At 39.2% G+C, this 144,179-nt stretch overlaps 6 protein-coding genes across 8 annotated transcripts; 3 read left to right on the plus strand and 3 right to left on the minus strand.

The window, feature by feature from the left end:
• Positions 1-11,712: 11,712 nt before the first annotated feature.
• Positions 11,713-23,686, minus strand: SPATA18 (spermatogenesis associated 18). Its single transcript, XM_058025170.1, has 12 exons — positions 23,495-23,686; positions 23,229-23,364; positions 21,811-21,900; positions 21,625-21,701; positions 20,081-20,199; positions 18,123-18,245; positions 16,088-16,304; positions 15,424-15,585; positions 14,877-15,052; positions 13,107-13,230; positions 12,694-12,756; positions 11,713-11,883 (listed from the first exon to the last, which is right to left on the minus strand). The coding sequence occupies exons 1-12, from the start codon at positions 23,555-23,557 to the stop codon at positions 11,821-11,823; spliced, it is 1,413 nt and encodes a 470-aa protein (XP_057881153.1). The 5' UTR covers positions 23,558-23,686; the 3' UTR covers positions 11,713-11,820.
• A 170-nt stretch (positions 23,687-23,856) lies between these two features.
• SGCB (sarcoglycan beta) lies at positions 23,857-31,137 on the plus strand. The gene is made up of 6 exons (XM_058024224.1): positions 23,857-23,922; positions 25,405-25,614; positions 26,411-26,596; positions 26,709-26,900; positions 27,391-27,522; positions 28,345-31,137. Exons 1-6 carry the CDS (start codon positions 23,899-23,901, stop codon positions 28,546-28,548), a joined length of 948 nt encoding a protein of 315 aa, XP_057880207.1. The 5' UTR covers positions 23,857-23,898; the 3' UTR covers positions 28,549-31,137.
• A 472-nt stretch (positions 31,138-31,609) lies between these two features.
• Positions 31,610-39,784, plus strand: LRRC66 (leucine rich repeat containing 66). The gene is made up of 5 exons (XM_058024888.1): positions 31,610-32,105; positions 34,388-34,557; positions 35,067-35,397; positions 36,783-38,465; positions 38,997-39,784. Exons 1-5 carry the CDS (start codon positions 31,610-31,612, stop codon positions 39,782-39,784), a joined length of 3,468 nt encoding a protein of 1,155 aa, XP_057880871.1.
• Positions 39,785-46,801: 7,017 nt separating this feature from the next.
• DCUN1D4 (defective in cullin neddylation 1 domain containing 4) lies at positions 46,802-84,980 on the minus strand. 3 transcript variants are annotated; one of them, XM_058023846.1, is made up of 12 exons: positions 84,879-84,980; positions 75,324-75,394; positions 74,340-74,379; positions 68,470-68,499; positions 67,082-67,196; positions 57,680-57,774; positions 55,303-55,373; positions 53,661-53,752; positions 52,659-52,767; positions 48,260-48,364; positions 47,712-47,814; positions 46,802-47,601 (listed from the first exon to the last, which is right to left on the minus strand). In XM_058023846.1, exons 1-12 carry the CDS (start codon positions 84,901-84,903, stop codon positions 47,546-47,548), a joined length of 912 nt encoding a protein of 303 aa, XP_057879829.1. In that variant the 5' UTR covers positions 84,904-84,980; the 3' UTR covers positions 46,802-47,545. The 3 variants fall into 3 exon arrangements, with proteins under 3 accessions (XP_057879829.1, XP_057879830.1, XP_057879831.1); XM_058023847.1 differs by lacking the exon at positions 68,470-68,499; XM_058023848.1 differs by lacking the exons at positions 67,082-67,196; positions 68,470-68,499; positions 84,879-84,980 and having other exon boundaries at positions 75,324-75,374.
• Positions 84,981-92,720: 7,740 nt separating this feature from the next.
• CWH43 (cell wall biogenesis 43 C-terminal homolog) lies at positions 92,721-117,427 on the minus strand. The gene is made up of 16 exons (XM_058024790.1): positions 117,385-117,427; positions 116,396-116,587; positions 113,234-113,354; positions 112,968-113,122; positions 111,438-111,639; positions 110,392-110,480; positions 108,860-109,114; positions 105,991-106,116; positions 103,872-103,951; positions 102,844-102,949; positions 99,971-100,106; positions 98,609-98,758; positions 96,206-96,350; positions 95,517-95,578; positions 94,312-94,467; positions 92,721-92,808 (listed from the first exon to the last, which is right to left on the minus strand). The coding sequence occupies exons 1-16, from the start codon at positions 117,425-117,427 to the stop codon at positions 92,721-92,723; spliced, it is 2,106 nt and encodes a 701-aa protein (XP_057880773.1).
• A 5,155-nt stretch (positions 117,428-122,582) lies between these two features.
• On the plus strand, positions 122,583-136,002 carry OCIAD2 (OCIA domain containing 2). Its single transcript, XM_058024871.1, has 8 exons — positions 122,583-122,647; positions 125,810-125,939; positions 128,191-128,281; positions 129,095-129,148; positions 130,972-131,019; positions 132,010-132,115; positions 133,289-133,376; positions 135,788-136,002. The coding sequence occupies exons 2-7, from the start codon at positions 125,880-125,882 to the stop codon at positions 133,368-133,370; spliced, it is 441 nt and encodes a 146-aa protein (XP_057880854.1). The 5' UTR covers positions 122,583-122,647; positions 125,810-125,879; the 3' UTR covers positions 133,371-133,376; positions 135,788-136,002.
• Positions 136,003-144,179: the final 8,177 nt, after the last annotated feature.

A 144,179-nucleotide genomic window follows, 5' to 3' on the forward strand; every position in this document is an offset into this window, starting at 1 on the left:
TAGAGAAGGCTTCTAAAATTGAATGATACAACTAAGATTATGAGTGTGTAGTTTGATTAAAGTGTGTAGTATCACATGGTGGAAAACTTAGAGGTTAAAGTTTTAGAACATAATATTATATGTGAAACAAGATAGAAGTTTTAAGGCAGTAGCTAGTTCTTTCTCACCTTCTTCATGAGTTTGTGGGGTTTTGTAATTAAACAGAAAAGTCCACATTGCAAGATACAAGAGATTACTGAGTTAAAAGTAAAAATAATTTAGGTGTCATTTCTTAATTAGATAGTTTCTTAAAAGACCTTGTAGAGAAAAATAGTTAACCATTTTGTAACTTATTAATACTGTGGAACTCACGACTTGTAAGACTGTGATATAGATAAGAAATAACAAACACCTGTGTCTGAACACAAAATACCATCCCTATTGCTTTCAATCCCAACCTTAACAGAAGCAGAAAAAGAAACCATAAACCAGCTAATTTGATCTTGTGAATTACTATGCCTCCGTCCTTCATGAATGAACTTGCTCTCTCCAAATGACATAGGTCTGCTGTTTTCAATGTAACCTGATTTAATATTATTACTGTGGTTTCCTCTATGCTGCCACAAGACAAGGCATTCAATTTTAGAAAAAAGCCACTTCCTCCACTGTACACAGAACTTGAATACTCACCATTAATACAAGTGCACAGGCAAATTTTTTTTATCCTTGCAAGGCAATCTAAATATTGACTCAATTATTTTCTGTATGAAAGTACCTGGAATGCTCCTTTTTGTTTCCCCTTTACAGAATGAAAGGGCACAAGTCAACGAGGTCCTCTCTGAAGCCAGGTGCATTCACATGTGAAATATTCTCCCCTGCACCCATTTTTATGGATAGCCTACCAAGTGTCACTTCTTCAGCATCCATGGAGAATGGCTTTTCTCTTCAAATAGTTTTTTCATCTACAGGCTTTTTCCACTACGTTAATCCACACAATACCAAATTTGGTGTTCACATGTAAAATTGTCTTCTGCTGTCCGACCTGCCCTGGCCTCTAGAGCAACAGGAAGACACCATAAGTCAGGTTGCAAATCAGTCCCTGGTGACACCCTTCAAATATTGACCAAATTTGTGTATAATCCAGGATTATAGTTTTAATAATCATTTCCTAGAAAAGCGTTCACATTTTATTCCAATCCAGTGCAACAGGCATTATTAAACCCCTTAAAAGCCTTTGTATTAATAGAGTAACACAATTGCTTCTGTCTGAGTCATCTTTTCTGTCCACAGTGAAAAGCAGTCTTGCTAAAAAGCCATCCAGAGGGTTCTAATGGTTTCACCTTCTACATAAAGAGGTTAAAAACACTCTACCAAATTCTGATACCAAAAATACTTTAAAGGTGGTTTTATAAAATGTCAACACGTCCATATTTTTAGAAAATGAAAAGGTAAGTATCCAAAGGAATTTGATTTATACTGACTGCATGGCTGTTCTCAAGCCAAAACTGGATAGTACTCACAAAAAAATAATAAAAAGATACTACACAATTTTAAAGCAAGATAATGTTTTGTCTATAATCATCCACCCTTCCAAAAGCAAGTTATGCTGCAATGCATTGTGCTGAGAGATATTAAACTTGGAAAACCTATCAAATGGCTGCAACATATTTAAAAACATAAACAACAATAGAGTCTGCAGAGAGTAGTGAAAAATAATTACACCAAACCAAATACATGGGTCATGCAGTTAATACATTTATCTCTGTGCTGGCTTTGTACAAAGTAAAGAGCACAAAAAAAAAAAAAAAAAAAAAAGCAAACAACAAAAACAAAAACCCACCATAAAATCTCAGTTAAACAGACCCTGAATCAAAATTGCAGATCTGAACACACTGAGTGTCCATGAAAAATCCAAACAGTCTAATCGATGCAGATGAAGTAAAATTTCACTGTTTACTCAGTGAAAGTCACTAGAAAAAACAACAAACCAAAATGAATTTGGTATCAGTTTTACATCCACCCAAATCACTCTATGGCTATCAAACATGACCATGTAGCACTTGGTGTAACTTGGTGCAATGTCTTGGTCTTGTTACAACTTTCTGTGGGCAATGCCTTCCTACACTGTGTGGCAGGTGGACCTCAAATAACACTGAATCCCAAGAGCTCAACTCGATGTGTTCTGCACTATGGTAAATGGCACAAGTAGGTTTATTTGACTAGAAATAAAAATCTATTAGTCTGCTGGAGCTCAGGCTTGTTTTGAAAGAATAATTTCCTTCCATATCACTGGGTGACAACAAAGAGGGGATTGCAAAATCCCAAGTCAATAGCCCCTTTGGACAGGAACTGTGCTTGAAGGAATCTCAGCCCATGGGCTGAAATGTCTCCTCTAGGCGTATTGCAAAAGGTAATTTGGGACTTTTAGGCAAAAGCAATTGTCATCACCCTAAAATCATTAAGGCAATACAACAGGAGCTAAACTGTGGCTTCAGCATAGAATAGATGATCTATCTCAAAAATCAAAAGGTTTAAGGAAACCAGGTGGACCATATTATACACACTGTGGCCAGTGCAGGCTGTCTGCTACCAGATAAGATGTTCAGTCACGCAACAGTTCAACAGAGAAACTGGAAACACTGAAATCTAAATTAGGCAAGAAAGCTCACAATCTAAAGCTGCCTGATGTCTCTCCAGCTTCAGACAAACTTAAGGTCTCTGTTAGAAGGGGAAGGTTAAACAGACTGACACCTCCTGAATGAGGGTTTTACCATTCCTCCATTTTGGCTCAGTCCCGGAGATTTCCTTCCCCTTCTTCCTTGTTTTGGGCAGAAATGCTTTCTGCTTGCAGCACCTCACCATCTGGTCCAGCCCAAAGGTACATCCCTGCTTTATCAGTTCAGCACCTCTTTTCACAATTTCACTTGAAAATACACATGCCAGATAAGGAGAAATTACTTCCAGATGTCAGGAACTGAACATGAACTTATACAGAGAGAGGTGATATTATGTGATGAGAACACTGTGGGATGATTAGAAATAGAAAAAAGTCTTCTTTTAGAGGTCAGTGGTGAGCTGTCTGTCAAAACATTTTAAGTATTTATTGTCTCCGCAGAATTCCCCACTCTAACTATGCCGTCCAGAATTCATCTAAACAAAGACTTGGGAACATTTCAGAAATATGGTCTATGTATTGAAGAAAAAAACCTAAATAGATGATAAAGACAAATCTCCCTTAAATCCAGCTTGGTCCTAGGATTTGTCCTATCCAGCTCCAAGGGAGTGCCTTCCACACCCACAGCTTCCCTAACAGAACTGGGTGCATCCCACCATGAGATCAACTCGGCATTCCCCACTGTGGGGACAAAAGTGAAGAGACACCCTTTGACTTGGAGCTACAAACTCCAAGTTACACAAGTGGGGCATTTTCTAGATGCAAGGAATGTTTTCTCAGCTCCTCACCACTACAACTCTCTGTACAATGGGAACAAACAAATACACCCCTTGTTCCAAAATCTAAGTGTGGTACATGCACATGATTGAATGCTTGCTGCCATAGTAATGGTTTATGACTTACTACATTTAGCCTGGTTCTTTGTAGCTGCATAATATATATTATTTTGCTTCACAAGAGACTAAGTCTGGTTTTGATTAGGCTTGTAGAGAGCTGTCAGAAAGTCAGACTCAAGCAAATAAGCCCCTGTAGGTTCTCTTGGAAAGGCCCATAAAATGTCTGCTGTTCATTTAAATTAGGCTCAGAAAGAAACACAAACCTGAAGGCTGCCAGTGTTTATACATTTGTTTAAGAATTTTTTTTTTCTTGTGGGGCAGAGGAGGCTGGGAGAGGAGTTATTCTGGGAATAAGCCCAGTCAGAGAGCAGCCGTGGGCCCAGACCCTCATTCCTCCACACAAAGCAAAGGGAAAAACAGACTTATGCAGGCACCCTGAGCTGTAGCATAAATCCCTCCCGTGAATTTAAGCCCAGCAGTGGAGGAGCAGCACAACTACTTTGCAGACATTTCTGAAACCACTAGGTTGTGGCAGTGGTTAAAGCGACTTCTGAAAATACTTTCCTGTACATGGCTTGCTTAATCACAGTTTTTCTACACATCTCTGAGCCTTAGGTAAGCAAATCTGCCTGGGCCACAGCCCAGATGGCAAGGCAAGATTTCCCTCCACATCTAGCTCAGGCTGCCATGGGACTGCTGCTCCCAGAATGTGGTGCCTGTCCTACACTTAAATGCCCATACACACAGTAAGATTGCTTAGAATGGGGATGTCGACGGCCCCTTTACCTTGTAGTGTACTTTTATTTTCTTAAGTGCTCACTGGTTTCTATTTCCATGCTTTAGCTGCCAGGGGTGAGGGATGCAGCACCAGCTGAGATGATGACATTGCTCTGTCATCTTCAACTCTCACTCTGAGCTGTCTGAAACTCTCCTTACAGTTGGGATTACTTTGGAGGCATCGCTTGAGAGCCTGTCTCTGCTGTTTCTGAGCCAAGCAGGCTGGCTGCTCCCTGCCCTTCTCCCCTTCATGCATGCACATGTGGATCATCAGCTCTCCCACACCCCTGACTCATACATTCTCCATATGAAGATAATAGGCTCAAAACTTCATTTCTTTGCTCTGTCTCATCTGGGTCCCACAGCCTCCAGCACGTCCCTTCCCCATGTGCAGATCCATGGCTGTCCTCCAGAGCCTTTCTCCAGGCGCCTGCCTGCACATTTTCCCGCCCAGCACCATCCCTCAGGTTTTGGGGTCACATCTCCTACTGCTGGGCTGCCATAAATCCAGCATTGCCTCCCACAGCCTCTGGTTGCATGTTTTTTTCTGGGGGATTCACCTGACCACTGCACTCATGTGCACACACTGGTTTTGTCTGCAGCTCCTGCTTGGCACTTTCTCAACATATTTTTGACTTCCCAAGCCGGGACAGAGGACAGGAACAACCTCTGAGGTCTCTGAGGGTGCAGAGCCTCCCCCAGGACCTCCACCAGCTGCTAGTCCTGACCTCTGCTACTCTACAGGGCAGAGAGCACAGATTTCCTCAGGATTTTGATGACTTCTAATTATATTACTGTTTGAGAAATAAGTGAATCTAAACAGAACTTGGAGGTCTTACACACCTGTCTTTGACCACTCCAGATCAGCACTGAAGTCCCCAGCAGGGAAATTAGTATCTTGGACCCCAGCAGGAGAGAATTCATCTTTCCTTTCTTTTTTCTGTCTGGCCATCCACTCAAATGCTTACAGAGGTGTTCTAGCTGCTGCATCTAAGCTACCAGAACAAGGTCCCTTTCTGCCCACTGCAGGGTGCTGGGGACAGTTTGGGGGTCTCTCTGTACTGAAACTTTCTACTAATTGTTCTTATTGTTGTTAGTAGGAAGGTGAGAAGGCACTGGTTGGCTCAGCAGGGCAAGAGAGAGGTGCTGCCCTCCATTCACTCCAAACCTCTCCTTCCCACCATATCAGGGTCAGGCTGCATTTGGCTGAACACACACATGCTAATTGTAGAAAGAAATTAATAGGCACAAAGCATTATCTGTATCTTATCTAGTGTCAGCATTTGATTAATTGTTCCCAAAGACTGAGGCTTCTCAGACTTTCATTTTAATTAGGAGGAACAGTTGCCAAAAGCAATTTCTCTGAGGCAACTTTCACCATTTGTTGAAGTATTCATTTATCTGATATTATTCCAAGGCCGGGTTAAAAAAAAAAAAAAGCCAAATCCAAAACAACAACAGCAACAAAAACCACCCTATAAGAACAGCCCATCTATTCAAATTCTGAGAAGTCTCCTAGACAGCAGCTAGGGGGGAAGAGCTGACCTTATGAAAAATCCCCTGTCCTTGGCCCAGCCGAATCTCCCAAGCAGCTTTGCTTGTTGTGTGCACTCCGTGCTTTAGGGAGATAAGGAGGAAGCTACTTTTAAGCCTATTCAAAAATAAGGGAAAAGTGTACAATTACCTTCAAGAACCCTTAAAGGCCCACATATTTTAGGGGTGACTTAGGAAGCCTTTTTGATCATATTCCCTCTAATCCTTCCTCCCTGTCTTGATTACACATAGGAATTTGTGCATGTAAACATTCATCCAGATGCCTGGGTTGTTTGTATTTATATGAGATGATGAAGCTGCTCTAACTGCACAATACTTGGGCACAGAGAGTGATTCATACTGTGCAACAGGAGTGTGGATGGGTCCACAGCTGACTCATGGGACCAGGGGAGCACGTTGCACCAAGCACTGATATGGTAAGGCTGTATCTGCCTTGCAGACACATCACCTGTGAAACCCAGCCCTGCTGCACAAAAGGTAAGAAACTGATCCTGACCCAAAGATTTTAGTCTGAAAGCTGCACAGTAGATGAACTGTGAAGGAAGAACCATGGGAACAATAACCACATCCTGTGGGTGCACAGAGATTTAGATACATGAACAGGGTATTTCAGTGACAGAGGCACCTGTACATGTTGACTGCTTGCCTGTTACTGGTTGCATGATTCAGACAAGAAGCAATGGCACAAAATAGCCTGGGGAAAGTGCCATTTAACCAAGAGAGCAGACTTCAAAACTCTGGATGACCCAGGACTTACAGATAAACAGCACAAATCCAGAATCATGGCAGAAAATATTTTTAGCAGGGTCATTTTTTCTCTGACAAGTGTTATACATATATTTTGGAGATGCCTAGGAAGGCCCTCATCAAATCTAAGGGGTAGGCAAATACAACTAAGGAAAAAATCATGTCTCATGAAATGAGAGCCATGTCATCAATAAATCAAAAGGCAAGTTTAGATGACTTATGAAATATTTCAATGTTACTTCCTGCAAACCATCAGGTATATAGCTTCTATTCTTTTCATGAGGAATTTCTGGTATTTCATTCTGTTAATATTGACAGAGACGTGTCCATTGAACGGTCTCCAGTATTTCAACTAGTTTCTAGTGATACTCTTCACATTTATTTCTTCTCTTGTCAAAGTGGACATAAATAGAGTTAAGTAAGATACTTTCCTTTGCATCATCAAGCTCCAGGTAGCTACTTTGAAACTTTGTAAGACTGGTTACTAAAATCTGTTCAGGCTGCTTAATGCATAGAATCACCCTGCAGTAAGCTTTAGCAATAGAGGACCACACCACGATGCACTATGGCATTCACATTGTCATGGTATGTGTGCAAATGGAGGCCCAAAGCTCAGCATTTCTAAAACAACTGTGCCATTCATATGAAAAGCATTTAGACATCAAGAGTCCACCAAAAATGTGTGGACGAATTAAGTTCTAGCGGGGAAAGGACTCATCAATTTGAAACAACTGAGGACAATAAAGCTTCTTAACTGATCACAGATAACGAGCCACTTGCCACGGACACACTACAATGGTACAATGGAAATGATAAGTGTATGATACAAAGCTGTTGTCAGGCCTTATCCTGAATACTGGGCACCATTTCTAGTCATCTGTACTCAAGAAAGAGGAACCGAACAGAAAAAAACCCAGAGCCACCCAAAAAAGGATAATCAAGGCAATGAAAAACCTCTCTTCAGAGGAGATGGAAAGATTTGGTGGTTTTAGTTCAGAGGAGAAAAGATTATTGCTCTCAACAGTAGGGCAAATACCAAAGGCAGGGAATGAGGACTTCTGAAGATAATCACACTGGCAGAAGAACAAAGAGGTATAGCCTCTTTGGCTATAGGAAACTAATACATTTGGGCTGGATACAGAAGAAAACTTCCAAGCATTAGAGAAATGACACTCTGGACCAACACTGCAGTTAAAGATAGAGCATGATGCTAAACAAACTTTCTTTTATACAGATGATTAATAAGTTGAAGAACATAATTACCCAAACCAGTCGCTGTGACAGCAGCCTTCCCTCCAGCTGTATCCTGAGGGTTCAGCAGGTGCAATTGACTCTGTCTTTGATTAGAAAATGAACAGAGGTGCAGCTAAAAGCAGGGAGTACCTTCCTGATTCAAAGACTTAGCAGACTTAATTTAAAAGACTGCAATGTTCAAAAACATCTATTTCAATCATAGACAAAGGAAACAGCGAAGCAACTTGCCAGTCAGCCATTGCAACAGAAAAATCACACACAGGATAACAATTTTGCAAGCCGCCATTTTCTTTAACTAGAAAGAAAATTTAAAAGAACTAGAGTAATTTTCTTGAACTGGAAGTCATTTTAAAAGAACAAATGTTAAGAGAAGTTAATTTTCAATCTGAATTTCAGTTTGGGATTTGTTTTTATATATGTTCTTTGAGAAGATCGGTCAGAATATAAGCAGATAAAAACCATTCACTTTGGAAAGACTCATTAAAGTAATTTTGAAAAATCGACCCCTCAACAGGAAAATACCTAAACTCAAACAGTTTGTCCAATAATATATTGGTAGTCATGTTCATCTTACAATACATAAGGATTTTCATATTCTTGTCAGACAGCAAACTTCAATTGTGCTATCAGCAAGCTAATTTGACATCATAATTCTCCTTCTGACGTCTGTTCATATTCCTTCAATCTGTGACTATTATGCATTTACTGGCAAACCTCATTATGGCAATAGCTTTTAAAACAGCGGTTGAAATTAAAACCCGATTTTTCTGTTCTTAAGGCAATAGTGCCATCTAGTGGGAAATGTTCAGTTTTTTGTCTTATTCTGGGCAAAGGAGCTCAGAGCCTTTCTTAGACAAACAATTCCTCAAGAAAAAGAGATGTAATTTTTTTTTCCCCTAAGTTGGCTCCCTCAGGTTAATACATAAACTTTCATCTAAAATGCCCACTATCCCTTTCTAGTCACTCTGGTAAGGTTTCATAAGATTTTTGCTCTGCTCCGAGGTGTTCTACAAATCACAGCCCCTGTCTGGGTATGTGCCTAGGGACCACAAGTCCTGCATCCTGCCAGGAGGGTCCCATGGGCATGAGGCAGAGCACTCAGCCCAACTGCAAGTAGTGCTACTCTGCATTGTCCAGCAAGAATAGCCTCACCAACCAAGTCCATGCTGTGAGTCCTCGGCTCTGCTGCACGTGTTACACACACACACATACACACACACACACAGTGGCCAGTCACATCTCAACCCTGCCTCTTCTGGCAACATTTTCAGACTCTTTAATCTGATTTTGTGCCTCCTCTCCTTTTAATGGCTTTTCCCCTCAGTTTCTGCAGAGTCAAAAATATCTCACTAGCCAGAGAGCACCTGACACCTTTTTACATTTAAAATGCCTCTGTCCTGCAGAGTGTAAACAATGAGGATGAATCTGGTTTTCCCACAAGCAGTGGGTCTTCTTTCTTTCCTTTTTAATAACGGGGGTTATGCTTGCCCTTTTCCAGTCTATGTGAACTTCATGGGACTGCCATGACTTCTCAAACACGATGGATAGTGGCTTAGTCACCTCCTTGGCTAGTTCCTGTGGACATTACTCACCACATGTCAGGGACTTGTGCACCTTTGGGCTCCTGAGATGTTCTCAAACTCATTCTCCTCCTACAGCAGACAGTTCTTTGTGGAATCTCATCCTGCTAAGATTTTTAGCTCAGATACTTTTACAGAGGGTTTTGACCTCAGACCATGGCAGATAGTGTAATGAGGGGGTGACCTAATCAGGTCACAGTGGGAATTATAGGTTCTTGTGAGTAGTAATAGAACCTTCCTATATTTGGTCATTTCCAGTTTTCCTTCTCTGTTGGGTCAGAACTTTTTTCTTATAAGGTCATGTTCTGAGTTCACCTTCCTGATTGGACCTGTGCCCCTATACCTGGCATTTGCCCCATCCAAAAGATTTTTGGAATCTAGCCTCTGTACCCTGTGCCACCATTGTTATTTTCATTATTAAAGCTTTAATTTTCCAGGCTATTCCATCATTCCCGTTCCTCTTTATTAGCCAGCTCCTCCCAGCTAAGCCAAGTAGGGGTATCACAGTAGGCTGTAGTGGGCCTCATTGACTCAGTCTTTCTGGCCAAGTGGCCTGTAGCAGTTCCCCACTAATAATGACACCTGTTCCAGCCCTCCCTTTAATCCATACCCAGTCAGCTCCTCACCCATGCCCAGGCCAAGCTCCATGCACTCCAGCTGGTCGACAGAGAGGGCAATACCATTCATCTCCCATGCCTTTCCTTCATAAAGTGCCCCTGCCCTTCCATTCCAGCCCTCCAGACAAAGGAACCATCCCACCACTTCTCAGGATGCCAATATGGTCCATAGCCCTGCAGGATTGTGTACATCTCTAGTTTCTCCTGTTTACTTCCCATCCTACCCGCTTTTTTTAGAACAGAGGATTTAAGCTGGGCCCCTGGTGAAACTCTCTGACTGCAGTGGCTGGAATTCCTTGGTGCTATTCCTTCAGGTGTTCACTGACCTGCACACCCTCTCCAGGCTCTGGTCAGATCTTTCTGGCTCAGAGAGCCAACTAGTATGAATGGGATGGCATGTCATCCCACATCTTATGACTGTTAAATCTCTTCAGGTCTCTCCAATTTTTACACTCAAAGTGCAATAAACGCCTACAGTAAGAAATAACTAGACAGGATTTTTTCACTGTATTCACAATCACTGATCTATCAATACAGTATGAAAGCTCACTAAGTGTGATACTGAAGAGGCCTCACATATTTCAAGCCTACAAATACTCAGTGGCACACTTTCAAAATACTGCTAGTATCAAACTACAAATTTTTATTATAATAATTTCTAAGTTAGAATGTATTTAAACCAGGACTATTATTGGCCTTGCTAAAGAATATGTGAGCATTCATCCATAAATGTCAATAAAGCCCTGGGGATTCCTGGAGTATTGGCATTTATGACTGCTCTGTGCAATTTCTGCATTGCAGCTAGAAAATTCACTTTATCACAGGGATATATTAAAAGGCTGCTGTGTGAGACTGCCACATCCTATGATTATTGCTATTTTCTAAAATTGTAAACAAGAACCAATTAATTACATTGTGTTCAAGTAACAGCTAACCTCAACGTTCTGCAACATTCACCATTTAGGTTATATTAAACATCCTATAAAGATGTTTAATATAAGATGTTTAATTAGTAAGATAAACTGCATCATTTGGAATCTGAGGGAAGCAAACATTCTAGATGCAATAATTCTATCTCCACCTGCAAGATTACATCACGGCTTCCTGACCACTTTGCAAATTTTGCCAAATGATCCTGTACTGCATGCACTTTTTTTAAATCAAAAGTGTTTCGTTTCTAAAATTATAAATAAGCCTTCTATAATTCTAAAAAACACACTGAATACAAACTCCATTTGGAGTGACAACCGCCATTTATTGAGAGATTTGAGGTACTTCCGAAGAGAAACGACACCAGCAAAGTTGTTGAATCCAGTTGTGTTGCACTGCAGGAAGATGTCCAGTTAGCAGCGCCCTATGGAAGAAAAAGGTACATTTCAGTGCAACTGTATTTTCTAAATCTCTAAGTTGGGTTGGCTTCAAGATAGGCACACACTCATGCTGCCTGAAATCCCTCACTTCACTGTCACAACTTAGCCATCTCTTTGGAATTTGAAAGGCTGGAAGACAGCAGATATACAGTAGCAAACTGTCTCTTGGGTAAGGAAGGAAGCAAGTTTTACTTACTACAGCACTGGCCACAGTGAAGGCAACCAGAAGAGAGAAATCATGACAATGGTCCAAGTAGAGTGAAAAAACAAGCTTTCCTCCAAGTAAAAAATCTCAGCCTTTTTCCACCCATAAAAAAAAAGGGGCTATCCAATTTAACACTTCGGCAAGTATTTTAGAATCAGAGACAGTCAACATGTAATTTTGTTCTTTTGTTCAATTGTTCAATGGCTTGATGTGAAAACCATGAGTCACTAGGAACCAATATGCCACTTACTTCTGACCCTCACGGTTGAAAGACTGCGGCTTCGAGGCACCTGCAAGACAAAGAGAAAAGGAAAATCAGGCGTGCTAAAGAACTGTAACCAAAAAAGTCACCTGGGCACCCATCAACATTCAGAAAATCTGCACATCTATCAGTGCAACTCTACTGTTACAAAGTCAAGTTCAACAACTTTCTAGTTTTCTTTCACATCCTGCACACACACACAAAAAAGGGAGCCCTACCCAAAGCCTCTCACATTTTCAATATTCATATTTTAAGGTGAGGGTGCCTATGTCCATTTAATAAGATGGGCTAACAACTAGAAAAATATACACATTTTTAACAGTAATAATAAAAAAACGTTATGTAACCACACAATATGCAGAACTCTGCTGAAGTTTCACATTTGTACCACCTTCTCTTCCTGCTCACCCTACATTTCTTTTTGGCCCCTTTGATGCATTTCATAAATTAGGAGTAAATTTAGGTCACTAAGTCCAGGAGGCAGGAACTATGTGTTGTATATGTACTCCAAAATTACTGAAACATTTCCAGATGATGCAATTATTTATTTGGAAGGGCACTAAAGCAGAGTAGGGGCAAAGCATTCCAAGACACACAATTGATGCTTCTGAGAATTTAACTATGATCTACTTCTCATACAGTATCTCTACTGATCATTATACCAGGCAATAACTATCTGTCAGTTCAGCTTCACCTCATTCGAGACCATCAAGCAAAGGCACTTATTCCCAGTGTTAAAATGTACATGTGGCACATCAGCATTTTTAACAGGTTGCCTACATTCCTAGTTAAAAATACTTGATGCTGTTAACACTACAAACATTTAGCTGAGGCTTACCCCACACAGCAGAGGACGGCCACAGCTGCAGCTTCTGCTTCTAATCCTGCATCTGCGAGGACACTACAAGAGAAAGTAGGCTCTTGTAAGTAAACCTCTTCTGCGAGAGAAGGTTTAATAAAGACACACTTTGCAAGCCATACTGGAGACAAGGTTTGAGGACAGAGAGGAAACACAGTAAGCTTTCTGCTTAGAACAGGTTCTGACAACAACCATTATCTGCATAAATAATACATGAAGGAAAATGGAACTATTCATACTATATACAGGATGAGGCACTAAAACCTAATTGATGTTTGATATACTACTCCACCCATATAGGGGACAGTTAAAAACTTATCTTTTTAAATTTTAAAAACAGTGTTGAAATCCACTGACTTTCCCTTAACATTTTTCTTTAACAAAATACGTACCATAACCATTTTTTTAGTGACTACTTCTCCTTTCACAATAACAGTGCCATCTTCTACCAGAGGAGGCCAGACGTGATAGGCCACAAAGGGAGCTGCAAAATCGGAGTCAAAGCTACGATAGTACCTGTTGAAACAAACAGTACAAGAAATGTCTGCATTAAGTGCCAAAAGAGAAATATGTTCCAAATCATCAATGTTGATAAAAAGTAGCTACTAGTATCTTTCCACATCACAAAAATATGTATTCGTAACGTGATCCTGTAAAAGAAATGGACTTGGAAGACAGACTTAGCGGAACATACTGTTTACTTATCCTGACAGACATTCTAATAAAGCCATCTAACACTTCAGAAGGCCACTAGACCTTAATTTTTGCATAAGCCCCACACAAGCCAGGGCCCCTGTGTCCACTGACAGATTAAACCTTCTGAGCAGCAATTTGGCAGACACAGTCATCCCCGCTTCCTGGAATATCTTGCTAGAACAAGCCCTCTATAAGGACAAATAACACATCTGGCTTTATGGATTCAAAGTCACAACAAATACCAAATAACATAAATTGCATTAAAAGCAATACATCTATACTTAAGTAATCTATTACAATAGTAAGTAATATAAAACAATGTCATAATCAGAGGCAAAGCAAGGCATAGGGTACAACGATGTTTGGCTGGCTCTTTGTGGAATGCTATCACATGTATTAAACAGATATATTTTAATTTCTACAACTTTTATTTGCTCCATCTCTGTGTACCACATCCAAATCCTATACATGTAAGCATATACATATGCCACATATATCTAGCTAGATAGACAGATGTACATGTCTCCCACAGCAGCACACAAAAACATAATAAATATTTTTTAAGGCCATACACACCAAGTAGGTGGAGAAAGCATCTCAAGACTATATTACAGTGTTCATGCTTCCTAATTTAGCCAATAGTTTTGAGTGTCAAAAGCTAACTGTCCTATATTCAGATAGGATCATTGAGTAGTCCTGTATGATTTTGCACTCCCCTGTCAAGAGTCTACTTTCATATTCTCTATTTCTCTCCTTGACTTCTCAAGCTCTTCATGACCTGGGTTCCATTCTATTCTAAATTATTACTAGAAACCCTCTTAGTGATGTAAGGTGTTTTGCTTTTTAGAGCAATTTTTATGACCTATCAATTCCAATTATTTTCTAGACAACATGGAAGCACTCTACAGGTCTCTGCTAAAAAAGCAGATCGACCCTATAGAAAAAAAAAATTATTAACAAAATTCTCATTTTTAAGAGGCAGTTTTGGTTTTGACCAGCTCTAAACCAGAAGAGATGGCAGCATATTAATAGTCGTGTGTTGTACAGTAGCCACAGCCTGGAGGTTGCAGCAAACAAGTTGATGACCCTGGTAATGACACCAACTGCCAAGATCTCAGTAAATATGACTTTTATAGAACAGGCCAGTAAGGACAAACAAGATGCAAGCATTTTTAAAAGGCAAATAGAGACTAAGCAGGGAAAGCTGATGATCATTTTCTTCTTAAATAATAAATTAAATATGCTCTTGAGAGTGAAGTTTATCCAGAAAATTGCTCTGCTGTTCACTAAAAAAAAATTGCTGACGCTTATGTACATGCTAGTATTTACCTTAAAAACATACCAAATTCACTACAGGCCAGGGGGTTTTGCCCTAAATTAATGTTTAGCACTGCTATATTAATTAGGAAACAAGTAGACTACAAAACTTTTATTGGTAAGTCTGACTGAATATAGAAATTTCTTACATGTTCCTATTGAAGCATTCTCCATCAACACCATAGGCAATATCAAGAGGAGGAATGAGTGTCTGCATTGAATAAGCCAAACAGCACACCTCTCGAATCAAATTGCTGATCACAACGAAATCCAGTTCTCCTGGACATGGAAGCTTTGGGTTCCTGTTCATGCAGCAAACGACTTCCTGAAAATAAACACACATGAGTAATTTGCACTCACTAACAATTTTTTCACAGGCAACTGCAGAAATCCCCCCTAAATATGCTTCTCAGCTTTCTACATTTAAAAATCAGTATAAAAATCTCATAGTAATGTTGGCCTGGACTATTCCAGAAAACAACAACTTCAGAAAGAATGTGCTGCTATGAACAAACCAAGCAAGCCATTACTAAGCCATACATATACTAGTCCTAGCAATGTTGTTCTAGAAAATAAACTGCTACAAGACAAAGTCCATACAGTAACTCTTTTCTCCTTCAGGTTACAGTGCATTTCTAATTTACATATTCTGAATTTACTAGCTCCTGAAAGAGATCACCACTGCCCTTCACTTACATGGACACTGCAACAAACGTCATACAGATCCTTGTGGCAAGCTATATAATCCAGGACAGCAACTTCAAGTGACGTAGGTCCCCCTCTGAAACATATACCCAAAGTGTCTTTTACGTTTATTTTCACCCTCCAGAAGGCCATCTTTGCCGCACGGAAAGATTCCTGCAAAAGTAAAGAACATCAAGTTAAATACAGCAGACCCAGTTTAATATTTTATCTGTTATCAGAAAATTAATAATTTAACCCACTATCATCAAAACAAGGAGGAATATAATACATTGTAAAGGAGAAAATTAACTCATGAGGAAGGAATTCTCTGATTGAGTGTAATTTATTTGCAGAAGGCAATGTTGATCACTGCAGATACCATGTACTTTTCAGACCAAATCACTTGACCAATTTCAGACTAAATTTCACTCTTTTAGTATCCATACAATAAATCATTGACCCTGTTCCCATCTTGGGACAGGTCAGGTAGGACACTACATTGAGAGTTCAATGTAGAAATGTGAGGGAAAGAAAGAAAAATAAAAATAAAAAAGAAAGCTTTTCTTCTCTGCACTTGACAGAAATGCTAATTTACCCACAATTTAAACCACTGCAGACATAGTATTTTACAACACACCTCCAGCCTGTAAAATAAGAAATAATATTTCTTTCTCACCACACATGCAATGTATACTATCCTCTGCACCGTCTCCAAGTTACAGACGTATCGCCTCAAAATGCACTCTGCCTCCAAGCGTTCCTTAGCGTAAATGAAGTTATAGCGAGCTATGAGGCAGGCACGGTGTGAAGCGCTGCCCCGCCTGATCCGGGGAGGTGTACAGGGCCTTGGGCAAAGGGCACGGCACTTGGGAGGACAGGGCCTCACGCAGGGTCTCACGCAGGGTCTCACGCAGGGCTTCACGCAGGGCCTCACACAGGGCCTGGCACAGGGCCTCATACACGCCCTTGGACGACATGGTAGGCACGGTGGAGAGAGGCACTTCAGACGGCATGGAGAGCCCGACCTTGGAGGGCAGGGTATGCATGGAGAGCAGGGCCTTGGACCACAGGGTCCACATGGACCACAGGGACCGCACGGACCACAGGGTCCGCACGGACCACAGGGTCCGCACGGACCACAGGGTCCACAGGGACCACAGGGTCCACAGGGTCCACAGGGTCCACACGGACCACAGGGTCCACAGGGACCACAGGGTCCGCATGGACCACAGGGTCCACAGGGACCACAGGGACCACAGGGTCCGCACGGACCACAGGGTCCACAGGGACCACAGGGTCCACAGGGACCACATGGAGAGCAGGCCCTTGGACGGCAGGGTATGCATGGAGAGCAGGCCCTTGGACGGCAGGGTATGCATGGAGAGCAGGCCCTTGGACGGCAAGGTATGCATGGAGAGCAGGCCCTTGGACGGCAGGGTATGCATGGAGAGCAGGCCCTTGGACGGCAGGGTCCGCATGGACCACAGGGTCCGCACGGACCACAGGGTCCACATGGACCACAGGGTCCGCATGGAGAGCAGGCCCTTGGACGGCAGGGTCCGCATGGACCACAGGGTCCACATGGACCACAGGGTCCGCATGGACCACAGGGTCCGCATGGAGAGCAGGCCCTTGGACGGCAGGGTATGCATGGAGAGCAGGCCCTCGGAAGGCACGGAGAGCAGGCCCTTGGACGGCAGGGTACGCATGGAGAGCAGCCCCTCACAGGGCATGGAGAACAGGCCCTTGGAATGCATGGAGAGCAGGCCCTCGGACGGCAGGGTCCGCATGGAGAGCAGCCCCTCACAGGGCATGGAGAGCAGGCCCTCACAGGGCATGGAGAGCAGGCACTTGGACGGCACGGAGAGCAGGCCCTCACAGGGCATGGAGAGCAGGCCCGCACAGGGCATGGAGAGCAGCCCCTTGGACGGCATGGAGAGCAGGCCCTAGGAAGGCATGGTGGAGGAGAAATACAGCCCCTTGGAACGCACGGTGGAGGAGAGATACAGCCCCTCAGACGGCACGGTGGAGAGAGACATCTCCGACGGCATGGCGGAGGAGTGCAGCGGGAAAGCCTACGACACACAAGCAAAGAAGCTTCATGTCACTTTACCATCCTCAGATGCCTTCCCTATGGCAGACTTCTTCGTCAATTTAATTTTTACAAGGGTAAGGTGAGTTTTGAGCCAAGTAATTAAAGAAGCTGGTTAGTCTAATATGAAGGCATTTTCATAGAATGTTTTATGGCCTACAGCATAAACAGTAAAAGAAAAGTAACATGTAAAGCATATAAGGCCAAGCACTTTGTTCCTAGGAAACACACCTTTAACCAGTAATATTTTGGAGATTTGTTCCTCTTTCAGTACCACCGAAGAGTACTGCTGAAGTCAAACAAGTAAAAATTGAATACTACAACTACAGAGCAGAACTCTATAAAAGTACTCATCAACAAAAGAACTATTTCATACAGTTGCTCTCCATGTATTTTGTAAAGGTGCATTATTTGCTGTTTTGTCTGAAACGTAACATAACTGCTTTAAAATAAAATATTTGGGCACTAGAACAAATAACCTAAAGAGTTTATGTTCCTTCATAACAAAGCAAAAAACCTTGGCTTTTGTTTATATTTCAATTTAAATGAGGAAGAAATTCATGCTACCTAACATGACCGATTTCTATGATTCAGTGACTTCTCTGAGTAAGGTCTCTACCTGCTCTGGATAACAGACTTTTTGCAATCCAGCATAGCAATCTCATCCCGCAAGTTCTCAATCTTCTGCTCGTACTCATCTAGTTCCTCTAGCCTCTTTAAGTGGCACCGGGAAGCCTTCAGACTTAATGACACAGAACAGTCAGTCACAAGATGTCCTTCTATCAACGTAAACTATCTATCAATTAATCCTCATCATCAAACAAAAGGAGCAAAAAAAATAGGAAAACTATTGACCAAGCTCCTTATCCTTGCTAAATAATTTCAGCATGCTTTCCTTATACTGAAATACAGGAAAAATCCAGAGTTTAAAAACAAATGAAACAAAGCAGACCCTTGATCTTACTTTAAATTGTGTAAGTGTATTGTGGCAGGAAAGTGGATATAGCACTGTGTGCTATAGGAACAATTACTGGTTAACATTTGGCGTCCTTATACTAGCTCAGATGATCAGGTCTAAAAGAAACTAATTTCTTTTTCACATTTAAGACAGTAACTAAACCATCTCAGTTTTCTTTCCTATAGATTAATAACCCATGTATTGTCTCCTACCAGGTTTTGGGCTCTTTTTCTTTGCAGAAATATATTAGTCAATCAAAAGACATCAGAAATGCTAGTCAAGTAATACCAAAAGCTAACAATTCCTCTCCTGCTGTCCCCAAAAGCGGGAGTGATTCTTAAAGATTGGCAGACAACCAGTGAAACAAGTTTATCTTCTGTCCTTTACTCTTAGTTAATAATAAAAACTATCCCAAAATCTCTGCTTTCCATCCAAATACCGGTATTACTGTTGCTTTTCTCTTACCAGAAGTGGAAGGCAAAAAGAAAATATGTTTTCTATTTATTTTTAAGGTATTCACCCTGTCCTTCCTTTTCCTTACTGGAGGACCCTGGTGAGATTTTTTGAGACTCTAAATCAACAAAAGCTCTAACACTTATCAATTGATAGGATTCTTGTTCCACCTTTTTAAGGAACAAGCTGACTGAGATGACCACAGGTAATAAGGCCACCAACATCTGCTAAGAGGAAAGACTGCCCAGTTCCATCCAAGTCAGCTCCTTCAGGAAGGACTTCTAGCAGAACAGTAGTAAAAGAGGGTTAAAGAATTCTACTACAAAGGGCAATTGGGAAAGAAAAGCAGATTTGGGAAGATGAGCTCTAGAAGTAGGCATGGGGGTAGGCATGGGGGAAATCCAAAATTATATTCTTGGAATCACTTAGTAAGGGCATGAAATTATATCACTTAATGCACTGACCCAAGACTTCCGGAACGTTCATTGTTCTCATGGCAATAGGATGCGTGAGAATGTGTCTGCCGCGTCGAGCTGCCCCTTAAATGGCCGTGCAGCTGGTAATAACTGCACTAACTTGTATCTGAAGCAATTTATTAACTTTTATATTATAATGCTCCATAAAATATGTTTTATGCAACTAGACAAAAACTCTTCAGGCCTAGTCACTCATCTTGGAAATGATGAGTGACTTCCTCCATCTTATGACAGTGGCTTTTATCTTCTTGGACATTTATGTATCAATTACATTGTATAATTAATTGCGACATGTTGTAGGTCCTTCAATAAATGTTACACTGTAGCTACTCAATTGATTTTTTTTATTTAGGGTTTGCTTAGTATGCAACATTTCATAGACTATAACTCCACAAGGGATTGTCATGGACTATACAAAACCTTTTTATGTAGAATACTGGCATGTCTTTCAACATCTCTGTCATAAGCAAAACTTACCAAGTGAATTTATGAATGTGGGTGTGACTGTATCATTTGTACCCCACTTTGGATATATACACACGATACAGAGCTCAATGCATTTTGAAACTCTGGTTTTAGGCCAGAAATAAAACATTTTACAAATCTCCATCTATATTTAGACATCAAGGGAAAAAAAAAGCAAAAACAAAAAGCAAACAGAAAAAATTGCAGTTAATTTTTTTTCCCTACTCTCGTTCCATCTGGTTGATCTGCACACGAGTTTCACTTAGTTTGTCCTCCAGTTCTTGCAGCTCACACCTTGGTTTGCAGGACAAATCTCTCAGCTGTAGCTCTCCTTCAGCTGACTCCTACCAGGAAATGAAGTCACACTGCTTGAATGTTCTACTTTATAAATTCCCTCAGTAAAGTACTAGAGCATAAAGGGCAGATGTATTTCTAAATATTTCAGCAATGACCATTCTTAAAGAAACTGAGAACAAAAGCTATTGCATTCTCTCTGAGACATAAGCAATACCTTTCAGGCACACCAAAGAAAGACTCAGTTATAGAAATAAAATATTCACTTATTTTATACTTCATGGTAGAAATTATGGAAGGTCAGCATATGCAGATTTACTGCCCAAATCATCAGAACAAAGCCTTTTGCAGATGTGTTGCATAGTTGGTTTTTTTCAGTTAGTCAACTCCTGATTGACTAAATTACCAACTCAAGTAAACTTTTTGGGAATTTGTGTATACAAAACAACAAAAAGTTATTAGAACACAGAACTATCATTCCAGAAAGCACACTACTATACATGCAGCTGCCTTTAACAACCCATAAAATGGCCAGCTAGTACTGGAATTAGATTAGTAACTGTGCAACGTGCTTTTCTTTAAATTTTGAATGTCACATGCAATTACAAACCTGCAACTGGTATTCCTGGTGTACTGTCGTTTAATAACTTTGTTGTTTAATATTTTGGGAGGGTTTCAGCACACCACCACTCCTGATTCATAATAGACTCTAACTCTTAAAGGATATCACTTTTTATTTGTCCTATTTTAATTGTGAAATATTTTGACAGATCAGGTGTAAAAATGAGAAACCAAAGAACATGGAGACATCACTATCAAATCTCAGGATCTTGAAGATCTTCCCCTAGCCTGAATTAGCAAAGTCTCTTATTTTCATTCAAACCATAAAGCCACAACAGATCTGTCTTTTCTATTAGTATCAAACTGTTAGTATTACAACCCCTTCAGTAAATACCAAATATATATGAACTCCAAATATCATGGCAGGAGCATAGTGGTATCATGACACACATGAACACTTTTTTTTTAACACTCCAGGAAATAATACAATGTTAAGATATCCTTAGGGTTTTTTCCTTAAAAAAAAAAAAAAAAAAAAAAAAAAGTAAAAGGAGCTCACAGATTAATGCATGGAGTTTATGCACACTTTCATCTTACACATGTATTTTCACAGTGCTCTTTTTTTCTAAAAAAGAGATATGGCATAAATACTGCTATTATGTCTCTGAAATGTAAATGTAAATGGCAAATCTGTACCTAGAAAAGGAAAACAGTATAATAACACAGACTTCTTATACAAAGCAAATCCCTCCATAATAGCATAGTTGTCTCCATAGGTGCCTCCACAAGCAACTAAGGATATATTTCATTAAGTAAAATCTGAGGGAGGCTAATATTAACAGAAAGTCATTAAAGCGCTACCACAGGTATAAATTCACCTAGTTCTATTCCATTAAAATGAGTTTCTTACACACCTGAGTGAGGTTGTCACTTCCTGAAGCAGTACATATACTTGGCAGGAGACAGCCTTTTAATTTTGCTGCACAATCCTCTAAAAACACAAACGTTAAGAAATGCTAAGAACACGTACAGAAAAAGCCAGAGTTGGAAAAAATGGCACATGTGAAATGTGTAAGTAATTGGACAAGGCATCAATTTACCTCCTTGGGATGTTTCATTGAGAATTGAGAAGAGCTGCTTTTGAATTGCCTTGTTCAGTTCTAACACTTGACAGCATCGGCTCAGATTTCCTCAGCAGAATTCCCCTGTTAATAATGCGCATTATGACATCTGTGTGGGCTTTCTTACCTAAAGTTACTCCTGTTACAATCATGGCACATTCTCCCCCATAATTACATCTTCCCAACTTTTTCCTACTGGATCCATTAGAACACTTATTTTTGAATACTCATTTCTAATAGGCCAATGAGCAAAACAGGACTTCTATGACCCACTTCATTCACTACTTGAGAAAGCATACTCCTTTTCCATCATAAAGAGGATGCAACCACAAGTTGAGTTAAAATTTTCCAACAGTTATTAAAATAATAATCTAGCAGTTTGTTGGATTTTAAAAAATAGCCTAAAATCTGGTTTTCCATATTAGCTGAAAAAATACATATAAGGCCCTTATCTTGCTTTGTCTATTCCTAACCAACTTTTGATGGAGAGGTCAGCTCCCACTGCCGCTCGGCCCTCCTAAGGCCTACCTCCAACAACCATTTGCAAGACTTTGAAATACACGACACTGTTCCTCCTCCGGCCTCCTCTGTGGTAGCTTTACCGGCTACTCCCAACCCCCTTAAAACCGCCCTTTGCCTTGAATCTTGCCGACAGTTACACCGGTTATGAAACTGTAACTCCTATTCAACCATGAAGAAAAAAACTAATTTCCCCTGAAAACACTGCATTTCTTTTCTCACCAACCACAGCAGACACAGTAGGTAGTCACAAGTTCGTGACCAACTATCTGCACCCTGAAGGTACAGAAACCTGGGGATGCCGGACGGAAAATTCTATCAAGATTTTTTTTCCCACTGAGCAAAGTCACTGCTGTGAAGTCTCACCTTTCCCTAACTTTACACTTTCTCTACTGCTTCCACTGTTTCACCCCCTCAGCTCACCTCCGGTCACTCCTGGATGGACTCCATCTCACCCCTTCGGCAGCTCTTCTTCAACTAACGGCGCTCCGCCCGTACCGCCTGCCGTTTCTGAAACCGTTTGCCGCCAACGGCCGCTAGCCGGCCGCGCCGCGCGCTGCCCGGTAACCGCCGCTCTCGCGCACAAGCTTCTCCCCCCCCACAAGAGCCGGGATGCTGGGTAACCCCGTCTCACTTCCAGCAGCCGTTTTCCTCACTCGCACTCCTCACCCAGCTCTGGCTTTTTCTGTACGTGTTCTTAGCATTTCTTAATGTTTGTGTTTTCTTAGATGATTGTGCAGCAAAAATAAAAGGCTGTCTCCTGCCGAGTATATGCTGTACTGCTTCAGGAAGTGACAACCTCACTCAGGTGTGTAAGAAACTTATTTTAAGGGAATAGAACTAGGTGAATTTTTTCCAGACTGTTCCTAGGCCCCAACCGTAGTCCTTCCACCGGCCGTTTTTCAACGCTCTTCTCCCTTCTAAGCACAGCCGGTACCGATCAAATCTCACTTTTAACCTCCAACCCTTCTTTTCAGGGAACCTTGCCACGGACAAAAAGCGAAACAACTGAAGCTGTGGGAGCTTAACAACAGGTCTTAAAACTGCGCTAACTGGACGCGCGTTCCGGGCAGAGTCCCAGACCGGCCCGCGGACCGCCGAGCGAGGGCGGCTGCCTCTGGCCCCGAGGAGTGGCAGGACTCACCTCATAGTCCTGCATTTCCCGGGTGTTTCCCCCGCCCACGAGGCTGTTAATTTCTTTGGCCATGGCTAGATGTCAGCTCGCTCTGCTGTCCCCTCGGCAGAGTATTCTTCGGGCGGCGCAGGTGTAATGGAGATGGTAATGCCAGCCCGGGCCCTTCCCTGGGCTTGGCCGCGTCCGAGGGCTTCCACAGCCGCGGTGGTGTCTTAACGGCTGGCGCGGCGATGGCGGTGCCACGGGACTGGGGGGGGGCTGCGAGGCGCCTCGCGGGGCGCGTGGACGGTTCGCGGCCGCCAGGTGACGCTGCCGGATAACGACGGTGCGCGCGAGCCGCGGGGACCCGGCGCGCGGAGCGGCACGTGGGGGCGCTCGCGGGCCCCGCGCAGCGGCGGCGGCGGCGGGGAAAGATGGCGGCGGCCGCCCCCGAGCAGGTCCGTCCGCAGCGGGACGCGGGCACGGCGAGGCGCGGCGCCGTCTCCGCCGGGGCCAGGGGGGAGCGGGGCCGCGGGGAGCAGGCGGTCCGGCCGGGGGTGCTGCTCGCGGAGGGGAAGCGCGGGCGGGGGCGCCATTTTCTCCGCGGTGGGCGAGGCTGGTGTGGTGCCGGAGTGCTCCGGCTGGGGAGGGGAGAAACGGCGCTCGGGCGGCCCTTCCCGCCTTGTGCCCGGACAGTGTTCGGACGGGACGGGCTCGGGGAGAGACGGCCCGAGCCTGCTGTCCGGGCGGGGCCCGGAGCGGCGCCGTCCTGCCCGCAGGCGTGGGTGTGTGACAGACAGAAATACTTTGTGCCCTGTGTGAGGCGCCTGGCGTTGGAGCGGTGCGCGGACGCCGCCGCCGCGCCTGTCGGGGCGCTTGGCGCTGCCCAGGGGGCGGGAGGCAGCCGTGGGTGCCTGCGGGGCTCCGCAGCTCCTGTGGGCTCGGCAGGGTCACAGGGAGTCCAGGACATCTCCGAGGCAGCGAAGCCTCCACAGACTCGTCCAGGTCAAGCACCTTTGTCAACACAATCTCTTAATAGTTCTTCAACTGCAGAAGAAAATACGGTGTTGTTACTCGTTGCATCAGTGTGGATATGTGCAAGTGTAGTTACTTAAGGAGTAGTTTTAGGGTTCATTTCAAGTGAACAAACTTAATTCCATCCGAAAGATCAAATTCCTTCTTTGAAGATGTGAATCCCTAAATAACAAACCTTTCCATTCAAGGGAAGTGGAACAAAATTTTGAACAGCTACGAAAATACATTAAAGGTTTATTTTTACTATGAATACCTACAAGAGTTTCCTCTATTACTTTGTTACGTTGACAGGATATCCCTTACAATCTCATAACTTCAGATTATTACAAGAAAGCTACTCTGGCCAAGTGCCCCATGCCAGGTTTGAGGCCTCACAGTATCTTTATCAATGCTGCATGCAAGCAACCGGAGCTGAACACAAACCCTGTGCTGTCAAACTAATTTAAAAACTGTATCCACTACTCTTTTTGAATAGTCACTGGGTGTCTATCACATATGAGCACAACTAAAATCCTGTGTATTGGCAGATGACCTGCCAGTTATGTCCTCTATCATCCCTGAGAAGTAAACAATACCCTGAGAGGTAATTAATTTCTTGGTAGCTGGTTTTAGTTTATTAACTGTAACAATATAATTAATAATTCCTATCTGCCATAATAAAAATGAGATATAAAGCCATACATTGTCTGAACGTATCTGGATTTTAAACTTAAGTCATTGTGCTAGCAGAGGTTGCTGTGGTTCTAAGCGCTTATTCTGACAGCTGGGTGCCAGACTTAAATCTAATGCTGAACGTAATATCCAATATATCCCACTAGTCAATTTACATTTTTTGCATACATATGTGTGTGCCATTGTAGCTAATTTGCATGCCTTTTAAAGCTGACCAGTGCCTTGTGTTACAGCAAAGCTCTAACGGCCCGGTGAAGAAGTCTATGCGAGAGAAGGCTGTGGAACGCAGGAATGTTAATAAGGAGCACAACAGTAACTTCAAAGCAGGATACATCCCAATTGATGAAGACCGTCTCCATAAGACAGGGTTACGTGGCAGGAAAGGCAACTTGGCCATATGTGTGATTGTTGTTCTTTTTATTTTGGCTGTCATCAATCTGATTGTGAGTATAATAGCTATAGTGTGAGCAACATTAGGTCATATTTCATTTTGACAGTTCAGTAGAAAAAAGTTTCCAGTATGGCTGAGGACTTAAAACATACTGAAGGAGATTCTCATTTTTCTTCTCTCTTTTTAGTTCTTTTTTAGTCTGAGCAAGGTTAGATGGAAGAATGGTGTAAGTTCAGGCATGAGTATTTAATGGTCACCTCATGAGAAGTGTTATTAGTACATATGCATTCAGGATTATATGGCATATAAAACATGGTTATATTTTATGTTACAGAACTGTATGTGAACATTCAAAATTAACAAGCCACTGTACTTTAAAGCTTCGTTGTTCTAATCATCACATTTTTATTGCATGTTCAATGAGAAGTAACAAATTATTTTTCATAATTGCACATCCATCTGGGAGGATGCATTCTTGCAGTTCAACATGTTATATATATATATATATATACCAAGCTGAACTGTTCAGGAAATTTGTTTAATTAATTATTACCCTTAAACAGAAAAAATATGTAAGTATGGATGTGATTTAATATTTCATATCTATTTCATATATATAATATATATATATAAATCATTTCAGTTACTATTTCAAGTAAGTCTAAAACTAATTTTAAATGCTTTTCATAATTAAATGTGTTATGATGTTTTCAGTAGGAACAAACTAAAGTCAACTCACACTTAAAGCTCACTTTAACACTGGCATTAATAATTGTTCAAATAAAACATCTAATTAATAAAATAATTGAACAATCAACATAATCCTTGAAAATGTGTTTCTCTTTCAGATTACCCTGGTTATCTGGGCAGTGATAAGAATTGGTCCCAATGGTTGTGACAGCATGGAATTCCACGAGAGTGGCTTGCTGCGGTTCAAGCAGGTGTCTGACATGGGCGTTATCCATCCCTTATATAAGAGCACTGTGGGAGGGCGACGGAACGAAGACTTGGTGATCACTGGCAATAATCAGCCTGTAAGTTATACCATGAATTGAAAGTGTGTGAGCAACACTAGAGAATTACACTCACACTGCTGATAAATGTTACATTTGAAACATCATTAAATTCATGCCTTTGTTTCTGAAGATTGTCTTTCAGCAAGGAACAACCAAGCTTAGCGTGGAAAAAGACAAAACTTCTATCACCAGTGATATTGGCATGGAATTTGTTGACCCACGAACACAAAATACTTTGTTCAGCACCGACTATGAAACTCATGAGTTTCATCTGCCAAATGGAGTTAAAATCTTGAATGTACAAAAGGCCTCTACAGAGAGGGTATGTTTCTTATTTTTTGTAAGTAATGAGAATACAGCCCATTGTTTGTTTGTGTAAGAGTAGAGTTAGTGGTTTTATAGGGGGTTGAGTGTGCCTTTGGAAGCACTGAGCAACCCTGTTGCAGAAAAAACACACACAACTATAAATAGATAGGAGGAACAGATTCAGTGAAAACAGAGGGTTAAATTTACATAATCTGTTTTAGCAGGAAGCCGATATTTGGTACAAGTGTTAGCTGTGTATCCCATAAAATTGTCATATGAATTGTTATCTTTATACAAAAAATTAATTTCACATACCTTCCAAAATTCTGTTTTGAAATTCACCATGGAAAATAACAAATATGCTGAAGCTAGTGGGCAGAAGGGAAATTCAAGTTTTTTTATTAAATTGCACAGCACTGCTTTCAGGGTAATTAAAGTTACTCAGACAAACACAAGTGGCACATTTTCACTAATCCATAATACAGTTATTTTGGTTGTGTTCTTAGATTACCAGCAATGCAACCAGTGATCTAAACATAAAGGTTGATGGTCGTGCCATTGTCCGGGGGAATGAAGGTGTTTTCATCACAGGCAAGACAATTGAGTTTCGAATGGGTGGAAACATGGAACTTAAAGCAGTAAGTACTTCAAATTGAAGCAATTTTTTTAACAGCTTAGTTTCAAATTTAGGCTGATAGTAAACTGATGTAGCTTTATATAGCTTCAAATTTTATATGATTTACTTATGCATACAAGTCAGTATATTTAGTAGGATTTAAATAGATGATTTATTACTTTGCTGTTAAGTAGTGGTTGAGTAGCTTCAGGTAACACTGATTTTCTACTGTTAAGACACCAAAAACCTACTATGCAGTTAAAGCTAAGCTATTGACATCAATACCAAAGGGAGTAAATTTCCTCTGGAAGCTTAACCAGGGTTGACAACCTTTGCCAGACGAGCAGTGCATATAGTTTAGAGCATTGCCTTCTGTGCTGCTGCTGTAAGACTCACTAGCATTCCTTTAAGATTTTTGGAGATTAAGATGGCAGTATATGTGGAGTGATGGAAAAAAAGGATAAAAATAGCGGTATATGCACTTTCAAGTGTGAATGAATTTCATGTATGAATTCAATTGCCTGTTTCATGTCCATATTTTACATTTACTGCAATTGCTAATAAGAATGTAACATGAAAATTCACCCTACTGCTGTCTTTCTCCATATCAATCCACCACTGGAATAGTAAAGTACATTGCTGACTAGAAACCCATAGGCATCACTATAATTTTCATTAAAAAATTAAACATTTGTACACATACCTTTTTTATTATTGTTGATTCTACAGCCATGCTAGAGATGTTACTTATCCATTAAAGCAGTTTGTCCTTCTCAAAAACAATCTGCCTTATTTACATTAGAAGTTGTAATTCTCCAATTTATTTTTTTTCCTCTCCTAATAGGAAAACAGCATCATCCTGAACGGAAGCGTGATGGTCAGCCCGACGCGGCTGCCGAGCTCTTCCTACGGGGATCAGTTCAACAACGGCAACTGGCTGCGCTTCAAGCTGTGCATGTGCGCCGACGGGACGCTCTTCAAGGTCCAGGTCACCGGGCACAACATGGGCTGCCAGACCTCTGCCAACCCCTGTGGAGCCACGCACTGAGACAGCTGCTCCTGGCACGGGCCTCTTGGTGTTTACACAGAGCTGTAGGAAGTAATTGCATGCCTTCCAGGGTTTCTTTTTTTACAGCGGTTTATACTAACATTTCTTACACGGTATTTTTAAGGAAAGGCTGTTACGGTCAGCAATGTTAGGATATTGTGCTGTTAGCTGCAATAGTGTATCTGCACTGAATCTGTAAGCTTTCAGTGTACATGCATACTGAAGTACCTTCTTGAATTTGGATCAGTAGAATATATGTAAAGAACATGATCTTGGCATCAGCTCTACTGCCTACAGTTGTCTCTAGAGGAGGTTTTTGTCCTACGTCTCAAGTACTTCCACAGGAATGTCAACTTCTTGTTGGAAATAGATTTTCCTAGGATGGCTGAAGTGGCAGACTTTTCTCTTCTTTCTTTTTGATACATTGATTTACCCCAAACTTAGGTGGCTTACCGGATGTGTACTAAGAGGAGTAGTGGCAGATTCACTTTAAAATATCACATTATTTTTGCCATGTATTCGTTCTCACGTTGTTAAAAAATTATGCTATCATAAATACTATTTGCAAAGTAATACTGAGTATGGAAATTTAACTTGAATTTTGAAGTAGTCTTGTGGTTATTGAAGTGTTGCTTGAACTTCCATACTATCTGTGCAGTTAATGCATTCTGCAGTTGCTTAATTTATGTGAAGTACTTATAAAACGTGTTTATAGTAAAAGTGCATTTTAAAAAATGTACTTACAACTTGCTTACTACCCAAAAATAGTGTTTTCTTGGGTGTTCTAATGTGAATAGTGTCTGAGTCCAATAATCAATAGGTAATAATCTGAGTATAACTGTTGCAGCAGTGTCTGAGATAGATCTCTCCTTCCTCATAAATGTCAGTACTGATGCATTACTGAGAAAATCAAAACTTTAAATTCTGAAGTTAAACTGCAGGTCTGTAATAATAAATGAGGTGGTAGGACATCAGGGTAAATAGATGTGTACCAGAATTTGTCAGCAGTGAAACTATGGTGAACTGGGGCCTATTAGAGTCTTCCAACTGCTTTGGCAACAGTGAGGTGTTTTGTGCTAAAAATAGACCAGCTATTTATAAGATTCCCTCTTTCCTCACCCCATGTATTTCTTCAGTTTAAAACAGCTTTGTTTTGCAGTAGCGTCAAGTAACCTTAATATTGGAGGTCTCAAAGTGATTTTGTAACAGCTTTTTGACAAGTTTTTTGATAAGCATGCACTTCTTTACCTAAAAATTATGTGAGTTTTACACATTAACTTCAGAACTGATTATTTGTTATCGGAAGATAAACTATCTAGCCACGTTTTACAGTGCTCAAAGTACCTAGGATTCCATAAATCACAAATCAGCTCCTGCTGTAACAAGAAATTAATATCCAAGGTCCCAGTTTCTGAATTTAGTGGCAGGCAGTAAGCACTCATGCAGAATGTGTATAGGTGGAAGTGATTTTTGGAGGGGTGTTCATCAGTCAGGCATTATGGCACATGGGGGAGGTCAGAGGAGTCGTATTTCCCTCACTGCTCAAAGGCAAACCAGATTTTGGTGCTCAGTAGTTGTTGCATTTTTGGGGCTGGACAGCAGTGGAGCTGTTCTGACAAACAGAGTAAGCAGAATATAATGTAGCAAAAACCATGGAGTTCTCACATTAAAGATTGTGGGGAAGTACTAACATTTTTCATACTTCCTTCATGGACCTTATAGTTTTATCAGAGTTAATAGTTACTAAACACTTTTTGCTGCTTTACACCCACCTCTGCTGCTAGGCAGTGCCTCAGTTAGTATCTGTTAGAGTTAAGAGGAGGAAATGAACTAACGTTTTTAGAATTTTCACTCTCATGCTCTTCACAAATGGAAGTTTGTCACTTTATGTATACAAATGCAAACACATATTAAAAAATATAAAGAGCAGTATCCTCAAAGCTGAAGTACAGGTTGAAAATAACAGATACTAACCTTGGTCAAGTAGGTTAAACATATTAAAGCTCTTCTCTGATTAACACTGACATGGCTATATGCTAGTATTGGATTCTTGTAATTATCAAAAGTTTTTTTTTTAAATACTGTGTGCAATGTGCAGCTGAAAGATTTGTCACAAAGGTACTCTTAAATCATGATCTGCAGAATTGTTTTTGAAGTGTGGATTTTTTTGGTCAAAATGTAGCAAAACCAATCATAAATACCAAATGAAATAAATTATCAAATTTGCTAGCCACTATGTATTGTTAATATATTTTATATTTATATTATACAGTCTGAGAAATGTTGGTACCACACATGCCTCTGTTGAGCATTTACTTGTTTATCTTCTAACTGCCTAAGGTACATTTTTCTATATGTATTTAAAACATTGAGTGGAACACTGTTTATTTCAGTCCCACAGATGCACTTAAGATTCTGCATGTATAAAGTGTATTCTACATGCCTCTGTAAAATGCCATACTGGGTATGCTGAAACAACTTGCCTGTGAAGAGCTCTCACCATCTCTAAGTGTGGTGGTTGTTCCAGTGGGTGAAAGGCAGTAGAATTTCAAATGCTTGTTTTGAAATAAAACAGTAAATTCTAAGATGCAGCTGCAGTCCAGAAGTGTTATTTGTAAGAATATAGTTTGTCATTAAAAAGACATGGTTTTGTTATTGATATGACAGCTGGAAGGATAAAAATTGTTCCACACCTGTTTGTCATAGATTGTACGTGGTGGACTTTGCACAGTGTAATTGTGTGCAATACCTGAAGCAGAGTTCAAAAGTCTCCACTGTTGTTAGATCTCAAGCTCCCAAGAAGTTGTGTTTCTCGACCAAAAGGCTGGAAAAGGAAAAAAAAGGTTCTAATTGTTTTTGGGATAGATGGGAGGAGGAGGGAGGTTACCAGTTTATGAATGCTCTTTTTAAAAATAAGACTCCAAAACTGAATGTTCAAGGCAGAATGTTGGTAATGCTGTGGTTATTCGGTGTTGATTTTTTTTTAACGTCAAACTCTTTATGCTTTCTATCCTTGTTGTGCTGAATTTAACCATAATTCTACATTTTACATATAGATACTATGGATAACTATCACTTGCATGTCATAGCTGTGGTCCTTTACTTTCATCTTCCTGGATCAGTGGGAGCCAAGTCCCAGCGGATCCTTCCTGCTACACATCGCCGTTCAGAGTGCCGGTGGGATGGGCAGCTCTTGCTCAATTGCTCTTTTACCAGAATGTCTACTGTTCCAGAAGATACATCACAAACAGCACTAACAGCTGATTTGAGTTACAATAATATTAAAACTTTTGAGTGCTCTGATGGAAGAAATGAAGAGTGGATGCTAAAACACCTGAATCTCAGTAACAACCTGATTTCTGAACTCACCTTAACTACTTGTACAAATTTACCCAATTTAGAAACTCTAAACCTCAGTGGTAATGCCATCCACACCCTCACACTGGAAATGCCTGCACCTGCACACGGGTCCAAAAACTACAGCATGGTTGATCATCTCCTGCCTGCTTTGAAAGTATTGTCACTTGAAAGAAATAATCTTAATACGGTTCCAAGAGGTAAGCATTTAAAAAATCTTTAAAGACTTGATTCCCAAGGGGTAGGTTGGCTTTGGATATAATTCATACATCTTACTGAATCCAGACTGTGACTTTCTCATTTTATTATACTTCAGGTGAGGGGAAGTTCCACTGGCAAATACAGAGGCGGAAGTAAATCGGTTGTTTGTTTACTTTGTTAGGTTTTTTATTACAGTGTTAGCAACTGTACTGCATTAACAGCAGTCAAATACAACCAGTTTTATCCTTTAAGAGCCCAAGCAGTATTCTTACTTGTTGTATAGAAAGGGGGAGTATGGATCTTTGGAAAGCTACCAGCCTCCACATCCCAGTCATGGACTTTAACACCAAAAAAATTACAGGTCATTAATTTCATACTACCCTTCAGAAGGAAATCAACACTCTTAAATTAAACTTCCTGCAGTTTGGGTATTTCAGAGACAGGAAAACATATTTTGTTTATTACTAACAATTTTGCTTAGTGTTGGTTAATACTCAGTCACAGCGAGTAACAGGAGAGGGCTGCAAGGCTTCAAGAGACTTTGAGAAAGGCTTTGCTGGTCACTGAACTATGCTGGGCAGCTCAGCCTCATCCAGGGATGGGTCACAGTGACCAAACAGTTTAAACGAAGCAGAAGCTACCAGATGAGCAGCCCTGTCCTATACAATATGTAGAATTTATTGATGTCTGATAACACCATCAAATTAATGTGAGTTTGAAAATACAGGAGGACAAGTGATGACAAACAAAAATGCCACTTATCCCACAAAGTCACACAAAGATAATATATTTGCCCCTACACAGGATCATGAAAGTTCAGTTTTTCTCCTTTTCTGCTATTAAATAATTCTCTGGCACACAGGAAACCCATTTCATTTAATATTTCAAAAAATATTTTGTTGGATTTAGATAAATATGACTGCCCATTATAGGATGCCTCAGAAGGTCAGACAGATCAATCCTCTTCTATAAGAGACTCGGTTTTTTAAGTTCAAATTGCTATGCATGGTACCACCATATTTCAAGTTATACTTAAATCCTATATTCATTTAAATACATGTTCAGAACCTTATTCTTGTCCAAAGTACTTCACTAAAATTCTGAGGTTTAAGCTCTGGAAAGAAAACACAATATGCAGGTCTATACCAGAGGTTTCCCACAGAAAAACCCTCCCCCCAGGAGTAAGGCTGCTGCCCACTGCTGCCATACCAGTGTATATTTTTGGCACAAACTTAAATTCAGGGAAGTAGCCACAGTACAATTCCTCATGTAGGTACACTGATGAATTTATGAAGTGCCAGAACTTCTGCATGCCTTTCCTATCACCCACCTCTAGTTTTATACCAGGAATGAATCATCCTCTCTGCTTTTCACAATAAACCCAAAGATCAGTTACTCAGCAAACAGAACTGCTGTCTGAGAAAACAGGTTTCTGGAAAACAAGGTGACACCAAGGGCAAAATTGTTAAGAACCAGTAGCTTCTCAACAATAGTGTATGATCAAAAATCCCTTCAGAGTGGCACTGTGGTGTTGAATATCAGTGGGCATGCTGAGTGTTCAAGGGCCGGCCTTTCCACTGGACCCTGCAGGCTGGAGCTTCAGGGGCTGCCTTCACAGCACCTTAAAACAATTAGGTGTCTCCAGCAAACAAAAGTGTTCCTTATGCAAGGTGGATGTCACTGTAGCTGGGATACACTGAAGAATTTACTGTCATTCTTCATAATTCACAGGCAGATAGGCACAGACAACAACATGGTTTTGTTTTCATTTGGTTTTACATTCTAGAAATACAGTTCAAGTAATTCCCCATATGAAAAACTCCCATGAAAATGCACATGCAAGTGGATAGGAGATACTGTATCACCTTTTGCATCTCTATCTTTTACTTGCAATTAGCATATTTGGATCTTGTCAACTCAATATACTCTAGCCTTTTCACACTCCTCTCCTACCTCCAGTTCTCCAGAGAAGCTTGCTCAAAGTACAAAGTCAGAATCATTGTGATAGCACAAAGAAACGCTAGTGGCTTTTATGAAAGCTATGGCTTTTATTTTTAAGACATCCGTTGACTGTGAATGTTTCAATGTGCCAGCTGTGGATGCTATGCAGCTTTTAGAATGTGACACCCTTGACTAGGAAAGGCATAACACAAAGGCTGCAGCCACTCATTGCAATAGTGAGGAATGGAAGGAATTTTGTGGCAAAGAATTTTATAAAGACACTTGATGCAGTTTAGAAAACAAGAATATGAAATGTAAAATAGGGATTTTTTTCTTCTAGGGCTAGGCCTCCTGCAGTCTTTACAAACTGTCCATATGTCATCCAATGCCATAGAACAGATTGACCCAAAGGATTTTCAGAACTGCTCACAGCTGAAGGACATTGACCTGCGAAATAACAAGATAACTAAAATTCATCCAGATGCCTTCAGAGATCTCAACAAATTACAGGTTGTTAAGCAATACAGCTGTTTCAATATTTTATGGTAATCATTAAAGGTATTATTTACCAACTATTCAGCATGATTATATGGTTCTGATTATAATACTAGTGTAGAATTTAGAAACTAGAGAAAATGGTGAAAATAATATTTTATATATTTCCTTTTTATACGTAGGAAAACACACATGCTGAAATGTAATAGATATAACCATAAAATCACAATTTCTCTATGCCACAAACCAATCCATAACAATACATGTCCTTTTCTACCCCCATCCCTTCCATGGCAAGAGCTCTGCAGCTCCCTATTTACACAGAGGTAAGTCTACAATGGGAGAAATCTAAACACTACCATTTAAACTTTTCATCTATATTAAAAAGCTTAGAATATTACTGAAATCCTAAGCAGATTCACAGAAATCATAATTGCCTGTACACTGAAACACTGTTGTAAGATGTTGCAATAAGAATTCCACTGTAAGCCTTATCAAATTAATTCTGTGTTGTTTCCAAATAGGTCGTGGATCTCCGTGAAAATGCTCTGACAATCCCTCTACCACAGATACTAGTCAGTTTGAACTTTTTTCAACTGGAAGTGTATTTCTCAAAGAATGCCTGGATATTTAACTGCAGGCTAAATGCTTTTAAAGAATTCTTTCATTTTGTCTTTGACTCCACAAGGCAGAAATGGAGCCTTTCCTACAATAAGTCTGCCAACAACCCTCAGAAACCTCTCCTGTATCTTTCAAGTTTCCATTTAAACTGCAGGGACAATGTTTTGCTCAAAAGGGCTACAATCCCAACAGGGAACACATCAGTGCTGACCTGTAACTTGGACAACATAAGGGGTACGTAAATCAGGCACTCCATTCAAATGCTGCTAAAATCCAAAAGAATGCAAAATGATCAAATAAATCTGGTTTTAAAAGTGTCTTTCTAAAGACACTGTTTAAAAATAACAGTTTAACATGCAAAAATATTTAATTAGAAAGTAGCATTCTGCTTGGAACATTTGAAAGTTAGGTTTCCTGAGTCTTCATCCCCTTCCTTACATTAAAGGAGAAAGTGATGCTAAATTCCATACAAATATGTTTCAGTGAGAAATGCATTGCAAATGTATTGGCTCATTTTGGACTGAAACAAAGGACCAAACAGCAGGGTGGCACTTCTGAGGCATGTAGAAAACCAAGCAGGATGCAATAGTTTTCAGTGTTCAGTTACAGCAAAATGAATTGAAGGTTTATTTGCAGGGAAAAAGATTTCTAGCTCTTCTAAAGAAGTACAGCCACTGTAGCACACACTTCACTTACATTTAAAATTAATAGAGAACACTGAGAATATAAGCAACAAAATCTAAAGAGCCAAGTCTTACTATGCAGATGGAAAACTAAGACCAAACTCAGAGCAGAAGGTGTATTTGCCATGTGCCATAAGGCAAAATGGTTTAACTCTAATGGCCTAATAGCACTTGGAGGTGGTAAGGCTTTCCCCCTGGGAATAATTCATCCCCAATGAAAATATGCAGGACCTATCAGAAATGCCACCTGCTCTGTTTACAAGAAAAGTCACAGAAACCTGAATTAAATCAACACATTGCATTGCAGCAAAACTCAGCTGGGAGCAAAAGCTGATGCAAAGACAAAGCCAAAAATGCAACTTTGAAACAAATTGCTAAAAGACAACAACCAGCCATGGCCCACACAAACTCAAGTTTGGAACAATTGCTCAGTCTGTATAAATTCCCTTGATTTACAGACTTTTTTTGCTGCAGTCAGATGAGGAACTACAGGAAAATCACAGTGGTTGGAACACTGGCAATTAAGAGGTGATGTTTTATCCCCCAGCTGCACACAGTGACCATGGCCAGGCTGCAGAGCAGCTGGCTGTAGATGTCTCCTCCACAAGGAAGATCAAGAGGTGTTTCTAGAACAACTCTGAACTTGCTTAGATTATTTCAGTGACCTCCTTCCTCACATTACCATTTTTCTGGTAAAGTCTACGATTAAGACCCCACATGTACTGTGTTTTTAGATGGGAGGCAGTTGGGACAGGCCTGTAATATGCTTTAACACACTTCATACCATGTAAAATTATTTAGGATGGATAAAAGGAAAATGAGGCTTATAATAAACTGTTAAAATTATGAAAGATAGTCCAGAGTATATTCTTAACAATATACCCAAGTATACTATGCTTTTAACAAAGACTGAGTTTGTATTTTCTTTCATTTCAGGCAATGGAGTCTCTTGGTGGACACCTAAGGGCAGAATTTCCAAAACGCACAGTCTTCCTCATATGACACTGGATAAAATGAATAATTTAGTGATATACAATGCTGATAAAACTGCTGAAGGATTATATTTGTGTCTTTTTAATACAACAAAAGAGAAATATCTGATTTACAATATAGAGGTGAAAGAAGGAGTGTCAGCATTTTTGGTTAGAAAAACCAGGGACACCCTTTTTAGAGAGAAAAATACAGAGCCAAACTTTGCACTGGCTGTCTCACTCTCTGTGGTCATTACATTTGTTTGTGCTTTTTGTCTGGGTGCTTTTGCTAGACCCTACCTGGAGAGGCTGTGGAGACTCATGCGCAGGAACAAAAATTCAGGTTCAGAACACACGTATTCTAACCAAGCTTTTTCAGATGAAACCTTGAGCAGAGACTCTTCTGCAAGCAAGCCAACAAATATGCAGCGTAATACGTTCAATTGTGATAAGAATTCTTTAAGAAACACATGGACTTTCCCTACAGAAGCTTCTACTGTGTATGAAAATGTCACTGGCAGTGGTGTACATTCACCAAATCCCAAAGCAGAGTACAAGAAACAAAGCAATACTGAGATGAACATGAAGAAAATGCCAGTGTTTTCAAAAGCCCAAACTAGTACTGACAGTAATGAAAGCATAAATGTTTATGATACTGGACTGTTTTTTGTAAGGACGGATTACGAAAACAGCAACGAAATAACACCAAACAGCAAAGTAAGAAATAACTCTGGTCTGCTGCACTCTGAGATCACAAAAGCTACACCAGATTCTCCAGAAAGAAAAGGTGCTCTTTCACATAAAAAACCCAGGCACACTAGAAAATTTATGCAGGGAAGGCAAAGCTGTGAAGAACAACTTTGTCTAAATGGCAACAAAAATATACCTAGTGATGTTGGAGATTTTATTTCACCCAGTAGCTTCAGAAGAGATGCAGATATTGAGAAGCTAGACATCTATGAAACAATAGACAACTTTCCCACGACAGACCATGACTGTAAAAGGATACATTCAGATGAAAAAGATGCTGCAGCTGATATATTTGGTGACAGTTCTTCAGCTGAAGGGACTCCATTCACAATGAGTGACTGTAGCTCTTTAGCAGACTTTGAAGTGGAACACCCTGGTGTCAGTGACAACCTGCCAGTGTGTCAGTCACCTCTAGATGAAGCCAATACAGACAGTGGAACTGAGAAATTTGTAACACCACCAGAGTCTCCAAACAATACTGCTGAACTTCAGCAGACTGGGAAAAATGAAGATGAGAACAGTGCCTATTTTGAAACCACTATTAATTATGGATCAGACACCACCATGCAGGAAACAGCATCCACTTACACCGATAAAAGCAGTGGCCACGTGACCGTGTCAGATCCAGATACAGTTAGTTCTTCAAGTCAAGAAATTCCAGTTACATTTGATTATTTTACTAATGCAGAGTCAACAGAAGAAAACTCTATTTCTGATTCTCTCCACAATCAAAGTACAGATTTTGGTAACATGGTACTTAAATTAAAACCTTTTCCCAGATATGAGACAGAGAAAACTTCTGAAGAGGATGAACTGCAGCTTTCTCTGCTTCCCAGAGTACCACAATATTCTCCCACCTTCAGTCACACAGAACAAAAAGAAAATGCACCAGCAGGAAGCACAGATGAGCACACAGCCAGGAACTCCCCTGGAAAGAGTCATGGTGAAACAGAGATTAATGCAGAGTCCACTATTTCTGATTCTTTCCACAATCAAAGTACAGATTTTGGTAACACGGTACCTAAATTAAAAGCTTTTCCCAAATATGAGACAGAGAAAACTTCTGAAGAGGATGAACTGCAGCTTTCTCTGTTTCCCAGAGAACAGCATTCTCCCACCTTCAGTCACACAGAACAAAAAGAAAATGCACCAGCAGAAAGCACAGATGAGCACATAACCAGGAATTCCCCTGAAAAGAATCATGGTGAAGCAGACATTAAGGCAGAGTCAACAGAAGAAAACTCTATTTCTGATTCTCTCCACAATCAAAGTACAGATTTTTGTAACAGGGTATTTAAGTCAAAACCTTTCCCCACATATGACACAGAAAAAACTTCTGAAGAGGATGAACTGCAGCTTTCTCTGTTTCCCAGAGAACAGCATTCTCCCACCTTCAGTCACACAGAACAAAAAGGAAATGCACCAGCAGGAAGCACAGATGAGCACACAGCCAGGAACTCCCCTGAAAAGAATCATGGTGAAGCAGACATTACATTACAAAGAAACACGAGTACATCTGAGGACAAAGGCTTTATTTTTGCTCCCATTGATACTAGTTTGAATGAGGTTGTAAGAAAACCATCGCTGCTGCATTCCAGCCAAGAATCATCTCTTCAACTGCTGCCTGAACACACAGCTAAGAAACATTTCATGTTTGTTACACAGGAAGATGACTTGCTACCACAAGAGAAGCAGGCTTGTTCAGATGAAATGCAAGGAGGTTCTGATGAGAAAAATTCTGATGGATTCACAGAATTGCAGGAAAGCAGCAATCACAGCCTGCCTGAAGAAAAGCAGTCTTGTAGTCCTACAGCAGTTCTGCTGCATCTTCATAGTTCTGGGAAAACACAGTCAGAATTCACAAAAAATGATCCCTTCCAACTGGATCAGAGTGATGAGGATGCATATTCCTTCTCAATCCCACAAGGTTTCTTCAATGAAAGCACACCATACAGCTCATGTTCCTTCCCACAAAAGCCTACAGGAAACACAATCTCTGAAAGCACTGATTCCAGCAAGATGAAGGATCACACTACTTTGTCAGAACTGGAGAACCACTCTGCAATAACTGGAGAACACTTCCAAAGTTCCAGTGAAAATCTCAGCCAAAAAAGTCAGACAAATTCGAGACAGGACCAGTTTTTTGTTAAGAGGAAAAGAGCATTTGATGGATTTGCTAATATTTTGCAAAGCAGGAGAACAAACTTCAATAGCTGAAACACAAAATGGTAATACTAAGCTCCCACAGTGTTTATGTCACTACAGCAGGTGCAAACATTTTGTTTTGAAGTGAAATTACTTTTGTTTAGAAGGATACCCGTAAAAAACCTAATAACAGACTTTATAAAAAGCTACTCTAGAATATTAATAAACCTTTTGCTGAATTATGTTTACTTTTGCATTATTGGTAGTTGATACTACTACATCATTTCCCTTGGAATTTGCTTCAGATACTCAGTTTTGTCTTTTTGTCTAAAATAAATGCAATATGGAAATTTACATTATTACTATTACTGTGTTTTCTTTTCAACCTATATATACAGTGTATATATATATATATACAGTGAAAGAGTACATACTACTGTCTTCTGCTTTTTGAGCCAGATTTGTGGATTATCTCTGAATTCCTAGTGTTGCAAAAGTAAGTAAAGTCCAAGAAGTATTCAATTACATTTCAAAAAATTACTTTTTAACTTGGCAAAAGAGAGAAAACCACCTCTCTCAAAGACACAGAATAGAGTTCAATTCTGCAGAAACATCAGTTATAGAAATGTAGCTATAATGGGACACCACCTGAAGTCTGCAGATGTGGTGACACAGGAAGGGTAATTTTAAAAGAGACAAAGTATCCTATATCCATTTGAGAATTTTATTTAAGAGGGGAAAATCAAGAGCAGTTGAAAAGTGCTATTTTAAAACATCAGTAGCCAATAGATAGCAATTTTAAGGTAAAATTACCTCTGAATATAGCCCAAGGCCCTATCAACAGACTCAGTACCACTGATGCAGTCCTTGAAGGGAAATGTCATCTGAAAGGGAGCAGACCCAGTCCTGGGAAAATGCAGGATGTTGGCTACAACTCTAGTAAAACTCTTTCACAAAGACACAATTAACTCCTAAAAACTCCAAACAGAAGGAACATATTTCAATTCCATCACAAGATAAGCAAATCCAATGGCACTCTACATCACTGAAACTACCTTTAAAGAAAAAAACTAAGAACAAAGTGTCACAGCCAGTTTCAGTAAAGCTCATTATCCATACAAGTTCTTTGTGACCAAAACAACTTTAAAAATGCAATGCCTGAAAAAATCACTGACTCATTCTTTTTGGTATCTGTGGGTCTTCAAACATCATTAACACCTCTCCAAGGCCTGTCACCTTTTGGTTGTTGCAGCTACTAACATGTTAAGAAATCTAACTATACAAGCAAGGCAATTTTTGTGAATCACGGGGGAAACAACACACTCGAGTGCTCTATTGGTATCTCATACACTGAAATGCTTTGCCATTTGCTTGTGCAACAGTCCAACAGGATTTCAAAATACAAAGTGGAAAATTTTCTCATCTTTTTTTCTGACCATGAGAATGCTGTGGTGGTGAGGCAGACAGTACACTACATGTGAGAACCTGCATGATTTCTAAGATTCCCTTTATGCCATAAAGTTGTGGAAGTTTCTGTTCTTGTCAGACAAAATAAATTCACTCCTTTATAGTGGGATTTTAACATATGGCAAAGTATTCATTCTACTGCCAAAATATTATGTTTCATCTCAAACTTATCTTTGTATGGCTGCCAAATCTTGCCACTGTCCTTTACTCACCTCTCCATTCTTACTATCACATCTTCATTCAAATTCAAATTCAGCTGCTTCTCCTTCATATTAGTTCGTTTCATTAGCAATTGCTCTTTAGTACGTCAAATGCAGTAATCAGGATGAAACAAAACTCCCATTTTCAAACACATAATAGTTTGATAATTGTCAAGTTATTTGCTGTGGGTACAAAGCATTTCAATCTTTCCCGAATATGCTGAAAATTGAGCTGGAAAATAACCCTTAAATATAAGAAGAAGACACACACATTCAACTTACACATGATCAACAAAAGAAACTTTTTTGGATAGTAAATTCTTTATGGTAGAGAAGACTGTGACTCATCCCCTCTGATAAATACAGATAAGCAAGAGCCTACATTCTGAGAATTGGCAAAGCCAATCCCAGCCTTCATCAGAAACATAAATAAAATGAAAAACTTCTTCACGATGGGTTCTGCATTACAATATTCTAATTACAATGTAAATACATCCACTTCAAGTAATATTTTAAGTCAAGGTTGGAAGCAATACCTGGAGGTCACCTAGTCCAATGATCCTGGCCAAGCAATGCCACTTAGAGCCAGTTGCTCAGGACACTTTCAGAGGGCTTCTGAGTATCTCAAGGACAGACTCAGTATCAGTGCATGGTGACCCTCAGCAAAACAGAGCAGTTCCTGATGTGCAGATGGAGCCTCCTAAGTTTCAGTTAATGCCCACCGCCTCTGTCCTGTCACTAGGCACCGGCTGAAGAGTCTTTGTCTTCTTTACACCATCCCTTCAGTTATTGGAACACTTTAGTAAGACTTCCCATAGCCTCTTCTCTTCTCCAGGGCAAACAGCTGTAAGCCTTTCCTCATGGGAGAGAAGTTCCCATCCCTTCATTTCCTTCCTCATTATCTTCACGGCTCTTTACTGGACCCTCTCCAGAATGTCACAGTGTCTCTGGCATGGGAAGCCCAGAACCGGACACAACAGGTGTGGCCTCATCAGGACTGTGTAGGAGGGAAGAGTCAACCCTCAGCCTACTGGCAGTACCTGGTCAGAATCAGGCAGGAACCACTCACCTTCTTCACGGCAAGGACTTGCTGCTAGCTCATCTCTGACTCGGTGTCCACCAGGACCTCCAGGCCCTTTTCTGCCAAGCTGCTTCCCAGCTGGGTGGTCCCCAGCAGATACTGGGGCAGGGGGCTGCTCCTCCCCAGATGCAGGACTCTGCACCTCTCCAGGATGAAGCTCTTGTAGTTCCTATCAGGCCATTTCTCAAGCATGCTGAGATCCTTCTGGAAGGCAGTATGGTCCTCTGGCTTATCATCCTTTACTTCCAGCTCTGTGATATCAGCAAACTTGCTGTGCCCCATCACCCAGGTCAGTAATGAAGCTGTTGAACAGGACTGGACCCAGCTCTGACCCTGGGGGTAGAGCACTAGTTACTGGTCTCCAGTTAGACTTTGCTCTGCAGAGCACCACTCCCTGGGCCCTACAATTTTCAGTTTTCACCCATCTGTTCATCCATTCCATATATCAACAGCTTTTCTATGAGGACCTTGTGGTTCAAAAAGCTGGACCAAGTGGGTAAGTGGGTAAGAATTATCCTTCTGTAAAATTTTGTCTTGAGACATTTCTGCTCAAATTCACTTATTGTTGAAAACTTTCGTATTAATGTTTTACACCAACACACTCCATTTGAACCATAACCTTTTTGATACATGTACCTGTTCCCAACAGTTTTAAATACAGATTTGCTCCACTATTAGAAACCAGGGGGACAAGATCCTACACACAAATTCCCTGCTAATATTTAATAAAGGCTGCCAGCTGATGTATGCTCAGATATGAGAATTCCTGAACAATGAATCACAGAAAAATCTGAAGTCAGTTTCTGATACCAACACAAATACTGTTTATTTGTGAGATGCCATTTTAGAACAACACCAAGAAAAGACCTAAAAAAATCAACTGTATTAACTCATGTTAGGTGGCATAAGAGTATTTTCATCATATTGTGAGTCACAGGAGTAAGCACACCTTAATTATGTAATATCCAGGTAACTAAGACATAAAGCATTCACAGTTACAGGTTAACTGCTGCTCCTGCCACAGCAGTGTCAGTAGGTGCTATTTGGACACATGTACACATGCACACACACAGACAGTGGGGGAGTGGGTGAGGATTTAAAAAATAAAAGCAAACAAACAAACAAAAAAAAAAAAGCTGAATTTTGGTCTCAATTACAGAAAACAAACAATTCTGTTTGTGGATGGATTCTATATACTTTTACAACAATATGAAAAGACAAAATATAAGGCCTAGAAAGAGGTATGTTAGCAGCTATAAATAAAACCAGGGCACAAGCTAACCTTTAAAGCTGCCTATATAAATTCCAAGAGTATCAAACAATTTGACACTTGTGACTAAGGGTCAACAGAAATCTGGGAAAACCTTAACACAACTGAAGTCCATTTCTTGCCCTTCAAAATAGTCACTTGGGAACATTAATGAAGTAGCAATAAGCCATGACTAATTTTGATTGTGTGAGAATATTTCTGATGAAATAAAACACACGTTTGTGGTAAAACGGGAGAAGCCTCTACAGAATTAGAAATGGCTACAGAAAGAGAACCCAAGTAGTTAGTGTAGCTTAAAAACAACCTTAAAGAGGTTTTAACTGAAAACTCAAATACATAAATATTTTCAGTAATTTCAATGTTCTTCAGTTTGCTTTCCTTGGAAAAGATAAAAAAGTGAAGAAATAACAGCAATAGAGAATTATATTAATACTTTAAATACTTGGTCACTTTGCTTTAAAAGAAAATTTAATTCATGGACTGTTTTGGTTACTAGTATTAATGGAATCATTTAGGTTGAAAAGATTCTTAAGACTACTGAGTGGAAAGAGCTCCAAATGTCTGTCATCTATTAAAGAACATCAACTGCTATAGTCTCTGAACACTGTTTTCCTTTCACTAACTGTCTTTCCAATTTACATCTCCCAAACACCAAAAATTAACTGTAGATTGATCATCAAGTTTCTGCTAGAAGTTCAATCACAATACACCAGTAACATCAGCACAAGACCCATAACACTTCTTCAGGAATGACCTCTCAAGTGTCTTGTCCCAGAAAACAGCATATTTTCTACGTTACTTTTCATAAGGGTTGGGATGGGAGCCCACAATCAAACAAAAAATAAAATCTACATCAGCTATTTGATGGCATAATAAACAAAAAAAAGCAAATGCCACACTTGTACTAAATACAAGATTAACTGAGTATGTTAATTAAGTTTCCACAACTATTAAAAGTTTCTCCAACATACAGGAGTAGGCAATGTTAGGATCTTCTGTTTAACAGCATATTTAGCAAACCCAACAGGATGGATAGCACAGGGAAGCTCATCAAACCACAGGTCCATTTTAGTCCATTTGTTCACTAGAAATGTCAGTAAACCTGTCTCTACTAGCTTTAATTGAATCTGTGGTTTATTTTATGAAGATGCATGTTTATAAAACTGCTGATGGCTACAGATTCATACTGTTTCAAATGAAAGAAAAAATTTGCAGCATCTGATTCATTTCCAAACATATCCTTCCTTTCCATCATTCTCAATTACTTTTACCCAAATTAAAAAAAATCAAGTTTGTTTGCTTACACAGCTCAAGTACTTTCTGAAGTTTCTTTCCCCATTTCTTTGCTTTTAAGTAAATTTTTTATTCTGATAAACATTTGCAAAATTGCCAACATTTGGCTGAACCAATTTCTGTCAATCCTGTTATATGAAAGCTATACCCGTAACAGTAACATATTAAAAGTGTCTTTGGCTCTTGCTTCCATTATTGGAAGCTCAGTTATTTGTGACATACAAAACCTTTTATACAAACTTGTATTTGTTGCAGGATTCACACCAATTTGAGCTGAACAGTCTCCTAGAGTCAACAGCTTGCTTAATGTTTTAAGAACAATTACATCTATTTCCCTTAAAATCTTGGCAATCACAATTTGGCCTAATGTTAAAAGTTATATTGCTTCTAAGTTCATTCTTTGAAGAACTAAACCAGCAGCTCCACTGGTATTTCATTACAATAATACTATTGTAATGTACACATTTATATCAGAAGTCTTAATAAAAGGTGTGTATTCTTAGGAGGCTTATTGTAAACATTAAATACCACACTCCACTCAATGTCTTGTGCAAACTGGCATCAAACATGGAATTAAGGTTATGTGCATTAGTACATGAGAAAGCACTGACTGTGTATGTTTTACCACTACTAACTTTAAATTAAAAAAAAAATTTAAAAATTTGGAAATCCAAATGTAGCTATTTCACAGGAAAGGTAGTATTTTCTTCTTAACATCATGAAATTCTAGGTTTTGTATATGCATGTATATTTACATATATAGAAATATACACAAACAGACACACAGTTTTTGTCTTTGGCAGCTGAGCTTGAAAAACAAAAACCAAGAAGAACAACAAACAGATCTGAACACAAATGATCACCTGTACCATGACAATTACAACCTCCTGGCCCAGGACAGCAAACTAACCTGCTTTTGCTAAACTAAACTTAATCCTGAAAGGAGTCAAGTCAATGGCAGTTGTTCCTCACTTGATGGCAAGGACAGAACCTTCAACACAGAAGAGAATTTCACTTTCAACTAAAAATGCTTTCCTCCTGTTCCCCTGGATGGCATTCTAGGGAAATAACGAAACTGCCAACACCTTGTAAAATATTTCTACAGAAAAGTAATGTTATTTGTTGTTCCAAAACACCCACTGGCCCTTTGCTGTTAAATGCTCCATGAATGAATAACATTTTAATAAATCCTTAGGGATAAAAGTTTAATAGCACCTGATACTTTAAGGACCTATTTAGAAATATCAGCAATGACATTAATGAAGAAGGGTAAGGCAAAGACAACATGACAAAATTACAGAACTTAAACGTTATTCCATTCACTCATTTTTTCCCAAAATAATCACTAGAACCATCCCATACAGACAGAGATGAGTGAAATAGGCAGTGGTCCCTACTAAAAAGTACTGTTACTTAATGCTGGTGTCTTACATACCCATTGCCTGCAATGGACATTCTGCCAGGAAACTTTAATCCCCAACAGGAAAGAAAAAGCAATACTTTGACTATTCAACATCCTATTCTTTCCAATATCATATTTTAAGTACTTAGAAACACGAAGCTGGAGGCCCTTGGAAAGACTAGTGTTACAAACAACATAATCCCCAAAACCTTTGTCATGTCTGTGCTAGGGGTGACCATACTTCATTCCCCAAACCACTTACTTCAGCTAGCACTTCCAATGTCATTGAGTGACTAGATCACAACATAGACCAAACACTCTTGGTACACCAAAAATTAAAAGGAGTATGCCAAAGGCAATTTACAAAAGTCTAACACCCATTTTTAAAAGGTACTTTAATTTGTTCTTTTGCACCTGTAACAACTACTGCAGTTTTAACATTAAAAAGTCAGTACTTTTTTCTTCAAATGGAAATCATCTGTGCATGTACAGCTATTACAGTGTTTAAATATTTATATGTATATATATATTTTTAAGACACCAATATTTCATTCCTATAAAGCATTAAGTCAGGTTTGGCAAATTCTGGTGAAGGAAATCACAGCATGTCTTCTCTTCTCAGAAACTGGCATCTCAAATAGTAACATTGAAACCGTAAATAGTTCTTCACATAACTATGTCCAGAAAGACTGAAATGCTACATTTGAGACCAAAAGAAAAACAAAATAACTAAAGTTTCAACAGACGTGTAAGTGATGATTAGAAATATGCCACAAAATTATTTTTACAATACATTTCTGCAGAAATAATTCCTAGGTGAAGCCTTTTTTTATACACATATACAAAATTTAGACAGCAATATACACATAATCACAGTGAAGACTCTGGCAAGTTCACCAATTTGTAGTGTAAATACAAAATGCAAAGCAGCCTTCAAAGAGAACAATGCTAAACAGCAAGCATAGCTAGCTTGTTAAATAGCAAACATCAAAAGTTCCTTGCCAAAGGGATGCAGTGCAAGAAAAGCAGCATGCACTTTGATACAAATAGCAGTTTATGGCTAATGGTTGACATAACTGTGGGAACAGTGACTCTTGAGTGGCTGTGCATAGTTAAACTCCTATGTCATCTGTTTTCCTTTATACCACTCCACAAACTCATCCAACAACACTGGCCCTGTGGAGAGATCAAAGAACTGTATTTTACAAAATTTTGTAAAAGAACAATGATTGATTAGGCTCAGAGAAATAAATTATTTTAGAAAATCAACAAATGGTAGTACTTACAGGCTCCATCTTCATCATAGTTACTGAGGTCAAGGTTAATTGTTCTGCTGAATTCAAGAACGTTACACCATTGGTCCTTATTGATAACTTTGTATTTTGATTGCTGCTTGAGGCAAGAAACAGAAATTACTGAAATGTATTTTCAACTGTCTCAAACTCAAGATTTTCATACAGAAAATTTCAACTTTTTGGTGCCTTATTGTTTTAATTTGTATGCCATCAAAAATAAAAAGGATTAAACCAGCAAGTATTGAAACTAGTGTTGAATCATGCTTCTGATTAAGTCATCTTTTAGAGGGCAAACATACTGCAATAAAGTTCAAAAGCAAATAAATAACATTCTATAGTTTGTTCTGCATTACACAAATCTTAACAGCATAGAATTTTAGGAAAAAGGAAGAAAGGAAAGATAACCAGCTGTATGTGCTGCTTTGGTGGTTACAATGTCCTAAATCAGAACACAGCATTCTTAGCTGTTCATTCTACCTCGAGTTAAAAGTATCAAAGACAGATTAAAAGCCCCCACAATTCTGTTTCCAATTCCATACCTCTAGAAACTGATGAAACACTGGAAAAAGGGACCATGCTTTTCCTAAAAGAAGGCCCAACATACACTTGGCAGTATTGATATCTAGGCTGCGCTGGTCCTTTTCCTGCATGAAAACATCAAAAAGGAAAACAGCATGAATTCCAGATTTTTCACTTCCCTCACAGCTCACCCATGGACAAAATAAATTACCAAATAAATAATATACAACAGTATCTAACAGTGTTTTTTTAATAATATACAACATGCCAGTAAAATTTCCTTCCTTATAGGTAATGGTTTGTTATATGGAGATGTTGCTTTTTATAGACGTTCCCAATAAAAACAGCACCGTTACGGCAGATGAGGCATGAGGTTATTTCTGACTGCAGACCTCCCTAGCCAGCAATGGCCATCACATCCCCACACCTCTCAGAATAGCAGTGCTGTCCCACTTCCCACCCTATCATTACAACTATGTGAGCTGTCAATAGACACTCAGTGCTAATTGACACCTCCTTCCCTACCCGAGAGTGAGCCAAAGGAGGATCTTTGCTCTGTTTTTCTAACTGATTACATGGAATTCAGATTAAATTATCAAATGAGCAGACAGAACATAGTACATTAGCACATTGAGACTCCCCTCTGGATTGTCCAGTTTTAGTTCAATGTAACAACAACATATTTAAGCTTAAGGGCTGTTTTTTTTTTTTGTTTCTGCTAAGTAAGAGCAGCAACATATGTACCCAGCAGGTTTGTTAATCAGTGGTAAATATTTAGTAACATAACTTCTGCACATCTCAAAGTAACATGTATGTGTATGATTCCATTTTGTTAAGTAGTTTATTCACCTACATTTGTTATCACAAAATTAAACCACTTTTGCTGAGAGATAAGACACAACCCCCCACACTTTTATGCCTTCGTTTTAACACTGAGCTACAAATTCACAAGTTAATGAAATCACAAAAAATATATTTCCGTATTAGCTAACATAGACTTGTTCTGTGTATCTACTCATGACAGCAGAGTGCAAAGGCTAAATTAAGAGGCATCACAGAATCATAGAATGGGTAAGAGACCACAGTGGCTCATCAGGTCCAGCTCCCCTGCTCAAGCAGGGTCACCCTAGAGCACACAGCACAGTGGTTCTTGACTATCCCCTGAGAGGGAGACTCCGCAGCCTCTCTGGGCCGTCTGTTTCAGTGTGTGGTCACCTGCACAGCAAAACAGTTCTCCCCCATATTCAGATGGAACTTCCTGTGCATCACTTTCTGCTCACAGCCTCTTGTCCTATTGCTTGGCAGCACTGAAAAAAGCCTGGATCCATTCTCGGACACCCTGCCTGCAGATACTGATAGACACTGCTAAGTTCCCATCCTTTAACCAACCTCATTGCCCTCCACTGGACCTGCTCCAGGAGCTCCATGTCTCTGCTGTCCTGAGGAGCCCAGAGCTGGGCACAGCACTCCTGGTGTGGCCTCACCAGGGCTGAGTAGAGGGGCAGGATCACCTCCCTCAGCCTGCTGGCAATGTCCTTCCTAATGCCCCCCAGGACACCACTGGCTTTCCTGGCCACCAGAACACACTGCTGACTCATGGACAGTTTGTTGTCCACCAGGACATATCCCACACAGGGGTATCTGGATGTAGGGACTGTCTAACAGATCATTGCAAGACAGCTAGCTGCCCACCACAAGGGGAACTGTGCCCTACATTTCACCTGCAAAAATGCACTGGTATGTATTACAGAACATGCATCTTTATTTAAAAAAAAAGCAAGCTCAAATCATAACCGAATTCTTCTATCACACAGGAAGGAACTGGCAGAGCAAGATCCCAGTTCTCAGTCAAAAAGTGAATGCCCTAGTTACAAGGTTATGTTCATTTCATACTAAATGCTCCTCAGTTCTAAAATTGTATAGACAGAATTTAATGCAGATTTGTTTTGAAAGTAAAGTGGGGAAACTAGCAATTCTGAAAACATGAGAAACTGTTTTGCATTCTGGGCACTAAATCCAAGAGGGATTTAGGGAAAAAAAAAGTAAATTCCATGATGAACAACTTTATTGCTAATTTTCAATTAGCAATAAAGAAGAAAAAGAAACCTGCAAAGGCATTTTTGTACTTGTATGATATAAATCTTTCACTTATTTCCAACCTCAAAAAGTTCTAAAAACTAATCCTCTTTCCAAAGCCCATCTACACTTCTGTCACAAACACCTTTAAAGCAGAAACAATACTGCTGTCAGAATACATTTTATTTAACCTACTGTTCATACTCTGAATTCTACCCACACACTCAAGTATTAATGAAATCAGGCTCTATTGCCTTCACTTTGGCCACACTGGTTTTTCATGCCTTATATTGTTACATTTCTACATTCTCTCTCTCAGACAACTGATCAGAACAAATTGTTCAGATAAGCCCTTTCTACCCACCTCCAACTGCCTAATGGCACATTTGCCATGACAGATGATGCAATTGCATTCTTAGCTTACATTCTAAACACATTCCTTGGATACAGTTAAAGGAATTTATTTAAAAACTTTATTTTATCTGAGTATTTGTTTTACACTAATGATAGACACTCTTCCTGAGATTTTTTTCCCCTAATATTTCACATTACAGATCAATTTAGGCCATGCAATAGATGCATGTGTATGCTCTAAAACTTGGCAATAACAAGGGCAAACATGGATTGAGGAATGTTATTTGTGCTTAATATCAACATATGGTGTTATAAATTATTTCCCCAAATCTATGCTGACTTAAATCACACATGCCATATGAAACCTTGATGACACATCTTTATTCACAAACTAACTTCAAATGCCAAATCAACAGACTCTTTAAAAACCTTTCCTCTAATAACTTAGGAAGTTTAGACAAGTGGCTTTTTGCCATAGAGTACTCCCTTGAAAGAATTATCCTTAGGACAGAAATTATACAATCAGCTTTTTTCTATCAATCACTTCAGTGACCCTGAAAAAAGTTATGCCCAATTTAATCTGCCACCTATAACTATACCTGCCTTTGTTCTTTTCTATTCTCACTGGATGCCATTCTCCTATAGACTTTCCCCAATCTGTAGTATGAGAAGTTCAATAATCATATTAGCCAAATATTCCCCAGTTTATACGTCGTTGACTTCAAGTTCTATAATCTGCAGGGGCTTTTTGTCACAAATGAAGTCACAGCACCTGTGTCTCAATGTTTAAATTTTTTGAGACCACTGTTTGTCATACCAGTTTGGTACCTCTTGAAAAGAACACACACACTATCCACCTTTTAAGTATCTGCACTTACTTCTGACAGGCCATCAGCTGGCACAGATTTGCTCTCTATCCCAAATATTTCATCAGTATCTTGAACTTCTTAGGCAATGCTTTTGCATTTCACATTCCGCAAAAACTAGCAGAATAAAGCTTCATACAGCAAAGGAGGAATTAAGAGGTTGATGTAGCTTTTCTTTTCCTCACATACTAACTAATCCCATGCATTTTTTTCTATTCAACTGCAAGTTTCCTTGTTTAAAAGTGAACTACCACAAATCCGAATGCTGAGATGCAGAAAGCACTGAGGTACCAAAAATCTGAGTTGCTAATGAGATACTATCAGAACTGCTATCAGTTCAACTTCTCCTCATTTTTCTCATGCTACTTTTTCGGTGCAAGTTTTCTTAGTATTTTTAGTTTTCTTGCACTGAAATCTGAGGTTCAGTTTTACCTCTTTATGTTAAGTCTTCTGTACACTCCATCACATTAGCAAAAGGGATGTCCAAATTCTATTCCAAAATGTTATTTCAGAAAATAAAGTTCTCTTATTACTCCTTCTAAGTATGAACATTCTTATGCATATTGGTTCCATTACAAAATTTCATCAAAGCATGTTTTATAGCATGAAGACTAATATCAGGGTATTCTTTAATGAATACTGAAAACATCATTAAAGCCATTCCAACAATCTTCTGAATCAGTATTTATATCATATCCAGCTTTTATCATGTCATCCATTTTTACCTATTGAAATATGTGAAGTGTCTTCCTGTTTTATATATGTTTAGGCTCACAAAATTCAGAGTAAGAAAAACCACAGTAAATTATAAAGTCAGAGGAACTGAGTGATAAAGCTCTAATATATAACAGAACAGGGCCTAATTCATTTCCCTGAAGTCATAAAATAGCTTGAAGCAGAGACGTAATTAATACATGCCACTAAACCACTAAGCATTACACATTCCATGTACTTTTCTTTTCCAGTTTTGACATTTTGCATATACTGTTTCAGAACACAAATTGCTCCATTTGTTCAAAGCCATCTTGAGTGGTACCTTCAGAGAAACAAACTTAGAAGTACACATTCTTTCAATTATTATTTATGACAGTAAAGCTTGTAATTTCAAATGCACAGTACTTACCCGTGCAAAGTCAAAGGCATATCTATAAATAAGTTTAAAATTGGTAGGCTCATTTAATAAAGATCTCAAGTAATCCAGAGAATTTCTCAATTTTTCTGTAGTATCACACCTACAAAACAAGCACCAAGTGAGTTTAGAGTCTGCATTCTTACTGAGATGTCTGATGTTCTAGGAAAGAATCTCTAACAAGTATGTCCATTAACCTGTTCAAAACACATCACTCTGTACAGACACAAGTGTTTGAGTATGTCTGCATAAAATGCCTTATTAAACCTGTAGTGTAAAACAAATTTAGATGAAGTAGCCAAGTCTTACACTGGGACTGACTGGCTTTGTAAAAAATGCACTCTCCAACAGATAAAGCTAAGAGCTTGTCCATGCATGGCAAACAAGCATCAAATCAAAGCAGTGAAAAATACTTCTAAAGTCTTGCTGAAACTATAGAACTTCCTACACAGTTTTAGTAATTCTCTTCTGGAAGGTAAGTCAAAACAGTTCATTCTTTCTCCAGCTCTCTGTGAAACATGATTATTCGACTTTATTTATGTTAATTTTGCCATAAAATTAGGCTCTTAACTGGAGAAAGCAACTCTTCGAGCAATGCAGAATTACAGAAAGGGTTGGTATTATTTAGTGTTTTACATCACTCTAACAACATATCAATATCTAAAAGATAGATGCAATCCAGCAACAAAGATTGTTGGTGTCCTTGGGGACAGAAAGAGTGTCAAACCTCCTAACATTTCTCTTTTATTGAGACTGCAGATATTTTAACCCAAATATATTTAAATGTGCTACATCAGGTTTCAAGTTGTCTCTAAGTGACCGTATTATCATAAATCAGGCCAAAAATTTGTCACTTCTACTCCATGGCAGAGTTCTTTGCTTTAGGTGTTGAGTGAAAACACTAAAGTGTGTTTTTTCTGAAAAGCTGTGTTTACTATAACAAATATAGTAACTATAGAGAACTAAGCAACTATAGAGAATTTTCCAGACACTTACTGTAGTGATGTCATTCCTTTTAACCATTCTTGTAATGTAAAGTAGCCCATGTTTTGTGCATCCAACTTCCATGCTAGCACAAGCATAACTACCTGTTTTAAAGAGAAAAAAATGGAGACTGAGAATTTAACAAAAAGACCCATGTGTTTTATAAATAACCACTGTTTAGCAGGATACCAATGCTTTTACTTATATAAGTGGAAAGTTCAGAACTTTGCTACACTATTTTAGAAGTTTAAAAAACCCTGTAAGTGACAAACCTGTACACAATCCAAATGAAGAGAAGGGAATAGTACAAATACATGGAGTGAACATCTACCCAAGTTATCAGTCATCTCATAAGCAATACAGTGGGGAGAAGATGAGTTGGTGTGAAAGCTGCAGAAAAGATTTCCCAAAGTAACTACAAAATTTCAGTATCAGTTTGATAAGCTATACCTGACATTTGTTAAACCTTCATCTCAATGAGCATCATCTGCAATCCATGGAATCAACTATTTGAAAGCTAATAATGATCCCACAATTCAAGCAGATAAGTAAATCTAGATGAACTAACAGTAATACACATAAAAACACAGGCTGATACATAATAACTCAGTTCTGCCCAAAAGAAAAGAGTCTTTTTTACATCTCACACAGAAGGCCAAAGCAAAAAAGAATTTAGATAAAGCAATACCAGAAGATTATTATAATTTTATTTATCAACTTAAGAAACCACCTTTGACAAATATGTGAAAGAAAAACTTGCAGGATAACTGACCCTACCAACCTGGAAAAAAAATAATCAAGTTATTTAAATTTGCAACTCAGCCATTAACTAGCTATGGTTAGGGCAACCCTATACAGCTTATAATGCAAAATCAGAATATCTGCTCATACCTCCAAATATCTACCTAAATCACAACATTTATTATTATCCTAAACTCTGAAATTAGCAAATTACATCTGATTTTCCAGTACATCTTTCAAAGCCACAAATCTCATTTACTTATATGAAGCTCCATGAATTCTGCAAAAGACAGGACTTACAAAATGCATTTAAAGAACAAAAATTAGGCACTAGGAAAAAGCCTGTAAAATGCTCATATTTTTTTTTTTAGATTTTATTTATTTATATATATATATATATATATAACTATACACACCTTCCATACAGAATAAGTACCTGTAAATGTATTTATATTCCTTATTTGTTTTTTTGAAACGGTGTAATGGTAGTGCCACTACTGCCCATAATATTTGAGATCTATTTCTGTCCTAGAAAACCCAAAGGAAACACTATTTGTTTGTTAGCTGATATATTAAATCTTGAATGTTATCTCATTTTTTCAGAGAAGACAATCATCAGTAATTTTTTTTTTAAGATCTCTCTTTTTATGAAGAGCCTGAAGGTTGGTGGTCTTAAAGAGAAAGAAGGGGGGGCAATGAAGACAAATTGAGGTTTTACAGGTTGACAGTCTGGGGTTTAACATAATGGCAAGTTGTTTCCAAATGTGTTTCAAAACCTCAATGGTTTATATATCTTGATTTTTTTTTAAACTCTCAAGATTTTTTTAATTCTTGGTGGAAACACAAAAACTGTAAGACTAGCTCATGTACACTACAGCAGATGAGGCAATTTTAAAACAGATTCTGAACTTACATTTTCTGGTTCAACTCCAATGTCTTCGCAAAATTTCTCCATACCTTCTGGCCCTACAATGTCATCTGTGCCTGCAAACAAAATATATTTTACTTATCTCTAAAAATTAAAATGGCCTGTCCTTTACAGCGCAAAAGAAGTGCAATCACATAGCGCAACCTAACTTTGATACCGTTTGTTTGTTTTGGCACTAAATAAATATTTCCACACTTACTATCAGACTTGGATACACTTAAATCTTTATCTCACCTTTGAAAACAGAGAAACCGTAAAACAACTTTTCATCCCTGCCAATCTTTCAACTCATTTACTGAGATAATCTTGAAAGTGTAAATTAGTAAAATTTTTTCCATAATGCACTCAAGACTAACAGAACACCCAGATAATATTACCAAATTAAATGAGAGGACGATGGCTAGTGAAACTCATGCCCTGGCTGGAATCTCTACTTTTTCATAAGCTCAAATCACATACAAACATGATGTACAGCTATACAGGATACAAGGCATTATCACTCCCAGAACCTCATTCCACACTGTCTCATATATTATCTTTATATAATGTTATCCTGCTTATTCATCATATTGCTACACCATGGTCACACATCATCTGTCTGACAGTAAATGCAGCAGGAAGGAAATAATGAATTACAGTTATTTATTTGCCTACTTAAAAGGAAAAAAAAGATTCAAAACACAAATGCTATTAAAATGCACCACTAATAAAACATGGTCTTAAATCAAGATATTTACAACTTCTATAATACTCTGAAAAAATTATACAGACATTAAGAATTGTACTGTGCAATTCTACACTTTAAGTATTTGAACTATTTTGTTAGAATTATTTGACTCATATTTAAAAGGGCTCATTTGAAAAAAAATACATGCTGAAATGCCTACTTTCCTCCAATATAAAGAGCACATGTGCAAGAAAAACAGGATTTATAAAGGGAAGATCAATCTGTATTTTATTATTAGGTGATCTATTCTAGAAATAACAAGCTTTAATTATGTCTTTTCCCATCATCTCATAACAGCCTCTCAGTTCTCAGAGTGTACACAACAGCCTTTAAAAAGACTCATTCTGCTATGCAAAAACACACCAAGGGAGGAAAAAAACCCCAAATGCAGTGTCAACTGTCTGCATAGATAAAGCAGACTTATGAAGCAAGAACACAAGAGATTATTCCTTGAAAATTCAATTTTTAGAATGTTACTCAATACTGTAAACAGAATCGTACTCTCCACTTTTCTGTGTTTTATCTTGGTGTGTGCATCCAGTGGAAACCCCAAAGTTCTTTCACAAACAGCCTTCCTTTCATCCTTTTTTTCCATGAAAGTCTTGACAAAAATGAGTCATGCCTGTTGCTAGAGTAAAAAAATAAATCAAGCTGGTCAGAAAGGCAGACAATCTAACAGGTTAGATTTGGCTTGAATTTGTCTGAATCTCCTCTCACAGACTGCCACAGACACTTTGAGATCTCACTTGTTTAATTTCATTTATATAATTTTATTAGGAGAAAAAAGTTTTATTACATGAAATTAAGTCACTCTTCATTATGTTTAAAAAGCAGACAAAACAGAACAAGTTAGACATGTTATTCAAGACATCGCCAGAAAACTGTAAGATGACACAAAATATATATTTAATTTCTTTTTGGTCTTTACAGTCATGAGATCATTTTCCCCCATACATCAAATTCTTCCTTTCAGAAAACATTTGCAGGAAAACAAATACAACAACCAACTTCACTAATAAAGGATCATCTGTGACCACAGACCATAATTAACTTTCCTAGAAGTAATGCCTGAAGAAAGTTCTCATACATAAGGGCAAGAATAAATAATACAGGCTACCTTCCCTATACCTTGTGATGCAAAACTATCTGATAAAACTAGTCCAGGGTATTTGAATTCATTTACTTCTTTGCTTGAAACCTCAAGCACCAGATTCAGCAGGAGCAAAGCTAGCATTACTACCTCCCCTCACCCTTTGGGTTTTTAATTAAAGACACACCACTTCTGAGGCTAATTCTGTACTATACAGCACTAACATGGCAGATGACAGAGAGGTAACAACATTTTCAACAGAAGTACAGCTTTAACTGTAGATTTGAATAATAATGTATAATGTTCCAAAATATTCCAAATTACACACCTTCTGTATTCTTTTCATAGGATATAGACAAAGACAAAACTGAACCTTGAACTCTTCAACTCTTCAACCTCACATCCCACAGGATAAAGGGAAGTTTCTCTAAGACTTCTACAAAACATATTTTATATTCCATCTTTTGAAAGCTCAGTTAATGCAATTTTCATATTCCAATATAAATTTAATTGTTACTGGTAGGAAATTTGCATTTCACACTTACCTGCATATTCATAGAACCATTCTAAGCATCTCTTACTTGAAAAGACTTCTTCTTCCTCTGCTTTTATTCTAGTGGAATCGTATTTTCTATACATACTTAGAAAAAAAGAAAGAGAAACAAGTAATTAATTAATCAACATTTTTAAAAAGCGATCGTTTAGTCAACAGCCACTCTTAACAGAAACATTATTCCTTTCAGTTTACTCAACATCTGTCCTCATATCCAGTCATTTGGAACACTGCTTAAGAATCAATGACACTAAATACTTGGTTAGCTCACTCTGTCATATTTCCACTGATTTATAATCATTACCCATGTAAAGACCTTCCCCTAAAATGAATATAGGTCAGTTCAAATTCAACCCCAAACTGTTCTGTAAAAGTTCACAGTAAGGCCTTGCCTTACACCACCAGTCACCACAGACAGCTGATGGGCTGCAATCCAGCTCTGGATCCATGGCCAGAGTAACTCTGTGTCACAGTCAACACAGGTCCTACCTCTAGGTGCACTTTGAATTATTAACTAAAGAAAACTGCAAACACTCTTTCTGCTGCCTCAAAAAGATTCTACAAAGGGCATAAAGGCGAAAAGAGACAAGACCTACACTTATATTATTCTAAAGCCAGTAAGATGGTTACATGAAAGAATCACAGAAAAAAAAGGTTGAACGTCCCCATAGACAATACCTCAAGGGATGTCATTCATCATGGAATACAGAACCATCTGAAAAGCTGGCCCCTTCCCCTAGAGACTACCAGCAGGGTAATGCTCTTCTCCTTCAACAAGAAGTGTAAGGAACTTTAACTACACTAAGGAAACAAATTTAGTATCTGAAACACCTAAAGCACAGAGAACATGACAGAATGGGAAGGGTCACTCCCTCAGTTAGACCTTCTGAAACAGGCACAATATCATTTGTGCCTGCTAGAGGAAAGAGACTCAGCAGTCCAAGTAGTTATCCACTGCTGCATTCGCATTCTCTGATCCATTTCCACCACTCTTCAGAGCATGGGCTCAAAGGCTGAAAAGAGCAACAAATAAATGGTTTAGTCTAGAGGAGCTAGCCAAGAACACTCTGTAAGTGTTCCAAACATGCAGAGTTTCCTCTTACAATGTCAAATCCTGATGGGGGAAGACAATGAAGTGGCTAACCGGTTCAAGGAGAATTTTGAAGCCATTTGAATAATGAAATTAATTTGGAGCTGACTTCATCACTGTTTCGTCCTTCTAGAAAGACATGTAAAAGACACCTAGATTTAGGAGCTTAGAAGACACTGATCTCACTATCCTCCACCTAGCTCAGCTATCAGCTGTGAGGAAGTGCACCTAGAATTTAACAGCACACAGATCATTCTGACAGGAATTCAAAGAAATATTTCATGTTTACTGTCATAGTTCCCTAAAAGCAGCTAACCTCTAGAAAAGTAATACTAGTCAGAACAAAATGATAAATTGCTAATTGGAAGAAAAATAAAAATGAGGCTCTTAAGAAATTTCTTATGAAAAATTGACACTGTACTGAAACACACCAATCTACAACAAACTGGAACACTGCATAGAAATGTCAGCCATATGTGTTCCAAACACATTCATATACTCACAATTTTAGGTTTGGGGTTTTTTTATTTTGAAAACACTCTTTTCCTATTTGAATTATCTATTTTGCATAAGCTTTACTGAAGCTGCAAAGGAAAAGGCTGACAGCATCGCTCAGTAAGAGCTAATCCAGAAGGTATAAGACTGAGTTGGAATAATTTTTTTTAAATAGGTCTGATAACATTTTTACATTTGCAAAATGAACCGTGATTATGAAAGACCTATCCAATAATTTTTAGAGTACTCTGAATTCAGAGCAATCAAGACAAAGAAAGGAGGCATTCTGCCACTTTGGCAAAAGTCTTAATTATTCAGTATCCCCTTTTTTGTCACAAACAAACGTGACAAACACCAAGTAGAATACAAGTTGGAAACTGTAGCGGGAGCTAGTCAACATTTTTATTCTATTCTCTTTATTCAAGAAGTCTGTAAAAGTACTGCTGGGATTGAAGACATGGCAAAGCTAACAAGGTTCACAAAGAAAGTTATTTATCACAAGACTCAATGCTTTTTCTTACAAAGGGATGATAACCAATTGTCTTGCCCTGCTTGTTCATGTAAATCATCCACACGTTAAGCTGTCAGTATGCAAACAGTGCATTTAAGAAGGAACTCTCAAAAAACAGACTTATTGACAGAGCTGTAAGTCATTCAGGTATTTTGCAAAAAAAGGTATCCTGCATCTACAAATGGCAGAGCTAGATACTGCAGCCTGAAACAAGACATCGGTGCCAGCAGCATGGATAACAGGAATGGTGAGCAAGAACAGAAAAAAACAGCCCTTTTTATACATTCTCTGCATCTGCACATAGCAGAAGAATTTCAGACAACTGATATGAGATTGAAAGTCAGTTGTCTTAAGGGCTAAGGTCACAGTTCAGGAACTGCAGGAAACAGCAATAATAAATTAAGTCCATGTGCCCAACATACGGCCAAGTAACTCCAAGGAAAATGGTCTTGCCTCAAACTTAAGATGGTTCAAAAAGCTCAATACCTGACCACTGGAGTTTGATTTTTGAGAAACCAGAACTGACTACAGATATTCCAGCTTGTGCCAGTTGACAAGTTCAGAAAATAAAGTCAGAAGGGATATAATCTTGAAATATTATCCCAATTTCTGCTATAAGCTAATTAGTCAGACATGCATTAACAGTGCAGATTACCCTGTATCACATTTATAATGAAAACAGACTATGCACAGCCAGAATTAGTGATCTCATGTATAAAGACAAACCCTTTTCTTTCTCTGCTTACTCCAAACATTAAATGAGTGTCTCCCCCCAAGCCTAGCCAAGCCAGCTATTCCTACTAGCAAGAGACTCCTAATCTCTGAAGTGTCTAGGGAAAAGATGAGTGGGGAGATGCAAACAAGTAAGTAGACAAGTACCTGAGATTACTCAGCCTAGGACAACTTGGTTCAATCTAGTGGCACAGAGTAAAGCTCTTTTCAAGCACTACATCCCCTGAATTATGATGAATATGGATTTGATTACCTCAAGAACCATATTTACAGAGGAGAAAAACACAAACTTCCAGACACATCTGGCATCCATTTTATATCTTGCAGTATTCCTCATCTCTGTGGAATTTCTCAGTATATACTGCAAGATGATGTGCCTTGTCTTTGTTCTAATGACAGTATCTCTTGCTATGCAGAAAAACACACTGCCAGAGTGCACAGGGTAGATATCTGAATACTTTGGGAGTACCAAACATCTAATGAACAGATCTCACAAACAGCAAGTTGTCAATGGCTCACAGCTTCATCAAGACGACCAGCACCAGTACTTTGAAACAGATGCACAACCATTATGCCAACCACGTTCTGCTTAGTAATTTGCTTCCATATTAATGGTCTGTAAAAGGAAACTGCCAGTCACAGGAAATTGCCAGCAAAGTGTCAGTCACACACCAGATGTGAAAAAAAAAAAAAGAAAAAAAAAGGGGGGGGGGGGCGGGAAGGGTGAGAGCAGGCAAGGCACAGGGGAAAAGTAAAAAACTCAAAAAGATGCCTTCCATACAGGAAGAGCAAATGAATACACTTGGCACTTTTGGTACTAGAATTTGCACACTGCCAAAGAATGCTGGCACCGAAACAGGATTGCTAAGGGCATTTTCTCCATCATCAGTTAGAAAGGTGCAAGCACAGTTTTATCCCAGAGTGTTTGCTACATCCATCACTACCATACAATACCAAACTCGGAACCTTTGCCTTTAGAATTACCCTTCCATTTCTGACTCATGACATGAATATCCATCAGGAATGGGGAAAAAAAGAAAAGTATTACTTACAGGCTAAGTATGTATTTACCTCTAAGATGAAACACACATGTAGGTACAATAACTCAGAAAAATCTTCACTTGAAAAATAACTTTTGTTTTTTTTAGTTTAGCATGATACTGTGTCAGTGTCAGTAATATACAAGTTATTTGTAACAAAATATCCCTGTAAGGAGCATTTAGTTTGGTTTTTTTTTTTTTTTTAATTATTATCTCTTTCTAACAGCCATTTCATCAGCTAGAGAGAGGAAAGAATGTGGGACAGGGCAGGGCAAAAGCAACATGAGATAACCTGTCTAAATTCTGTAAAAGTGATTTCAGTTACTTAACCACATCAAAATGTAATAATTTTCTCAGAGATGCTTGCACCTCAACCATGACCTAATGGCTGACTCATAACATCCATGTTCAAACATATATATGAAATATTCATGAGAGGGATCTGTAATATACCAGCAAAAAAGGTAGGACAATGTAGTTTATAACTGGAAGTGCTATAGGCAAGCATCAACAACCACCAAAAAAAATTAAAACTGAGTGTCTAGGCACTTCACACTTTGTGGGAACTTTGAATATATGGTCCACATATTTTCCACATTATTTTCTTCTCTTCCTAACTAATTTGGTGGGAAAACAAAAGCATGAAAATTCCATCCAACTATAATGGGGTGACTAGGCAAGTGATTGTAAAAGTTGATGGTTGCTGCCAGCAAAAAGAACAAGGTAAGGGCAATTCTCTTCAACCCACTGCAGTCCTCAAAGCTGGGTTATCTGCTGCTCTGAGCATGTTTCACCCATACTGGAGTTGGTTAAAGCTCCAGCCACAGCCCCTACCAGTGCACCAACTCTGGGCTGTGTAGCTCCAGAATATTCCAACCAAGATCAGTGAAAACATGGAGCTTAGGTCACACAAAACATTCTCTTCATGGTGGAAGCTGGTAATAATCCATTGAAGAGGAAAAAGAAAAACAAAAGGGAAGGGGAAAAAAAGCTATGTTTTATTATGGTAGGTCAAAAGTCTCTCATGAAGATCTACAGCCTGGTTATTTCAAAAGGTCAGTGCTTACTGAATGAAGACATCAAGAAATTCACCAACAGAAGCTTTGTTTCTAAGCAACCAGAACTTAGTCAAAATCTTTACTGAATTTTGTTTGAGTTTTGAACTAACTAATTGCTTCCAGATTACTTTTTTTTTCAAAACATGCCAATTTTTGATTGAAGAAGATGCCCCACACTATTTCCATTAATACTAATTAATTTTCAATTTTGGCTGAGAATTTTCATCAATGCAGCACAATGAACATACTTTATTAAAGCCTTATCTATTCACCCACAATTATGATTCTAGCAATAGTTTCATAAAATCTGCAGTAGAAACAGAAGGGTGGGAGAAGATATGTTTTGCAATTTACAAGAATGACAAAAACAGTTTAAAACAACCCTCAGGACTAACTTGACTGTTAAGTTTTATGAATGAATATACCTTATGTCTCCTTGTTTAAAGACTTACAATCATTCCTAAACTGTTCAATGTTTGGAACTTTATCAGAATTACTTAATGAGCAGTATGTGTAACAACACACATGCTGATAGTCACATGTCCAGTTTAAGTGAAGTGCACTGAAAAGCTATAGAAAAAGGAAAAATTATGCTTGTGTGTACCTGAAAACCCCTACTTCAAGCAAAAAGATCTACACATCTATGACAGCTGGGAACACAGGTGGTCTGCATGGGGCAGGACCTAAACAGATAGTAAACAACAGCAGAACAAAAACCAAACCAACTCTCAACACTAAAGGTTTTGAAAACTTTGGAAGTTAGTACATCTTATGTTAATGACACTCTGTTTTCAAAAACTGCATTTTTCCACACAGAATATGGAGTTTACGATTCAATACAGAAAACCTATTTTTCATGTTAGTAGGCCCTTTTGTGGTTCCTACACACATAAGAGTAAATTCATTGAAAACATTTATCTAATTGTTTGAAAACCTAAATTTCAGGGAAGTAGGTAAATATTCCTAGTTTTCATCCTCCTAAAGTGACAGTACCCATTACTTCAAGGCTTTTGCCCTCAGTGTGGTTCCAGAATAATGAGTAGAATTACTTTTTAAATGAGACTGTCAAAACATAAGACATTATATTAAACAGCTCACTTTTCCCTATTTGACTAGATATGGTGTAACAGATAAGCAGCATAAAACAATTACCCAGTGAGGACTATCATTTTACCTAGCAAGTATATTTACATGAATCTTGCTTTACCTTTCTGAAGATGCTTAACATAGTGATGGAAGAACCATGTACAGAAAATGTAATTTTAACTCCAATTTGAGAATACTCTATACTGTGACAGCTTTAAGTACAATAAAGTCAAGACTGTGATACTGAGATGAAAATACAAAGTCTTCAAGTGATTATGTTCAAGTTAGCACATGCTCAACTGTTTACTTCCAACAGCTATTCTTTAAGGCAAGATAACTCTTACTGTTATCTATAGAGCACTGAGTTCTTTTTATTTTTTGTCATCTGGTATAAAAATTCCCTCCCACTGAAACGCTGCATTCATGAATGGTTCATGGTGATGCTATAAACACTAATTAAGAGAACTCAAGTTCTTATTATGTAAGGGTGCAATACCAATGAACATGCTTGGAGTCTTCTATAATCAGTTTATGCACTAGATCAGCATTTCCAAATAATTTCACAACTAGATTGCTTCCTATAAATGTTTTTCCTCAATTGCCTGTGCATTCCACTAGTACTTCTGAGATGAGGTTGTATTCCTACCAGCTTGAAATTAAGGGTGTAAGATATGTTTAAGTTTATAACTGGAAGAGTCTTTAGAAACTATCTTCTCTTTCAGCCTAGAGGCCTGCTGAAAGAAACTTTATGGAAGAAGGCATATCTAAAAATATTCCTATCAGATTTGAAGAGATTATAGGAATGAATAAAAATTATTGAAGACTAAAAATATCACCCAACAAAGCACTCCATTACAGATTAAAAAACCCCACATTTTTATAATGGAAAAACCAGAAAAAATCATCAACCTTCAGTCTCAGTTGCAGTAACACCATTAATGATGACATCCCTTGAAAATCTTTGGACTACCACCCAGTATTTTTCCACTGAGAACAAACAGGAGACTTTGAATTACTGAATTTGTTAATGTTGACCCTATAAGTATGCCACTGTAGCTGAGAAACACACAAAAATGTATGTCATTCCATTAAGTATTTGAAGTGACAAATCACTTCTGTTAGGAAAGAGGGGCTCTTCTGGAGAGGACTGTGTAGCTCTTCAGTGACCGCCTTTCCTCACTTAATACAGAATCCACACAGACTAATGTCCTGTGAAGGCTTATCCTGAGTTACTAGAATGCAGCTTCTAAGAAGTCTGTCTCTAAAACAGTAGCTGAGAACTGGGCCTAGGAGACCCTTATTCTATAAACTGGTATTCCACTATACTCTTTTTACTGTATATAGCATTCTCTGCACACAATGTGAGCAGAACTGGCTTTGTAAACTAGGCATGCTACAGCACACTGCTGTAGAGTTTCCTGATTTCAGACTGATTTCTGCTCAACTAACTGAGATGTCTGATCCAAAAACTAAACTTGACAGGTATGAACTCCACCTGACCAAAACAAGCATGGAAGTAGGAGACTGCATTTTGACTAACTCATTCAAGAAGATTACAGGGGTAAAAATTCTTCCTTGAAAGAAAATACAGCTTCAAGACCAGGCTGAATGTCCAGCAAATAATTTCATATTGCCTGTCATGTTGAAATAAAAAACTGGTTTTTTGAAGACAAAAATAAAATAAACACTCTGGAAAACAGAGAAAGCTCAAAAATCTTTATAGGAAGTCAGTCAGATAAAAACTGGAACCACATCAGAGGATATTACCCCATGGCTCATGACTAGCAGATCTGGTTTCTCCTCCAATTCTAAAAGCAGGCTGAGATCCTCCCTTTAATAAAGACTTACATGGCAGTAAAATGAAGACTAGATCCATTAGTTATAAACTGAGAGGCAGATATTAACAAATCCTTCAAATTACATTTGCAACAAGCTCTTAAAAATGATGAAATATCCAGTATTCAGAGAGCAAAAACTCAGGTTTTTATAATTTTCTTATGTAATTACACAAATCAGTATTTCTTACTTACATGCAAGCTTACTTTTTAGGGGGGTGCTTTTTTCTATCATCAGTGTCTTGGCTAAGGTAGGTAGAGCTCAGTTTTATGAATCTCTCTATATTCTAGAAAGGGTCTGTCTTTGTATTGCTTCCACATTGTATGCCTATCTGTGAATAACCTGTAATGCCCTCTATCAACTATTTACCTTTTATATTTCATTATTTCTGAAAAGAGACAAAAACATTAAGGACATGAACAGCTTTTTTGTTCTAGTTAGTGTTACAACGCAATGAAAGAGAGTTGAAATCTCTTTCTTCTGCATCAACAGATCATTTAATAAATTCCAGTGCAGTTACAGTTGTGCAACCCTATTAAACACAATGGAGTTATAGGGGCATGACCACAGGCCTAATTTGGCTACAAGTATTTTTCTTACTCATGCTAAAGTATAAAAAGGAGAGAACCTAGCCTGATTTCAGGCTGACAGTTTGGAGAAAAATGCCTTTTTTAACCTCCCTGAAGGTACGTGCCATGGAAGCATGTGTTTTCTGGGATGTCAGTAACACATGAGTATAACAGAGCTCAAATTCTACTGATTGATGCACTGCCAAGCAAACTTTCCAGTTGTATAAGCCACTATTCAACATCAGAGCAGTCCTGCATCTATCATGCAGAAGTGTGCAGTTCTATACAGCCTCAAGTTCAGAATTTAGTCCACATAAATAGTGATTTTTGCACACCCTGAGCACATTCAATGCTTTCTGAATGACTCACTACATTACTGAAAATCCACTGATTGTAGAGATTTCAGCTATCCAATACTTCATGCCAAAAGAGTACACTGTTCATGCACTCTCTTTAACCTGTTTGGCTTCTGCTGTCCAGTGAGAAGCCCCTCAGTAACTGTTGAACCACTGGCTGTCACCTTACTTGGGCAATTTCCCTTCTATGTTCAGTGCTAAATCACACCATAACAGGAGAGACTAGCAGGATTTTAAGAGCTGAGTGGACTATAACTACATTCCCTTTTTTGACAGGCTAGAGATTGATAACAGCCAATCCAGACCTTATGCATGTATATGAGAAAATAGTACTGTATCTCTTAGAAGTTGGTTTTGAACAAACAAGCACATATCTTCATAGCTGGCAACTAGAGCAAGGAAAAGTTTCCTACATGCTTCTTGTATGTCTAGAGAAAGGTGAGATGCAAACTGAAGCTACATATACTTATCAATATCCCACAGTTCAATCACCAGCTATGGTTCCACACTGAGAAACCAAGTAAATTTCAATATTATTTCCATTAGTATTTAAACACATGATACATCAGCTCTTCAACTTTAGATATTCCATAAGTCTTAGCTCATGGTAAGATGACATACCCATCATGTCTACTTTTCTTAGCAGATAAATCATCTCCTGCTGCAGGTCTCCTCTTTTTCCTTGGAGGCATCACTTTACTAAAGCAGTCTGATGAACTGCAAGACCGAAGACTTCCTACAGAGGGAATTAAAAACACCAGCACAAAGAAATGAAACTGTTGCAGACCAGTTAAACTGTGTCCACTAATAGGCATATTACAAAGGAAAGGGAAGGAAGTTAGGGGATTTAAAAATTAAAAAAGAAACAGTCTCCTTTCAATAGCAAAATCCATCTCAGCTTTACACGGTTTCCTATGACCAGATTTCTATTAAGGTCAAAAGTACTACAGCAAAATGCACAGTAGCACTGGCATTACTTCAGTCTAACAGCAGTCAAGAACTGACACTATCCTAAAGAGGTATTTAGGTCCCCAAAAAGTCATCCTTATTTTTAGTCTTTTATTCAAATCAAAAGTTCTAAGAGCTGATCATTGCTTTTTGAAATACAGATATGAGTGAACACCTACCTCTAGAAAACAGAACTTTATTTTCAAGCCTCAAGTTTTTTGTGATACAGAGAGCAAGAGGTAGGAAAGGTTTTGTTTGTTCATTGGTGAGAGGGTTTTTTTCAGGTTTTTTGTGAGGTTTTTTGTTTTGTTTTGCAGGGACAGGTAGAGACAGTCAGCAGCCACCAGGGAAAGAAATAAGTGGCTGGCTCTATTATTTACACTGAACAGTTCTCAAAAAAGGAAATAGCCAATTCTTGACACTGATGTCAATCAGGTGGCAGTCTTTCCATCCCCTTCTCTCAGCTACATACTCCTGTCTCTGGTAACTCTTCTGTGTGCCAATTCAGCTCACCAAACCTGTAGATAATTAACCAAGGAAAAAAGAATAACAACTTTCTGTACATTAGCACAAGAAAGAGCACAGGACCATCCCTTTTGACCACACCAAGTCATTAAATTGCTTTTGCTGCCTCATGAAACAGTAGGCTAACACTCCAGGCACAATTTTGTCCTACTTTCATGTGCTGAAGACCACAGTGACACCTGAGAAAGGTGTGTGTAACAGCAGCTCCAAGAGCTATCACACCTCTAAGTGTTACACAGAGAATTTGAAAAGAAAAGGAAGAGAGAAGTGAGGTATAACAATCCAGACACAAAGAGATGCCAAAGAAATTTGCAAGAAAACATTAAGAACTCCAGCATTCCTAAGCTATCTTCTCTTTGCTACAACAGCATCCAAGTTTAGCTACGCTCAGTTAAGATGCCCACAAAATCTTTTATCTTACAACATCACAGCATAGAAGCAAGCAATAAAACTTTGACTGCTTTGTGACACCAAGGGAACAGACTGAAATCAGAGGCCCAATTCCCACCAAACACTGACAGCAATCTTTTGCTTACCTATTCTTCGAATCTTTGAAAGGCTCTCTCCTGTTATAGGAGAAACACATGTAAGGAACCTTAGAGCCTTACAGGCTTTGCTACATGTACATTATTTAAACATGCATGGAAATTCTAACCCATAAGAAAGTACATATTTATCTAGTATTATGTTCATATTTCTGTAGTATTACATAATATGTTCAACCCAATTTTTACACCAAGATGAACTAATCTGGTTTCCACTAATAAAGCTTTTGCACTAAGTATGCCTTCTTTGGTCTTATCTTTATATTCACTTCTATCTATTAAGAAGAAAATTAATCTCTCTAGTTCAAGAAATACTCTCCAATTAAAAAAATTCTTCCTATATATATTCTTTTTTTAACCCTAAAACTCCCTCCCCATTATTGTCCTAGGAGAGTACGGCCATACACTGTCTTTTTGAAAGAGAATTAACAGCATTGTAAATTCAAATTACAATTCAACTAATAATCAAAAAACTTGCAAGTATTATGGTCCATAAACTATTACCACAAAAAAAATCATAATGGCTGTGTCAGAAGAATATATTTCTAGAAGCACTGTCCAGAACACATTACAAAAGGAAACTAGTGACAATAGTAATTATTTTCTCCTCAACAATATCAGATATATTTGAAACAGGTAAGCCAGAGACCATAAAAAACTCAAAGTACATCCAAGGCATTTTACAAACTAAACAAACTAAGGAACCTGACCTGCTGAATGTCATTTGTTCCATCAAGTTATGCCTCCACATTAATGATACTGAGAAACACTACTCTCATAAGTTATTGAATCTGCAATACTTTATCTTTCAGATCAAATTTCTGAAGACTCTGCCAGTAAGTATTTTTTGAAAGCCTACACAGACTAAAACCACCTAGGATGACAGCAGAACTAAACAGATGGCTAGAAAGAGCCAACAGACTTAAGACACACAATGAACTTAATAAATGAAAATGTGATAGTGAACACCTCTTTTTGGTAAATATGAATTTACTTAAGTATAACCTGTAGCTATCTCATTCCTTCGAGAGCAAATAGATTGCTTTTAAGTGCCTTTCTTTTAAAAAAGTAAAAATCCATTTGTGATGGACACAGGCATTGGATGCTGGTAAAATGCAAGAAAAAAATACACATCCCCCTCACTCCCTACAAATTTGTGCAGTTTACTGGTCAGTTGATTATGAAAAGAAATATGCAAAGCCTGTGTGACAAAAGAAGCAGAGCAAAAGAGAAAAAACAAATAAATGTAAAATAAAGCAGTTATAGAACAGAGAAATCATTTTGTCAGACCTGCAACCCCATACAAACCAAAGAACTTAACTCAAGAACTCCTGCTTGGACTCTGTGCCTCCTTAAATGACAGGATGTTTTTAAGAAGATTGGTGAACTTGCTTTAAAGGCTTAAACTGATCACAATTCACTACACAACCCAATTTCTCCAATGACTCCTATGAAAACTTGTATCCTTTTTGGTTTGAATGTATCTAGTTGCAGCTCTCAAAGGCACAGAAAAAGGAAGAAAAGAGACAGCTCAGAAATTGGTAGGTTTAAATGCACACATACACTGCCCTCACACACTGACAGCTGACAGCACACAGACACCAGGTGGACATATTGTAAATGCTTTCCAAGACTTAACATCTTAATAACTGAGGTTTGGAGCAAGTCTTCACTAAACTTCAGATTTTGAATAATCTCTAAACTACTAAAAAACACAGTGTAAGGATTTTATTTTCAAAGTATTTCTTTTGTTACTAAAATTGGTGTATTAAATTTGAAGGGCAGTTATAATTTCTCTGTCACAGCAGTAGAATAATTCTTTAATTTTCATATAAAGCTAAAAGTTATTAAATTGGATTTTTATACTTTGAACTCCTGCAATGTCTTAAATTACAATACAGCTCACTAAATATCAATATTAACCTTTCCTACACAGAGCTTTCTAATTCTAAATGTAATTTTAGGTCTAGCAGTGCACAGTTAATTTCTCTTCTCAAAGGTCTGACCATCTGCAAACAAACATGCAGCTACCTCTGACTACATGTAAATTTGACAGAATTTTACTTACCAAGTGCAGCTTTGCTGATGGGATCATCTTTAAAGTTTCTCACTCCTAGGCCTCAACTCAAGATTGGCAGAACCCTCCTAGTTCTCACTGGTTTTTTGACACTTGAAGCTAGCATTTGCAAGGTAGAGCCTCCAAATGGCTGCTGAATAGACCACCAGCCTGTCAAGTTTAAATGCTGTTTGCCAAACATCCTATTGAATACTTCCAAATTTGCAGGAGACAAAGCTTCCAAATGGAAGTATCAATTCAAGAGCTAAAATTCATCCTAGGAAATTTAAAACAATATATAAAATAAAACCCACAAGAGAGGGACAGCCCTAGAATAGCAACAAAACCAGAATAAAAAAAAAAAAGAAAAAAGTCAATAAAGAAGAACTCTACAAGCTGTGTCCCTACGGAAATTATTTACAGGCATGGCACTTTCACCTTCTCTAGCTAAAGCCCGTGAGGAATCCTACTCTTCTGATGCTTCAGTAGAAGGACGCTTCAAAGGAAAAATAATTAGAAACTATGAATGCTGAAGCAACTGGGAAGATACAGCTGATCACTTAATAATGCAACAAAACGACCACAAGCATAGCTACAATCATCAGTTTTCAGACACAAGATGAGAAAGCTAAGATACTCATCAAAACATTAAACAACTTGCAATGCTGTTGCAAAAGGAAAAATCATCTTCTCTGTCTTGAATGCTACACTACAGAATTGCTCTGGACTCAAGAGGGGTTTCTTCTGTAACCTAACAAAAGAAAAAACCAGCAGAGACAAAAGCAATTTCTCTCACTCCAAAGATTAATGAACCACAATGAAGCTTTCTTTTTGTTGAAGAGGGTACCTCCCTGTTTTAAACAAGCCAGGTGACAACAAGAAGCATATTTTAAAGACTTTTTAGTCTGGATAAGTAAGTCACAATTTAATTACCAAATCATGACTTTAAGCTATTAACAAGCTGCTAGATTTGTAGTTATAACAGAAAAACAACTATTATTTCCAATGTAAGTTTTCCAAGTTAATGCATATACATACTAAAAGAAAAAGAAATTGTTTACAGAATCTGAATGCCTGCTGTTCTTACACCTACAAACAGGTGAAAAGGCAAAGCCCGTGAGACAGTTGAAGTCTATCTTATTTTTCAGACAGATATGCATACTGAATTATAGCACATGAGACTGCAATCATTGTAGGGGACCAGAATTTTGAAACAAGATTCATCTTAGCTCTCAAATCACTGAAGGAATTCTGAAACTGCCACTTCCCTGTAGTTCACTGGTGTTTTAGGGCCTGGTTTCAGACAGGCAATCTGGCTAATACTTAGAAAAGATACAATTTGCTTCTAAGTAATTTAGACATCCAATACATTTTTTGTTAGCTTACAAAAACTGCTTTGAAGTAAATGTGATACGCATTTAAAACTTAACACTATTATTAATAAATATTAACCTAAAACTAGGATTTTTTAAAATAGCTTTTAGAAATCCCAATCCAATTTAGATAAGCATACATTAAGTCATCCCAAAAACAAAGTCCACAACCTAATGACAATAATCCAGATAATTATGTCAGAAAACGAACAGCAATCTTTAAGAATAAGGCCTGGGTCAGAAGATTTAGGGTTAAAATAATCTCGGAACTATAAAAAACCTTGACATGGGTTTGGCAACACTAAAACCTTTTGCAACAGTTCTTAATCTGACTTTCAAATGAGTTCTAGACACAGAATCTCAAATTTACAGCACCTATACAGTTCTATAAATTGTGCAACAAAATTAATAGGTCTTGACAACTTCTTACTGGAAAACAGAAGTTCCACAAGTTTAGGCACATTGAAATCAAACATTTTTCAAAAGTAACTTTATAGATTTATGCCAGTCTCTCCAAGTAAGATGTTTCAGAAGTGTCAAGTTCCATACAAAACAGAAACAGAAGACCTCACTGTACTACATTCATGAGGGCCAAAATAGCTCCTTGCATGTGTATTTGTCCTCATTTGAGTAAAAAACCAAATACACATTTAAATTGAACATGCTGGAACTTATGTAAACATTTGGGCTTCATCTCTTCCTACAAGGAGACATAAAATAGGGCAGAAGCATAATAGTGCAAATAATATCTGAAGATGAGGAATCAACCTGGCATTATCAACCTTTACTTGTGGTTCTCATTTCATATTTGTTTCTGGTTTGAAAGGTTTTACAGCTATTGCAAAAAAACTGCACCCTTTACTGGGATTTTGTCTCCCAACTCATTCAACAGGCACATTTACACTTTTGAAACAGCTTAATTCAAACAACAGTGTGCAGGCAATAGGATACTGGCTTTGATGAACAGTTTTGTACTGACACTGATGGTAATGTGCTCAAGCACCTTCCAATACAGGTAATGAGAGCACCAAGGTTAATTTCTTATACTTTATGACAGAAGTGCTAGGCAAGAGGTAAGACAAATTCCAAACACCTCAAGGACATCAACACTTACTCATTAGTGACAGAAGGGGACTACCTCAATGCTTCACAACAGGTCTTGGTGATCAAGAGTACACAAAGATTATAGAACACATTTCATACAGGAAATCAGTATGAAGCTTAGATATCAGTTTAGAGCACCTGGGACACATAGGAAAAAATACCAAGTCTCCATCACAAGATGGGAGAGGACATCAGTTCTAAATTATGAACATTAAAATCTCTGTCTTCAACTATTGGTCATAAGCTCTTTTTCAGAGGCTTTTCATTGACATAATGAGTTAATTTCAAGTATCAAATCACTAACCACACTGAAGGAAAGTATTTCAGAGAAGCCTTTTGTGGTTAGGGTAAGAAGAGTTCAAGCTTGAAACAGTGACCTGCTGCTGTACAGAGGAGGGTGCATAATCCCTAAGTGAGCTCTGTCCAATCCCAAGCAATGCAGTCCTATGCATCTCTTCTCATTGCTCTAGGCTGAGTGTGCTAGATTTCTAAGTGTGTGGCAGAAATCTCCAGGAGGAGCTGACAGCTCTCTCCAGTTTGCTAAATGCTCAAGGTAACATCAGCAAATATAGCCATCACCTCAGGACAGTGAAAAAGCTTTGAGTCAGATGGTAGGACTGACATGGTCAGTTTTGAAGAACAGTTCTGCTGAGTGAGTGATCAGGGCTTGAAGGCAGTGCAAAAGGAGGTAAGAACCCTTGCAAAACATCAAGTCACAAAGCTCAAATGCTGACAAATCAAGAATGACAGGAAGCTGGTATCAGGCACCTGAGAAGAAGGCCTGAAAAAATGATGACACTTCATGGAACAAAACACAGATATGATCTCAAAAATAGATAGTACTCAGACACTGACTGAAAATCTGCACAAGAAACAGAAATAACCTGCATCAGAATCAGTCAAGAAAAATGCTGGTTGTTTGGAGCACAGCATTTAAACTCAGTCACAGGTATCACAACAGCCAGAAGAGGTTTTGCTTCTGCTCTGTTCTCACTAATGCTCTTTCAAGACTCAAAACACTGTAAGAACACAGATATTCTGTGGCCCATCAGGCTGAGTCCCAGGAGTGAGAGGAATTTTTTATTAAGTCTTCTAAACTAAGAGACAGTAAAATTACAGATACTGCTGATACCTGTTCAAGTCCTTCATAATTCAATAAATTAAAAGCACAAACACCTATTTTGAAAAAAACTAAGAAACCCAGACACTTGTTTCCTAAAACTCCTTTAGCATTCTAAAACATCATTTTCAGTTATATTAGAGAGACTTGCTTAATAAAGCGTGTTTGAACTGTTTCCATCTATTTTTACTCCATCCCTATTAAATACCTGTCTGGTGATCGTCTTGACCAACGTCCTCTGTCAGATTCTGCAAGAAAAAGGAAGGACACAGTTAAACAAGACAGTGATCTTCATTCCCCTGTACTATTTTTAACTTTTACTTGATAGTAATATTCATCCTAATTACTTAAGGATCATCTACCTAAGATTGTAGACTTTGTGTTTTCAGCCCATATTTACCTAAAAAGTTACACCTGCACATTTATCTACCAAGTTCAAGTAAATTGAATTTGATAAATATTTTTGAGGTTTTTTCCAATCAAAAACATATCAAATTATTTCAAGAGTGGAAATACTTACCCATCAGGTGGGAAATTGGCATTATTTTACTTAATAATTCCTCCAATAAATGCAGCATTAGAAAGACTGAATTTACCCCTTAGCACAGAAATGGCTTTGCTTAAGGATAAACATACATATGTGTTTTAAAGAAAACTGATTAAAAACCATCTGAAACATTGGAAATGAATTTATCCCCTTCTTCAGGCAGGGTCTTTTCCACTAAATTTACAGTGTACACACAGAAGCCATATCACCACTTCCAGATATAGTTGCAATAAAACAAATGTAAATGCACAGCACATAAGCAGGAAGAGTCTTCACAAAAACCTTGTTTCACTTTTTGCATGGGTGTAAAAGGACAGCTTGCTCATTCAATATGTTTTCCAGAAGAACTGCAAGAAACTGGGTAACTATGATGATTACCATCACTTAATGTATCCAAGAAAGCTTCTTGTATGAGGCAACATCTAAATCCAATGTTCAAAGTTCAAACTCCACTCTGACCTCTGGAGTAAAATCTTTCACCTTTTACTAATACTGCTTATCTCTTCACCAATTCAAATCCAATAGCCTTTCATAAAACAAAGCAGTTATAATTTTTAGAAATGTAATCACTTAATGATTTCAATCATGAAATATTCTGGACCAAAGCCTTAGCTATTCTGCTAAGAGAAAATGGCAAGTCATTACCAGCCTATTGAGGGTATGGTAAATCTTGTGAATATTTGCCAGTGTTGATAGATGAGAATTCAGTTGAAAATCTAGAGGGGAGAAGAAAAAAGGGTTTTAAATTTCTGATTTCCAAATGCAGCAGTCACGATCTTCCCGCATTCTGGCTATTTAATAAAATCATCACAGAACTTTAAACTAAAAGTAATCTCAACTTTTTCAGCACTGACATTTTCAACACTTGAGTAGAACAATTGAAATCTGCAAAAAGATATCACATGTATATTTCTTAAGACATGGATGATTCTCAGCAGAACAGAAGTATAGCTAACTATAGCTGAATTTAAAAAAAAAATTACAACTTCTTTTCCCCTGATATTGGGAATCATTATAACTTCCATGTTACCCAGTCCTTCTGTTTCATCCATTCCAAAACCAAGTTAAGTACCATGTAACATTCTAAAATCATTAATAAAAATCCTGGTTCTTAAAAAAAATCTGATTTTATTAACACACACGTACTTGCCTTTATGCTAATTTCCTTGCAAAAATAAGTGACTAGAATACACTTGCACAGTTGAAACATGGCTTTTAAATAACAAACCAAAGGTTACAATACAGCAGTTGTTAAGACAAGAGACAAAAAAAACTGATAATGAAATATTCTGACACTTCTTGGAAGAAGCCATAGCATAGATGGTAATTTTGCTTCCACGCTCCAAATAGAAAACACTTGAGTTTGCTTCAGTTGCTAAAGAGCGAGAAACTGATTTTTCTCTATTCTTTTGAATTCCCTATTTTTGCTAGGAATGTGGCAAGAACAAAACTGGAAAGTAACTAATTCACAAAAAAAACAACTGAGATCCAGCTAGACAGCAGGCAAACCAAAAAGAATCTCAGAAACTGAACACAAACCAGCTGAGAGGGCTTAAAGACAGCCAACTACTACAGAATATCTCCATTTAAACTAAAAATAAATTAGCTACCCCACTAGAACTCATGTGCCAAAACACTCTAGAGAAATGTACTGTATGATAAGCAAAGTACTCCAAGCAAACTTCTGTATGTGAAAAGCTTCTGCATGTGCCTAGCGTCACTACCCAGCTAACGCACTAAAGCATTTCTAATAGGAGACATTTAATTTGGCTTTGCCCAGCAGCTGATGCAAGATGCAAGGTCAAAAAAATAATTCCCTTATTTCCATCCAGAGTATTTCAAAGGAATGCTCTCAAGATACACTTAAGATGACCCAGATAAACAAGGGTCATCATTAAACAACCGACTGCCAAGTCAGTGAAGCACACTGCTATGAAGTTAACAAGTGGAACTGAAAAACTGCCTGCTCCAAGTGTACTTGTTACACACATCCCTGTGGAATTCTCTTATCACAGGGAATTTAAAAAAAATAAAAAGATACTTTTAGAAATTATACATGCCATTTATTATGTTAGCCAGAGTATCATCTAATTAATTGCTAGCTATTTCTTAACGTGTTGTCCCCAGTCCACCACAGCAATAAAATTGCTCTAAGTCAGAAGCAGCAGAGATGGAATTTCCAACTTCAGCTAACCTTATATATACAAAGTCAAAGACAATCTAGATCTTCTTACCAAGCTACAATAGGAAACTCTTGAACCTTGAACAGGGTGCTAGAGTTTTTCCTGCATTAAGAGCTCAATAAAGTTCCATTTTTGCTAGTCAAACAATACTAAGCAGAACCATTCTGCAAGAAAAAAATAATCCTGAGTATCTTGGTCAATCCTCAATTCAATATAAAGCAATGAGAAAAAAAAAAAACAGAAGGAGAGGGGGGCAAACAGGGACGAGGACAACAGGGAACATTAAAGCCGTTCTGAGGAGGGCAGGATGAAAAGATAAGATTTGATTTGTTAACAGGCAGATCAGATTAAACTTTCTGGAATATGAATTTTACAGTTTCCCTTGCTGCTTAGCCTAAAATCTACAAAGAACATGAGTGGTTAGAGAAACCAGTTATATCTGGGGGTAAGAAGCTGAGAACACTAAGCAAATATTTATTTATTCTTATCTAATATTAACTTCAGATAGCACTCTTAAAATGGTTGAAAAAGTGCTCTAACATTAGGATTATATATATAGGTATCACCTTTGAAACAAACCATTCCTAGGCACTTTAAAACACACAGTTCATGCCAGTATGTTTTACATGTCCGCTGGAAATATCTGTACAATTTTAAGATGCTGCTTCATAAATAGGATCCATAACTATGATGGACTTAGCAGGGTTATACCAACATATTTTCCAGTTCTATTACAAGAGATATCACACCATCCACCATTTGAATATGGAGGACCGGAGTCCAAAGTTTTTTTTCTCTCACGGGGAAAGCTTGCACAGTGTAGGGATATTAGCTAAAACAAGTTTCTTTTACAGTTATAAAAGCAAACACAAGGAGCACCCGTTAAGTTAGGGGAGTTAAATTACAGTTCAGGTTATTCTGTGAATTGGTCAGTGAGTCAGTGTTTGCTTTATCTATATTTCAAGAATGATACACAAAGTATCCTATGCCACTGTGAAAAAGCCTATTTTGAAAAAGATTGGGTTTTGGGTTTTTCTAAGAAAAATCAAAAAAATAATAGTTCCCATGCTCAAACAACACTATTTGAGAAATTAGCAAAAATAGCATCGATCAACAGTGGTCAAGATGGCAAGCTATTGGACAGCTGGTTGCAAATGTATTCTTTAGGGACACACTCTCTCCCCTGCCCTTCCCAAACTTTCCCCATATGCTTATCCAGCCTCCGAAGCTGTGCCTGCTGATCCCCTTCTTGGTCAGCCCACTACACTTGGAATCTAACCCACAGAATAAACAAACAAACCCTGCCATCCCAGTGCTCTGAATCAGATCACCAAGGAGCTGCAACACAAGCTGAGTTAGAGGAAGAAACAGGAAAGGTCTTCTGAAGTGGGAGGACAACAGCAGCAGCAATGTGTTTGATTAATCCACCTGTCCCTGCCAGTGCCACCTCGAGAGGAGCAACACATCACAGGAAGCTCCACAGCTGCTTGGATGAGCCTGACACAAATAATTGCACCATGTCTGAAGCTATTTTTCACCTAAAGACAAGAGTTTCAAAGCACATGAATTGGTCTGAATTATTTTTTTTTCCTACAGAAACTGCATCCAGCTCTGGGGTCCTCAGCACAGGGAAGACATGGACGTGTTGGAGGAAGGTCACAAAGGGCAACTGGAGGAACAGCTAACCATGAAGAAAGGCTGAGAGCTAGGCTTGTTCAGTGGGGAGAACAGAAGACTCCAGGGAGATCTCACAGCACTTATAGTGCACTTACAGTACTTTAAGGGGACTTTCAGGAAAGCTGGAGAGGGACTTTCCGGAAGAGCACATAGTGACAGGACAAGGAGGAATGTCTGCAAATTGACAGTGGGTTTAGATCAGATATTAGTAAGAAATTCTTTACTGTGAGGGTGGTGAGACATTAGCACAGGCTGTCCAAAGAAGCTGTGGAGGCCCCAAGCCTGAAGTGTGAGGCTGGATGGGGCTCTGAGAAACCTGGTCCTGGTAGAAGGTACTGGTGCCCATGGCAGGGGGATTGGAACGAGATTATCTTTCAGGTCCCTTCCAATTCCAGCCATTCTAAGATTCTGACAGAACACACAGCTCATTGACCTCCAATCAGAAGAAGGAAATCTGCTTGCTTTGTAAATAGTGAAAGATGATATGTGGAAAGTTTGCTACGACTTTAAGGGGTATATGTCAAACAAGCATATGTATTCTGTTGATTAAATTAGTTTTCATGCAAAAGGTAGCTGATCTTCAGTGAGGTCTGAAGCAATGAAAATTCCAGATGGCATTAAATACTTTGCAGTAATTCAGAATGCAATGGCTAAAAGAAAAAATCTGAGTAAAATAATTGCAAATCCAGAACCCAGAAAGGAATGACAGAGACAACCTAGGTTAATGGAATTTAAACATTGTCGGCAGTGTGTGATTAACACAATGTTAACGGTTAAAGGCTGGGTTAGTCAATTATATATTATTTAACATTAAAAAGAAAATAGTTTAAAAATAATTTTCAGAATATTGTAGGTTAAGGTTTAAACTATGGACCTGAGAATTACAGAGAGGTAAAAGAAACAAGAGCTACCTTGCTTCCATAACAAACTAGAGAAAAAACATTCTACACCCTCCCATTAATGCATACATGAAATACAATACAGAAAAACAAGAAACTCAATGTATCTTAAGTATAAGCAAAGTATACAGGTAAACTAGACTCAAATACTCTACTTTCCTATCTGAAATGAAAAAACTTTAGAGATCAAATCCCAATTTTTTCTATTTTTTAATCAGAAGGAGCAATGTGTTGCCAAACTATTGAAATTAATATCTGAAAACCAAGGGGGGGGAAAAATACCTGCTGTGGAAATTTAAAGCTTGGACAAAACACAGCTACAAGGTGCAGTAAAATCTATTAAAAACCTAGTAAGAAATTAACAATAGTAGTAAACAAGATCAGCTGACTCCAAGTTTCTTTTAAAAGCTTTTTTTTTTAAGCAAATAGAAAATCTATACAAAATCTCACTTTAACAATAGGTCTAAAATAGTTGTCCCAAATTGATATGCCATATATACAATATTAAAATTTAAATATAGAAATAGCAGTAGTGATAACATAGTAGTAATTCTTATTACTGCTAAAATACAGCTGTAAACTTCTCAGAAAAAAAATTAACAGAAAACACATCAGGCAAACTCATATCTAAAAATTAAAATAGCATGCTTAGGCTTTTATTCAATTGTTTTCCTTGCTTTCAAGTAACAGAGATAGAAAAAAAAAAACAACTTGTAGTAGTACTAGCAACAATAGTTCAAAGTTCTGCTGTCTGAGTTAGCTTTAAATAAACTTTACTTACTCAAAAAAGAATCATTTAATCTTCTACAAAATATACTATTTTATAGTCTGTAGTCTACTTATGGAATTATCCTAACAGCAATACAATTTACATTGATTAATGATGAATTGATTAATGATCTGAAACCTACATTTGGTGAAAGCCCTCAATGCTCATGTCCAGGAAGCAAAATTTTTGTATTCATTACTAAATACAGAAGGCAAAAGAAAAATGTACATCAGTCTTATTTACACAAAATCTTAACAACACACCTGAAGACTGAGAGTCCCAAATTGCAGTACACAGCAGACAGGAGCTGACTCTGCATTCCTGTCAAAGACAGGATTAAAAATCTATTTCCAGTGTGTCTGTAGCTGCATCCCTGCAGGCAGTGACACCCTATAGCAGGGCCACCCTGCAGAAGAATCCTTTCTCCCAGTCCATCGTGGGACAACAAGCCTTGGGTCAAGGAAGGCAGAGAACAGGCTTGAAAAGCAGGGTCTCCCTTGATTTGGTGTGGTCAAATAAAGGGCATGATTCAGAAAGTAAGGAAAACAGAAGTGAATTCCAGCTTGCAAAGCAAGGACAGGCAATTAGATGGGATGATCCAAGCTATCTCGAGGAGCATCAGGACCTAGCCATTAAAGCTGAAGACAGGATACTACAGAATGTTTCTCCTGCCTGCCTGCACCCAGAACTGCACCAGGCTCAGAGCTACTGCTGACACCAGCAGTATCCAAAACCCACAGTTGCAAATTTGTGTAAATTTTGCAAACACAACAGCCTAAAATGTTCTGAAGCAAAACACAGTCTGACTTAAGCTAGTAAATGAAAAACCCTACAGAAAACCCAAATCCAAGCAAAAAAATACGGTAGGAGTTACTAAACGTACTCTAAAATATTTCAAAAGTAAACATTCACATTCAACTCTTAATGTTTGGTAGCACCACTCAGAATGACTGCAACAAAATACTTTAAGATCACTGCATGCTGCATAGAAAGTAAAAAGCATAATTCTTTCTTGCCCCCATAGGAACAAATCTTTATTCTACCTAGGTGTTTTTGCAGTATCCTAATCTGAAGGCTTGTTTACAAAAAGATCTACAGCAGTTTAATGCTACTTAAGAATTTTAGAGCAATTTAAACAGTGCAAAATTTGTGTAACTGCTACTTTAGTTTGAATACATTTCCATTGACCTTAAATTGAACAAATAAGAGCTAGGCTAATTCTCCTATACTAACATACAGGACAAAACACTCTGCACAACTGGCTCATGGCGGGATTTGGCTTTGCTTGGAAGGAGGTGATTTTGGTTGGGTGTTTTGTGCTATATAGCAAAGACTAACACTAAGTGGGTTTCTGGTGCAAAACATCTACTTCCATTGATGGCAAGTGTTCATCCAGTCTAACACTTATTCTACCATCAGATTAATTCAAACAAGTGTCAGTGAGCTAGTTTTGCATCATTGGCTGCCACGACCCAAGAGCTGTTTGCAAGCATTACTCTTAACTTCATGCCAGGTGTCACCTGGCACCCTACAAAGGGCACAAAGCTAATACAAACTTTGTATCTTGTGCTCTAGCTAATTCAGGAGAAATGCAACCCTATCAAGCACCTGCTGTAGGGTATCCAGCACTGTGCGCATCTGGAATGTGGCTCAGGATGGAGCTGCAACAGCCTAGAAACAGCTATGCCACCAAAGGCATCACTGTCCCGCTGCTTGCTTCTTCCTCCCTGCCAAAAGTGACTGACCCACAGCCCTGCCAGCAGCACAGGCCATGGCCACGTTCCCTAACCCACTTCAGGCAAGAAATCAACCGGTCAGTTGAGACAATTTAAGTAAGTGGCAAGAGCTAACCCAGGTACATTTGACTGAGTGGATTAGAGGGTGCTCCTACAAACCACTTTACCAGCAGAGCAGGGAAGCAGCAATCTGCAGCTAATGAGCAGTAATGAGCAGACCCAGTCCCACAGTCTGGGCAGCGACACATCTGCATCAAGTGTGCCACACCAGCCAGTTCCCCAGGATGAGCTAAAGCCTTGCACCTCTAACCCTATATAAATATATATAGCCATCTACATACACACAATTTTATATGTATATACACATGCCCCTCACTGAATGAACTGGTACTTGTTCCCATCTCTTTATGAGCCAAAAGTAAAAATTCTGTTTAACATCAGACCATGACTGTAAATAAAACAATTTAATTGGAGAGTACAACAAAAATGCTGGCACATATAATCTAAGGGTTCTGCTTCAAGCCCCTGTTAAGTAGTCTTACTTCCTGTAGAAGAAATAACCACACTATTAAATGCTCTAATATTAAAGTTGGATACAAGAGGTGAACACTTTCACAGGATGTACTGTACTTCCTAATGCTATGCTTTTTGGCAAGCACCAAGACAGACAAATTAAGCGAGTTATCTTCTTCTGCTTGAAGACACAAACAAAACTAGGAACTAATGCTTTGAAAAAGCCCAAAGTCTTTGCTTTCAGTACCTGCAAAGAAAGTGTGGGAGGAGGGGAATTAAAGAAAACACGGGATTAATAATTCACTAAGAGCACAAAAAGTACTCAGACAAAAATAAATTTAAATGAAGTGCTGCAATTACACAAATAAGAGCTCACCCTGATACAACAGAATGAAGAGAAGCAGTAAAACAAAACTTTACCTGCCTAATTCAACCTATTACATGGTCTTATACAGAGAAGGCTTTTCCAATTATAGCTACAGGAGCTACAAGAAACTTTTAAGCAAGCATCTTCAATAGAAAAAAGCAAAGCCGATTTCCTTATATAATGGTGTGTATCCAGAAAGTAAAACTCAGACTGAGCAAAAACATATTAATGGAGTTTACAGCATAAGAACTAAGAAGGATCAAAAAAGTGGCTCAAAATAAACCTTCAGTCAAGAAACTACCATAAGCCAGCTCCTGTATGTGCAAAACTATGCTATGAACACTTCTTGCTTCAAGAAGTGCTCATTTAGATCAATGAAAAAAACCCAACCACTATGAAGCTACAGATAATGAAATTAAATTAGGAAAAAATATCTATTTAAAATAACACATATGCAATTAAAAAAAAAAATTTGAGGCACAAGATTCGATAACTCCACAGCACACTGTTAATGAAAAGCCAGTAACAGCTGAAGGATGAGGAAGACTACTCTTACTGTTTTTTGAAGACAAGCTAAATTTTAAAAAAATTAAAAATCATTATGTCGCCAAATCGCCCTACATGAGGGAGCCCCGGAATATTTGTAACTGCAACTCACACGTGTATATAATGAGGACCTGCATTTTTTTTGACAGGGCATATGACAAAAGACACTGAACAGAAGGCATTTTCTAGAATAATTATCCTTCTATTTCTGAGGCAATCATTTCTGTTTTAATGGCAGCCTTCACCATCAACACATAATGACCCCTAAATACAAAGGTAAAATAAACCAGAACTACTAAAAAATGATATAACCTTATGATTTAGAGCCTTTACCAGGCTGCCCCTGTACGAGATCTCATTCTGAGAGACACAGGAGGATTCAAGAAAATCCAGGCATTATGCAGCATTTCTTTCCCGCACTGCTTTCAGGACTTTGTCCAAAAGTCGGACCATCATTGCCTAACGCACGATCAAAGCTCCAATTTTCATTATCTTTCCCACAAGCAAGTTCTACAGTAATAAAGCATCTCAGAGCTGCAAATCCTCTCGCAGTGAGAACACGTTCCCGGGAGGTTTCAGAGGGACACCGCTGAGCAGGACAGCGGTGTGCTCGGGACGACCGCCAGGTCCCTGCAGCGGACGGTGCCTGTCCCTGAACCCCGGCCACCCCACGGCCACGCCGCTGCGTGACCCCCTGCACCGCGCACCCCGCCTACAGCAGGCGGTCCCTGCTGCTCGGAACGCGCAGCCAGAAACTCGACTGCGAAGACAAAGCCCTCGCCCCGCTCCTCCAGAACGGGCGGCGCGATGCCCCCGTGCTGCCCAGGGCGGGCGGGGACGGCTCGGCCGGCCGGGGGTCCGCGGGGCGGGGGCAGCGCGCCGCGCCGCCGCAGGGCCCGCTGGGAGTTGTAGTCCGCCAGGCCGCCTCCCGCCGCCCCCGTTGCGTGGGGCCACCGCCGTAGGGACTTCACCTCCCACCATGCGCCGCGGCTCGAGTCCCCCGCACAAGCAGCACGGTTCTCCCGCACCAGCCCGGCGGAACCCGCTGAATTCACCCCCGTCCGTCTCCCCTTACACACGCAGCTCCGCGGCCCGCGCTCCCCTCGGCAATCTCGGCTCTCTCACAGCCGGCCACGAGGGCCGGCCGCAGCCTCACCCGCTCACCAGCTGGGATGGGCAAACTGCGTCACACCCTCCGAGCGCCCCCGGCCCTCTCCGGTGCTGCTGCCCCCGCCCGCTCTCGCCCCCGCCCCCCGGGGGAGCGCGCTGAGAGCCGCGGGGCTCCCTCCGACCCGCGGAGGCCCCGCCACCAGGCACGCACACACCGCCCCGCTCCGCGGCGGTCCCGCACCCGCGGGCCTGAACCCTTTCCCGGCATCGGGAGTCCCGGTGGCGCGCTCGGCCAAGCCTCACGGCTCAGGGGCAAGAGAAGCCGCCCCCAGCCGGGCGGTTCTTTCGGTCGGACAGCGGGGCGAGCGGCGGGCCCGGGCCCGGCCGTGGCGCTACTCACTGACAGCGGCGGCATCCGAGTGCATTTTCGTGCAGCGCTGCACACGCTGCCAGCCCGGCCCGGCTCCTGCCCTGCTCCCAATCCAGAGCCTGGGCACAGACACCCCTGCCCCGCCCACCGTCCGCGCCCATTGGCCCGAGCTGCCGGGGGACGCGGCGAGTCTCGCTCTCTTACTGGGTGAGGCTGCTGCCACTCTCCCCCCGCCTGCCCTGCACCTCCGCCCCGGCCTTCCATTGGGCAAAAGGCCGAGCTGGCCACGCCCCTCTCCGCTCTGACTGGACTCCGGCGCTGCCAGTTTTTCCCGGCCTTTAAAGCGCGTGCAAAGAGCAGCACTTTGTGTCACCCGTGGCGCTGATTGGCTATGGGGACCAAGGGCCGCGCCCATGCACTGATGCGATTGGCTGAGCTAGAGAAGAGGGCGTGGCCTGTGGGGCTGCCCCGCCCTCCAGGGCCGCGGACGGGGCGTGCCCCGGTCGGGGGGGGGCCGGACTGCGGCACTTCCCCTCTGCTCAGTGATCCCCGCGCGGTGCGGCCAAATCACCGGCCAGCCTGGAACGATTTCCTTTTTTCTTCCATCCCCCTCTTCCAAGGGAGAAAAATGGCAAGCTGCCAACGCCAGCCGAACGCACACAAGTGTCAGGTCAAGCAGCGGCAGGATGGGCTGTGGGCATACCTGGGGCCACCAGGGGTGCTCCGTGCGGGACGGTGGCAGCGGCTCCTGCCCTCAGTATTGTTCTCCATCCTGGAAATGTACTGCATGGAGCCTCCCTCCCTCCTTCCCCTGCCCTCGCAGGACAGGTCGCCATCGCCGAGCCCGGGAGGAAGGCTCCCTGCCGGTCATTGCTGCTCGGCCTGCGAGCGCAGCATCCCGGGGCGCTCCGGGGTGAACCCGGCCCCGGCACCTCCCGCCGCTGGAACACGGGTGCAGAGACCGCTAGAGCAGCGTATGTGCAGCATTAGAAAAAACTGAGTAGTGAAAAAACCCTCCCGCTAAAAGGTTAAGTTAAAATAAAGTCAAGGACTACGAACGTGAAGTAATGCCAGATTCAAGGTAATTGTCCCTCTGGATTAATGCATTAACATACAGTCCTGAATTAATTGATCACAGACCTGTTTGTGTTTCTTTGGGGTTTTTTGTAAGCTTTGCCCTACTCAGTGAGTCAGAATGTGCAAGTGTAGGTGATTTTATTTTGCTTGTTTTCCACTGCCTGTTTCTGTTTTACAGAGATTGATTCACAATAAAATGAATCCACTTTTCAAAAGTTGGGCACTAAAACCCATGTCAGAGCAATGAAAGCTCACATTATTTGAAATCCTCACTTACTCACTAGCTTGTTGAAATTATTTCTGTAGAACTTCCTGCCTGTGTCTCAGGATATTTTCCTATTTTCACCATCTTTTCTTGAGCTCAGTTAGTTGATGTTAATAACACTAAAGTTGGAGATCAGTCCCCATATGAACTATTTACTTGAGACCTGGACTCTGTGATCCTTGTGAGTCCCTTCCAATTCAGAATATTCTGTGATTCTGTGAAACCTCTGCAAAAAAAATATAAAGCAATGCAAACTAGGTTTCACTTCTTTGGTAGTTCTATAACATCCCACATGCCAGACATTCACATTAGTATGTGTCATCCCAATTTCTTATACCCAATAGGGGCACCACTGAGTAGCAGTTCATCTGATCTAATTCTGGTTTAAGAGGAACAATTCCTTTAGGGGTGTCTGTTTGTTCACTTGACCATAAAAAGCATGCAGGCTGCTAGTTCAGAATAAAAACATATTCAAAAAGAAAATTTCTTCCATCCCTTACAAAGCTGTAAATTGATACAGATGTAAAGAAAGGTAGCACAGAAAACCCCTTTTTGGTTGTATGTGAAGACAGAAAGGTTTGTACTTTCCCCCCATTTATATTAGTCTAAAATGAAAGATACTCCTTGGCCTTAAAAATATTTACTTAGACTATAGCTAAATATTTCCTTAGACTATAGCTTCTGTAACTACTTTCATTCTAGATTGTAAAGCAAATAGGTTTGACAGGCAAAACTTCCATATATTTTTGAATGCACAAGTATAATCCCTGACCCTTAAAAATGAGATCTGCAAAGAAATCCAGAGGGAAACATTTACTGTTTTCTTAGCTTCTGCCTGCTAAACAGGGGATTCATGCATGAGCCAGAAGAAGCCTGCCCCATGAGAACAAGGCCCATTAAAACATGCACCTCAATAAGTTATAAATAATCCCCTTTGTTACCACTAGCTGTAAACCACTATGGAGGTCTCCAAGCCAACAGATGCTACAAAATCAGGCCTGTATTTCCTTTATAAAGCCTGAGTTTATAAAATGTAGAAATGCTTCACTTTACATAGAGCAGATAAACAGATCATGGCTAATCAATCGTGGTGTTGGGTCGCTTGCCAAGGTTCTGATAGCAGAAGGATTTCAGGAGTGCTTCTGTGAGAAGCTGCTAGAAACTTCTCCTATGTCTGACAGAGCCAAGGGCAGACAGCTCCAAGACAGACAAATCAGTGATGGGGTAATGCCTCTGTGGTAACATATTTAAGAAGGGAAAAAAAAGTTAATGCGCAGATGTAATGGTGGCCGGAGAAGGGGGGAGTGAGAACATTTGAAAGCAACAGCTCTGCAGCCAGCAGGGTCAGCAAGGGAGGGGAAGGAGGTGCTCCAGGTGGCAGAGCTGACATTCTCCTGCAGGCTGTGGTGGAGCCCATGGAGCTCCACAGGGTTCAGCAATCCATCTACACAGCACCTGGAGACCCTACCCTGCAGCAGGAGATACCCAAAAGAAAGGTGTGGGAAGCCCACACTGGAGCAGAGTCCTGACAGGACTTGTGAGCCTCTGGGAGATCCATACTGGAGCAGCCTGTTCCTGAAGGACTGCACCCCATGGCAGAGTGGAGCAGTTCATGAAGAACTGCCGCTCATGGCAAGAGCTCAGCTTGGAGTGGTTTGTGTAGGACTGTCCCTCTCCCGTGGGAGGGACACACACTGGAGCAGCTGAAGGACTCCTCTCCCTGAGCAGGAAGCAGCAGCAGAAACAGCACATGATGAACTGACCATAACCCCCATTCCCTATCTCCCTGAGCCACTGTGTGGGAGGAGTAGAAAACTGGGAATAAAGTTAAGCCCAGAAAGAAGGGAGGGGTGGGAGAAAGGTGCTCCTAAGATTTCTTTTACTTCTCATTGTCCTGCTCTGATTTTGATTTGCAATAAATTCAATTAATTTTAAGTCTGTTTTGCCCATGACACTAACTGGGAGTGATCTCTCCCTGTTCTTATCTCAGCCTCCAAGTCTTTAATTGTATTTTCTCTCCCTGTCCAGTTGCACAGAGTGACAGAGTGGCTTTGGTGGGCATCTGGAATCTAGCCAGGGTGGAACCACCACATGGACTGAGACAGCTTAAGCAGTTCCAGCATTAGTGTCTTGATACTAACCCTCCTGGCATCCTTTATTTTGTGCCAGTGCAATCACCTGGACAGCTAAATAGCAAGGTAGGTCAAAGAGCAAGACTGTCCTCAATGCTCCCAAAAAGCAAAAAATCTCATAACAAAACAAACCTTTCAACACTTGCTTAAGTTTTCTTTATTTGTTTGTTTTCCCAGCCAGCTGAGTATCCAAATCTGGCTTACTACACATATGTGCAAGTGCTCCCATGAATGCACAGGAGAGGAGTAACAAACCATGGAAGTGAAGAGTGGCAGTAAATGCATTTGCCAGTTTGCACACTGTTAGATCAACCTTGGAACTGCAGACTTCTTTTTTTTTTCCTGAAAAAGACTGCCATTGTTTGCTTTTTTTATGTTTGCACTGCTTTTTTAACTGATAGCTAAAAGAGCAACCACGTTAAAAAAAAAAACCAAAACAATTGTAGACCATCAAAAATACTGGATAACAAGAGAAAGGGGAGCCATTTACTTAGTTATATCTTCTCCACTATCAGAAACAGCGCAGATGTGTCTGAGAAAGAATTTCCAAAAGGAAACTCTGTATCCAAAGGATATCAGACTCCAGATTGCTAAAGCCATTTTATCTCTTGAATACTTTAATTCATCTTGCTTTGCTTAGAAACAAGCTTGAAAGTTAATTTTAGGCACCAGAATCACATGCCATGATGTGTTTTACAAGTCAGAGGGGAAAGAGAATTGTATTGAAATGAAAAACATTACAAAGAGGAATTTGCTGAACATTAAGAAAGCAGATAAAGCAGTAACAAAGCACAGTGCAGGGTATTGTAAGAAAATAAACAAAGTGCCTAAAAGAAGCCCAGCAATCACAGTTCTAAATTATTTGCAGATATGAAGAGTTAACTGATACCCAAATCAACTCATATTTGTGTAATGCTTCTGAAAAGATTTTTCACCCTCAGAGTTGCAATGAAAAAACCTAACACCTGTGAGTTATTCCTGCTTGGTGTCAGCAAACTGTACCAATTAGGGACAAAAGAGGACCTCAAGTGGCAGAAAGTAGAGCTGCAGATTATATGAACTGCTTCAAAGCACTACTCATAAAACAGTTCAGCTCATTTAAATTTCCTTGTCCATGGACCCAGACTGTGTTCTCTGTTGAAGTGACAAGGTCTGTTCTCTAACACTTGCTGCACGAGTACATTGCTTTGACCCAAAGGTCCTTCTGTAACATCCTGCAAACCAATATCATTTTACATACATGAGAAAAATCACATTGCAGGGCTTTTGATACTTAAATTCTTACATTCCAGTTATAGGGTTTTTTTCAGCTTCAGTTTTCAATTTTACATTCTTTTCATTCATTAGGAGGCAACTCTAAGCAGCCAAGCTTGAGAGCATCTAAGAATGTCTTCCTGAATCCTGGGGGTGCATCAAAACAGCCAGCACCCCTTTCTGGGGCCACAAATCTCCCTCACTAGCAGCAGAGGACCATGAACATTCTCAGAGCTCTGTTCCAGTGAGACAGGTGAGAACTGGTTACCTGTACACTTCAGCTGCAACAACTTGTTTTAATAACATCAAGTCTGGTTCAAAACCAAAGGGTGTGTTCAACTTTTGCTCAGCTTGTAGCTGCAATACTGTTTTTGAAAATGGGAAATAACAGTTTCGGGTTTTTCTTAGCCCAAGAGGTTTGAACTGCAGCTCCCAGGTTCTGGAGTGCTCTGTAGCAACACCAGAGTCACTGTGCCTGAGTCAAGGCAGGAAAATATATGTAAGGGGAGACTGCAGTCTCCACCCTGCTCTCAGTACTCTCAGAAGTTGCTCTGATATATGTTACCTGGAGTTCTTTTTGATTGCAAGGTACACACTGATAGGCCCCTGATGTACTGCTGCCTCTTCCTGCACATTCCTACCAACTTCAACAGACCTGCACAGAATTTCAGAGGATGGGATTTGGAGTACCACAGAATATATATTATTTAGAAGTCAGATATATGTAATCTAGACCTTTTAGCACAAGCAAAAGTTCAAACCTTTAGTAAATACTGCTTATTTAACATGTTATTTTCTTTACATGCAATCTCTGAATGCATAAAGATATTCACAAACTTCTTCTTTCATAACATACTTTCTTATGAAAGCTGAGATGAAGAAAGTATGATTAGAAAACTAAAAGATTAGTCACACACCCCTGCAGCAGGACCTGTTCTAGCACATTTCTGTCATAGTTTGAAACAATGATTGTGACTTAGATATATAATGCACATTTTCCTAAACCACTTAAATATCAAGGGATTAGATCAATGTGTGGATGTAAGGAAAAATAAAGTTTAAGTTTTAGCTTCCCAATTCTAACCACAGGTGTAGAAGAAGTATACAAACTATTTGTAATCATGTTTTTTCTTAATCATCTTGATAAAATCATGCAAATGTCAATAAATATTAGCTATTAATTACATACATTAAACTACACAAGCTACTTAGAAGAAAAGAATACTCAAATTGAAGATTTTTTTCACTGTCAACATAAACCCTCCTAATAGGGTGAGCATGTCTAAATCCTGTAAAAAATCCATCAAAGTATGCTCAGAGACTTTGAAGATTACATACAGATATGATTCATAATCTGATCTGTTATGCAAGTCATGTTATGCTGTCTGGCTTCTTGAAAAATATCCTCATCCTATTTTTTAGTTGTTAAAAAATTAGGAGTTTTCAAGCTTTTTGTACTTACATGTATTGTCTCTTGCATTTCACATTAATAATCTGCTCACATCACCAGGTATTTGCAGAAGAAAACTGCTAAAAGTGCAAGAAAGTAATTTGTATCTCTCCACAACATCACTTATCCTGTCTTGCTGGGAAGTCACACAAAGAGCAAGTTCAGAGGGCTTGTAAAGACACACAAAGCACCCATAGGTAAGAAATTAGTTCAACAATATCTGGTTAATTGTCAGTTACATCTGAGATGATGAATACATAACCACTGAGACTTTTAAATGGCTTTCAGATATCCTCTGTCCACAAAGGCCAGTGACCAGTTTCTCTCTCAGAAACACAGCTCTAAAAACAAGGGAGCAAAATGATGGATGATCAGAACAGAGCAACAAGTGTGGTGCTGGCAGCAATTACCTGCCTCCATAGAACAAGAAACCCCGGGTGAAAACCCATCCTGTATTTGCTTACATGGAGAAACAATCAAATTGAGTATGCTCAAGCTCTTCTTAAAAGTATATGGTAAAGAATTAGAGAGAGAGAAAGAAATCCATCCTCTCTCCTGCAACATATCCTATTCCTCTTAGTTATGGTATGCTTAGATATGACTGGAAAGACACACAGTATTAAATCCCAACATCACAAATGTGGTTTCCAAACTGAATGTGTCACTTAAATTATCTAACATGCTTCTCACAAGCAGGAAACATCCTTTGGACAGCATTGAAGATGTCCTCATTGTTAAAGGGAAGCTCTACACATATACTGCAGGATCAGCAGCTAAATATAAAATACATTGCCAAGAGACCCTGAGAAGACACAACATTTTACATTGTGTCACATGTGCATGGCATAACAGGGAATTCACTGCCTAGGTCAAAAAAGCAACACCTCTATTCAAGTCCTACAGAAGTGTAGTGCTAGAAAAGAAACAAAGCTTTTTCCCCTTTATTACAGTTCATTTTAAATAAAAGTTACCACCTACTTTTCTCCCTTCTCAGAAACCTTGTTATGTTGAGCATGATTGTTTTTAATTCTTCATCAGTGTGTTCATGCAGGTGTCTCATAACCATCATTATTCAGAGGTACTCTGCTCTTCCCTTTGTAAAAGCATTGAAGTGTCTCATGTCCAGTTAATAAAATGAGCTCTACAAAAGTCACCTCTTTTTCTCCAGCACTATGGACATCAATTATCTGCAAATTGTTGTAAAACTCATTTAAGAATAAAATGTAGAATAGCAGCAGATGTAAATACTGTTTGAGTCAAAAAGGTGCACACTTCAAACACATACTTAGTGCATAATTCCCAATTAAAAAATACACTAGTTCCATTCCTATTTTGAAAAGCCCTAGGTCAATCTTTTTATTGCAGTAGCAGCAATAGCACTCTGAAACGTCATGATACATGATACCTTCACAAAAGCTGAAGAAGTTGTTGCCAAAGCAGGTTCCCACCCTTGCTCTGTGGCATACAAAGCAGGTATCTGGCCAACCAGTTTATCAAAATGCGTGCATCTTCCCCCCCTCACAGTGATGGCAGCTCATTCAAGAAGGAAGTCTCCAGCTGTTACATAGACATTCACAGTGTTGTGCAGTATGGGAGTTGCTCAGCCTTAAAGAGTGTAGTCTTTTTGGCTGTCAATTCAGTTTCAAGCAACAAACCTTTCTTGTTGGTCTGAATAATAATCCTATTTTCTTCCTTTAATTTGTCCGTTTAAAATATTTAGGTGTGCTCATATGAAAGTGATGAATAGGCACATAATTATGTCCATCTTTATAAGATCCAAACCTAAAAAAATATTCAACAGAGCAACACTATTACAACATTATTTAAACCATGCAATTAAATCACACAATCCCTACTCTACTTCTGAATGTTCTAGGCAATTTGTTTCAGAAACAGGGCCCAACTCTATTAAATGTACATCAGGTTCTATGAACCCTCTCCTGCTAAGGGTCTTTGAGTATACTGGAGACAATTAATTACATTGATTCTGCTCATGCTATAGGCAGTCTATAATTTGAACTTCAGATGAAAAAGCTGAGTGTTGCATTTATCTACTTAAATTTTTAGTCCTAAGTTTTTATTCCTGATTTTAGTGGAGATACAATTTAAACATCCATTGTATAAAAACAGTCAACTCTGTTATAAATACTGTACATCTTGCTTTTGCAAATTATGATGAAAATTTTAATTTTTCAGGCCAAATTTTAATATGGAAGTTTTGACAGCTGACTATTATGGTAGACAGACTTGCAAAGGTAAAATGGAGTATTTATTCAAAATATCAGTGCTAAATAATATTTAAGAGCAACGCCATTGTGTTTCTAAAGAAGTAGAGTTAATCAGAAAAAGTTAAATACATTCCAATAGGGTAAACATTTTCTGATTATTGGCAGACAAAAGAAATTAGGACAAGATTCTGTGCTGAAGTCAACTGAGAAAAATCTGAACATGAATGCTAATTGTAGGCAAGTTCCATCATGTGGAAAAGTCTGGGCAAACCTCTGCTTAGACAGGAAGCAGTGGTTGAGTGGTACACAAAAAGTGACTACACTCCACTGTCAGATGTATATGAGAAAGTAATATATTCTGCATTATGCATGTTAGGAGTAGTAAATGTGGCATTACTGGGAATTATTCTCTTTGTGGCAACATCTATCACTAACTTCAGGACTCTTTCACTACTAATACTTGACACTAGAATAAATATCTTCCTCATGTATCTCTTTGTTATGCAATACCAGTGGGAAAATTATGGCAATTTAGAATTAAATGACTCTTTTACATTAAACCTAGTCCTTTTTTTTCCTTCTTGACACATGCAACATACTGTCCAGGCATTCTTTTTAATTTTTGCTCCAATTATATGGTATGTTTTAAAATGCTTATGCAAAAAGTATTTATATTGATATTCTTGAAATTCTAAGTAACAGTATATTAAGAGCCCAATCTCCAGAGTGCTGAGAAACATGGGAGACTTTTCATGATCTATCAAATGAGTCACCACACCTCTTGGCAAATATCCCTATCAACAATCTCAGAAACTGCCTGGGTGAAATGAGCATTATTTGCAATTTATGCTGTGACACAACAGACTGATTTTCCCAGGGCATATGCCAAAACAACCAAAAAAATTGAATTACAAATCAGAAGTTCTTGACTTCTACCCTTCTGCTCAGTTGGGGACTGATCAGTGTCTCTCACTTTAGAAATAATTTTGTTCCTAGACTTCTCTTTCACCAGATGCCAGGTACCTCATCCCCTTCATTTCCTATGAGAGACACTGACCTGGGATTGAAATGGATGTCCTCAGGAACTTGGCTGGGATCAGTGACAATTCTGTCATTGTCAACATAGCTATCCACGTGATCTGGGATTCTAAATTTGGCCATCTGGACTTCTGAATCACTTAAACCAGCATGAGATATGCGAGCATAACCCAGCCTGTCAAACATGAGAAGAGTTAGTTTGAAGAAATAACCCAAGACAATTTCACCCCATTCTTAATGAATGTATCTTTTTTTTCCAAGAGTTATGCTTTGACTTATCAACACAATTTTCCATTTCTGTTAATCTCACCTTCAAAAAACTGAAAGTGCTCCATAAACAGGATCATAATACCATGTCACAAGCATAAAAACTGACAAAATGTGTTTGACAGTAAAAATAATGTCTATGTCTAAAAACCTTTTTTTAAAATTACAGCTTTAGGATGTGAGTAAATTTTCACTGAAAAGATTTCAATATTCAAGAAAGAAACTCAAGCATCAATTGAATGAATAATGAGAAAAATTCAAATTGCAAATAGAGTTTTAATTGAGTTTTTTTAGTTGCCTTTTTTCTTTTTTTACTCAATACTGTTAAGACAGCTATCAATTTTACTTCTTGTGAACACTGCAGAATTTGCAGTTTGTTCAAAAGAAGATGAAGTCCATTTCGGTACAAAGACCACCAAGAGAATGATTTACAAGCAATTTGGGATTAAAATATATGGAATGCATAAGTCTAGTGCCTCAATATGGGTTCACACAGTTCAAGTTTCCACTAAATCCAGCATAAAGATTGGCTGGATTAGATCAGCATTTTGCTTCAACAAACCCTAAAGCTTTGTTCAAAATTTGTATCTTCTGTGTCACATACAAATTAGGTCTTAGCCTTCACATTTCAGAATGAAGATGCAAAGCTAGAGCTTTGGGAAAATGTAGTTTTATGCTACCAAAGAAGAGTAGATGTGAATGTAATTCTGACACAGAACATGAAACCTGTAATAGTGTGTTTGTGAATTATATTCAGAGTTCTTGTGAACTGGTGAATTATATTCAGCAGTTCTTGTGACCCTAAGATGAATGTTTCACATAATTTTATGATAGATCCAACTGCCCATAAGAATTGTTTAGAGATGTAAGACTCCTCCACAATCACTTACAAAAGATTATAAAACTGATAACCATCCAGATATTTAAGCCACAAATAGGTGATTCCCTTTAACATACCTTATGACTCCACGATACATAATGTAGCTACACCATCTGTCCCGGTCTGTACTGTCAATATCCTAGAGGGGTAGTGAAAGAGAAAAAAAGTCAAACAAATAAGGTAAGTGTTCATCTGGGTAGGCTTTAAAGCAGTAACAGGACCAAAGTGTAAACTCACTGCAGAAAAATATTTTGCCTAAAACATTGTACTAAGGTAGAAAGCAAAAAACTCACTGTTAGACATGGACAAATCAGACAACTTTCTTGGTATCTCTTAATGCAGAGTTCATTTTTAATACAAAAGAATCATGGAATTAGAGGCTATCTGGAGGTCTCCTACTCCTAACCTTGGTCAAAATAACTTCAGGCAGGTTCCTCAGGGCCTTATGCAGCTAACTTCTGAATATCCCTAAGGATGAAGGTTTCACAACTTCACCAGCTCCCTGTTCTAATCCTTGACAACCCTGTGATTTTTTATTTCTTCTAAGTGACATTTCTCTTGGGGCAGCTGCTGTCTATTGCCTCTTGTTCTTTCACTGTGTAACTCCACCTCCTCTGCAAGATATCATGAGGTAGCTAAAGATTATATTTGAAAATGGCCATGTGTTTTCTTCTCTGTCTATAGTTAAGTTACCAATTTGAAATACTAAGCTGAGTGTTTCCAATATATATATATATTCTCTAAAGATGCAGTATTTTTATATTACCTGCACATTTCCATTTTTTATTAATTCAGTATAGTCTCTGGATCCAGGTGCTGAAGTGATGTATCCTAGAAACACAACTTGTTTAGAGCTAGTCTTCAACAGGTTTGAAACAGCTATTGCTTGGAGTTTTCTGTCTAAGTCCTCTCTGAAAGAAATGGAAAAGACTTTAAGACATACACATTTTAGCTCACAATCTTTGTGCTATGACATAGTAAACCACAAATCAATCTGGTACTATTTTTCTTTCTCAATATTAGAGAGTATGAAAGTTCACAAAAAGCTCATTGATTCAAAATTATCACTACATTTGATAAAAGCCACATGGTCATGGTAGATGTAAGTCACATTCTCTTTCTATCCATTCCAGGACTGACATTTTCTATTACTGTTCTGTTTTTAATACTGATACCATCACTAGGAAATGTGAATGTTAGTGTTTTGGTTATCTTAGGCTTTGTCTCTGCTTGCACGTAAAATTTAACTGTGCTAGCACAATGTGGTGCATAACAAAGAATTTACATGCTAAGAAAATTTTATTATGGATAGATCATGGTAAATAAAGTCTTAAAGTCTGGGTCCTATAATTTATGAAATGTAACTAGAATTACATCATCCCATTAGCACTACTTAATTACATTTGGCATGTATTTCACATCTTTTTAACAAGATTTACGCAAGAGTTCCAACAAGACAAAAAGTGATAGTGAAGTAAGTGGAGCCTGGTAAAATACTTCATTGGATCTCATTCCCTGTCCTTGGATTTGTCATAAAATAATGAAAAAGCAGTTCTCTTTCTATGATTCTTCATATTAATAACTTTAAATGGTTGTGTAAATCATGTTGTCTTCTAGATTTTGATAGTCTAGGCTAACAGTAAAATCATTGACAGAGAGAGCTGATTTTGGAACCTGTAAACCCTGAAGAAGACAACAATTTAAGTGCAGCCATGCTTTCTAAATAGTGTTACTTCTGACTGAAGCAACTGTACTAGGGAGAAAGAGCACACAGGCAGGAGACAAAAAACCCCCAAACACTCAAGCAGAAGTCTGACCTAGGTATATATGAAGTTGCCTGCTCAGCTAGCTGCTCTTTCCAGAATGCCCCTCTCCAGAAGATGGGATCTTTTAAAGGCACAGGCATAGTTATAGTCCCACATTTTAAAAATCCTATTTAAAAACAACCTTACCCTAGTTATCTAGTATTCTATAGTCTATGTCAATGTAAGCAGCAGAATAAAAAATACTAAAAATGAGCAGTTATGTGCAGTATTTAGCTACAAACTCATTCCCCTCTAAAAATCAATCTAATTTGCACTCATTTCCCATGTGTCTCCTCAAATTTTCTCTCATCTTTATCTCATTTCTTTGCAAGGGTATAATACAATGTTATTTTCTTCTACTTTGACAAACAGTTTCTCAGACAGGCAAGTCTAATCATCTGTGTGAGGCACAGAATTAAATTCTGTTCTAGGGTTAAAAATTGAGAGTGATTCTGACAATTATATTTGTTTAATAAATGGGAAATCTATAAACAATTTGCAGGTTTAGTGCAGTTTCTGCTCAGGGGAAGGAAATGGGATACAGAGAATTCCTTTGGCTTTCTGAGCAGCTTCTTTGTGTTATAATATTCTGCACTCTATCCATAAATTTGATGCTCCATTAATTGTAAGAATTTTTTTTTAAATTCTAGATTTTACTACATAGCCACAAACATACTAGATATCCCATCAAATATAACAGAAATAGCAGCTACATGGAGTATTCACAAAACCGTCTCTTATTAATATTCATTACACACAGGTAATCAAAACATTGTTTTCAAGTCTTTTCCATCACTTATTTGATTTATTGGTATAATATTGCTTTTCTGAATTCAGAGATCACACTTCCTATTTCCATTTGCATACTCTCAGAAAGACACTGAAGGATATTTTTGCTGTTGTTTCAACCCTGTCCTTTCTTGGAGGTTTCAGATATTACTTAAAAAAAAAAAAAAACAAACAGTTTTCTATTAATGGTACCTATCTCTAACTGTACCTCTCTGCACTCATTGTGGAATGTAATACATCTATTCCACATGCAAAAAGTCAGAAGGATGCTGTCTTGCACTGAGATGCATCTGTAGCCCTATAAATTGTTGTGACTTTGCAGAACTGTATCTTTAAATCCCTAGTAATTCAGATAGTAGGTTCAGCTGAGTTTTGCATGATACCTTAAAAAATGCTTCAAAATTTTAAACCAGTAGTTTAACCAATTTTAAATTGTCATAGTATTTCTTCAAATGTGCCCTGCTAGAACCAGTATTAGAGCAGCAGATTTTAAAGAGTACAAAATGAATCCTGGAAGTTCACAAATTACATTACATGACTTTGTACACTCTATGTAAAACAAGTGAAATACACACTCTTCATTTCCAAAGTGAGCAACAACAAAATCAACCAGCTTCCCTGTGAAGTTGACAGTCAGGGAGATGGCAGGTGCAATCTCTCCCTCTGGAGATGGAAGGAGGTGATGGGTCGATTTTACAATTGGATACCTGGACAGTGCCATAATCCTACATGAGGAGAGGCAAAAAGTTACATTTTGTGATTCACAAGCATCAAAGGTGTGTAAGCAGATAAATGCGAGCAGAAATCTAACAGTCACTGAAATAGAAAACGGTAAGACCAGAATACAAACCATGTCTAGTGGATTTTTCTGAATCTAGACAGTTTCCTTCTAAAATACTGCTTAACTACATGTCTAAAAATATATTATCAAGTTAATTCCTACACTAAGAAATATATTTCCATAAATATTAATCCTTTCACTGAGCTTTTCATGATCTGTATTTCAGAAAAAAACCAGAATTTTATACTACCAGAAATTAAAAGGTATTTTATTAAAAGCAGAAGTAGGTAGAAATATATCTTTAAAATGAGACATTTCTCTTTTTTCAGCTTCTGTTTGGACATTTTGCACCAGGTTTTTCAATGTATTTCATTAATAAAATCTCAGAGAATGACTTCTCTCCCCCATTCTGTCTCAAATAGACAGGGTCTGGAAGAAGAAAGTTACAAAATGCCCCTCACATATGGCAAAAGTTAAATAGCCATAGCAACATCAGTAGGAAGTTCTATCTGCCATAGAGATGTGTATATCCCCCTGAAAATAAAAAGACACTTCATATGCCAGTATTTTTCTAGAGGACAAAGATGTTTAAAGATATGCAACTGGTAGGTAGTCAAGCATTAAGGTAAAATTAGACACAAAATATCTGTCAAACAGACTTGCACCTTTCTATTCCCATTTCCCATTATACAGCCCAAGCTAGATATGAATTCTCATACCTCCTATATGAAATCAAAATTTCTCATAGCTCCTGATGGGCTACATTTTCCAACTGCTGTTACATTTTTAAGTCTGCAACATAAAATTCTCATAGCCCAAAACAAAATAATATGAAAAGGGCATCAGATGCAGCACTTGGAATGCTAAAATTCCAAATCTGTACATTAAAGGGTAGGATGCCATTCTCTGCATCACCAAAACCAAAGCAGCTTATAAGGGCAGGCACCAAAATCTGATCATGTTTAGCAATGAGAACACTCCATCCACATGGCATGGTACTGCTAATGAATCAAAGCCTGTTGCTAAAGGACAAGCTTCAACAAGTGATTATAGTGAGCACTATTCCAACTATTCTTTGCTTCTGTATTAGTGCAGTTTGCATTGGGCAATATATTTACATCTATTTACTGTCACTGTGCATGTGAAGGTGACTCACCCCCAGGTGTGATCTCTTGTGCTTGGACCAAAATCTGTGTAAAATCCCAGTCTTTCTCCTAGCCACATGGTTGGATCATGGTTTCCAATGAATGGTTTAGAGGCATCACTCTCTATAATAGTGATAAAATCTGCTCCTACGATGGAAGGGAAAAAAAGAAAATAATTTCACATTTATAACTGTTACCTATAAATGGGACTTATAAAAAAGTACATAATGTCATTATTTTGGTTACAGAGGGATGGACACAAGCCCTTCAGGGGTCAGTCAAGGCAAATCAATGCTGGCAACAAAGTCATGCCCAAACTTTTGGCTACTGCAGGCCACACAAACTCTGATGAAGATGCACTTAGTGTCTGCTGGCCATGGTTCATCCCTGGTGCAAAACCAGAGACACCAGACTGCAGAATACAGCTGGCCTAAGCAGACCTCATGCCATTTCTAAAGCATTAGAGATACTGTGCGCTCACAAATCAACAGCACAGTAGCAAGTCTGCTTTCAATTTCATGAACAAACATTACACAGCACACCTGCCCTTCCCTCCATCTACCAAAACCTATTGTGCTTCAAAAGGTCCTGTACAAGACACAGCTGGATGCTGTTACCAAAATAATAATTCAGCCCAGAGCAACCTTCTATCAGCCCCAAGGCATGATAACAGAAGGGTTTGCAGCTCCAGTGAATTGCTGAGCACCTGCAGCCACCTCACTTTCTCAAAGCACTGTGGTCCCTCCCTGTTTGCATGCAGAGGTGTGGTTTTGCCAGGGGAACATGATGGGTTCCTCTACATTTTAACTGCAGGGTACAGAAGAACTTGCAGTTCCTTGAGGAGCTGGCATCTAGGAAACACCTGCCCATGCCTGAAGGAAGGTGGGAGTTGCGAGCTGCCCACAGGAGGGCTGAACTATTCAGACTCAGCTTGAGCAGCAGGTCAGTATAAGTGCAGCAGTAACAACTGATCCAAGGGCTCCCTTCTTGCTGCAATTATGCCCCTCTTAGAGTACACAGGAAGGCAAATCAAGTCACCATTTCATCGACAGCCCTTCCATAAGGAATTACGTCCAGCAACACAGAAGATATTTTGCTTTTGAAATATCATATGCAGGAGTGTGTAAAGCATTGTCAGCAGAGAAAATGGGAATGCAGAGTTCTTAAATGGATTCCCAGGTTTTTTCTTCTACATCATTAGCATACATGCTGATCACAGAAACAGTAACTGAAACCATTAATAAAGGCTGATGTTGGATCCCTTCAGGGCAGACAGAAATTCCAGTGACAAAAGCCATTATATGTTGCATCTTCACTACTCCAACAGAGAGGTGAGCCCAAGGAATGCACTCCACCACACCTTTAAAGACAACTCCTACCCTAAAGCAGATAGCCACTCTTTTCTCTATGGCTCTCAAAATCAGAAACTCTTCTTGTAGGAATTTCTAGACAAACTCTGAATGCATTTACTGACAATGTTAATGTAGTATTTTATATAACAATATGCATGTAAGATAAAACTCCAGAATACCACTATTAGAAATTTTTTCCACCTATTTCCACCTATTAGAAATTATGATTTATTATTTATATTTTGGAATTTGCTGCCTTTTTGATTTACCAATTGTCTCTTTTAGAAGTGATATTTTATTACCCTAAAGAAATGCCAATGGACATAACAAAGTAAGCACTTTTTCTAATATTCATTAATTTAAACTAAAGGTACCAGAAATGCATGCGTTCATCAAAATTCATAAATAAATATGCAAAGATTAAATAACCACCCAGACATGAACTATAGAATCAGTTATGTAGAAGAATGCTCCAAATTTCAATTTATTAAATGTCCTGGCTCTTTTCTCATATCACCAGATACACAACATAGCCCAGCTCTCTGAACCTTTGGTCATGGGACAAGGGAGTGAACAAGGTTAAAATCAGTCTCTTCACTCTTCACTAACTCCTGTGTATCTCTGCCACAAAATCAAGACTTGCACAGGAGCACCTTGTCATTGCTTGGGTCTGTAAAGCCTGAGCTGCTCAGGAAAATACTGTGGTGGACCAGAGAGCAACAAATGCTGGAATGGCAGCATGGGCATTTCCTAATTCTCTGAACTGCTTTAGATGTTAAACTGTCAGTCCCCTGTCTACCCTATCTCATAAGCACTGCAGGAAAAGAGTAACACCTACAAGCACTCCTGGCCAATTCCTTTCAATGCTCTCTGCAACAGCACTCATCTTGAGTCCAAATTCTTCATTTCCTATAGCTAATTTTCCAACCAAAATCCTGCCCATGAGCAACAGTTTAGATGCTCTTCTTCAGAGTGAAATCCTGACAACCAAGATACAATCACTACTTTTCTTGTATACATTGCACTGGTTCAGTGATGGAAACAGACTTGTCTGTTTCTTCTCTGTACTCATTGTTAAGGGCATTTGAATTTCACATCCTTTAGGAATTATATAATGGTTCACATTTAAAAAAAAACACATAGGAGTTATAAAATGTTGCATTTTATGTAAAAGTATATTTACCTTTGTAAATACCATTGCATTTTATCTAAAAGGATATTATTTCATTTATGCAAAGAATTTCTCTGTAGACAAGTAACTCATCAGCAATATGAGAAGAAAAATCCAAATAAGAAATATAGTACTTCCTCTAATCAGAAATCTCTTTAAAAATATTAAACAAATTATCACCTCTGCAAATGGGTTTTTGACTGAAGTGATTATATTGGAACAGTTCAGAAATTGAGGAGAAAACCACTAAACACAGGTTCTTGTGTTAATGTGAAAATGGCCTCAGTTACCAAGGTGTTTTCACTTGTCTCTTCAGATGAATCCTCCCAAATATAAATGAAGCACGGAAAAAACGAGTTACCTGTCTGATTAAGCAAATTAGCTGATCCTTCCAAATTAGACCATCCTTCATTGTCATATCCAAATCTAAAAGGCCAGATCATAGCAGAGAAATCTCTTTTTGGAACCTCAGAAAATAAATGGAAAAAAGTAAAATAAAGTTTGACTTTTTACATTTTATAGCTTTGCAGTAAACAACATCAGACACATGGTGCCATAAAAGACATACAAGAAGAGATGTTTTTCCCAATATATTTTCCTAATAAAGCTGTCAGAATCACAAAAGACTAAAACTGCTATTAGCAAGGGAATAAAAGTCATCATACTTCAAATGAATTTGTACAAATGAAGAGGAGAGAGACAATGCATTTTTTCATCTTTCTAAGAGGAACTGACCACATTTTGCCACACAATAAGGATAAACCTGAATTAATTGAAAAAAGAAGGCCAACCGTATAAATCTGTGTGCATTTGTGAATGTAACACTGAACTCCATGACTGTTAACCATCTTGTTATTTACCACCTTTGCAATACTGATTTTCTTGCAAGATAGAAAATTGGAATCTTCAAATTTTCATCCAATTTCCATACCTAGTCTAAATCTAATCTACGTCAACCAGCTTTTCAGAGAGCTTCAGTTCAGAGTTATGATATAGTACAGAATTCCTTCACCTGGAAGAAACCTCAGGAAGTTATCTGTTCAAACTCTCCCTTCAGGAGATCAGGAGGCTAACAGCATTGTCCAGTTTGAATACCATTCAAATAAACTAATTCATAAAAGTAATGTTCAAATTGAACATATGAGACATGAATCTCTCAAATTTTCAAAATATTTTTCCTTCATAGCATCATTATAAATCTCCAAAGACATGGACATTTCAATTTGACATGAATTCATAAATTAAATTTTTGCATCTTCATTTATGCATTAGTTTTTCTGACTACTTGGTTGCAAAGATATCTTCAGTCACAGTTAACACACCTAAGCTATTACACACACATTTTACTGTATATTTGAAAGTTACCATTGCCACAAACACCCTACTCACCCCTTGGCCCAACTTCTTCTGGTAAGTTTTATAACGTAAACCCAATCCAAGTAAGCCAACACCAACAAGCAGCCACAATACTTGAAATAGAAAAACAGAGAAAAATGGTTTTAATTTGAGAAAAAATAATGTTTATATCACTGTTAAACAGGGCACTTACTCTAAGGTGTGCTATTCACAGAATGAGAAATGTGTCCACTTAAGTGACAGCACCAGATCAAGGCAGTATCTGTGCATGCATGCAGAATGTGTATATATGTGCAAATACACTCTCCAAAACACAACATGCTGAGCAGATAAAATGTACCAAAATCCTTGGGATAGTTATGTAAAAATTACAGCTACTGAAGAATTCATTATAGAACATGAGTAAGAGCATCATGTAAACCCTTCAGTGCTTTCCTCCCTCTGTGCAAGTATGCATTTGTAGTACACAATAGTACACAATGGGCTTACAGAGTGCCCATTTGTTTGACATACTCTTGGAAAGACAGAGCAGCTTCATAGAAAGAATGTTCAGAGCTTTCTAATTGCTCCTGTAACATTACAAATAACCACAGTGTGCACTTAAGAGCTCTCACCATTCAGCATGATTTAATTTGATGATCAAGGCCCTTTGCATTTATTTCATTTACACAGTGGCATATGCTATCTACAATGATTTCAGTAACTCCAGTTTACTCTTTTATATATTTAAAAATATATTAAATTATTTTAATGCAAGTTTCCTGGAATGGTTTTGTGTAAAATTTAAATACATTTTATAATGGAAGATGTCAGAAAGAAGGACATGCTGCCTATATTAGTACAGATCAAGCAATTTCATACTCTGCAAGACACAAAGGTGCTTAGAGTGGAAGCTGAGAAACAGTACAAGTGTGGGCATGATGAGGAAGTACAAGAGGCACTGTTGCAACATTACAAGGTTAGCTGAGCAAGGGCTGTGCTTTGTGACAGGTAGCATTTGGAAATATTAATTTACTTTTGTGAAATGTTTCTTACGGGTAATATTCAAACCACTTGAAATGGTGCTCATGTCTCTGACATACAAACTCTCACAGGCCACATTCTTTTGGCTCCTGAGCATACAGGGTAAAGATCTCCATAAAGATTCCAGAAATAGCTCTGAAAAACTGTGAAGCACTATTGTCTTCTTTTTCCAAATGCAGCAAATGTACACAAATGGCAGGCAATTTGATCTAAAGTCACAGAAGAAAAGGTGCAGGAATTGCAATCTTCAGCATCCTGATCTCTGTAGGGTTACCATTCCCTCATGCCTGGCATTTTGTTCCTCTACCAAACTTCATGCTACTGACAGGCATTTTTCTTTAGAAACAGTAAGCTGACAATGAAAACAAATCAGGCACTCAAATGATTGTAGAGAAATAGTTTGAAAATATTTGTATGCTTCAAAAGCGAAAAAGTGATTAAACCTCAAACATTTGATTTTCATTTCTCTTCAAAACCTAAGGAAAAAAGCAGACCCCATACATATAATCTGAAAATCTGGGATCCCTAGGCATAGTTGAGGGACAGGCCTGGTCTGAACACACAGCTAGCCCCAAGCACTGTGCTGTGCTGCTGGCCACAGCAGGCCCTGCAGGACGGCCTCCTCATGCAGGACAGTGCCACACGTAGAGCAGCTCAGGGCCAGCCAGTGCCACCACCCTGCCAGCCAGCTCACACAGCCCTGGCAGTGCTGTCACACCAAACCACCTCAAAATCGCCATACTGCATGGCTGGGAAACCATTCACAGCTTCTGTACACACCATGTAAAGCCCAAGGTCCAGAGAGGCCTCCTCCTCAACCACTGAAACAAAACCCCCCATGATGCCGAATCCACTTTCACATTTTGGATTTTTCCCAGTTTCTTGTCTCTGTTTTATACATTCCATGAGGAATAGCCTCTATCAGTAATGATCGCAGTGAGTCAGCTCCTTCAGTAGTATATGTCATCATTTACCTGGAACTGGGGAAATACCAACTATCAGTCTGTCTCTAAAACTAGTACCAAAAAAACGTTTCTAAAACATCCTAGCAAATACTCCACAGTGTTATATTTTTTCCTCAAACAGTATTCCTAGAATCATGGAGAAAAGGAGCTAAAATTATACTTACATAGTTTAATATAGTTTTTACTCCTTTTGAAGAATGTTTTTTGGTTGCTTTTCACTTCAAAGACAGAGCTAAGGTCTTTCTTGGGTCCTGTTAGAAATTCTATCCCAATACATAACATTATAAAACCTGTAAAAATACATGTGATTAGTTTAACATATTAAACATTGCTCATAAACACTTTTTGTAAACTCCCAGCTGTTGTGTTACAACATAACAACCTTATGGTTCCAACAACAAAGAAGATTCAAAGCAAAATGCACATAAATGCCATAGCTCATAAGGCAATGAAGGAACTATGAGATTTATTGGCAACACTCTCAAGCAGAGTGATTTGCAGTGCAGTTACAGGATGTTATGTCATAAAGGCTAACACATGACTGATAAAGTATGCTAAAATCCTTCCAGGCCCTATTGATGGCTACAACTCTCAGCTGAGCCCACTGTTTTCAAAGTTTACTGGAATTAACCTGACAAGAACAACTGAGTTACTCCTACATATTATAGAACCTTAAAATAACAGCTTGATGAAAAAAGTACATTGATGATTGCACATACCTATTATCTTTGACAATGAACTGCTCTGTCACCAAGATAAAATTAACACATTTTTCATATGGGAACTACCAAAGCAATTGCCAATAACACTTTGTTATAAAACAGGGTAAGGAGACTGCTGCAGTCCATTTAACATGGCAGCACCTTGTATTCTGGAACCCCAGAGCCAACAGAAATAGTTCTGCTTTTTAGGAGCAGAAAACTAAACACACCTACAGATACATTTTAAAAACTAGTAAGCAACTTCAGTGCACTAACTGATGCAATGGGTGGGGATAGTATCTTTTCAATAAGTAGCTCAGACTAATAGTACAAGGTCTTTTCCAATCCCTAATGAGATAAAGAATCCAATTACTTTCAAAAAAAACATGGGAGGATAATGAACTGGATAAGAGCTCTGCTGGAGAAGATATATGCCCTTAATATCTTTGTGGCACAGTTAATTAATTATAGAAGCCATATTTTACTTCAGAGTAATAGCTAACCGTTACTCAGTAATTTTTTATTTCCCTTACTTGTTACATTAGCTGTAGTGAAAGTTTGGAAACCAGGACACTGGGTCTGCACAACGAAGGGGAACACATAAAACCTTTCTCAAAGGGTGATTGATTCACAGCCATAAAGTTGACAGAGATCAGGAATCTGACCCCTCAGCATTATATCACATCACAGTGAAGCAGCACAGAAGTTTTGAATTTAATGATCTTACTTTCATTGTCACTTTTCGTGGTGCAGTTCCCTACCCAAACTGCAGCAAGAGAAAGGCAGGATATTGGACAGGAGAAGAAAGCAAGAAATAGCACTTGCACCTGGAAGAAACCAGAAGAAAATGAGCAGTTTGCCAGAAAGCCAAGCTCTAAGAGTAAAAGCACAGCAACAAATACCTAGTCTCATGGTATAATCTTTGATAAGCTATGGGATGGCATAAAAAAGATAGAAAATGCATTCCCAGATGGAAGTTAAATTCATGCAGTGCCATCAGCTGAGATGTGTTCCATTTACAGTGTTCTTTTCCAAAGAGAAAATTAGGGCCATCTCTCTGTTACCATTCAGTGATCACACCAGGTAAATTAATCACAAGAGTGCATTTCAAAGGAAGTAACAGAGAGGAATTTTGAATAAAAGTATTTCTTTTGTGAAAGCATTAATCAAGAAAGCATTTGACACTCCTCTACCACATGCTTTCTTCATATAACTTCAAAAAAAAAATTTAATTACCTAGGATAACTGTTTCTAAAGACTCCTCAGAGTGCTTTCAGAACAAAAAAAGTCATGCAATAATGGAATTAAATTCTCCTAAAATATAATGAACTTAAATCCCTCATGTGAATGCTGTAAAATAAGAAACACACCTGAAGAGTAAGAAACTGGAGTGACACAAAATAGTTGCAATGACATTTATGAAATCTGAAACCTTTGGAGCAACAAGTTAAACCCAGCATTCATTAATCCTTTCCAAATAAAATATACCAATGCATCACATTTTAAAAAACATCCCACACAATGAGCCCAAGATCATGTTTGGCATTGTTAAATATAGTCAGTGAAATATGCCATTGAAACATGTTAGTACATATTGCAAAAATATTTCTGGAGACAAAACCAGGAAGGGTTAGTTTCCTTTCCACCTCTCCACCCTCATCAAGTCATCATTTTGCTAAAGCCCATATATTTGCTCAACTCAGTTTTTCCTGATTTGCAGCTACCTGACAGCTTCTTTTCTGCCTGTCCTGTTCTCGTGTTTCTGATGCTACAGGCTCATCTGAACTCCCCCAAACATGCTGGTGTGTCCACAAAACATAAGGTAGAGCCACAGGAGAAAGAAGCTCAGGTCTCCAGCGTAGACTAGCTAGATGAGCAGGATGCTGCACTTTGCTCTCCAGAGCAGGGCTAAATAATGCACTGAACTATATTACAGTCCCAGTAGCTACCCTGTTACCTGAGGCACTGCTGCCTTAGGTAACCAGCATATTTGTGCATTCACACCCTGGATTGCAGCCATATTTTTAAGGTGACTGGATAACAGATCTCTTCCTCCACTGCCTACTTTACTTATCAGACATTTTTCCACTTTGTCATTTTCCCTTAACTGAATTCCATTTCCTGTCCACATTTAGACTATTTCTAACAGAAAAGAAACAAGTAGAATATTTTTTGCATGCCTCATTAATTTTTGCACTGAAATTCTTACCACAGTAAGTAATTTAACAGTAACCAAGCATTTGAAAAGACTCTTTATACACTAGATACATTTCACATGCCTGTCTGAGGCTAAAGCAAGCATATTTGTATTTGTTCATTATCACAAATGTACCTAGAAGAAGATGGGAGCTTTCTCTAATGTAAACTCCTCCGGGTACAAATTTATAAGCTGTACACCACACACAGAAGAACAATTCAAGAACGTAGGCAAACATGGCTGTGCTCATGGCTTTCCCAGGATGGGGACAGCTAACAAAGCGTCCTGCCAGCTGAGGCCACACACACATGGTAAAGACCCCAAGAATGTTGCCTGCAACAGCAGCACTCCAGGTGTGTAAGTAAAGCAGACCAGCTGAAGATGCCAAACCTGTGAAGGGATAGAAAAGAATACAGTAAGTCTCAGTCAGGTGTATTACCCACCACACTCATTTTCATATTTTGGCTGGCGAAAAAATAGTCTGGGAAATATAATTGTGCTTTCTAGGCTTACAAATTGCATCACTAGAAGGACAGGTATTCAGTAGCTAAAGAGAGTCTTTTATTTTTCCCAATATCTCATTCTTTTAAACATTGCCTATTCAGCTGAAAACAGTATAGCAAAAAGGGCAGAGAAATGTCATCAAGAGCCAAATCCAAACAGTTTTTTCTTACAGAGTTCTTCAGCACAACAGAGGAGTGATGCAGCTCTTAAGAGAGTAACAGGTCTGTCAGTTATAAATCTCTTTTACCGTAATACAGAAATAATCAAATAGATTAATATGAAGAGAAAACATATAATTTCCTGATCTTTCCCTGTAGATAACCACAGGATGGGCAAGAAAACAACTATTAATCTTTTACTGACTGCAAGATCCTTGACTTACCATGCTATCTTTGATTTGGGGATTTGACTCTAAACAGAACACTAGCAACCACAGAACCTCTCTATGACGGGATGACTTCATTTTAAAACATTCTTGTAGATATGAATATTTACTGTCACACCATGAAAGCAAATGTATAGAAACACTTTTAATATTTAACTTTAATACATCAAAGTTCTGAGCATTTTAGAATGCAGTGCTTGAATCAACTAAAGAACCTTTCTGTGCCTATTTTAAATAAGAAATGTGTGTGTATCAAAAATCAAAAGTTCATCCTTACGTTACAATCTGCACACACATTTCTTCTCACTAAAACCTGCCTGTTCATCCAATTTTACTGACTGCAGAACTTGGCAAGTAAAGATACAGGAGGCAAGCTTGTCTCCAGGTAGACTGCTTGTTAAATTACAAGTTATTTTGCCTCCTGTGAAGTTGAGAGGCTTGTGTCCTCTCAACCCCTAACCCTAGATGTGGCCTTATCATAGAATAACTGAGGTTGGAAAAGACCTCTAAAATCATCAAGCCCAACTGTTACACAATGCAGGTGGTCAGAACTGAGATGCTTAACAGGGCTTCTGAAGAAATAACTCTGCTCTGCAATGGCCTGGGGATTTGGCCTGTAACCCTCAGTCAGCTGGTGACATATGTATACTACAGTCAGTGGCAAGAGAAAAGGAAGCTTTGATTAGCCACCCTTTTCTGAGATGTGGTGTCAGGTCAGAGGACTTGAGTAAAGGGAATAAGGTAACAGACAAAAATTCTGCTCAGGATTTGCACCTACCTATAAGAAACAAGGCAAAACTGATGATAGAAGACCAGCTCCAAAATGAAAGCATCAGTCCCTGAGCAAGGCCCAACAGAACTGTACCTCTGATACAACAATAAGGAAAAAGAAAACATGCACTCATATGATTTGAAAAACACCTGATATTAAAAAAAAACACTTCTAGATTTACAGACAAGGGTTCTTGCTAATATATTATAATTATTTTACTTTAAACAAAGCTAAATTTTGCTCACACCCACGTACATTTTCTTCCCTTTATTGGATGTAAAAAACATCCAGTTGAAAATAATGGCAATATACTGTGATGTATAAATGAGCCATGTTCAGCAGCAAAGCAGTCCACTGAAATCTTGGTACAAAAGGCAAAAACAACTCAGATAAAACAAAAGGGAAGAATCTACCCCAAACAGAAGTATTTTTTTCCTGTCAAATAAGGAATCCTAAAGAATCTAACACTCCTCTCAGTCTTGGGGATCTCTTTTGTATACCAATTCCAAAATATAAACTCTGTCAACTGCTATCACATGTGGTTTACTCAGAATAACAAATTTGTTTTCTTTCTAGATTTTGGAACCTGAATGAACCACACACAGCATTAAGACTACATTTTTACTAACAAAAACTTCTACTGAAGTATATATTTTAACAGTGCACACAGTTTATTTATACTTTGTGCATGTGTCTCTGATCATCTCCACTCTGAAGCCAACTGCTAGATTAATTAACTGCATAGTATAGATGCACTGCATTCATAAGTCCTTGAACCTCAGTCCTAATCTAAAAATTGTTTTGAAATATGGCAAACCAAGATTTTAGTGCTGAAATAAAAATAATTCTGTATCAGAAAATTTTCAGGTCTGGACAAAATGCTCAGCAGTATCTCAAAGGAAGAATGAATCCTCTGTGTGAAGTACCTTGTACCCACTATTTTCTGTCTTATACCATCATCAGGTTGAGTTTTAATTTGTCACCCACAACAGCACTGGATTTTCATTACAATTTTGTAATCATCATCATCATCATCATCATCATGCACTTACCCATATGGATTAGGATCTGGACCTGTATGTGGATGTCCACTTACTGCCCATCTGGAAATTAGGGAAACCTCCCCAAATATCCACAGGGTGAGGAACATGACGCTGCCAAAAGCAATCCCTGATAAAAACCAATGAGGGTGGGAAGCAGTCTCTCTAATCACATTACCAGTTTTGTTAGTTTCTTGTTTCCTCTTGTCTCCACCTAGAATAAGAATAGAAATACAGCTAAGCAAACTGTCAAATCCTATTAGCAAGAGTTACTAAGAAAAAGAAATAGCCAAAATCACAAATTTACTAGAATAAATTACATACACAAAAGCTAATTTATATGATTAGGATTGTGTTATCAGAAATTGATAATACCAAAAAAAAAAAAAATTCTTTACTAACAACCCGAGATCTGTCAAGAAAATATATTCACCCTAAGTGTTCAAAAATGCCAACCTGCCCATCTGATTATTTTCCATAAGAAATTTTAAATGTTTAAATTGACCTTGAAAATCAGCAGAAAAGTTATTATAATTTGTTCAGAGGCTTCTGTTCTCTGAAACCCTAAACTCTGATAAGAACAAAACCTGACACTTCCAAATAAGCCAGAAATAAACTCCCTTCCTTCTTTTTTCCATGTGCTTTAGAACCACTCTTATCTAAGGAGAAAGCAGCACCTTTAATTGCATAGACATATCATTTTGTCACCCACAAACAAGACAGATTTCCTTCCTAATCTGCTGCAGCAGATTCCCTTTCTAAATTCTGATGAAAGCTCAGGCTTAATTTAGATTGTGTAATGCTAGATTACAGACAATATGCATGATGCTAATTTATACCCACTTACACATAGATAAGGTTTTATCTTTCAATTAATTCTTTAAGGTTATACTGAGAAGGAAGGATATTCTGAGGATTTAACATGAGCTGCCTTAACTAACCAACCCAACCTTGCTGTCTTCCTTGGCAATGTCACCTCCACAGTTTAGCCTATGCCAGCCCCCACTACTGTGTACTCTGTGCAAACACTCCAAGAGCTTGGGCAAAGTGTAACTGGGACAACTTGTCCACTCCTCCAATTCTTTCTGTTTATTTTCACATATCAGCTGTTCCCCAACTGTGTCTCCCTTTCTCTGTTAAAAGATATGCACTGGCAGAGAAACTCAAAGTGCAAACTGAATTAACAAAATAACAAAGACACCAGAAATGTTTCATGCTGGAAAGACAATAACTCATTCTGATTTTATTGGTCTATCTTATGCCTTTGTTTGTGTTACTGTCATATTGTTGGCACTGCAATAAGGAAAAAGAGGCAGTTCTGGCACCAACTTACTACCACTTGTATGAATTGTGATACCAGTTCTGCCATATTATGGGCAGATGGAAGCACCCCACAACTTCTAAAACCTGCAATGCTCATGCAGCAGGTCTAAAACCAGATGAGGTTGGGGATAAAAATCAAAGAATCAAAATCCAGTGACACATAGCTAGGTATACTTTAGGCTCTTCTCATAACCACCATCTTTGCTGTAATATACTTACCTGAATGGATTTGCTCCACTGCTGCTATGAAACCAATTGTCAATATGACAGTATTGGCAACTTGTGAGCTCCAGACTGGATTAAGGGATGTGTACCAGATACGAAGAACAAGGAGCATTATCTTGCCTAGCATGAAGCTCCATATCCTGATGAACCTGTAAGAATCAGTTTTTGAAATAGTGAGACATTTGGGGGATTAAACAAAAAAAGAAAACAGCTTTTAATATTAAAAAAATCAGTTAAATTCCATCAGTAGAAGAAAATACCTTTGTAAACTGTTTCCTGACCACCATGTTACTGTTTGAACCAGCAATGAAGAAGAAACACCAGCAGCCAAGATGAGCAGTCTAATTGAAGCATTTGGTGCATGGTATGATGCTAAGCTTCCTGCAAACAAATACTCATAGAGGTTACTTTAATGATCAATAGAGACTGGGTAGTAAGGATTTCCTGTGCATTAGGTCAACATTTTCTGTAATTTGAGCAGCTATACCACTCATCTGAAAACACATGACACTACACATTTTTAAACCAACAAAAGAAATGTAGATATGCATACAAATTGGGTATACATGATTTCATAGCAGTTATAATTTTCAAGGAAAAATTTTATATGAAGCAATTATCCAACAGTCCAAGTGATTGCCTTTTTTTAACTACTTATGGTGATTGATTCCATAGAGAGGATGTATGGATATCTAAGCATGTACAGATATTCTTCAACCATGCACTTAGATAATTCAAAAGCCATAAAGTTTTATGTACTGTGACTGTTCCTTTCTAAAAAGGATATGGCTTTTGCTGCAGTGCACTTGCAAAAGTAAGTACCCTGTGGCAAAAGCCACATTCTTTATTAGACAGGAGCAGTCACCAAACATAGCACAGGGATTAGTAATCTACTGCTTCAGTAGGGGTGCACAAGGCTTTCTCTGAAGTCTGGTCTCAGAAGTGGTCAGTACCAGCCTGTGCCAGTCTATTACTGAGAGCTACCACTTTCCCAGCCACTGAAGGAGAGCATGTGCATACCTTTGCCATTTCCCAGGGCACAGTGACCCCACATCACCAGCAGTTTTAAATTCTGCTAACAGGTTTCCAATTCAAGTGACAGTGGACCACATACATTCTTATACCTTCAGTCAGTGTGGTAAATACTGGCCCAGGACCAATGACAAACAGCAGAGGAAGCAGCAACACTGTTATGATACCAGCCATTGGCTAAGTGAGTATGAGTCAAACTTGAGGAGAAGTTAAGCAAGTAATGTCAGAAATGGCGCTGCAGATTCTGGCAACGCGTGCTAGGAATCCTCCAACTGTTCAGCTGCTCATTCTGCTCAGAGTAAAAGATGCAAAGCTTAGAGCCAAGGTGATAAACAAGATCAATGTGCAGTGAAGGTGTACTTGCATGAACTTCAACAGAGGTTTCATGTACAGTACACAGAGATTTCTGTCACTAAATTGTGCTGGCAATCCCTAAACCTGCCTCTTCAAATATTTCATCATGTGTGCTACCCTGATTAAAGGTTGCATGGGTTTGCCAAGTTAGAGCAGACACACCTTTACTTGCTGGGCAAGTACACCCAAGACTTAAATATATCTATCCAAACACCCAAATTTAACTTAACTTATTTATGTGAAGACATAGATGCAAATAGAACTACCACACGATACTTTGCTGCTGTTTGTTTGTTTTCAAACAGAACACAAAATCAAGTAGCACAAAAGGATACAGAAATTAGAAGTTGCAGGGAAAATAAAGCTTCCTGAAAAGGCAGAAAGAAACAGAATAGAAAAAAAATCATCTCCATAAACATTCTGGTCTTAGCTAAGCATGAAGAATTTTCTTATTTTTTGATTGTGAAACTGAAGACTGGGTAAAATGGGGTGGAGCATGCATGGGGTAGATTGTTCTGCCTGACAATTCAACAAGTCCCAGAGGAAGGCCATGGCCTTTTTGAGAAGAAAAAAAGATCAAAAAGAGAATGAACAAAATTGTCTCAGTATGAAGGAGGAAAAACGCAGGAAGAATTGAGAAACAGGAGAATCAGCAGCACATAAAAGACCATCATAGGCTGGTCACTGCTCTCTATTTAGCATAACAAAACTTACACATTTCTAAGTAATTTCCATCTCTTTTGGTAAAGTGAACTAGTAAACATAGCAAGGTTATCTGAAGGATCAACCTTAAATAAACGTGGCAAATTTTGTGTTACTGTCACCTCTGAAGGAAGGTAAGGTGAATTTTAAATGCTTATACTCACTCCTACTTTCTAAACTAGAAGAACTTGCAGAAGGCAACACACAAGGCACTGCTGCAAGAAACTGAAGATTCTGCTCACTGAGAAGCTTATTACAAAACAAGACAAGGATGTATATAATGGGAAGAGCAGGAAAAGAAAAGAACATGGTAAGACTATTCTTCATGAAAATCAATGGCACCAACAAATTCTGCTCATTTCTAGTATTTTTCTAAAGATAAAGAACAAAAATTATTTTTTTAAAAACTAGGCAGGGAAAGTGAGTAAGATTGTCTTACTCTGTCTTCTAACAGTAAAAGAGGAAAATTATAAGGAAAGTTATTATCTGTCTATCATTTTATATTGACAAATGAGGAGCTAGGATCTGCTGCTTGTGAAACACATCATTCTGCAGCAGCACCTTCACCTCTACACTGGATGGAGAGCTTTGTCTCCTCTGAGTTCATTGGGCGTGGCAAACTCTCGCTTCTGAATGTGGCTGTGGCTGCCAAACCTTCCCCCAAAAAACTTTCAAAGAATCAACAAGAGCTAAGATTTGCACAAGTTAGCTAAAACTGAAGTAGGAATTCCAGATAATCTTGGTTTAAGGAGGAGCCTGTGGAATGGGAAACGAGGCATCTATTCCCTGAGTTTAAGATCAAATTTTTGTCCTGTGCAACTGACCATGTAAGAGTTATTTCGTATTTAGGATGAACCTATAACCCCTCTACAGACATGTAGATAGATAGATTTAATTTTAAAAATACATTCTTAGAAGAAAAAACTGTCTCAGAAACTAAAAAATAATGTTTCACTCATAGAAATTAGCCCCAAGCTGCTCTATAATGCCTCATCCCTACCCATTGTCACAATTCAAAAAACACCTGCTCTGCTGATATTTGAGTGATACTGAAAACACCTTTCCTATTGGACATCACTCTTACTAAATTAAAAGCTCCTAGAAATAAAAGTGAAATTATATTTTTCTGCATTTATGCGATACAGTGGCTACAGAAAATATTTCTCTGATTATAGCTAAAAAGCATGAAAGAAAAAAAAGAAACCAACAAAACATGAGTATGGAGAGAGTGAGAACTTCTTATTCTTTTCCCTTTTTGCCTGAATTTTAAGGCAATTTGGAATGTTTGTTCTTATGCACTGATGCCAAAACAGAACCTATAAGTGCATACTTACCAACCATAGTCAGTCTCAGAAAGGCTAGGACATACTCATTGTTAGCCAATCTCCAAAAAGGGCCAATTGTCAAGAATATCGGGGAAAAGAAGGCAACAGCAAAAACTTCTATGCCTGTGAGTGCCAGTGTCTGAAGAGGGAAGTAGTAGATCATTGGTGGCAGTGCATGGTAAAGAGACCAAGAAATGTAGCCTAAAACAAGAACAAGCCAAAAAAAGAAAACCCCATCATGTATTTTCAACAACAAGATTTCCTGGAGATTACTTAAGAGATACCATTTTATACTTTCACATATATACAGACAATCAAATGTATTTGAAAGCAGTTCAAGCAACAACAGCCACCTTCTTTGAAGAAATGTTTGTTATTTCAAGTTAAACAAACGCATTTTATGAGGAAATAGAATTATGAAAATAAACCAGCTCTTCCCCCACTCAACGGTTCGTACTTTGAACCTCAGTGAGGTGCTGAACCTCAGCAAGGATCCGTGTTCAGATGGCTGGCTATTTAAGCAGCCCACCCACAGTGTGAGGGCTCCTCAAAGGCAGACGGGTGACAAAGGAATTATTCTAGTAAATCGGTGTGCCGTTCTCCCCTGGAGACACCTTCTCCGGGCACAGCAGCACTGCGCTGGGAGTTTCCAGCCTTTGCAGGAGATGCACCGAGCCGAGGACACTGCTCGGCGCCCTGCCTTGAGCAGGACAGCACAGCACCGCCTCTGCAACACCTGCACAAACACTTGGCCCGGAGCAGCAATAAATTCTGGCTGATCCGAGAGACAAAAAGCAATCCAGCATTGGAGGAATAAAGAACCCGAAGAAGAACGCTCAGATGAGAGCACTATTTACTCGTCCCAGAGGGGAGCTGTTCATGGGCGACACGCCCGCACGCAGGTGAGCCCCGCGATGCCTGCCCGGCCGGGCCCGGCTGAGCCCCGCCGCCCTCGGCCGCGGCCCCGCGCCCCCAGCCGCGGCACCGCCGCCACCTACCCAGGACACTCTCCGAGAGAACGGCCTTCCACAGCGGGAACATCGCCCCGGCGCTGCCCGGCTCGGCGGGGGCTGCGAACCTCTCCCGGGAGCCGCGTCCCGAGTGCCCGGCAGGGCGCGGCGCCGCCGCCCGTCCCGCCTCACGGAGCCGCGTCCCCGGCGGGGGCGGGCAGCCCGCACGGCCGGACCGCGCTCTGCGCGATCTCCAGAGCCCGCCGCGCTGCACGGCCGGGACAGCTCGCCCCGCCGCCCGTGTGCCAGCAGCGCACATGAGTATTTTTCTTGCTACCCTGAGCAGTCACGGCAGCAAGAAAAATAAAAGCAAAAGGTTGTCATAGCACAAGGTGTGGGGAAAAGAGGAGCTAACCCACCTGGCAGCCTGTACAAACACATGGTTGACTACGCGGGGTTCGGGGATGTCCGAATTAGCACTGTGCTCACCTTTGTGAAATGCGTGTTGTTCTATAGCAGAGTAAGGACTTCTGATAAGCAGTGCTGTCTACAAAAAGCACCAAAAGATGCGTTTCGTTTGCTGAGATTCCTGAGTAACCATGTTTGATAATTTTAGAAGAAATCATGAGTTAAATCGAGCCAGCCATGATCACAGCTGCCAAGTTCTGGCAAAAAGATTACATTAAAAAAATCTCAACTTTAGAATTTTTGGGGAGGGCATGAAAAGCAAAATTGTAAAGAACTAAGAAATCCTTTTGCTGTTGGAATATACCATCATCTTAAATTTTAATAATCTTCATACAGCATCCTATAGAACCACCATCTGTATCTTCTAATTTGTTTAAAAAGACTGTTCCATTCTAAATAAACCTTATGGTATGCATTTTCTTTCCCCAGTTTGTGAAACTCTAAATCCATAGGAGTAAACTACAAACACCTAACATCTATATGACCTATTATTAGCAATAAAGTCTGGTTTAGACATTTGAGAGGACATGGTACTAAACTAAATTTTGCCCTAGAAGTCTCAAAGTCAAGTGATTCATTTACCCTGCAGTATGATGAGGTTTGCTTATTACAAAAAAATCTGTTGAATTTTGGCTGCTATTTGAAAATATGTTTTAAAAGTCCACAGAAGAATTAAAGTATTTTGATGGAAAAGTTGACCTCTCTAGGGAAGGTTGAGACTCACAGATTTAATGAGCTTCTCTGTTTTCTCCAAGTTCCATGTCACTAAAGGCACCTTTCTTTTTCTTCATTAAAGAAAAGTCGTACCAGAATATTCACCAAGCTCACTTATGACTGGATATCAGGATTACGTGAGTGATGACACAATTTCATCTCACTGTGGTGTGATGCAAATGGAAGATGAGATCTTTGGCCAGAATAAAACCAGAACATGGCTGCTGAGCAGAGCTTGAGGCTCACAGCATGCATTCAGCCAATACATGTTCAAAAAAATTTTGCAACCCTTTTTGTAATTGCAGTATCTTGCTTCATGGTTCATAGGTGGAGTTCCAGTAAAACAAGACATGACTGGAATTGTGAACCCGATATGCTTGTGTGGCTTCCATTGAACTCATAATGCAATGAAAATAATGCAGATCCTGACAAATTTACCCATTGTATTCTGGGTACTGTCTTGGAGATTGTTAGTAACTATTAAGTTTGGCTTCACATGGCACAAAGTTACATTCTAGTGCTCTCCATAGGGCTGATATGTGTATGAGCTCCAGATTCAGTTGTAATGTGTTAAATACAAAAGTCAATGCTTGCAAGGTGCTTAGTTACACATATATGTGGAGCAATGCCTTTCACTACATTTTTTTGTATTCCTGGAGTGCCACAGGTGTACTTGGCAAAAAAATAAAGCAAAAGCATTTGATCGTTAGAGGAATACAATGATGTCAGACCAGTAAAGTCCAGAAAACACTACAGTAGGATCTTCCACTCACAGAACAAGAAGCATTTTCATTCTAGAATAATATTTAAGACACTCTTACCCCAAGGCAGACATAACAAAATTATCTGAATTTAAAAGCCCCATAATTACATTGGTTGACAAGGGTAAACTTTTCTAAAGCTAGTGATTGTAAAAAAACAATGCTTTATTTAGGTTCAAACTGTAATACAAGTATGTTTTGAAACCCAAATAAACACATGGCACTTAAAAGAACTTTCAAACCCCTGTGAGAAGTTGTCCTTATGTATTGCCTGAGATGCCTGAAATGAGCATGATGAAGAAGCAGAAGCAAGTGCCAGAGAAACGGGGTAAAAAAGCACGAAAGTATGAGCACAGATTAGGATTAAAACCACAGCTCTGGAAGAAAGCCGGAGTGGATGAGTTTACAGATAGGCATTTGTCACAGCCTCATGGGAAATACAAACACATGCAGGTCCCTGCAAGCACTTTACTGGGTTCTTCACACTGAGAAGGGGAAATCCTGTATCTTAAACATTTCATAATTACCAACTCTTCACTTTTTAAAGATAGCCCAGGACAAGTATAAAATAGAAATACATCCAAGAATCAGCCAAGACAGAGAAAACTTACATGATTCCTTGCAAGTAGTGAGGGCAGTTTAATGTTTTACTCAGAAGTATGTTGACTGTTTCCTGCTGTGACTTTTCACGTCTTTTCATTCGTCCTTGACTCCTACTCCCATCAGCATGAGAACAATGCCCTGTCGTGTAATTCTTACTTCGTTTTCCATGCTCTGTTATGGTTACAAAGCAAGGGGGTGGAGCTTTGTTTCTCAGGGAATTTCAAGCAATTAATAGGGTTTGATTTTGTAACAGACAAAGTGGTAATAGTTCCTCCTGCTGGCACACACTGCACACATAGGTGGAGTGTTTCTGTTGAACATGCACACCAGCAAGGATTTGCTTTGGTGACTGTGGTGAACATCAGGACCCTGGCAACCCTTCCGTGTTTTTTAAGAGGTTCTTCAGTCAAGCAGCCAGAGCCTGTAAACCTTCCCTGAGTTTGTGAAATCTCATTCCTTGATCTGCTTCTACTCTGACAACAGATAATTCCTCAGCCAAACATTCAACTCCATATTGGTTGTTTTATTTTTGGTATCACTTGGGGTTTTTATATTTTGATGTGTATAGTTGGTTTTGTTCAGGAGCAGTAAGAGTCTCTTTTGCTTTGTGTTTACTCTTCCAAATCACTTACATTTACTGGTTTCTATTACCTTCTCTCCATTTTTATAACTCTGAAAAACTTTCAGGTAAATCTTGGAAAGAAAGAGTGTTTGAAGAACATATTGAATTGTGATAACAAACTTTACATTTAAAGTTACAATTAAAAAGAAGCTTAAACTGATTTTTAATAGGCACTTTTGCACAGAAATTTGCAAGAATTCTTTTGCAAGAATTCAAACAATCCTATCTCTAGGCAATCACTATCCCCAGGCACACATATAGCCCATAAGAAAATTATCATTCCAGAGCTCTTTCATTTTATGTTCAGTTTAAGCTGGACCAGTTAAGAAGTCTTTGGTTATTAAGTACTCACTCCACATGGGATTCTCTAGTGTATTGCATTTTTCAGAACAGCATGGAGCCAATATCTATTAAATAGTTTTAGTGTATGTTTCCAAGAATACCTTTTAGATCCCAGTATTAGAAAGGTATTAGATACACTTTCAAGACTTGTTTTAGGACAACGCTCTTGCCCAGCCTCCGCGTGAAAAGCACATTTTGCAGCAGCAAAGTCTGATCCTCTGGTTTGGCAGGAAAGAGTGGGAGAATAGTCTGGTGAAAGGGGCTTCAAGTAGCTGAGACTGATGGAAGATGAAAGCTTTTTCTGGACTTAAGAAAATTAACTACGATTTATGTTTCTTATGAAACTGAGACACCAAGGTCATGCAAAAGGAGGAAGTTTAATGGTGATCTCACAGGCTATTCATTTCATGATAAGCACTGAAGTGTCATATCATCATTTTAGATACTCTACTGAAAACTATTGTCTTGCTGTGAAAAAAAAGCAAAATGAAATAGAAACAGAGACCGTTTTTATTAAAATAAAATGCAGAATAAAACTCATGTTTATATTATTCTTACAGAGAGGCATTGCATTTCTCATTTCAGAGAAAGTAGAACCTTTTTTTTCAGTATTCCTAGAACAACTCCTCCCACACCCAACTGACATTTTCAGGATAACTTTGTTTGCAAAATTATTTTTGCCTGATGAAAGTGCCTTTCTTATTTGTTAAATTCTTGTTAATATTAAAATTTAATTATTTACTTAATTATTTACAAGCATTGTAGTATTAAAATCAAAGTAGATAAGCAACACTTTTCATTCCAAAATGGTCAAGGTAGAATTTCCTTTTTAAAGAAGATTTCAAAAGAGTTTTTTTTTAAAGAAGATTTCATTTCCAAAAAAATATTTTCAATTCATAGGACAGACCCTGTATGTTGTATATTGGGGTCCTCACTACAAGAAAGAGAAGAAGTTACTGGAGAGGGTTCAGTGGAAGCCACAAGGATGATGGAAGGTCTGGAACATCTCTCTTGAGGAGACACTGCAGGAGCTGGGCCTATTTGGTCTGCAGATGAGAAAACTGGGAGGGATCTCATCAGTGCATATGAATATCTCAAAGGCAGGTGCCAGAGGATGCTGCCAGACCCTTTTTGGTGGTACCCAGCAACAGGACAAGGAACAGTGGCCATAAACTAAAACCACATGAAGTTCCAATTCAGCTTGAGGAAGACTTTTCCACAGAGAGTGCCAGAGCACTGAACAGGGTGCCCAGGGATGTTCCAAACCCACCTGGACGAGTTCCTGTGTCACCTGTTCCAGGTGGCCCTGCCTTGGCTTGGGGGTTGGACCGGATGACCTCCAGAGGGCCCTTCCAACCCTAATGATTCCGTGATTCTGTTACCTTCACTAACACATACCCTTGCTGAAAGAGCGGTCTGAATTTCAGTGGCGAAATCCGAGAAGGCGGAATTTTCTTGGCGTGCTTGCTGTTTTCCCACCGGAGCAGCGCACCGGGAGGCGAGATGTGCCCGTGTAGCCCTCGTAGGAGCGAGGAGCGGGGCACGAGGGGCACCCTGCGGGCCGGCCGCCCCGGTGTCCCTGCGCCCGGCGGCCGGCAGGTGCCGCTGGAGCCCGGCAGCCCGGCCGGGCCGGCCCCCGCCTAGCGCGGCTCAGCCCGGCAGGCGGGCCCTGGCGGGCTTCTGGGGCCGGCCGGGCCGGGCCGGGCCGGGCCAGCCCAGCCCGGCCCGGCCCAGCCCAGCCCAGCCCGGCCCAGCCCAGCCCGGCCCAGTTCAGCCCATTTCCTCCGGAGGCCTACGGAAGGTAAGCGGTGTGGGGGCCGTGAGTGTCAGACTCCTCCTCTCCGCGCCGAGCGGCCCCGCGGGGCCGGGTCTCTCCGGCGTCACGGCGGGGGAAGGCGGGGGTCGAGGCGCGGCTTTGGGCAGCAGGCCCGGCGCAGGCGGCCGCTGCGGGGCCTGTGCTGCCGCAGCCCGACGGCGCCGTCGCCCTCAGTTCAGGAAGCACACTGAGGTGCTTGAGCGTGTGCAGAGAAGGGCAGCGGAGCTGCTGAAGGGTCTGGGGTATAAGTCCTGCTAGGAGTGGCTGAGGGAGCTGGGGGCGTTTAGCACGGAGAAAAGGATGCTCGGGGAGACCTTATTGCCCTCTGCAGCCACCTGGAAGGAGGTTGATTAGTCTCTTCTCCCAGACGACTGATGGCGGGACAAGAGGACTAGCCTCAAGCTGTGCCAGAGGAGGACGTCAGAAGAATTTATTCACAATAAGCGTGATTAGATATTGGAATGGACGTGACAGTGCCATGGTTCAGTTGACAAGGTGGTGTTTGGTCATAGGCTGGACTCGATTATCTTAGAGGCCTTCTCCAGCTTAATCACTTCTGTGAGTCGGGGAAAGAAATCCTCAGTGCTGGCCGGGTGTGCCCTGCCCTGGGTGTGGGCCCTGAGCAGGGCTGGGCAGGCACGGGGCATTGCCCGCGCTCCCAGGCGCTGGTAGGGATCTTTGCATTGACTGCCTAGTGCAGCTACACTGTAGACTCACCTTTGTTTCAGGCTCAGGCTCTTACTTCAGACAACCAGTTCGGATAGGTGTGAAACATCATGTTGAGGCTTGTCATCTTCCTCACGATGGTCCTTGAAGTGACTCTCTGAAATCTCTGATGAGTGGTGCCTGCCCTGGGCGTCGCAGCCCATTGCCTGGACCAGTTAATAGAAGCGATTTTGGCTCCCCCCTTTCTTCCCCAAATTCTAGCAGCAGGAAATATGGGGTCATTATTTCTATTTAGAAGGAGGATTTTTATTGAAAACACAGTATATGAAGTTGACAACTCTCATATTTGAAAAACTTAGCTGTCTTCTTGCATACTGCTTCTTTGTCATCCCATTAGAGGTATTCAAACTGTGAGATATTTTCAGGAGCCTAAAATAAGCATTTTCTCCTGAAAATGAAGAAATTGACCAGAATATTTCTTGTAAAAGACAATAAGTTTTTTGACTATTTGATCCTTGCAAACAACATTGATTTAATCTTGTATTATATAGGTATTTCATTTAAACAGAATAATATAACTGGAAAATTCTTCCCAGAATATACACTTAATTGTTGCACTAAGAATTATGTGTAAGGTTGAGAAAACAGCAATGAGTACTGCAGAAAATTACAAGAAATTACATTTCTGCAGTAAGCTAATGAAAATATAGTTATTTTTTGGGATAACAGTTGTCTTTCCAAGACACAGGGGCTTGAAATATTAGAACACTTTTACATTCCTCAGATAGGAGACAGCTTGTCTGCTAGATATGAATATTAATGTCAGTTACATAATGTTTTGATGACATCAACTCTGCCTCTTTGTTTCATTCTTGCCAGTATAGCTCTCAGCTTTCATCCCATGTGGGAGATGTACCATGAGGCTGCTTAAAGGGCTAAATATTTTTGGGGTTCTTCATTATGTTGAAGCAGTAGCATAGCTGAATAATTTATAATTCAGGAGAAATGTGTACTTAGGCCAATATAGGAGGCCCATGGCAAACTGCAGATAGCTGTAATCTTTATTTATACTCACTCTTTTCCCTTCATTTTATTTTATTTATTTTCCTCCTGTGACTCAGCTGTTTTATTATCATGAAAAAGACAAGCACTTTAAATCTGTTGCAGCATTTAGAAATTGTTTCCAGTGATTATTTTATGCAGCCCTCTGCACAAGTAGGCTTTCTGAGTAGATGAGAATAAAAAGGCAGATAAGAAAAGAACATTTGATTCATTTTTGATTGTCACAAACATTTTATATGTCTTTCTTATATTTTATGTCATTTTTTTGCATTAAGTGACAAGAAACTGATGAAAATTAAATTGCTCTCAGATTGAGGAAGACGGTGTAGAGCTGTGAGCTTTCCTCATAGAAGATGGGTTTTCAAACTTATGGTTTTTCAAAGACACAGTGATCATTGTCATTTTTGTGAGTGTCTGAGAATAAAGTGCAGGTTGGTGTGAATTCAATGCTTTATTCAAGTTTTTTTTTACTAAGGGGATGGGAGGTTATGTTGCTCCTATTGCTTAAAAAAGCTTTGCTGTCTGAATATCTAGTGTTTATGAAGCAGATGTTGCTTGAACTTCATAGCTGTGCAACTGACCCCAAAGTAAGTGCAGGAAGTTGTTTATACAGTAATATTATTAATGAAAAAAAAAATAGATCAGTAAATTGTTACATATCTTTTCTATTTAACTCTGCCCTTAACAGCCACTTTAGCCTTGCTCAGTGCCACCATTCTCAGAAGGTACTTTCAGAAAAGAAGTGCCTTCTATGTTAATAAAGTGCTGGAGCATGCAGCAAAGTGCTGGGTAAAAATCACAATTCAGATTGTTTGAAGTGCTCTAGAAATAAATGAGTTTCCTTCTTGCTTTTCCCTGGCAGCATAGCTCTCAAGCATGGAAGGTTGCAACTCTAAAACTCTTTGGAATCTATTTATTCTTTTGTGGTTTTTTTGTGTTTTTTTTTTTTTTAAAGGATGTTTGTAACTGAATTGGGTTTTTGGAGACACAGATGTGGTTTGTGATAGGCTTGCTTGGGGGGTCCCATGGAATCCAGGCTTCAGATGATGGCAGTGAGGGTAGAAGTAATGCAGTAATTCTGGACAGCACACTAAAGAAGCTGGTTTTTGGACCTGCAATACATTAAAAAATTAGAAAGGTTTTCTATTACTTGCTCATATTTACTTTCATTTCTTTATGATTGAGCATACTATACTAAGTCATGATTCAGCATTTAATTGTAGTTACTGACTTACCTGTTTAAGTTATGCACATCTCTGTGTTGCTGATAAGTGATAAACTATGCTGTAAATTGTGTATCAGATGCTCTCTGCTGTAAAAATTGCACTCCTTTCAACCTGGTCCATTTTCCTTGTAGATGAACATTGGACTTACAAATACCAGTATGATATCTTGACTTTCTACCTTTGTACCTTGCAGAAAGAGAAGTAGCCAAGCATAAAACGCCTCTGCTGAACAAGAGCAGTAGCAGACTACAAGGAAAGAGACAATGTCTTCTGAAACAGCTCAACCGGGAGGTCAGACACCTCCAGTAAAGCAGCCTGGATGGGTAAGCTGGGTCTCCTCCCTTTGATTTCGGTGCTATTGCTAATGAATAACAGGCTTTGCCTCAGTTGCTCTTACTGAAGAGAGAAATAGGTGTCTGTTAGCTTAAGCATATAGATGAAGGGAGGAGAGGATGGTGTGTTGTTTTTCCTGGTTCACTGTGCTCAGAGGGCTGGGGGTTGTCAATCTCAAGGCTCTGATTTGTGCCCTGAGTTATGAGCTGGCATAGCCGAGGTGTCTGAGCACAAGTCCAGTACAGCCTGTCCCCATCAAGCTCTGCATGCACATGTTCAGAAGGGGAGAAGGGAAGAGTTCAGCACAAGAACATTCTCCTCTGATGGAGACATCAAGGAATTTAAATGTGATAGGAGTTTTTGCTAACCAGTCATTACCAGAGGGCAGCAATACTAGGCTGATCTGCAAGGAAGAGGCACAAGTGGCAGCAGGGTGGCAGGGGATAGGGCCTCAGGTACAGGGAGCACAGTATCACAGTACCCAAAAAGAGGAGGAGAGCAGATCCAATGATCAGCCTACAGTCAGTTCAGTGACTGCCAGGCAAGTCTCATGCTAAGCTGAGTAATCAGGTTAGCAAGGCAGGGTAAGGATCTCCATGGTATAGCTACAGCACAGTTAAGGCAAGGGCCTGAGCTGAAGGGCAGAGGCCCTGGGTAAAGCTTCCTGCTGCTTTCTCTGAGCTTTTCTGTTTTCTCTGCAGTCTAACTCAGTGTTACACAACTGTGCCATGGTAGAGCTGACTCTGAGCTCAAGCAACTAAACAGCTGGCAGGGTGTGTATGCAGGCAGAAAGGTTGCAAAGCCTGTTGGTGCACTTGGGGTTCTGACATGCATTTCCTTATCTTTCAGGCACCCTGTTTGCATTTTACTGTATTTGCTATGACCTTGCTCTGAAACCAGTTTGAAGCAGTTCTCTGTGATCTGGAGTGGAGCCAAGTCTGTGTTGTTTGCCCAGCTCCACCATTAACTTTTGTGGGAGCAGTGCTTGAAAAAGGGCTGAGATATTAATTACCTATAATGTGAAATGTGTGGCTATGGCCAATAAATGCATTTCCTTATGATGGCTATAAAATCATGCATAAAAGGAGTCAGGCATAAAAGGAGATTGAATCCTGTAATAGATGAATGTACTCTTTTTTCCAAGGCATTGCTTCTTCTATGATGCCTGGCTTTTTTTTTCAAGAATGTGTATGTCTGAAGATGATGTCTTTTTATAAAAAAAATGTTAAAATTTAAATTAATTTTAACTTAATGACAACTCCTTTCCCTTGGCTTTTCTTGTTGAGCACAATGTCATGGTATGGAATTGGAATATCCTTTGGATCTGCTGGGTTCAGCTGTCCCAGCTGTGTCCCTTACCAAATTCTTCTACATCCCCAGCTGGTGGGGCAGCCTGAGAAACAAAAAGGCCTTGACTCTGTGTAAGGTCTACTCAGCAGTAATGAAATATCCCTGTAATGTAAAGACTGGTTTGGTCATAAATCCCCAGCCTAGCACCACCCTGGTTACTATGGAGAAAATAAACTCTCGTCCAGTCGAAACCAGTGTACCCTTTTAACACTGAGTCTTTTCTTAAAGAAAGAAAAATAATCCTCATATGTTTCCATGCCAATACCCTGGATAGAATGCAAGGGAGGATACTGTCACTTTTTCCTCACAAGCACAATGGGGGAAAAAAGAGCTACCTTCAAGAAGTCTGTTGGCAGCCTGATTTGTACTAGGGTGAAGCCAGTATGAGTTCAGTTAATGCCATGGACATATTTAAATTGCTCAGAGAGAAAGTTCTACTAGTGGGGAGTCTGGCAGAATTTGTGTTGACCCTCTACTTGCAAAATCTGCTATTATTGAACTTCAGTTGATTTCTGTACAGAGCAGAACTTGATTTTTGAAAACTGCCACTCCGCCTTTATTTCCTGTCATTTCTTTCTGGGAGACATAATGGAGCTCATGAGAATGAAATGACTAACAGATAGAAAACAATATGCTTCTGGGGTAAGCAGCAGCTGAGCTATTTTAGGAAAGTAAAGACCAACAAGATGGGTTGTTTATACTTAAAACCTAAGTAGTTCTTTCTGTTTCTGTATTGGGGCATCATAATTTCATCACACTGCTAGCAACAGAATAAGGAGTTTTGCTTTGCATTTATTTGTTTTTTAAATAATTTATCTTCTTTAATTGATTTGGTTTTTTTTCTTCCTGTGAGATTAAATTTGGTAAACTAATCCATGTTTATGCTTTCAGCCAATGTTCTTTTGTCCCATGTCCCAAATTCAAGACAGAGAGATTGCAAAGATCATTAAAGAATGCAGACAGGAAAGTTTCTGGTACAGAGGTGAGTGATCCAAAATCATTCTCACCACACTTACCACACAGAATGACTTTTTGTTGTATGTATGCAAAACTGTCTGCAAAATGCTTTTTTGTTGGAACACTGTTGTGGGTTAACTCTGTCATGTTAAGTTATACTTTGTATTCTCAAAGGTTTAATTGAATTATTTGCATAATTGTTGTGGGTGAAGGTGGTTGAGTTGAGGTCTTGTTTAATCTGAACTTCAGCAGTTGTAGAGTTGGTTCCATTCTTGAAGTCCATTATAACAACTACCTTAGGAATGTTTTACCTTGTTACATACTTATCCTTGCCTTTGAATGGAAGACAGACATAGCTATGTGTCTTTGATTTGTGAAATTCTTTGTATGTTAGGACAGCTAAAAAGATCAGTGCTTGGTGATTTAGTATCCTTTACTTCCACCCTCTCAGTTTGTATCTAAATTACATAATTCCTTGAAAAGCTGAATTTTATTGGAGCTGTTGTCATTACAAGTGTTGCAGTAGTTAGAGGAGATATTCAGATTGTGGAAACTATTATTTAATAACTATATATATATATATATATATATATTGCATTAGCTCCAGATGTTACAGCATGGCTGATGTCTGGCACTGTGTCAGGACATTGTGGCTTTGAAGAGAACAGAATTTGAATGAGCAGATGTAATAGGTGATTAAGAACAGTGGGCAAAGTTAATGTTTAGAAATAATGTGTTTAACATTAGAAACAGAAAACATTTCATGTATAAGAGAGTATTTACCAAATATGTAGCAAATTTTGGCTGATACTAGCTACTCTCGTTTTCATTTTCACAGCTCTTCCTTTATCTCTTGGGAGCATGCTTGTCACCCAGGGGCTAATCTCAAAAGGTAAAGATAAAAAAATATGTCATTAAAGTGCTGGTTTTCAAGATCAATATTCTTCTTGCTCATTACATCATTGCTATGGTGATTTGATTATTATGTGTGCATTGCCACAGTCATTCTTTTGCAAGAATGAACTGAAAAGAGAATTTGCAAATCCAAAGGCTGGTGGCTGGATTTTGTCACCGTGATCACCTGGAGGTGAGTAGAGCCTTCAGTGGGGCGGCTCGTGGGGCAGAGCGTGGTACAGCCCGAGCAGGGGTCAGCATCGGGGGCTGGAGCTCTCCCTAGGGTGTTGGAAATGCTGGCAGTGTGTTGGCACTGACCATGTGTCAATGTGACTGCAGCTTTGGTGCAAAGGGACAAGGAGTACTGCCAAAGGGAGGAGACAGAGAGCTTTCTGTAGAGATGGCTCATGATCTGCAGGCTAACACAAAAGAAAATTGTGTTCTCTTTATGTGGTGGGTGAACCTGGTTCTGCACAGGCACCTTCAGTTTCCCTGCCGGGGCCTTGACTGTGTATAAGGTTGAGGTTGGTGTTTTGGGGAGAGAGTGAGGGGCATCCACCCTGAAGTCTGCTAAGCTGTATCACAAGAGGCTGATGCGGGTTCCCTACTCCATCCTTGACCTATGAGCTTGTAGGGAGACAGGGAGGGAAGGAGTAAGAGTGTGTCAGAGAAGGATTGCACACTGGAAAAAGGGTGAGCAGTGATAGGAAGGGCACCAGGGCTGTCTCTGTAGTAACATGCCAGCCTCTGGCACCAGGTACTCTTCTCAGTCTCTGTTCATTGTACTTGGCTGTTTCTGATCAGCTGTGAAATAACGAATGCTCTTAGTAAATAATCATTGCTGTGTGTCAACAGTTGGAGGGGCGTGATTAGAAACAAACAACACTTTTGTTCCTCCCTCCCCCGAGAGACCCAATATAAAATTGCATAGATCACAGTGGGCAAAGGCCCTTGTGCTTAGCATAGGCTGAATAATCCTCTGTCTAAATACTTTCTTCTGATGGCTGCACACAGTGCCCTGCCTCTAGAAGATACTGGAGCTTCTAAGCCTCATTATTACTGTCTGAATGCATGTAACAGTGCAAGCAGTGTTTACTTCCCTTCCCTTTGCCATGGTAATCTTGCTGTGTGGAGCCCTCCTCCACAGCATGGCATTCCTCTGCCAGACACATAGTTCTCAGAGGAATACTGGTTTCACCTCCTGAGATAACTGAGGGAATGTGGATTTAGGTGGAAAAGCTAAAGATAATTTTTTGCTTTTTTTGTTTAGCACACTGTGTTCTCCTCTTAAAGGCCAAAATGTGTGATCTTTCCTCTGCACAGGGGAAGGCTAGATACCAGTGGTACAATTTTAATTGATAGCCATGGAAAGCTACTAAAGAGCAGTTTCATCCTACTTATCACAGCACAAGGAGCTGGACCCTGTGTAAGAGATTTAATTTTGCTGTTTTATATGCAGGGTTGGTTTGTGCTGAAACATAAGCCACCATCACTTCCTCTGCAGTGCTGCAGGTGTCACCAGTGGCAGACATGTTGGTTTACACTGCTGCTTTCATGTTGGTTTGCACTCTGAACTCCTGCCTGAGGTGAATCCTGCAAAGTCCAGATTCTCTTCCTCCTATGACTCTAGAACTGCCCAAAACACATGCACTAAGAACTAGTGGAATAGAAAGTGCCCTGATGTACTGAAATCTGAGTTAATGGACTTCGTACCATCTTCACCTTAAGAAATGCAAAATCTGTAGGAAAATTAGTGCTGGTTTTGAGTGCTGCTGAGTTCCTCAAGTGAATAAGATTTCTGACTATTTCCTTTTATTGTAGGCATTTTCTCAGCAAGTCCAAGATTTGGTCCATTCCCCAAGATGGCAAGTAAGTTGTACCCAATTCTAAAAGGAAAGAAAAGGTTCTTTACAGGCAATATGCCTGTAAAGATGCATCTCTCTGAATTTCTTTCCAAAATCATATTTTTTTGCAATTTATATGTTACCCCAGCAGATTAGGAAATCAGATTTCTGATGTGTTTAAAAATAAATGTATAAAATGAGATTCTTCTAATGTAAATATTTTCAGAAGCAGCTTATATTTATGTAACACAGTATCTCAAATTGGTACAAACTCTAGTCTCCATTTTATTTTATAAATTATGTCAGCTCATTGTGCTTGGCAGATTGCACAATTTATGGTATCAAGAAGTCACAATACTATAATATATAAAATAGTACAGTCCTTTTCATGTGTTTGATTGATCTCAACTGTCTAATTCAGAACCGTGGATTGATAAAGAAAAGAGAGAGAAGCACAGGAACTGTACTGTACAGTGAGGTGGCTCGTAAATGACAAGAAATTAAATAGATTCCCTCTCCAGCAGAAATTCAGCAGGAAATCAAGGACACTGAAGTAGTCTTTTATTCTGACTCTCGTGAATGAAAGCCACAGTGCAACAGTATGGCAAGCTGATGTTCCAGCTTCTTAGAAGGCCAGAGAAGTTGGTGTTAAAAGTGTGATCAATTAGAAATAAACCATGTTGTGCAATCAAAGGCAAAAACTGTTAGTGTTGACATTGTGAATTAATTTAATTTTCTATAATCCTTTAAATATTATCTCCTTTTCCTGTACATAGGAATATTATATCCTTTTCTGTATCAATTATTTTGGACCAGTTCTTCTCTCTCATGATAGGTAACCAGTGTTCAGTAGTTATTGAATTCACCCCTGTAAACCCTGTATAATTTCACATGTGTTTGTGACATGTTCTGAGAAGATGTGGTACAGAATTTGTTATATGAATAAAGTGGAGCCAATAGCACACTCCTGATTTAAGCTGTTGTATTAATAATATTTTGTTATCTGTCTCTGTAGTTGCTGGTATCTTGGGTTATGCCATTGGAAAGATGTCATACATGGGAGAATGCAGAAAAAAATTTAAGAAAATGGGTATTGCACCATTTGGTCCAGGAAAAAAAAGGTCTGTGCTTATTTAAAATAGTCTAAAACTATATGGAGTAAAACTATTAATTTAAATTCTATGATTAGATCCTGAATACTCATCTTGGACTATATATCACAGTATTAGAAGCTACTACACATTCTTCAGAAAATGCAAATTTAACTAATTGTAATACCTGTTACTAGGATATCCATTATTTAAATGGAATTATTGTACTTTTAGTGTGATGTGAACAGTTGCTCAGTCTCTTTTCTAGTATCATACTGCTAAGATTGTCCATGTTATCACTTTGATCCTTTGAGTCTTCCTTTGGAACATACCTCAGGCCAAATATGCTGCAGATTTTCTTATAATGTTCTCATGTTTTAACAACAGTGTCAATCTCAGCTCGTATTCCAACCTCCCTCTCCTCTCTGGCTTTGCCCAACCTCATGCTGTCATGCCAAACCATGAAGAGCACAAACTGAGGGGGTGCTTCTTCCACCTTGCACCTCTAACCATAGAATAGATCTCAGTGGTTGACTTCTGTCACCTGGTGCCTCCATGAATGTTCTATTCACTGTTTTCTTAATTTCACATAAAGTACTCCTTCACATCAAATCAGACTCTGATTTCCTTCCCAGCTCCTCCTTCAGCTGCCTGTTGTACTCTCCATTCTCAATATGGCTTCTTGTAGAAACCTTTTGCTCACAGAACACATTTCCAAAAGTCCTATCTAAAAAAAACATTCTCCTTTGTCTTTCCACATCTTTCCCCCAGACCAGCATGAGCTTTTATGGCTATAAAAGTACCTGACTGATAATGGGAAGTTTTTTCAATGTTCATCTATTTCTCTACTTGTATTCTTCCCCCACATATCAAAGTATATACTTGGTATTACAGGAAGTGTTATACACCTTACTCCTAGCTCAGTTTGCTCATAGGTACAATGGCAAGGACTGTCCTTTGCTGCTTAGAAAATCCTGTTATATTTTAGCAATTGCTAGAAGGAGTACTTAATACTAATTAATGGGCATTTATTGTCTGAGGCATTTAGATGTCATATTTTGCAGTTTATATCCCATATTACAAAAACTGGGGAATCTAGGCAAGAGATTACTTCTTCAAGTACTTTTACCATCATGCTCTATGGTTGTATTAGAAGAAATCCAGCAAAATTCTTCAATGTTTTATTTGCTTTCCATATTGTAGGAAGTGTCCTCATACTTGCAAAGAATGTAAAGCAAAATCGGGATCGAATGAGAGAGAAGGTTCAAATCCTTCAGCAACTTAGTGCCAGGTAGGCAACCTTGTAATTGTTTTTTTAAATCTCATACTATTTTCCATGGTGAATGGTATTCTGCTTTTGAACAATATTGTGAAAATTACAGATTTTAACAATGGATCAAAATCCAAGCATTACTCGAGGAAATATTCTGTATTTGTAATTCCTGATTAATTTTGTTTCTTAATTTTTACCTTACATACCTTTCATACTAATTTTAAATCCCCCATCTCTGTGGAGTTTTTTCTTTAGCTGTAGCTGAGTATTGATGATTGACCTAAGTGGAATTAATTTGGATTGTATTTGAATTAAAACAAATACAACTCCTTTCAATTTCCAGCTTGTTTTACTTAAGAATCAGTTATGGATTTTGTTGATATTTAAAAATGCATTGAAGTATTGAGAACTAAAAGCAGACACAGCTGGGTGTAGGTTTTTTGCATTCAGTTCTACAATTTGGCTAGAGCCTTAGTGGGGCAGTGTGATAGTGGTGCAAGAGCAGTCTGCTGTGGTGGGGCAGGGGACGTGGCTCATGAGGTGTTCTCACCCCAGAAAGGGAGAAGTTCCCTCTGTGGAAAAGGAGGGTTTGCAGGCTAGAAGGTAGGCAAGTGTTTAAAAGGACTTGCACTCTATGAAAAACAGGCCAGCAGCTGGGTTTTTTAAGAATGCTTTCACACTGTCTGCTTGTGGTAAGCTGGCCTACATTTCTCACAGGCAGGAGAATGTGTGAAAGTGTTTGCAAATAGCTCAGCTGCCTGCAAGAGAGGGGAGCAGAGGGCCTGTTTGAAACCCTGCCATGGGAGTTTATTCAGCTAAGAACAGAAGTCTGACACAGAAATTGTTGCACTGAGTCTAGCATATATAATGTACCAGTTTGGACAAGGATATTGGTGATGGTGCCTTTCTTACTCCAAAGTGCATGCCCACAGACAGTCTAGAAGGAGGAATATCCTGTCAGAACCTGTTCACTTGCCCAGATGAGAGATTTTGATGGACTTTTACTATGCAGCAATACACTGTGGCAGTGAGGATTGAAAAGAGTTTTCAGAGTCCTTAAAGAAGGTATTAGAATAAAGTCCTGATTTTAATCAATTTTGCCACTGGTTCAGAATTTTATATCAAGTGCTGCAAGTGCTCAGCCACTAGCAGAGAATGCACTTTGGCTTAGGCTCACCTCATGGGGTTGTGCCAAAAGAAGCAGTGTTTCTCTTGTGCCAGGGACAGAGATCACTAACTGAGCTGGCCCTCCAGGCCACCTCTCTGCTCTAATTTGGTATGAGGACAGGGGTAAAAAATCCCCCAGAACTTTCTGAAGGGTTTCGTGCTAGTGCCAGCATGAAGGAGGAAGTGAGCCAGAGTTAGATAACTCTGAATAAATAACATTCTAAATCCATTAGCACCTATGAGCTTAATTAACTTCTTGCAATGCTGTGCTGATTAACTGCTTTTGAAGATTTTGTGTTAAATAAATGTTTATGTAGACTCACTTATTTCAAATAAGCACCTCAAAGCATATTTAATTGAGAATGGTCATTTACTAGCACTTACCTGTAGGGAGGAATCAAATATTTATTATGGGATTTACCCCTGCTGTTTGCCAGAGCTGCAGCTTGCTGAACCTTCAATCCAAACACGTTTTATTTTTCAGTCTTCCTCTGTGAACTGACAATATTTTTCTGGTATGCAAGTACCAATTAGCTTTTAAATAAGTTCCAAATTGTCTCAAATACAAAGGAGCCTTGCAGCTTTTAGAGGGGAAGAACACAGGATGCCACAGGCCTCTTTCCTTGTTTTCTTCCTGTAATGGGTCCTGAAAGTTCTGCTGTGGAACCTGTTCCCTGCTCCAGCTCACACGTTCATCAAAGACCCTGATTGCTGCACATTTTACCAGCAGCTTAGATCTTCTTGTTTGGTTTTTAAAACAGCTTGAAAACTTAGTAAAAAAATTAGTTTGAAAACAAATGTAAGGTAAGTGTATTTCTTTCAAGTTTTAATTGCTGTAATGAAAAAGCCATTGTATTTGGGGCAGTGTGGTATTTTGAATTTGCCACAAATCAATTCTGGTGGACAGGTTTTAGAAACTAAGGAAAAGAAGAAGTACTGTAAGTATTATGTTGTTTTCTGTGTTGTTAAATCTCTTCTATGTTTCAATAAAAATTCTTAATTTATCATGCTGTGCTCTAAAAATGTGCAGAGCCCCTGCTGAGCACATCTTGCTATTATCCATGCAAAGCATGTGATGCAAGGTCTGGCAGTACCTGGGAAGCCCACTCAGATAAAATTGTATTCATGTCCAGGAGTCCAGAGTCAATGTCTTTTATCCTCAGGGACTCTGGAATGTTTGAGAAACCACCAAGAAGTTCTGTTTAACACTGAAGGCAAGGTGGCACTCACATAAATAACAAATCATTTTATTCTGTTTACAGATGTGGTGAACACGATTAAAACCTTATGGACCATCTTCTTTCAAGGCGCTTTCCTGTAGATTAGAAATAATAATTTTGTGATTCTATCTCTTAGATTTGATATAAATTGACTTATTTGAAATAGTTGCATATTGTTTCATAGTTTTATTTGTACTAAATACCATTTCTTGGAATGCACTTTTTGAAATACACCCCTCTCTTTTCAGCACATATTGGTTAATTTTCCTCTCTTCAGTGTAATTTAGCTCTTAGTGCTGAAAAATTACATTTGTCTATTGTATTTAGATGCTGGCAATGCTTTGTGTAACAGACAAAGTGGTTTATGTTGGAATGTTTGTCTGTGTCAAACAGAAATGGTGTGAGGATGTGTAAATGGTTTGCACAGTGAAGCAGCTATCCAGTCTCTTGGTTGTGGAGTACTCTAAGAGTACCCAATTCAGGGGATTGTCAGACTGCACTTACTGTGCTGAACCAACTTTCCATAAGCCAGTTTTTTACAAAGGGACACTTTGCCAGGGATACCAAAATCATGAACAAGAACACACAATATTTTGGAACAGTTTATGGTTGCATAAAATCTGAGGCCACCAGATGCTGAGAAAATCCCAAACCTAGATGGCACATGCTCCCTACAAACAGCAGGACACAGTCTTCCATGAAACATCTCAGCAAATCAAAAGCAGGCACTTCCCCTAAACACAGTGATGGCTTTCATATGGAAATCAGTGCAGCTACTGAAAAGTTTGGCCTTTGCTGTCAGTCAATGAAGACTGTCTTCTGTGGGCTTTTTCTGTTTGCTTTAATATTATGCTTGTGGCTAGTGTTCCTCTTTTGAACTAGCTTCTCTGGGCATCTTTACCTTGACACAAAGAAATTCTGCAAGCAAAATATATAGTGTAGAAAAGTATAATGTAACTATTAATTGGTTAGTAAACACAAAAGACATTCTAGATTTGACAAAGTCATTAGACTGAATACTCAACTCCCTGATAAAGCACTTGCATAGCCTTTTCTAGCCAAGCAGCCACCAGGCAGAAGGGGAAGGGTTAGACTGGCCTGCCTGTTCTTTTCTATAAGATTTTATATTTTTCTACTTAGTGTTTATCCTCTTGAATTCTTGAGCTACTAAGCACCCCTGTCTCAACAGGGGCTTCAATTTTACACTCGCTACTTTTCTACAGAATTTTTCACACTTTCAGTGGGAGTCAGGGATACACAGCAGTGCTGGGTCACAGCTGCTGCTGTGACAGGCAGGTGAGCCTTGGAGAGCCTTGGAGGGCCTCCAGGGAGAGGGGCTTACACACCCACAGAGAAGGCAACCTCCTTTGTGAAAATCATGTCATTGTCATGGCTATGCTGTGATAGCCACCAAAACTTGACTGGTGACATGTCTGAGCTACTTCCCGTTCATCTGTCATCTGCTGCCAAGGTAACAGCCAGCAGCTCCCCAGGGTTGTTCGTGCCTGGCTCATCTGAGGGAAGCCATCACATCCAGGTGACACCAAGGAGAGCCATGCGTGTGACAAGGACCTGGCGCCTCAGACTCTCAGAGGTTGTTCTTGTGGTCAGTGTGACCTCTTGGGATTACAGCTTAGCTACTGAACTTTTCTTTAAATGTAATTCTGATTATTTTTTACCTTTGATTATTTTTCTGTAATAAATATACTGATGTATAAAATTTCTTGTTTCCTTTTTTTCTACCTTTGTTTCCATACTTTGCAAAAGGATGAATAGCTAATTGTGTTGATCTAAGTTAGTGATGCAGATATGAAAAAAGGCAATTTATGAATAAGATGTATTAGCACAAAATTTATGCATATCAAAGGAAAATGAGCACAGCTAATGGGCAAACTGCTCTTTCAAAGGTCGTTAAAATCAGCTGGTTTTTAGTAATTATGTGCAGTTTAATGAGCTAATCTTTGTTGGCCATTGCTGTTTTGCATTCCATACAAGCGGGTTAAAGAATTTATTTTTAATTGAAGCAGGAGTTGAATACATTGAATTTAGGAGTGACCTATCAAAAAAAATGGGAAAGACTTGAGGTAATCAGTTTCTTCTTTAACAAGAGAGGAAGAGGTCTCCAGGAGGAAAAACATTTGACCTTGCAAAGGTAAACTAAACTTTTCTTAGTGTTTTCTTACACTGATGATAGGCTGTACTTCCCCCTTTGCCAGAAGATGTTAAAAAAGGCCCAAAAAATCCTATGAACTTACACAGCTTCCTGTGAGTCATTTGTATCTGGAAAGTTGAACTTGTTTTCTTCACTCAGAGACAAGGGAGTTGAACTGTGTGCTTAGGCATATCACAGCTTAGGTGCAGTCCATGTACTTGTTGAAATCAGGAAACCAAATAACTCCTTCAGCTGTCATACATACAGAGTGGAGAGCTGTAGATAAGCCTCTGTGCACTTTATGAATTTATGGCTAGAAAAAGGGTGCAAGAGGAAAGCTACAGTGACATTAACCACAAACAACTGCAATAGACTGCTTATCTTTGTGGATTTTTATATTAGCTGTTGGCATTCATTTTACAAATATGCTATTCACTCCAATTTTTTTTTTAATGTGTTTTAGAAGAGAAAGCAATTGTAGGTTGAAAACATCACATTCCTGTTTAAATCCTTAGTAGGTGGACTCCAGGCAAGCCAGCTGGTCTAGAATTCTAAAACTGGGAATGAAAGGGACATGAAAGCTCACTATCCAGGTTTTCATAAATCACTATCAAAACCAAGATTTGAGCCTTATTTTATTGCATTTTCAGAGAAGGAGGAGAGAATAGGGCATGCTATGCAACAACAGGTGATAGGAGGGCAGAGCTCTGGAGTGAACTGGTAAGAAAGCAGGTTCTGGGGCAGGATTTACAAGAAGAGCATGCTGGACCAGGCCCTGTGGGAAATACAGAGTGGCAGCAATGCTAACTTGGGAGCAGCAGCCCCTTCCTCGGGCTTCCCCTTCCTCCATTTCTACCAGTGGAAGAGCTGCTGGTAATTTGTCCAACTCACCCAACTTGTTTTTGGCATCACACACAAAAAATCCCTTTGAGAGAACAAAAATGGGATCCAACTTCTGACATCAGCATTGCAGTAGTTCCACATCCTTGAAATACTAAGAACTTGTACATTGTATGCGTATGGAGGGTTATTTGTTTTGTTTGTTTGGGGTTTTTTCCCCTAGTAAGTCCCTCCAAAAAAATGAGGTTCTTCAGGAAATAAATGAGACTTCTCAAGGCTGTTTAAAATGTAGAATGCCTGACAGGGCATTTGGGGACATGTTAGGGGGCATCTGGTCAACATTTTAACAGATAATCTGCAAAAGGAAAACACAAGTGTTTCTTGACAAAATTACAGAGCTAGGAAAAAAGTCTTCACGTGAGAGGCTGACTAATAGGCTTCACAGTCATGCAGAAAAATACTAACTGCATCACACAGTTGGTTTTAAATTACTCTTTTTCAGAACAGGGACCTGGGAGTCATTTTGCATAGTTGCAAGACATAGGATCAGTGGTCTTTGACAGCCAAAAGGCAAGTAGAACATTAACAATTCTCAGGGAAAAAATAGATTTAGACTACACAGCAATCCTATGGCATGCCCTCATTTTGAGTATTATGGTGCTTCCAGTGCATCTCAGAAACTGCAACACAGAGACACAAACAGGAGAAAGAAAAATTAAAAAAGAATGATCAGAAATACAAAGTTGTTTCATCACAAGAGATTATGTAACTCACTTTCCAGGCTGAAAATATCTCAAGGTGAGGAATACTGTGTCTGTCAAAGAGTGAAAGATGAATAGGGAGCAAGTAATTGCTGGTTTTGTAAAATCAAACCTTATCAACACTCAGTGAAATCAGATTTAAACCAAACAGAAAAGAAATTCTTCTTTACACCACACAATCCCATCAGGGGCATTCTTGCCACAGGATCTGGTAGGAGCAAAGAAAACAGCTTCAAGAGACATGATCTACACAGAGACTTGGCTCCAAAACACCTGCATTTGCATGATCCAAATGCAGCCCTTGTGTCAGGAAATTGAGCAGCTGTGATCAGTGAAGGACAGGAGTGGGCACCGGTGAAGATCTCCTTCTAGAAGGATCACTTGCCAGCGTGGGAGGCCACCATGGTGATTCTTAAATTCTTGCAGCTATTGAAAAACCAAGTTAAGAGGCTTGCCAAATGAACTAAACCCCAGGTCGGTCATATCTAGAAGTGGAGAGTGAAAGATCTTCATGTGTAGAAAGGACAAGATTCATGATTCCTGAGAAATTGCACCTTTAATTTATTTTTATTACAGTATAGTGACTTCCTGTGCAGATGAAGGGTGAAAAAGAACTAAGGATGGTAATGGATGCTTTTCCCACTGTCTTTGGCATTCAGATTGTTCGAGAGCAATGGCACTTCCAACTCCTTGCATAGAAAAACCCCACTTACCCAAACTTTGAAATGTTTCTTCTCACCTGTGAGCGTTTTGAGCTTTCTGCAGCCTGTGCTCAGGCACATCAGCAAGCTCAGGCATTTCAGAACAAGAGATCTTTAATTCTTCATCCCAGAGGCACATTTTAAATCCGTCCTTCGCTCAGCCAGGCTGGGCTGGACGTGTCCAAGGGTACTTCTTCCTTTTACTCTGTCACATCTGTAATACTCAGAGGAAACCTCTCCCAGCAGCAAACGCTTGCCATTTACTCACTGCCATTCTCCTGCTTAGCTCCAGGAGCCAGCAGATCGGAGCGCTCTGAGCCGTGCCGGGCACGGAGCCTGCCCGTGTCTCACTCATGCAGCACAGCGGGCAGCTGGGGCCGCCGCAGCTCAGAGCGGCTCCAGCAGCCCGGCTTCCAACCCGGCCCGTTCCGTTCCGTGCCGTTCTGTTCCGTTCCGTGCCGTTCCGTTCCGTTCCGTGCCGTGCCGCCCCGCTCCTCCCGGCACAGCGGGAGCTCCCGCCGCCCGCCCGCGGCTCCCGGCCACAACGCGGCCTCAGAGCGGGCTGGGAGCTGCGCGTTCTCCGGCATGAGGAGGGGCAGCGAGGAAAAATGCATGCAGGCTTACCTCAGATCTTCAGGGGACCCTAAAAAGCACACTCTGCTCTTCTTCGCATGCACTGACTCCACAGCACTGTACTAGCAGAAATGTTTTCTACTTACCATAGCTAAAATTATTTTGACATTGTTAATAATCCATCATTGATGTTTAGGGATTGGTCACTGCAACCAAAGTCATCCTTACCCGAATCAGTTGCATTTTTTAAAAATGCTAGTTATCCTAAAATAGTTAAGATTAACAATTGTATTCAAAGCACAAAATTAAGCCAAACAAAATTATTTATTTTGGCATTAGATTTATATAGAAACTAGCTTCATATATAAAATAAAAATTGAATGTACTAGAAATGTGTGTCCTCTGTGGGTTAGTGGAAGTAGAAAAGAATGTGTATCATTCTGTATAAGGAATGAATTAAAAATTTCAGGGTTTAGAAGCTGTTCATGCAAGATCCCAGATCCTGAAAACGGAGTCCTATGTCATCAGTGAGCAACTGGAACAACAGCAACACAAAGGTTATACACTATGAGTTTTTAATCCTGAGTAATTTACCTCAAGTTTTGGCAAACTTGGGGTAAATGATCTCCATTTCTTCTTCATTTTAAGATTTTTTTTTCCTCCTTTCAAGGATAAGTGAATATTCTATTTGATTGCATATCCATTCTATCAGATGATTGCATAGCCTCTTTATCACATATCCTTTGTTTGCTTACTGCAGCATCACATTATGAGAGTAGCTCATACCAGGCTCTTGATTTTTAGTTTTGAAAGTATAAACTTGAGGCAGGTGCGTGTCCAGGCCTGCACTGGCTGTGCTGAACCACCACAAACCCAGGGCAAGGGTCTGAAGTGGAAATGGGATGCAAATTGTCCCAGTTGTTGCCTTGAGATTAACATCCAAGGATTTGTGGTTTTCTGCTAACAACTTAATAGGAAACTAAACTGCAAAAAGTAAAAGGATATTTTTAGACCCCATGTTTCATGTAAGAGATTACAGAGAATTTATTCTGGTTGTGAGTTAGGAAGACTGGGCAGCAAGCAAAGCTTTCTTCTGGCAGGTCTGGTGTGTTTGTGGGGCCAAGGAACTGAGCTGGACATGCCTCCTGCAGCTGGCAAGGTCCTCACTCAGGGCCACAAACAAGAGTCCCCATGAGGAGAACAAATAGGTCTTTCAGCTTCCAGCAAACAGTGAACAAGAGGATTTCTTCTTGAAGCCCAAGGAGGCAAAAAGATTATGGGTTCAATCTGCAATATTAATGATTTCCCCAGTTTTCCACAAATCTGCTCAGCTTTCATTAATCAAATCAAATCAAATCAAATCAAATCAAATCAAATCACTTTTCAGTTACACCTTTCCATGTAGCTGTGCTCCAAACTAAGTCAGTAGGGAAAAAGCCCTGCAAAGGTCAGACTAGTACCTACTTGGGGCTCTAAACATGCCTACTAATTTGGGGAAACACAGAAACATTCAGGACCAGGATTTTTGGTAGCTTTACCAGCTATAAAAGAGCTAAGGCACATTTCTGAAACCCTCTTCTCTCTGTTCATGTATGTTAGTAACAACAAACTTGGAGCTACCAGCTCCTTTAAACTGGCCTGCTTATTTTTAAGCTTGTAGAAACTGTGAAAACAATTATTTTAGAGTTTTTTTTTTTTTTTTTTTTAGGAAAGTTCTTTGTGAAGCATTCAGACTCCTTTCCTTGTGTTTGATTTAAGGTATAAAAAGTTACTTTTTTAATTTGAGGAAGAAAATAAGATTTACCTAACTGTACAATAAACATTGAGTTAATTCTCAATTATCAACAAATATACAGGTATGATGGACCATAGAAAAACTTCAAGTATTTTTTAACACCATTGTTCTATACATGTAGTAACATTGCTCCCAGCAACAGTAACCCTGCTGTCAGCTCCAAGACACTTGGCTTCAGCTAAAAATTCCCAAGTCGTGGCAGTGCAGTATGAGCAAGCTACTGATGGGTGACTGAGTAGCTGCTCTGAAACCATGAGTGTAAAGACCCACTATGAAACAAGGGGGTACTAATGGAAGATATGCAGGAAAAGGGAAGGAAATTGAATTCCCTTGGCTGTTTAGTGAATCAGGGGCTCAACGTACACATTGTCACAGCAAACTGAATGTGACCTAACTTTGATGAAATATCAGTTCCCAATACCCTACTAAATTAACAGCTATGATTGGGAACTGTCCTGTATTTAATGTGTACTAAGGGTGTGAAATCAAAAGAATTTAAAATTGGTTGACAACAAACCAAACTTGTTCAAGTACAAAAGAAAGTATGTCCTCTGAGAGTAACTAGATGCAATAGAATAAAAGTTTATATTCAATTTAAAAATGCTATCAATACAGAACATTAATTGACATGCCTTTTATTTTCTCCTTTAAGAAAGGAAGAAAAATTCTGATACAATTTATATAAAATACTGTGCTTGTCCACCCAAAAATATGAATGTGAGGCAAGACACTTTGCAGGAAGGCACCATCACAGGAATCTGCTCTATTATTATCATCTCAATAGTCTGCCTCCTATTGCATAACTGACAACTGAGAAACGGTGAATATTTTCATGATAAAGCTAATCAGCTTTGGTATAGCACACTGAAAACCACAGCAATACAATTCTGGCAGACTGTGTATTTTCAGAGTTCACTCCTAACAGCCATGAGAAGCACTCTACAAGGTAAATTTCTGATACAACTAAAAGATTATCCAATTAGTGCATTAATTTTTTTAGAAGATGAGCTTTTCTGAGAGCAATCTTCCTGGTTTATTTTAAGTAGTATTTGGCTCTTTAAGCATCCTCCTCTTCCCACTTCTTCCTCCTCATTTGTGCCATTTGCTGCAAGTCCACTAAATCAATAAGGTCTTTGAGAATTTTCAGCTTGGTAGGTGTGTTGTTTTTCAGCTCCAACATAGATTTCAGGAAGGCTTTTATGCTATCAACTTCATCATGGTTTTTGCTCCCTTATAGCCCAAACCCCCAAATAAACACAATGCTGGGAGATGAAACTGCACAGGTGAGAAGATGAAAATCATTAAGTGAAGGCAACATGTTCAGAGACAGAGCAGGTGATGCAAACACCTGGAAAAACTCTTCAGTTTTGCCAATGTAGCTCTTCTCTTACAAATTGATAATAACAAAATATTCCATTGATTGGGATCTCTTCTCCATAAACATGGTGGTTTTGTCATGACTTGGAAAATTGAGAAATAAGGTCAAATATACAGAGCCTAACATTAACAGTCAATATATCATTCAAGGTTTTACCAAAGTTTGTCATGTTTAGCCTTCTGCACTTAAATGTAGTTATTTTCAATAGTGCAGTTTCATTCAATTATTTTCTTC

This window comes from Melospiza georgiana, chromosome 5, assembly GCF_028018845.1.
Source record: "Melospiza georgiana isolate bMelGeo1 chromosome 5, bMelGeo1.pri, whole genome shotgun sequence".
In the NCBI taxonomy this organism is placed as follows: Eukaryota; Metazoa; Chordata; class Aves; order Passeriformes; family Passerellidae; genus Melospiza; species Melospiza georgiana.

Coding starts and splice junctions, on each gene's coding strand:
- DCUN1D4 (XM_058023846.1), bottom strand. CDS start 84,903: ATGCACTCGGATGCCGCCGCTGTCA. Junction 75,395..84,878: donor CTCGGATGCCGCCGCTGTCA/GTGAGTAGCGCC, acceptor TCTCCCCTCTAG/ATTTTCAACTGAATTCTCAT. Junction 47,815..48,259: donor TGTTTCATCAGTTTCTAGAG/GTATGGAATTGG, acceptor TGCCTCAAGCAG/CAATCAAAATACAAAGTTAT.
- LRRC66 (XM_058024888.1), top strand. CDS start 31,610: ATGGATAACTATCACTTGCATGTCATAGCTGTGGTCCTTTACTTTCAT. Junction 32,106..34,387: donor TCTTAATACGGTTCCAAGAG/GTAAGCATTTAA, acceptor TTTTTCTTCTAG/GGCTAGGCCTCCTGCAGTCT. Junction 38,466..38,996: donor AGAAAATGCACCAGCAGGAA/GCACAGATGAGC, acceptor ATGCACCAGCAG/GAAGCACAGATGAGCACACA.
- SGCB (XM_058024224.1), top strand. CDS start 23,899: ATGGCGGCGGCCGCCCCCGAGCAG. Junction 23,923..25,404: donor CGGCGGCCGCCCCCGAGCAG/GTCCGTCCGCAG, acceptor CTTGTGTTACAG/CAAAGCTCTAACGGCCCGGT. Junction 25,615..26,410: donor TGGCTGTCATCAATCTGATT/GTGAGTATAATA, acceptor TTTCTCTTTCAG/ATTACCCTGGTTATCTGGGC.
- OCIAD2 (XM_058024871.1), top strand. CDS start 125,880: ATGTCTTCTGAAACAGCTCAACCGGGAGGTCAGACACCTCCAGTAAAG. Junction 125,940..128,190: donor CAGTAAAGCAGCCTGGATGG/GTAAGCTGGGTC, acceptor TTATGCTTTCAG/CCAATGTTCTTTTGTCCCAT. Junction 129,149..130,971: donor CCAGGGGCTAATCTCAAAAG/GTAAAGATAAAA, acceptor CTTTTATTGTAG/GCATTTTCTCAGCAAGTCCA.
- CWH43 (XM_058024790.1), bottom strand. CDS start 117,427: ATGTTCCCGCTGTGGAAGGCCGTTCTCTCGGAGAGTGTCCTGG. Junction 113,123..113,233: donor TCAGGAAACAGTTTACAAAG/GTATTTTCTTCT, acceptor TGATTCTTACAG/GTTCATCAGGATATGGAGCT. Junction 95,579..96,205: donor TAAAAAATGGAAATGTGCAG/GTAATATAAAAA, acceptor CTACCCCTCTAG/GATATTGACAGTACAGACCG.
- SPATA18 (XM_058025170.1), bottom strand. CDS start 23,557: ATGGCCAAAGAAATTAACAGCCTCGTGGGCGGGGGAAACACCCGGGAA. Junction 21,702..21,810: donor CAATGAAACATCCCAAGGAG/GTAAATTGATGC, acceptor TTGTGTTTTTAG/AGGATTGTGCAGCAAAATTA. Junction 11,884..12,693: donor GCCGTCCTCTGCTGTGTGGG/GTAAGCCTCAGC, acceptor TTTGTCTTGCAG/GTGCCTCGAAGCCGCAGTCT.